The sequence below is a fragment of the Salvelinus fontinalis genome, chromosome 37 (genome assembly GCF_029448725.1).
Source record: "Salvelinus fontinalis isolate EN_2023a chromosome 37, ASM2944872v1, whole genome shotgun sequence".
Classification (NCBI taxonomy): Eukaryota; Metazoa; Chordata; class Actinopteri; order Salmoniformes; family Salmonidae; genus Salvelinus; species Salvelinus fontinalis.
This window is the reverse complement of record NC_074701.1, coordinates 22520629-22664807: the sequence shown is the minus strand read 5'-3', so window position 1 is coordinate 22664807 and position 144179 is coordinate 22520629. Positions and strand designations below refer to the sequence as shown.

Below are 144179 nucleotides of genomic sequence, written 5' to 3'. Positions count from 1 at the left end.
TGTGCCCAAGAACGCCAAGGTAACCTGTCTAAATGTCTATCGCCCGGTAGCACTCACATCTGTAGCAATGAAATGCTTTGAAAGGCTGGTCATGGCTCACATCAAAACCATCATCCTAGATACCCTGGACCCACTCCAACTTGCATACCGCTCCAACAGATCCACAGATGACGCAATCTCAATTGCGCACTGCCCTTTCCCCCCTATACAAAAGGAACACCTACGTATGTGAGAATGCTGTTCATTGACCAGAGCTAAGAGTTCAACACCATAGTGCCCTCCAAGCTCGTCACTAAGCTAAGGACCCTGGGACTGAACACCTTCCTCTGCAACTGGATCCTGGACTTCCTGACAGAACGCCCCCAGGTGGTGATGGTAGGCAACAACCCGTCCGCCCCGCTGATCCTCAACATAGGGGCTCTTTAGGGGTGCGTGCACAGTTCCCTGCTGTACTCACTGTTCACCCACGACTGCGTGGCCATGCACGACTCCAACACCATTATTAAGATTGCTGACAACACCATGGTGGTAGGCCTGACCACCGACGATGAAGGAGGTCAGGTGCCAGGAGAACAACCTCTCCCTCAATGTCAGATAGACAAAGGAGCTGATTGTAGACTACATGAAACAGAGGGCCAAGCACACCCCCATTCACATCGATGGGGCTGTAGTGGAGCGGGTCGAGAGCTTCAAGTTTCTAGGTGTCCACATCACTAAGGAATTATCATTGTCCAAACACACCAACCAAATTGTGAAGAGGGATCGGCAATGCATGGGCATGGGCCCTCCGACCCTCAAAAAGCTCCACAGGTGCACCACTGAGATCATCTTGACTGGCTGCATCACCGCTTGGTATGGCAACTGCTTGGCATCTGACCCTAAAGCGCTAAAGACAGTAGTACATTCCTGGGGCTGAGCTCCCTGCCATCGAGGACCTATATCCCAGGTGGTGTCAGAAGTAAGGCCCTAAACATTGACAAAGACTCCAGCACCCAAGTCATAGACTGTTCTCTCTGCTACCGCACAGCACGAAGTACCAGAGCACCAAGTCTCGGACCAAAAGGCTTGAGAACAGCTTCTACCCCCAAGCCATAAAACTGCTGAACAGTTACTCAAATGGCTACCCAGACTATTTGCATTGACCCCCTTTTTTTTCTTGCACTGACTCTCTTGCACTGGCTCTATGCACAGTCACTGGACTCACACATACTACACTGACACTTCAACACAAACACACACACACGTGGTGGTTGGTGCCATTTAAGACGAGGGAGGACAATTTTTTATTACACCAAATTGGATGACTGTCAATCATATTCCATTCACCCAGCTCAATGTAATAGTGATAGGTTTAGACTACTACATGATACTCAAATTGTCCATATACCCATCATGAGATTGCTACAACCTAGCCTATGAATGAAAGTTTACAACGTAGGTGCACAGGTCGAGAGAAATGTGAGTAATCAAGGTGACAGACATTGACACATTCAATACCGCCTTGCACACTCTTGCCTGCAACTAGTTGATCTAGTGTGTAATCATTAGTCCAACAGTTGCAAAGGAAAGTTTCTATTGGACAAATGCATGTATGTTTATCCCCATTTCAGTCCGTTTGCTTTTTTCAACAGAATTGGTGGACTGAATACACCCCTGATTACACACAAACACAGTTCACTTTCATACCAGCCACATACAAACAGCATGATCTCTTTGATCGTTGTATAATTCCTTCTCTCATCTACGCGCTCTCCTCCTCTCACCTTTTCCCTTCCCTTGTGAACTTCAATGCACAACACATCAGCTGTCTTGTGTCTAAGCCAAAAAAATGGTCCAAGCCAAACCTATCATAACCGCTAAATGCAGCCTACATCGTTGTCACCATATTAGCTAACATCATAGTCAACATAACTACTAGAACTAACACATTAGTAAACCCGCTACAATCATGCAGTACAGTGTACAGTCAGCAAGCAGTTTAGCAGTTACACCGGCGGGCCCCGGAGGCAACAATTTCATAAAACCAAAAGCTTACGTTGACTTGAAAGAAATCCAGCGTTGAATAGCCATAGCCAGCTAGCTTACATAGCATCCCTCTCTGTTTGAGCCGGGTGTTTGAGTAGACAAAACTAGATAGCTGCATTTGCTAGCTAAGTAAGTGAAAGTACTACCCTACAGAGTGCTGTTGAGGGTACTGTAGACCTTAAATAAATTATTTGGTGATGTGAATATATGTACTATTGTTTTAAATAAAATGGATAACTTTAATGTTTCACTATTTTTATTTTTATGAAATTCACTGAGGAGGATGTCCTCCTCTTCCTCCTCCGAAGAGCCGCCACTGACACACACACACACACACACACACACACACACACACACACACACACACACACACACACACACACACACACACACACACAGCTACCATGTTTATTGTGTATCCTGATTGCTTAGTCACTTTTACCCCTACCTACATGTACATAAACCTCGGCAACCCCCTACCTACATGTGCTGAACCTCGGCAAGACGGAGCTGCTCTTCCTCCCGGGGAAGGACTGTCCGTTCCATGATCTCGCCATCACGGTTGACAACTCCATTGTGTCCTCCTCCCAGAGCGCTAAGAACCTTGGCGTGATCCTGGACAACACCCTGTCGTTCTCCACCAACATCAAGGCGGTGGCCCGTTCCTGTAGGTTCATGCTCTACAACACAGGTGTCAAACTCATTCCACGGAGGGCCGAGTGTCTGCGGGTTTTCGCTCCTCCCTTGTACTTGATTGATGAATTAACATCACTAATTAGTTAGGAACTCCCCACACCTGGTTGTCTAGGGCTTTATTGAAAGGAAAAACCAAAAACCTGCAGACACTAGGCCCTCCGTGGAATGAGTTTGACACCCCTGCTCTACAACATCCGCAGAGTACGACCCTGCCTCACACAGGAAGCGGCGCAGGTCCTAATCCAGGCACTTGTCATCTCCCGTCTGGATTACTGCAACTCGCTGTTGGCTGGGCTCCCTGCCTGTGCCATTAAACCCCTACAACTCATCCAGAACGCCGCAGCCCGTCTGGTGTTCAACCTTCCCAAGTTCTCTCACGTCACCCCGCTCCTCCGCTCTCTCCACTGGCTTCCAGTTGAAGCTCGCATCCGCTACAAGACCATGGTGCTTGCCTACGGAGCTGTGAGGGGAACGGCACCTCAGTACCTTCAGGCTCTGATCAGGCCCTACACCCAAACAAGGGCACTGCGTTCATCCACCTCTGGCCTGCTCGCCTCCCTACCACTGAGGAAGTACAGTTCCCGCTCAGCCCAGTCAAAACTGTTCGCTGCTCTGGCACCCCAATGGTGGAACAAACTCCCTCACGACGCCAGGACAGCGGAGTCAATCACCACCTTCCGGAGACACCTGAAACCCCACCTCTTCAAGGAATACCTAGGATAAAGCAATCCTTCTGCCCCCCCCCCCCCCCCCCTTAAAATGATCTAGATGCACTATTGTAAAGTGGCTGTTCCACTGGATGTCATAAGGTGAATGCACCAATTTGTAAGTCGCTCTGGATAAGAGCGTCTGCTAAATGACTTAAATGTAAATGTAATAAACTCAGCAGAAAAAGAAACGTCCCTTTTTCAGGACCCTGTTTTTCCAAATAACTTCACAGATCTTCATTGTAAAGGGTTTGAACACTGTTTCCCATGCTTGTTCAATGAACCATGAACAATTAATGAACATGCACCTGTGGAACGGTCGTTAAGACAACAACAGCAATTAGGCAAAAGTAGGCAATTAAGGTCACGGTTATGAAAACTTAGAACACTAAAGAGGCATTTCTACTGACTCTGAAGAACACCAAAAGAAAGATTCCCAGGGTCCCTGCTCATCTGTGTGAACGTGCCTTAGGCATGCTGCAAGGAGGCATGAGGACTGCAGAAGTGGCCAGGGCAATAAATTGCAATGTTCGTACTGTGAGACGCCTAAGACAGCGCTACAGGGAGACAGGACGGACAGCTGATCGTCCTCACAGTGGCAGACCACGTGTAACAACACCTGCACAGGATTGATACATCTGAACATCACACCTGCGGGACAGGTACAGGATGGCAACAACAACTGCCAGAGTTACACCAGGAACGCACAATCACTCCATCAGTGATCAGACTGTCCGCAATAGGCTGAGAGAGGCTGGACTGAGGCAGGTCCTCACCAGACATCACCGGCAACAACGTCGGCTATGGCCACAAACCCACCGTCGCTGGACCAGACAGGACTGGCAAAAAGTGCTCTTCACTGACGAGTCGCGGTTTTGCCTCACCAGGGGTGATGGTCAGATTCGCGATTGTCGTCGAAGGAATGAGCGTTACACCGAGGCCTGTACTCTGGAGCGGGATCGATTTGGAGGTGGAGGATCCATCATGGTCTGGGGCGGTGTGTCACAGAATCATCGGACTGAGCTTGTTGTCATTGCAGGCAATCTCAACGCTGTGCGTTACAGGGAAGACATCCTCCTCCCTCATGTGGTACCCTTCCTGCAGGCTCATCCTGACATGACCCTCCAGCATGACAATGCCACCAGTCATACTGCTCGTTCTGTGTGTGATTTCCTGCAAGACAGGAATGTCAGTGTTCTGCAATGGCCAGCGAAGAGCCCGGATCTCAATCCCATTGAGCACGTCTGGGACCTGTTTGTTCGGAGGGTGAGGGCTAGGGCCATTCCCCCAGAAATGTCCGGGAACTTGCAGGTGCCTTGGTGGAAGAGTGGGGTAACATCTCACAGCAAGAATTGGAAAATCTGGTGCAGTCCATGAGGAGGAGATGCACTGCAGTACTTAATGCATCTGGTTGCCACACCAGATACTGACTACTGACTACTGACTTTTGATTTTGACCCCACCTTTGTTCAGGGACACATTATTCCATTTCTGTTAGTCACATATCTGTGGAACTTGTTCAGTTTAAGTCAGCTGTTGAATCTTGTTATGTTCATACAAATATTTACACATGTTAAGTTTGCTATAAATAAACGCAGTTGACAGTGAGAGGACGTTTCTTTTTATGCTGAGTTTATTACCTCACCTCAACTACCTTATATCACTGCACATTGAAACGGTACCGTTACTCCTTGTATAGAGTAGTGCGTACAGGGCGGCAAGTTGTCTAGTGGTTAGAGCATTGTAACCGAAAGGTCGCTAGATTGAATCCCTGAGCTGAAAAGGTAAAAACCTGTCATTCTGTCCCTGAACAAGGCAGTTAAACCCACTGTTTCTAGGCCGTCATTGTAAATAAGAATTTGTTCTTAACTGACTTATCTAGTTAAATAAAAATATAGCATTGTTATTTTATTGTGTTACTATTTATTTTTTATATTTAGCAAATTTTACTTACTTTTTAGCTCTGCATTGTGGGGAAAGGGCTCGTAAGTAAGCATTTCATGGTAAAGTCTACACCTATTGTATTTTGCGCATATGGCAAATACAAGTTCATTTTATTTCTGCGTTCATACATGTGTACGTATTTGTGAGCACATTTGTACGCACATGTGGACATGTTCGTGAGTGTATCCACATGGTATATGAGAGATGAGGTGATGAGACGTGGTATAAATTATACCAGGTTCCTGCATACTGCCATTCGTTTCGCGCTGTTGAGCGCTGCTCCTGGTCCCACAGAGTGATGGGGAACTTCCTGTTAAACAGGAAGCCTTTAAATGTTGGCTGGAGAATTACGGAATTGCCTGTGGAAACATATTGGAGGAGGTCAGATAGAAAGGTCAGTCCCTAAGACTTTACATGTCAAGGTCCTCTTGAGTCAGGCCCTTTGAGTCATCCTTAGGCTATTTGAATTTACATGTGCTTCTTGATATTTAGCATTTCCAAATGATGCAGCCTTTTAGCTACCACATTCATCCATAATATGAAATAAATGTAAGTATTTGGAGAACCAATAATGTCGCTATGGATCAGTGTTGTAACAAGTACGAGCTACTCCAGTGAAATAATTATACTGTGTCATTCTGCTGTGGAACTCGAAATGGACAATATCTAGGGATTCAGTTGCTGGGTTGATAGGAACAGGACATGGGCACGGCAGTGAAAGTCCGGTTAGGCAACAGTGACATGTCGTCACCATCCATCTTCAGACTGAAACATTTTAGGATGACTGACAGAGCGTGGAGCTTGCTTACACTCTTCCCAGAGGAAACAGTCCAGACTGGTGGCATCTTGACATGCACTAAACAGTGAGCAGTCCAGAGGTCCTAAGGGCCATTGTTTTTCCAGCCACAGACTTAAGGTTATATCCTATCAAAATGCATAAATAGGAATACAAGAGAGAGATTATTTTTTGAAGGACTGCTGTTGAAGTTGATAATAGGATTTATTGGATATTCAAATCAATTATCTTTTTAAAACTTTGTAATGCCATTGTTTGCAGATCCTACGCCTGTCTGTTATTCCTGTTACTAAGAGGACAAACCTGGTTAAATAAGTCAAATGAATGACTACTTAGAGTGTATACTTTACTTCGTATCAAATGTAATATGTTACCACGAAGAAAATGGGTGAAAAATGTACTTTGCTCCTCCATTCTTCATATATTTGCAATCTCTTTCACATTTTATAGCAAATCTACAGCATATGAATGTATACAACTGTATTACGTCTATATTCTATTGACTTAATTTTTACTAAAATCATGTATCTTGGTCAGACACCCCAAAAAATAAAACTGGGGATAGAAAGAGAATGGAGCAGTGGTTGTAGTAATAAATCACGGGATCGCTGGTGACATTCATACAACACAGATACAGTGTTAACTCAATGAGTCGGACAGCCCTAGCCTGTTCCTCCATCCTGACCTTGCCTCCCTGTCGTAATCAATCATGTTGGCACGGCACACACGTTCCTTATTTATTATTACTCTAGACCCACATGTACTGTAAACAATGAGTAGAATACATTGGAAAGAGTGAGAGGCTGGGGGAATAACCGCAGGGCATATGTGTCCGGCTGGATGGTTAAAGAGTGCTGAGTAGCTTGGTGAGCTGAGCACCCACCATGGCATTATGGGCTATAAGATGGAAGAATGAGCTATAAGATGCTCCTCCTTGTGTCAAAGGTCACATCCCTGTATTGTCATTATGAAGTTTACTAGCATTGCAGGTGTGATGCTCTGCATGTATTTGCTTCAATGTATTGCGGGATTATATGAAATCTTACTGCATTGACTCCTACAGAAAGGAGATTTCGTGAGAGGGTGTTTGGTAAAGGAGTGGAATTTATTGGAATTTGTTTCTGAAAATGGATTTAAGCACTGGGGTGTGTATAACTATGTTTTTTTTGTCTTCCTGGAACAGAAGGTTGACCAGAGTGACTTGTTTACAATGTAAGGCTGACAGCACTATACACATAAATACCATAATAATGCACCAATGGTAAATTGCCACAGTGTAACCCCTGATATTGCCTGTCGTAAAGCCAAAACTAAGACTGCCATAACGATCTATGAAAAGCAGCCAACCTGCACTCACACAGATCCATATGGAGCCTATGCAGGGGGCCTGGTCTGGCAACAAAGGGGGCCCCACGTAAGGTAGAATTCCCCTCAACTCTCCATGAAGGATGGCTCGCTACGAGGAGCGGCCAAGGGGGAGACAGTTTAAAACACATACCATATGGAGTTAGGGAGAGACTCATTTATCAGCCCCTCGGACCCCTCCATTCCCCTATCACTCCCCCAGAAGGAACTCACCTCCTCACCGGTCGGTGCAGATGACAGGTTGCCGAGGCCCTGGTTCAACAGCCGCCCATCTCACTGCTCTCTTTGTAAATTACATGAGAGAGGAGTGGATGTGAGAAACAGAGCTACTGTATGATGATTTAATTAGATCAAAAAGTAGAAGTATGACATACAATGAAAAAATGTTATGTTTCCATATGTGTTTTTAACAATTACCATTTTATAAATCTCTCCTACTTCTTTTGACTTGATGGTTTAACTATTTCTGTTTTATCTGAACCTCGTAAAAGGCTATCTAAAATACCTCTCTTTTGCCCTTCTCTTAACCTTCCTGTCCCAGCTCTTCTTCACAGCAGGATATCATCTGGCCCGTGAAAGGCACATTGTTAAGTTCACTCTACAGCGGAGGTTAGAGCACATAAGACATGTGCAGTCGCCACACTCAGCGCAAGGTTGGAAGTTATAGCATTCAACACAAGGCTGTAAATTACATCTAGTGAACACACAAACACACTCTTCACTCAACTGCACTCCAGCAATTTAATGCACCATTTGGAGAGCATGCATGTCCCTTTTTTTTTTTTTTTTTTACTTCAGTCTCAAGCAGCGGGGAAGTAGCCCCATGGTGAACGACCATGGCATATACGGGGGAGATCACGGACAGACAGCTGGGATTTGAACTTGTTACCCCGACATTGCTGGGGTCAACAGCTTGGTGGCCGCAAAGGTCGACCTGCTGTAAGAGGCGGTCTTCAAGTGAACTCCTGGACTGTTTTCACAAAGTCCCTATGGCACGATTACCTCCTAGGGGCTGGAGGTGAAGTATTGAGGAGGTATCTGGTGTAGTGGGATTTAGGAATAACTTAGATTAGATGCATAGATATAGCCAAGGTACACATACTGTGAAGAGCCCAATGAATGGTGCATGTACGCTTGGATTTGAAACATATTGTACATGAAGATTGTTATCATAACAATCTTTTTTACTTAATAATTTTTTTACTTAATATTTTATGGTTTCCATATGCACCTTCAGGATAGAACTCTGATTTGAAGTTGAGACACAGTTGTAAATGGTTTGTAAATGTCTTAGGAGATATTTCATTCCAAATCAAACATTTCATCTGTCTGTTTGGAGAACAAGCATCCTTGTTGCTCCTCATTACAACCAATATTTACACGCTCAAATCCCACGTCTAGTCAAGGCAAGGAGCTCACTAAGATATATGGGTCACTTTATTCATAGCACTTCAATTACAAAATCATGTATTGAGGGAAGGAATAAATTAATAATAAACCCCCTATGTGAACTTCTAATATTTTGCTTGGCGAAGGGAAACGAATTACCCTTTTCAGAACTGATGATATATTACTAGCGGTGGATCCTTGGAGGTTTCACCGTGCTCACATTCATTACTTTCAAGTGCTGAGGTGTATCTGCAATTAGAAGCACCTTGCAGTGGATTCCTGACACTCCTGCAGACTTGAAACACCAGATCATAGAATTATCACAACATTATACTGCAGGAGTGAGGACGCTGAAGGTCTCCACCCCCTTATACGATGGGGGAGGGCTTAATTCAGCCATGTGCCCATAAGTGAGGGGAGCCGGTAAGCAAATGAGGACCTTTCATTAAATCAAAGGTGATTTTTGTTCTGCTAATGGGCGCCCCAAAATCTGATGCAGCAGCGAGACATGTGATCAGTCTCGGCGGAGCCTACTGTACCTCTGCAGAGCGGTCAGGGCTATTCTTATTACTGTATGCATAATGTAATGGGTGTGCTTGTTTAATTTAATCACACTGAGTGCATTCTGTATTAATGTGTCATTTACCGACCCAGTCGTATCGCCATGTGGTCTGATAAAGGGAAATAAATAATACAATTACTAAATCGGATGAATGATGTTAGTAGTTTAAGAATGGCAGTCCCATAGACCTATGCTGTTACTGGAAGTTATTTTTTACTGTGGCATGTTCTCTTATGCTGACATTAGTCCCACTGGTTCCTTTAGATGTACTCCTAAAAGTTTTGCAGTTGTAGTATTGTCCTCAAGTTCCATGTTGATTGGTCAAGATGGGACAAAATGGATGTCACGTTGATGCATCTAAGAGAGGCAAAGTAGCTTCGGCCAAAGAACACACTGAGCCATTATGTTAAAGTAAACGACAGCACTTCCTAATGTCGTTTGGCAGTGGTAGCACTGGGCAATTAGGCTCTCTCTTAATGTGACGCTGGGAACATTTCTCCTCAAGGTTAGCGCCTCATTTCCCCACGATGGGTCTGCCGGGCAGCAGCTGACGCATTCTGGGAGCTGGGGGGCGCAAGTTAGGACAGGTGTCTGCCACCTTGGAAACCTCCCCACGCAGCTGGCACCAGCTGGTACCCCTGATGCCCTATCCGGACGATCTGCTCTCTCCTCTCTGCCGAAGGGGGGGGGGCATGTCAAGGGCAGCCCCGGTACAAGCTCACTCACAGGGCACCCATGCCATGACATGACCTGGCCACTAGGGGACCATGCAGGCCAACAGTGATGGGGAGGAGTAATGTGGTGCAGCAGAAGCATGCCCATTTGGAGACCTACTCTAGCATCCCTAATGGACCGGCAATGATGAGACCCAGCAGTGCCAGAGGGTCAAAGGCAGCTTCAGCGGAGGAAACTACACAGCACACACTGGGATACAGACTATGCATTGTGTGAAGATGGTCTCTTTGGATGTAGAAGATATTTTGCCACTATTAGGGGTGAATGGAAGATGAACTAAAAGTGCACCATTATCAAAACATGGTATACCTGTACAATACTAGCTTAAAGTAAAGAGAACGCTCTATTCCAAAATGAATGCAATATAATAAACATAAGCATTGTGAATGCAAACAGAGTGTTTTCAGTCTGGAGAAATCCCCTGACATTATAACCACATTACCTATCAGGCACTGCACCATAGTGATTCCCATTTCAGAATGTGGTAATTTTCTTAATACGTCTTTAATGGGGAAAGGGGTACAACTATTTAAAAGGGTTTCCATGCTGACCATTATCTGAAATCAACCGTAATGATTGCAAAGTTTTATGTTAATGACCATTATCACAGTGACTACCCTATCTGCCAAATTACCATGCATTTCTTACTTGCGACTATGTGACTTAATTTTTAGTCATGTGGTTGTGATGTTATCTAGATTTCTATGTTATCACTATTCAAACCTATAATACTGAACCTATGTTGGTCTTTTGAAGTTGTTAGCACCATACAGTGTACAATCATTAGCCTCATAATGGATAATATCCATGCAGAGATTTCATAGTCTACATATTAAACAAAGTGTTCACCCTCAGCACAAAGGTAATTGTGAATCTGTAATAATAATTTGTTATAACACACGCTGACTCGCTGTGTCGGATGCCACATGGATCCTTTGAGGTGCAGACTGTTGATTACTGTAAATGAGAGCTGTTTCAGGGTGGATTGTGGGTAATTATATGCAGTGCACCCTGGGGACCGGTGGTGGGACTCAGGGGACAGTGACTCCACACAAGAGAGCGACTACGAAGAGAGCAACACATGCTAGGCTATCGACTCACACAGTGCATGTACAACTATTCAACAGGGCTATCTTTTAATTGGAATATCAATGATATGTCACAGAATCCCTATAACACATTCACAAGAAAAGTGTGCATATTTTTATGTGATTGAACAGCATTATGTCTTAATGAACCTAAGATGCTTAAAGAAAACAGATACAGCTGTAGTTTTCTTCCAAACTATTATTATAGCTACTAATCAAAGAAACATGTAATCAAAGTTAGATATAAAATCAAAATGAGAATCAAAATTGACAACTGAATAGGCTTTAGAACAATAGTCATGACAATAAGTAAACAAGGAATTGGGGTGATAGCACAATCAGGCCGACATTGTAATTGCAGGGATACAATTAAAATTGGTCACATTAGCAACTGCAACACAAATTCATGGAGAACATGAACAGGGCTGTAAAGAGTTCAATATTACTGGCAAGGATAATAAAGACAATAAAAATAGCATTGTATAGGCCCAAATATATGTTTTTATAATTGTCTTTATGACACACACATACTGTACATTGGGAATTAAATTCAAATTAGAATGCACTGTGTGGTAAAGTTTCAAACCACGCTGGGAGCCCAGCAATCTCGTTCTCTTCACTTGAGCTCATTTCGCCACTAATGACTTTGCCCCCTGATGCAAGCCAAGGGATCGGCAAAGGTCCTTGAAACAAAAAAGGGAAATATAGCAATTACTGGGACTTTCATCGGCAAGAAAAGAGATTAAAAACCCTTGTGGTTGTATAAGCACCAGAGTTGCAAACCATGACTTTTTCTGTAATACGCATATATTCAAACTGCAGTTCTGTTTTCAATACAGAAAATGTATTATTTCCACAACCTTAATTCATTCTCCTTAACATGATAATGGCATCAGATGTGTTATGTATTACTAATCACGATTATAGCCTTTGGTGGTAGCAATGCATGTTGATTTCAAAATGCTGTGCATGTACGGAAAGAAAAGCTATTGCTTTTTAACACGGGCCTAAGGGACTGAAATTGTCCCCTAGTCTCTATATACCCATTGACACAAAGGGTCTCTTAACAATTTCAAATTATTACTTTATTTTCTCTAATATAATCCACCCCCTTTATTAAATCTTTCACCTTCTGGGACTTTAGCGATATAATCATATTACAGTGCTAAGATGTTTACATTTGAGAGACAGGCAGCTTTACTTGTTATGAACATGTAGCCTATACCCTAAGGACTGTTAAAATACGTGTGCATGCTATTTGGTCTAAATGAGGCTCGGGTCACCCATTACCTCAGGGCATCAGGCTAAGGCTGACTGAGCAGAAAATGGCCCCTGATATCCATAGATGCGATCTATTATACATTAAACATGCTTGTAAATATTCACTAGTCAAACCATTTGAATGGAAAATATTGTTTTGTTCAGAGGTCGGTGGGAATGTTGTCTCTAGAGGAAGTCCCATTAGAATAGGACCAACAATGACAATAGGAAACACCTATAGAGGACTGGAGAGAACATTAAGAGTTGTTTAACATATTTGACTGCAGGACAGCAATGATACCAGAGAGATACATGATGGGTACTTATCATACTGGACTAATCCGGTTTAGACACCACTGCCATTGGAGAATTATAGTTATAAATTGAAGTGAATTGGAACTGCATTGCTGCAGCATATTATACTGTCACATGTGGTTAACAAAAAAAATGATGCATTGGACCCTCAGAGTAGCCAAACCTACAAAAATGTATAACATTTGTTGGATTAGTGGTTTGTCTCTGTGACAGGCCTACATGGCCTAAAATGATTGTATCATGTTGAAGTCCAACTATGGTGTTACTGATTGTTTTTGTTTCTAGCCTCATATACAATTTTAAGAGCCAGGAACAATGTGCTCTGACAGATATATTCTTTATAAGAGAGTCGTGGTCTCTCTAATTTGACACAGTTGTCAGATATAAAGCTCCTTAGAGAGTGTGGCCATGCTCTGGGTAAGAATGGGGATTACATTAACACCCCCACATCTTGTGACCCCAATAGTGCAGAATAAAACATACACCATGACTGAATCAAAGACTACTTCATGCTTCAGACCTCATTTTATGGACTTGGTCTTCTAAAAAGATGCGGTTTTGTTTTGTTTTCTACATGTTGTAATAGATTTTTTTATTTAACTAGGCAAGTCAGTTAATAACAAATTCTTATTGAATGATACTAAATTGAATGATACTAAACAATATTGTATAATATAACCGACTTATACCATGGCATTGTTGAATAATTGTTTCTGATTGAAGGGCCTTCTAGAATGTGCATTATTTCCCTATCTGACATATTTGTCATCTTCAGACAGCTTTGAAACTTTACTGCAAAAAAACACCATGAAACAGTTGATATAACCATTCATTATGTACCACTCATAATGTTGTAAAATCAACATACATCTTTCATATAGGTACTGTAAATTAGTGGTGAAGGACACACACTGCCACAAACTTTACATAATGTAGCAGTACTATTTAAAGGGACATTTCTAACATCTTCATAATCTCCAGCCCAAACCCAACATCAATATATGTGAACATTGTGTTTCTATGTTTTATAGAAAAAAAGATAGGAAGATAAGTGTTTCCATTGATATCATCGGTGTGCATCGTGTGATTTTAACTAATTATGAGTTGGTATTGCCTAATAATGGTCTACTAAGTGGTTGATAATGTCATTGGAAACACTTATCTTCCTATATATTTTTTACTACAAAACATAGAAACGCATAATTTTCACATATGTTGATGTTGACGGTGGTGCTGGAGATGATGAATATGAAGTTGAACATTCTGGAAATGTCCTTTTAATTTCATATCAAATGGCCTGACACAGAAAATATGATCAATCCAACAGTAAAATAGATCATATCACATTCTAATGAAAACATAACATTCTCTTAAAATGTCTGTCCCCCTGTGCAGCCAGTCAGTCTTCTCCAGATGACGTGATGAATAGGAAACACTGATGGAATATGCATCAAAGTCGAGCTCATGATTTATGTAATAGCAGTCACTTGGACAATGATTAGCTGCTCTGTCAAGCGTGTAATACGAGAGGTACAACCCCTGGTTTATCAGTCATTTATCTGAAGAGTGTCCTGATATTATCACTGGATCCTAATGTCATCATTATGCCGCGCAGCATGTGCGGGCCAGTGTATCACAGCGCCGGCGACAGAGCCTGTCAGGAGTTCAAGCCTCTTCATTTGCAAAGTGCTCAGACATTGTTAACACTGTCAACAGTAAAATAGGAAAATCCACAACATTCCAGAAAAAGGGGGATAGCAGTACAGAGGCACTGAATAAGTGTACACCAGTGGTTATGAATAATTGTGTGTGAGGGGGGGGGGGGTGTAATGCAGTTGTCAAGCTTATTTGGTAGAAGGATGTAAAGAATAAATTAGAATTAAGCATACAACTAACAAAAAAATATATGTCTCTCATACAGTACTTCAACTATAATGGGTTTAATACAAACAGTTCACACGTACTGTACATTACGAACAATACAGAGCCCAGGAACTCCAGTGTGAGGCCTGGGAAGCATTTCTTCCTGATGAAAATTCACTCACATACCTGTGAAAGAATGATGGTGTTCATATCTCCCAGGACTTTCCTCTACTCCTCAAGCATGCTGGGTATTATAAACAGCAGCTCCTCCCACGTCAATATCAGGAGAAGTCTGCGAACAAAGGAAAAGGGCGAGACAGAGACACACAGTATAGGACAGAGCCATGACAATCATACGTACAGGAGTGGATGGAAGAAATTGCTCCTAAACAATTTCTGTGTTCATGAAGAAGGTCCTGTTATTCTCACAAACATCTGGTGCCATAGGCTACACCAAAAGGAAGCTGTACTTTAAGTCCATCAACACCTCACACAAACAAATATAGTGAGGGAAACTGAACAGGAAAAGGAGCTCTTTGAGTTTCAAACAAAAGAGATCAGCCTTGCTGCCAACACAGACAGGGCACCACACCTTTACACTGATGCTGCTCACAATCAAAGGAACAGCCGTCACCAGTGGAACTGTGTTTTTAAAGGATATCTTAAAAAGATTAAATTGTGTGCCACTGATGGAAAACAATTGGGACTGGAAGCTTTACTGTACAGGTCATTCTCTCTCATACACACACACACACACACACACACACACACACACACACACACACACACACACACACACACACACACACACACACACACACACACACACACACACACACACACACACACACACACACACACACACACACACACACACACACACACACACACACACACATTATTCATTTGACCCCACCATGGTCAGAGTTTTTCCTGTTTTGTTAAATATTTCCACTCATTTGATTTGAATGAATACCACTGCGGTGATGCTTAAACCAATACATCATGTATGTGACCTGGATGTTTCAATACAGCATTGAGCCAATACAATGGGTGAGGGCAAAAGCAGGAGTAAATATAACAGATAAAAAACAAAACTTCTTAAAGCTCATTTTAGTTACTACAACATCTTTGTTTGCTCAAATTGTAAAACTCCAATGTAAAGTGTTGTAAGAGCAAGGTAGGCCTATATTTTTGTTGGCACATTATCATTAAACCAGAAGTCATGGCATCATGGCCCAGCATTTCCAGCAGAGGGGGCTGCTTACTGCAATCATATGGTGATTAATTGAGCTTGATTCTCACCATGCTGTGAACATAAGCTGTCCTACATGAAGTTATGTGAATAAAGGTCGCAATGCCTCTAATAATCCCTAACTCACTTACTTATAGCCTACATCAGAATCACATGCAGAATTAAGAAAAGTGTAATTTATATTATCACTCATGCAAGCTAATATCAAACCAGGTTATGTTCATTTTTATTAGGTCTAATTGTGCATGTTCCTCTAATTAGCTAACGAGAGACAAAAAGCAGGTTTAGAGCAGCAAAATGCAAATGACTTAGAAATTGCACAAAAAAGTAAATGGCAAGGCTGAGAATCATCTTTCATTGAAATGTCAGAGATAAATGGCTCAAATGTCACATCAATTAAAACGGGGGACAGTTAGTAGTTCATTAGAGAGAGCCATATTGCACCGTCGGGTAGCGCTGCCAACCCTTGCTATCTGGGGCAGACTGGCAGAGGGTCCAGATGGCACGGAAATCCTCAAAGATTTGAAAATGTTCTCTGCAGGGGTGGCGTTTTCTCCCCGCTCCCACCCTTACCACTGAGTGGGGTGTGCTACCTAAGAAGCACCAGGAAAGTTGTGGGTGTTACAAATATTTTCATTTAAGTATTCTAGTGGGTGAGATTTGTTTAACTATATTTTTTCCTACCTGCTTTTAAAAATTTGATTAGGCATACAGCCTTCATAAGGATGACAAATTGTATATTAACTGAATACTATAATGCATGTGTGATTTTAGTAGTATAGCTGCATTATTTGCTGTGGGGCATTGGGGGAAGCATGTCTGTCCAAATACGGAGTAAAGATAAAGTAGATGCAGCCGTTTGCCTCTTTTGATTGGCTGCCTCATACACGTTGTGGAAGAAACCAGGAAGAGAAACAACTACACATTGTTACATGGAGCAGGCAAGTATTTGGAAGCATTTGGGCATTATATAAAAAGTTGTAGGCTACGTTCTTGTTTGTTATTTTCCTGACAATATATTAGGCTACTGTCAATATTACTACACCAACACATGTCATACATGTTTGCAAATGTTTTTTTGTTAGAAGATATCAACGTGTGCTGTGCGCCTCATTTACTAGCTAATATCTGCATCGTCCTTGTGACATCCCTATCACATTGAAGTTGAGATTTAAAATGGTTAGGGTCATGTTCAGGGTAGGGACAGTATGCGCGCGAATTCCAGAGTAGTTTGCGCATTATTTAGTCTCGCGAGGCCATCCAAATCTCGTCTCGCTGACCACTGACAGACTGTTAGAATAGTTGTATGGCTTTGTCTGTTCATTATGTGTACAAATATGCTAAATAAACATAGTATACTGTAAGCTATACTTAAATGCATAATACACAGTTATTTGCACCAAATTTATAAAAATGTCTATTAGACCTAATCAGCACATCAAACAGCTGAACTCTATATTCCTCATCATTTAAATGTTTTGGTTACGATACCCTTATCTAGTTTGTTTAGGATTAAAATATTGTACGTGTGTCATATGTGTAAAGTACCCCAGTGTCAAAGCTGTTTCATTGCTTGGTTTGCCATTGTGGGCGCTGCTCTGCAACATTGCAGCTTGATTGTCTTAGTTCATAGCACCCCCCCCCCCCCCCCTCTCCCCTCCCCCCTCCCCCAACCTGGGAGTTGCTGGAATAGTTAGGGAGGAGTTTACGTGCTCTCCTTTTTCCTGGAAGCTATTATGTGGTTACTGTAGATAGAGAGGAAGGGAATTGAGCTGTAGGTCCAGTTAAACAGATCTAAATCACTTAAATTATTATGACAGCAACAAATTATTGTATCATGGTTGTGTTTTTGTCTGTACCTCCTGTTTACTTTAACAAGTGCATGATGATAATGGGGAAATGTAAACCCATTGTTATTTCTAGACTTTATAACTGATGTGCAGGCCTGTATAGAAAATAGAGATTTCTTGGAATCAATGTGACCTTTATGTATTATAACCCCCATACCTCAAAAAGTCGCAATATAACATAGTCAATCATCTCTCCTTCCCTCAAAGTAAAAATAAAAAATAAAGTGCTGTCTGGTTATTGCCAAAATCCATCTCAGTCGTCAGAAAAGCTGCACGTTTTCACTGTTGTTAAGGGCTGGAAACCGGAATCCCCTTGGAGTTGCACCCTAAGGAACAAATTTAATGCTAGGAAAACATCCCGGCCATCAACCAAAAATGATGGATTGAAAATAATGTTGAGCTATCTAGGGAATCCCTCACCAGACAAGGGAACATACTGCATTGTTTTTCTCATTTATATGATATATAGAAAAGAAATGCGGGGAAAAAACGAGCGATTTATTGGTTAGATGGGCAGATAGTTTTTTTTCTCCATAAAACAAAGAAGTACAGGATTTTAATGTAAGGATCATGTCACATCATGACATTGTTTCAAGGGTAGGTGTACAAATCATGAACATTTGACTCTTACGTGGCTTGCTTGCTTTTCAACAATTCCTTCAATATAGAATGTGTCACAAATTCTGAAATTTAGCCACCTACATGAATACAACATTACATATGTTTCCCTACCAGGGCAATGACATGAAGAGTCCGAGTCAGTGCAGACAGAGGACCATCTCGTTGCAAAGTCCCCTGGGAAAGATCCAAATCAGCGGATGTGAAAATGGTGTGCACACCATCCAGATCCTAATGGATGTTCCACCTGCAGAAAGGTATTGTACTGTACAGCCACCGACATTCTAAACAAAGGTGTGCAATTTACAGGCAGACAGCATCCACCCGTGTGATCGAGTGCTCCCTATTCCTCATTGGAAGCAGGGGCATTTTTGTTGATCCCCCTAAGAAATATCCCAAAGAAAGTTGGGCAAAATATAGGAGACACTAGAAATATGAGGGGCACTAGAATACAGTTGCGCTTGACATTTGATTTCTGATGGCACATTATTCCTGCAGTATATTTGAGATCTTCTGAAATCTAACTGTTTATTACCAACAGGGGTGAGTATTAGAGTGGAAGGCTAGGGTCAGCTAAGGGCATAGGGAACATGGCCTTTTCTGTACTGTATACCGGTATGTATTTTGCTTCCTAGTTAGAACTGATATTTGTCAGTTCTAGAAAACCCTTTTACACTCTGGTACAGTGGGATTTCAGAGCAATCATTGCTCAATAAAATTGACTATTTGCAATCTTGAATGATTGGAACTGATTCAAATCTGCATAAATAAGTATGTACTCTTTCATTTTCAACAAATTCCAATTTTCAGGTCCATGCCCTACATTTCAAATTGGTTTTGATTAGATGGAAATTAAATATCCCTGTATCACAGATTCAAATTTGATCAACTTGATTGGTTTGGGAAATTAAAGCTTTTTCACATTCACCAAAAAGGAAGTCACCCTTTTAGTAATGTATGGAAAACTGTAATTTATGGAAACATATGAATGCCCTTGTATATTTTAAATCAATATGTCTGCTACCTAGCTGTCTCCCATCCCCTAAAATTCATCAAGCAGTAAAAACATTATACTTGTTAATCAGCAGAAGGGTAGAAATTAATAATATGGAATGTGATTATCGAATATGTCCTGTAACCATGCACAAGCACCTTTTCTGCCCCTCGTTCTGGATGTGGTTTAATTTGTGTGTTCAGGTTCAGTGAGAATATGCAAATGAATTTAATGATTTGCATCAGTAGATGCTGCGTTTAATATAATTTGCTATGTCGGTCATCAGAGTAGTTTCTATTAGGCTGCAATGTATCTTCCCAAATGTAAGAACAAGTAAGGATTTAATTTGGATAATGTTTGAATGCTATCACGATCAGTTAGATACTTGCATTGATAAATTATTTGAGTATGTCAGCAACAACTTAATTGTAAAGTAGCCTATACAATTAGCATCAAAATGGCAAAACAAAGCAACAAGAATCCAATTGCCTAAGCCAGTCTTCCTCAAGATTTATAATTCTCCAAAAAGTATATAATTTTTGGTTTTGGTCCAGGAGTGTTTTGCACTAGAAGAGTTGACAACCAAAGATGTGTGCTTGGTTGAAGCCTAAGGTTAGCATTGTTCAGTGCAAAACAACAGCAGTGGTAACAAAGATTCTGCCATATTGAAAAAGTGTGATTGATAAATGACATTATACTTACACAAATGCACTTGAAGCATTGCTTACACACCATGACCGTCAGCTTTTCTAATAGAAATGTCTCAAGCCCCTTTTGCTTCCTAACTGATATGGCTAGGCAACATTTGCTGAAATAAACCTCTACCAGTCTAACGACAGCCCTGAAGGCAGCGTCAGATGAACAAATTCATTATATCTCAACAACCCCTGTTGGGGACTAAGTCACCCAACACACTGTTAACCAGCATTCCCTTTTTAACATGGCCATAACATTGTTCACTGAAAAATGATACACATTTTGTTTACAGGAGATTACTATTATCTGAAATATGATGCTTCTCACCCCAAAACAGAGACATGTTATACAGAGGAAAAACACAGACTACTTTTTTTGTTAGGGTGAAAAATGGAAAAAGGCTGGACTTTTGGCCCCAAGACATTTTGTGGGCATATTATTTTACAATGCTTTGATCAATTTTTCTGTCAACCTTACTGAGATGTGGGAGAGCTGGAAAAAGCAATTTAGCTTGTGAGGTCCTCAATAGAAATGTAGTGCAGATGCCTGTGTGTGACATGTTGCATTAGTTCTTGAGTAGTCTTTATTGCCTGATAATGTTGCAAGGCGATACTGATATCAATCATTCTTTAACAGCTACCAGTATGCTGCAATTTTGTGACAAAAATAATGCATACAATAATTGATTTAATTCAAAGGTAAAGTATTAAAGTGATATATTCCTGCTTTAACAAAAAAAAACATACAGTAGGACAACCAGAAAATGTGGTGCTCTAACAGAAACTGTTAGAAATACTGATGGCCGGCCCGCGTATGGTTCCATAGATATTCTCATTAATACTACACGGATAAACAATGAACACTCGGTCTCATTTGCATATAGATATAAACAATATATTTGTGCATCTGAATTCCCATCACACATGGATCATGTGATGCGCCGGAAATCCTAAGTGGCTCAAACCAAAATTGTCATTATACTTCCCTATGCCATAAATCCAGCTTTTTTTCCTCTCTCACAAAGCTGTATAAATCTGTCTGATTTTTCAACAGTGCACATTGTTTTTAGCTAATTGTTTTCATCTGTTTGTTTTGCCTCTGATAGCAGGGAAATCTACCATATGCTCTTCCAAAAGACAAATGATTAGCAAATGAAATTCTGGACAGCTGTCTGACTGAAAGCATTTGGTTGATAGCATTCTGCTACCATAATTAGCTTAAGCTTTGGGTTAATTAACTTTCTACCTGGATATGCATAATAATAGCAGCACCCTGCACAAAACCAAGGAGCTTGTGGTATATCAGCAGGAAAGGCTGTCTTTATTTTATATTTCAACAGCATATTTCAATTTCAAGAGGCGATTTAACTCGGGAATATCATCAAAATTGTAGATTTTCCTTTCCGAGCCAGATAATTCTGAAACAATAGGGGTGTATTATGTGGCAGAAATGCCATTTCTGAATGTAATTAAAATGGATGAAAGCAATCACTGATTTTTAAATGCTTTTGTTCAGCATCAGGCCTGCTTGTAAAAGAAACACCCATTGAGAGGAGAAAGAGACAAGAAAACCTTACAGTACACGAGTAATTAGTATTTTGCACGAATGTGCTCACCATACTTGTTATAGTAAAGCATAAGAGAGGAAGACTGTGTTACACACAAGAGGAATGGATATTGTCAGTGTTTTAGTCTATTTTGCCCCAGCTAGTATAACCTATACTCTCCATTGTCATAGACCACATGAGGCCGAGTGTTTGATTTGTAACTGTTCTCCCTCAATGTTCACTGTCAAACTGTCTAAGCATGCCTGCTATATTCTGTCTAATACCCCAGCTGTCACAGCAGTTTTAACACACTACTAATACTACTAACACTAGTTTGCAGACTCGGTCCTCAAGACCTCAAGGGGTGCATGTTTTGGTTTTTTCCCTAGCACTACACAACTAATCATCAAGCTTTTGAATCAGCTGTGTAGTGTTAGGGTAAAAAACAAAACTTCCACCCCTTGGGGTCCCGAGAACCGAGTTTGGGAAACGCTGGTTAAACTATGTCATCATTTTGCATGTAGATTTTAAATGGCCTTAGGTACTGTAGATGTATTTTGTTTATCTGGCCTAGTGCTCAGCTGCAGGTTCATTAAGGTGCAGTTCCCCGTGGCCCTTGGACCCATCTGTGCTCTGTGCCTATAGCTCTGTCTCCTGGGACTCTTTCCCCAATCAGGCTGCCTGTGTCATTTCCTGTGGAAACCAACACCTGTGTTGACACACTACCTGTAAACAACCCAGCACAGCCATTCATTTGTGAATGTAGATTCACCCAGGGCTGAATCCTAACTTGAGATCTGTGTCAAAATGGGAGCACAGATCTCAAGTTAGGCCGGTTTGGATTCATGTTGGATTTATTTCACCCAGGGAAGCTGTATTTTTTTAAGCCGTTCTAGATCAGAATGTTCTATTATTATCTGAAAACTTTTGATGGTAGCATGATGCCATGTGGCTTGTTTTTGAGACTGAACGTATTCTACATTTGTGCTATTCAACACTGTACAGTGTATGGTGTACTGAGGCAGGAAGATGGTTGTGTTCTGACATCTTGAAGAGAAGTATGAGTCAATTATGGCCAAGTGTTGTTCTTGCTTATCTTCCTGCGGCACCAAACAAGGATTTAGTCAAGGATTTAGGGGTGAGGGGGGCGGTGGTGGGGATCATGGTAAGCGGTTCACAACAAAACACTCAAAACTCCTGGGAACGGGCACTGATTTAAAAATAAATTACAGAAGACGAAGCGCTAACACTCAAGGGCCCTCAGCAGGGCTGGCATACACAGGTGAAGATTACCCTCCTCACTAATCAGAGGAACAAGGCAGTCATTTGCTCCGAACACAGACGGCAATTAGGACTTGGTGACACTGGATTCCCATAATGCCTTTGTGCTTGACATGGTCAAATTTCGACAGAGGCTATCCATGCAGGGTCACTGTCCCTCTCTCTCAGCCTAGGATAGACAGTTGTGGCTCCAAAGGTCCTCATTCCAGGAGATCCTTAATACATTTACTCCCTCACAGCCTTGTTACTGTACCACTCTGGTAATTAGAATCTCCTTGGAAGACACTGGAGACTAGAGGCTGAAAACACTATTTAAAACTGCTCACTAGTCCCATGTAGATACATATTGCTGAGTGGGTTGTATATGGATGATAGAGTAAGAAATAAGCCACTGGTAATGTGTGTCTACTTAGAGTCCATGGTTACTAAGCCGTGTGTTACAGCCAGCTTGAAGTACCTCACTGTCTCTGTGGCTATTGTAGCTAGATGCTGTAGTGGGCTACCAGCGGTATTTCAACTGCTTCATTGAGCAAGTGGCATACAATTGTAACACACCCTTTGCCTTGAAGCCTATCAAGATCTTCCTTTTTTATATAGTAATTTCAGGCTGTTTTCATGCTCTCTCGAGTCCTAACATCTCAGAGTTAAGTATCTGCTACTGTAAGTCTAAGGAAAATATGGACCGGTCTTGCCCTTTTCTGTTTCATCCTCTGACCCGCCATGTTAGCCATGATTGGTGAAGGAGAACTCTGGTAAGTGGTGCCAAACGTGGCTGCCAATCGAGACAGGATGAGCAAGATCACACTTCACAGGATGGAGGCATGAAAGCTGAAGGTTTTTCCTCCTTCAAAAATACTCTGACAACAATGTCGACAATTAGATGAAAGCAATTCCTTTTAATGACAGTAGATACTCCCACCAAAGTATGTCCCTGATACACACTGTGCAGTAGATAGCATGAGTCATACTGTAGAAGACCTATAATTAGTTTTGACAAAACATGGCAACAATATTTTTGTTGATGCGGTATCGCTCCCTGATTTATTTTTTTATGTTCATCCTAGGGTAAATGAAATAGCCATCCTAATAACTATATACATGCTCAATTCATTATTTGTATTAGCTCAAATAAAATAGGTAGAGTGCTAAACGACTCTCACACTGCACAGCAATGATTTATGGTAATTGCAAATCGATTGTGACAGGAGCACAATATTAGAAATTCTTTCAACTCACAATCCACTATCAAGGGAAATATGTTGTCCTCTGACGCAAACCCTTGCCTGTGTGGAAACGAATAACCGATGGAAAACACAGGTCACAGGATGGTAAAAATATTCCGTTCTAAACTATGGAAAAGTAACATTAAAATTGTGCGATTTTAAAAGGGCCTTCAGGAATTGAACGCTTCATTTGTGGGTTGGTCGGTATACAAAAGCTGTATGCGATTTGGCTTTCTTTTTGTTTATCTCAAGACACAAGTATTTCTCCTGGGAGAGTGTTATTGTAATTGGAAGAACATTGAAGACATTGATTGGATATCTCTGATCTCACATTTCAAGGTCATGGTTTCTAATCTTCCTCCTATAAAGTAATTTTTTTTTTAATGCTTTTTCTGTTGAAAGAGATGCTCTCGTGCTTAATCTGAGTTTACAAATTGCATATGACGATAAAGAGTACAAACGCTCAGCCTCTCCCAATATGTCTTCAGCTAAACTAACTTTGTAACTTTTACACAATAACATGTATGTTTGCTGACTGTATTATATTGACTTGTACTAAATGTAAATTTCAATGTAGGATCACTCATACACCCTCATTGTGAGGGTATATAGCAGAGGCCTGTGGGATAACAGCCATAGTGACAGGTCTAAAGTGTGAGTGGAGGTTAAAGGTCCCATGCCTTAAGCAAAGGTGCTTTAGCCTCTGTCCAGTAGATTGTAAGGCCTGCGGGTCCAACAGGAACATTTCCACAAACAATATCCCTGAGCTGTCAGTGTGCAGTGGCTGGAACATCCTCACTGAGAGAAAGAGAGGGATGGGGGGGGTCTGGAGAGGGAATAGAGAAATTCAGAGAAGGGAGAAATGAGTAGAGAAGGGGGGAGCGGCGATTGGGGAGGGGGAGAAGGGGGTGAGGGAGAGACAATGAAAAGTAGGGGCTGGCTGGGCGCTCACCCATGCCGAAAGAGATTGCTATGAGCCTTAGCCATTGTTTGACTGGGTCTCGGCTTGGACCAGGGCTAGGTGTCTGAGTTGTCAGCACTTGACTATAAACTCAACTGTGGTTTGGTGTATTTTGATATGAGTATTTACACCTTTTACAGTGTTCACACCTACTGTAAAATAGCACCCCTGAGAGTTTCATTACAACCACAAACACCTAGGCTATGCTGCTTTCTGAAAACTGAACTGCACCATAACACACTAGCTAGTAAACCTCAGCCAAGGATGTTGAATTTTTTTTTTTTTTGCACAAACTGTTTCCTGCAGCAGTGTTAAAAAGTGTTGACTTGTGGGTTCGAAAAAAATATGCTCTTTGTGTTTAACAAACTAAATGTGTATTATTAATACTATACAGGATAAACCAATCTTCCAAAAAGGCACTTAAATGGTGTCATTATTTATTTACACGTCCGTACACCAGTTAATGGAATTGGCGGTGTTGAGCTGCAACACAGCTTGGGGTCTACTTTACTGAAATGCACATGTTACGAAATGGCTATCCCAGTAGGGTCTTTACATGTCCAATATGGGTCAGTCCACTTGCACGGACCTAGTGGCTGGTCAGCATCACAGAGCAACCTCATCTTCGTTAAGTGATGCTAGCTCAACCATAGGCAAAGTGCTTTCCCAGATGCAAGTCCAAGTTTTGTTTGTTGCTTGTAGGCACCCCTTTATATTGATATGCTGCCTTTTTTTACTGGGACTAAACTCGTTTTAGAGCCTTGCTGCCATAAGAATAATTGTAAATCCTGTTATTTTCGACGACTGACATGCAATAACACTGTTGCATGAAATACTTAACTTTTGATGTAATGCCAAACTATTCAGCTGTTTCATTCACATCAACAACGTCTGTCAGTTTGCATACAATGAAACACTTTTGTCATTACTCTATCATTCATGTCCTTTCATTCAGGACTTTTATTACACACATGACATGCTATGATACTGTCTAACTGAGAATGGTCTCTTATTAATCTTCTTTTTTGGGGGGGTGCTTCTCATATCTCTCACAGGAGTGGTGATGCCTCCCTAAGCTGTGTGGTCACTGTTAGCAATGGCCAAGAGGAAATGGGCCCAGAGTTGCAGCACTGCGTGGAATGGCTTCGGGCCTACTTCAGCGAGCCGTGGACCGTGGGGAGGCTCCCACTCCCAGTCTTTCACCACCCCACCCTGCATGGAGGTCTGTCGCCATGGATAAATACTTTTTCAGAGCCATGACTGGAATCAGGCTTTCACTCTTAATTGTCAGTTACCTCACTTACACTCTCTGGCTCACTGTGTTATAATGAAGTATTTTATGGCAGAGAGAGAGAACAGAACCCGGAGCTGTAACTTGGTTCAGTAATCTGTGGCAGCCCTTACCATGCGTGTTAGTCTTGGCCGCTGTTCCCATGATTCTTGGCACATTCTTGAAAACTGATCAAATTCCACTCTTGACATGTTCAGACAGGAAGCTTTTTTTAATGAGAACATGTGAATGTTAGTAAAGTTTCAATGAGGGCATTGTTGGCTTGACCAGTCACCCACAGCAGGGGACAAGAGAGCCTTCACAATGGACAGTTAGTGTGCTTTCAAGAAATAGCTGTGATTTCATAGTTTATAGGCAGCAGTACATTTGACCGACGATAGGTAGGCAATTATTAGAGCATTTTCTGCAAGAATAAATGAGTATCATAATGCCATAAGACATTGTTAAAATGACACACTTTGGAGGACAAAATCATTTCCAAGAAAATGTAAATATAAGTCAGTTAGACTTTTAAGTCTGAATGCTTATTGTATTGAAGCTGATCATTTTCCGAAGCGGTTTAATTTAGGAGGAAATAAAGCGCACCTACACCCAAAAAATATGACAGCACTCAAATCCACTCCATTGCATGTACTCAACAACCGTGCTACTCTTCCCCTGCTATTAGGTTTTAGTCGCAGTCTAATTTCATGCAGATCCACACAGTGCTTGAGTGATGGCATTTTCAATGAGTAGGTACTCCATTGAGACTCTGTATACTGCAACGAGTCCCACGCTCCCGCAAAGGCAATGCAGAAATACATCAGGAGCAATTACGATATCAACTTCCAGCGTGATTCCCTCCACCACCAAGTGCTTGTGTACCCGCCCCGGGCTCTTTCAAATCGCATCTCATCTGAAGTCTTTGGGGTTTTAATTAAATTTCTGGATAGATGGAATTCTTCATTAGTACCTGATCTGAATAAATGATTGTGCTCTGTTAACCCCCCCACCCACACACACACACACACACACACACACACACACACACACACACACACATCTCTGTTGTTCTGAGGTTGGGTAAATAGATGGTAGCCTAGGAGTGAATTGCTCTCAGTGGTCCAATAGCTGTAACGGTTGTCAGTGAAGACATGTTAAATGCAGGCAGCATGAGTATTTGTCTATTGAGGGAAGAAAATGCACTTTCTATATTTTTGATGATCATCAGAATTTTTACATTTTCTTCTGGTTATGAGCAGGGTACGGATGTTTTTATAGTTTGAATGAATTGCTAGTTATACTAACCTGTTAAGTGCCCTCAGGAGATTTATGAAATGCATAGAGTAATTAGAATGATTCATGTCCAACATAAAGGCTTTGTTTTTTTGGGGTGAGAAAAGCTGAATGTCACATTACTTACAGCTTCACATAGGAATCATTGCCTCTACTTTTTCAATGTTGCCACATTCATTTGCTCTGTTCATATAAAATGGAACACTTTTAATATTAAGCTTCTTTGCGTAAAGTAGCAACCCGGTTGAGGTGACATGAAACAAGATGTGGAACTTGTTTTCCTTCACTCGCTGTCATGCACCACATCACACACAAACTTTGGTTGGTCGAGAAGAGATGGAGAATATGAGTGTGTGTCTCCTCAAACACAGACACCACAGGTTCTCAGAATGATGCATATTCTTTCATTAATTATACATCCATATGTAAAAGACGAGAGGATCTTAGTCTGGGTAAGCGGCACGGGGAACGTGTGGGGAGGGGGGAAGGGCCCTCTTCAAAGCCCATATGACTGGGTTCCTGCAGGAGTCTGAACCTCCCTCTGTGCACAGCGCAGCGCGAGATGAGACTCTCCAGGACCCGCCCCTGTGATGTGGAGAGGAATTAGGGAAATGAACGTTTTCAGAATATCGAATAATCAGAGAATCATGAACACCCCCGTCAGCCTTCAAAAGTATGGATCCCCTAAGACTCAGGAGACACTTTGACTAGGAGCCAAATTCTCTCCTCCCTGCCATTAGACACAAAGGATAATGAGGGGGCCGCATTTCCACTATTATACTTTATGCTCACAACTACAGAGGGTTGGGTAGCAACTGGAAAATGATCTCTCCAAATCTCATTGTTAGTTAGCTAGGCTCATGTAGTGTCTGCAAATGTTCCACACAGTCACCTACACAACATTATGAATGGCTAATAAACTACTGGATTTATTATTTTATGTAGAGTATTACATTTAAAAAGAACAATTACATCAATAGATTTAAAATCATATAATCCATTCCTACCCATCGATTTTAGTCGCAGCCAATCTGGCCTCTCCAATGTCCCTGTCACCTGCGCTTATGGTAGGTAATGACCTGTGACATCATTATGGGAAGTCTGTAAAGGTGTAAGTGGTGCCCCTCAACTTTTATTTAAACAATTGACATCGGTGTGACCCAATCTAAACAGGGTCTTGACCCCAGACACACCATATTAAGCCCTTTATGAAGTATGGGGCTAAGGGACCGCTCTCAAATCATTGCTGGTCACCTGAGTTGACCCTCATGAAACTCTCCAACACTGTTGAGGCCGGAGTTGTTTAACCTCTAGATGTGTAGGTTTATGTCTGTGGAACCAGTATAAACCTTTTTCTTGTTTGACCAAGAAACTCACTTAAGACATATAGTGCAAGTTAACATAGCCTTGGACATGATGTAGAGTCTGTCAATTTGACATTGACTAGTTGTTTGTCGATAATGTGTACATAAACACTGATTTGTATCTGTAGTCAGGAAGTGGTGCTGTTTAGCCATCAGAGTCACAGCGGTATCAATATGTAACACACACGCCATGCACACGAATCCATCATTTACAAGCAAGAATAATCTATTTAAAAATTGAGGATAAAGCTTCCTCTCTCCTCTTTACATGAAGTCTGCCTTCGTAAGAACCCATCAGCTCGTTGACAGCGTGATTATTACCTGAAAAATTATTAAACAGTACCTACGGGCCTTGTTGAAGACAAAGAACTCACATGGGTACGCATCAATCAAATATATCCCCTTCAGGTGTTACACTTATTCCCCCCAGTTTAGGCAAATTGCCTTGTTGGCGTGGCTTTGTGTAGCGGAGAGTGACTATAAGGTGAGAGCCTAGGGAGTGAAGGATGTTCGCTCTGTAGAAAAGATACTGGGGGGGTTACATGTTTTCACACAATGCCAATTTAGAGTGATTTCACATACTGTAGATCACTTGTCATGTGCTCTCTTAGACCAGAATGAGATGGCATGCTAGATGGCTAATTGACTGTGTAGGATGCATGAATTAAAGGACCAATAAGCTTAAGCTGTTCACTATTTCACTTTACAAAGGTACGGTTCAATTGTACACAGCTAGTCAATGTTCAGAGTAAAAATAGATCAGATTTGAATATATTGCATTTCTACTGTAAGTAATCAGAGTAGTCTGGTAGTACAGCTAAATATAATGCTACCGCTAAAGTGTTAATGAAATCAAAGCTGTTAATGTGGCTTCTTAAACTGCAAATAATTTCTGAATTCCACCATTTAAGAGAGCGTGATCTAATGAATCTACTCTCAATAGAAAGCAATTAAAAGGACAAATTAGTCTTATTAACCTCGAAGTCATCCCACTGCCACAAATGGTGTGCAACATTCAAATTATTTTTATTTAAAAAATTAGAACAGATTTGGTGTCTATTTGGCCTCTCTTAATCCTTTTAAATGAAAGAGCGACCTTATAATTGTAGCTGTGACCTTATCTAATATAACCTAGATTGTCCTTCTTCAGAAATAATTTCCTTCATGTAAAACTCTTTCTCTTTTGTAGCTGGTATTGGCAGAAAGGTTTGGAAAGCTCTTTCTTAGTTGTCTATTAAAGATGCACTATTCAGAAATCGCTCTGCCATTTCCTGGTTGCTAAAATCTATTAGTTTGCCTAATTCAGTTTATGTTACAAAACAAGCAAGAATAGTGTAGAGAATCATTGTACCATCTAAACCTCGGTGAAGCATTTTATTTCCATACCCAAAAATAAAGTAATTTTAGCTGTTTGAAGCTGGTGTACAAAACTGAATGTAAAATACGCAAAAACAAAACTTAAGCACAGGAAGCATAGAAATTGAGCACATGGAACAGATCTACCGCTTAGACTTGCTTTCAATGAGAATGACAGATCTCTAAATCACATTTCTGTGTGAATTTGATCAGGTCACCCAAAAAGTTACATAAAATCACATTTTATTTGTCACATGCGTGGAATACAACATGCGTAGACCTTACAGTGAAATGCTTACTACAAGTCCTTAACCAACAATGCAGTTTTAAGAAAAACAAGTGTTATGAAAGTATTTACTAAAATTAACTGAAGTAAAAAATAAATAAATAAAGTAGAATATATATAACAAATAATTAAAGAGCAGTAGTGAGGCTATATACAGGGGATATCGGAACAGAGTCAATGTGCGGGGCCACAGGTTAGTCGAGGGAATTGAGGTAATATGTACATGTAGGTAGAGGTAAAGTGACTTTGCATGGATAATTAACAGAGTAGCAGCAGCGTAAAAGGGAGTTGCAATGCAAATAGTCTGGGTAGCCATTTGATTAGCTGTTCAGGATTCTCATGGCTTGTGGATAGAAGCTGTTAAGAAGTCTTTTGGACATAGACATGGCGCTCCGGTACCACTTGCCATGCGGTAGCAGAGCGAACAGTCTTATGACTAGGGTGGCTGGAGTCTTTTTGACAAATTTTAGGGCCTTCCTCAGACATCGCCTGGTATAGATGTCCAGGATGGCAGGAAGCTTGGCCCCAGTGATGGACTGGGCCGTACGCACTACCATATTGCAGTTTTAACAAATTTACTGCCTGGTGATGTCACCAAAACAGGCTGAAATTTCAGGTTGTCTTTTCAAACAGCTAAAAGGGCATTATCATAATTTTCACAATTTCACTTTATTATTCCAACATTATAGTGTGACATATTCTGTATATAAAATACAGGAAAATCACTTTTTTTACTGCACTGTGACTGATTAAGCGTCAGTCTCTACCTTTATACCTCCAACTCACTCCCTCTATTTTTCTCTCTTTCTCTTTTATCTTGCAGATGCCTTCACCAGCCGGGTTCTGCAGACTCTTGTGCGGGACGTGAAGGTGGGAGAGACGGTGTCGTATAAGCGGCTGGCTGAGATGGCAGGAAACCCCAGGGCCGTGAGAGCTGTGGGAGGGGCCATGAGGAGGAACCCGGTCAGTAGGGCTCTCTTTGATTGACACGTACACTCCTCTGAGATTAGCCATAGGTAGTCAGGACCACACCACAGTTGGCTTTAGTTTTACCAAAGGTATACCTCTTTTAGTAGTGGGTATCAAGTAGATGGGTATGAAGTACAAGTACATACCTGTTACAGCTTCAGTAAGGCACAGACAGCTTTAGCATCCAGCCATGATCGGGAGTCCCATGGGGTGGCTCACAATTGGCCCAGCATTGTTTGGCCGGTGTAGGCCGTCATTGTAAATAAGAATTTGTTATTTTTGTTCTTAACAGACTTGCCTAGTTAAATAAAGGTTACATTTAAATACAATTATGATTTATTCAAAATAATAATTTAACTCAATCATGAATTTTATTCTGAGTATCTGCATTATTGTAAAGGCTATGTTCAAATGTATGGCTCTTGTAGGAAAGCAGTCATACCCTCTATTTTTTTTACTGGTGATTTTATTCAGTCTGTACAAAATGAAAAGCTAGAGGGAAAACGCTGTGTCTGCTTTTGATCAGAACCTTTGATCAAAGCCCGTTTAGCTCTGCCCATGTAGTGCTGTGGGCTAGTCGACTAAACTCCACAATTTACGATGGAGTTGGGCGGAGACTAGTGTAGGCCGACTGGAGCTCCAACTTCACATAAGATTACTTTTTTTAATCAAAAACTACTGGTTTCAGCACCCAAAGAATAGCCGCAATATCACAGAACAATGTCGTTCATTTTTCTGTGACATCGGAGCTCCAGTCGGCCCACACTAGTCGCCAGTCAACTCCATCGTAAATCGTGGAGTTGAGTTTAATCGGCTAGCTGTGGGCATGTGTTGGAGGCACTGCACAGCAGTAGTAGTAATAGTAGTTTTGTGAAGACACACACATTGTGTTTTTACAAAGTAACCAATGTATGTTTTAAAGTCTAAATGTATGGTCAAATAAGTACAATATTATGTGTTATGTTACTCTGTAATATGCACTGAAAGTACCCTTACTCACGATTACATTCTAGAGTAATACCTTCCAGTTAAACAATAAAGAGTCTAGCCTTTTGTCTCATGATCTAGAATCAGATCCTCTCAATGTCAATTACTTGTCAGTACTGCTGATACACTTGGGCTTCAGCTGTGAAAAGATCTGGAAAGTATTGATTTTTTGCCTCTCTGTGGCACTTCTTTACCAGGATTTGAGTATTGATAAGCTTTAGTGTTCTTTCCCCGAGTGAAGAGGCTGATCCAAAGGCCTTGAGAGTACCCTACCTAGACTGCTCTTCAAACCCGGGGAACCCAGTATCGATCCACATAGCGTTGAAGCTTCCCTCTGTCAGTAAGGTTAATCTGGGGTCTGAAAGTTTTATTGCTGTTGACATGAGAGTGGTTTTAATGATCGATTTAAAACACATAGGATTTCCTACAGTAAGAGAAGGGCTGAAGGTACAGCCATCAAACCGTGACAACCAACCCTGAACTAGTGAAATCTAGTTCAATTACAGGGCTATGCCAGCTAATATGTAATTAATAATAACATGTTTTTAATATTTGATCATGACAGCAAAATCCAGGTAATATCCAGGCGGCGTAAGAGCAACTCGATGTAAGCTAGGCTAACGTTTGAAAATGCAAACAACTGTTATGAAGTGCCCGCCCTATTGCCACTATTCTTGTTGGGATTCCACAAAGAATGAACTTGTGTAATCTCGCTTGTTTTATCCTTCACCAGTCATTTAGTTTACAAAGAACTCCAGACCCCCTGGCAGTCATCTGCAACAAGAGTAAACGCACCATCGACTTCCTCTTTTTAATGATCACAGGGTTATCAGATCTTAATGTTGACACCGTCTCCATTGAATATTCATCCTGCTGGTGTTTTTGCCCATTAATTTTTGATTGCTGCGTTGCTTTATACTATTAAAGAGTCAAAAATCATTTATAACCAAAGACTGAGAGTTCACGTTCAATGTGGATCCGTTCAGGATCAAACCAAGACACTTTTGACGTGGCTTTTTTACATGATCAAATGAAGGGGAAATGTTGTAGATTCATGTTTTCATATATAGCAAATCAGGGATGCCTCAGTGGTTCTGTGTTATCAAAGCATCAACAATTATGCTACATTCACAGTGTCTGTCTGTGTCAACATGAGAATGCAGTCCCTGAATTGTCACGTCACTTGACTAAACGTTGTTATGACATGGACGTATTATCTTCATAACTAGTGGTGTGAAACATAAGGAGAGGCTTGCTCAACCAATTGTACCCCCAATATTGCCGTAACATGCAATTTTATTCATCTCTTCACCTCAGGTGCCTCTTCTCATCCCCTGCCACCGCGTCATCTCCAGCAGTGGTCAGAGTGGGATGTACATGGGCGGCAAAGGTAACCATCTCAAACAATGGCTGCTCACCCACGAGAAGGTCAAAGAGGAAGACTGAAGCATAATGAAGTGATATAGTAAGACCAGTGTGGGATTATATTTTACAAAGCAGGGTTGACGTGTTATCCAGACAACTTCTATATCCATTGTGAACACTGTACTTCCTGAAACAGTTAAGAGCTTTCTTTGTGTTATATGGGTGAAAACCAACTATTATTTCTGACTGTTTATCACAGTAAGCAAGCTAACTCCTTTATCCTGCTTTGTGAAATACAACAGTAAGCAAGATGCAATGTCAACAATGAACCACAGCTGAGGAAACCTGTACATAGTTGCGTGACATGTGCACATGGGGCGGCTTCACAATTGAAATGTGTGTCAGCTGTGCCTTATTTTGAAAATGCTGTCTATAACCCAAGGGAGAGCTTTCATGTTTTGATTTTATATCTGCTTCTGTTCTGCTTTGTCCAACTGTCCAGTCTGTGTTCTAATTGAATTCATGTGAAAGAATAAAGTGGAGGTTTAAGGGAGTGGCGGTGTTATGCGAGTTAGTGTAGAGGCCTCAGTCTACCCCCCTAGTGGGCCCTCAGTTTTAGAACGGCGGTAACAATGCTTTCTGCATTCCAGCAGCACAGTGAAATAGATTCTAACTATACTGCAGCGGGACAAGACAAGACAATCACACTCATATGTTTATGCCAATACTACTGCTCTTATGTTCTACTAATCATACTGTATAGTTAATGTTGGTCTGAAATTAGAAGGCACTAAAATAACTTTAACATTGAACATTAGGAATTACAAACATATGTTCCCATGGGTGCCAGTTTGGGTTGCCAGTTATTGTTGGAATGGTTTCTCTAAATAATTATTTCCCCAAAAATATGTCACTTGAATCGTTTTCCTCCCTATGCTAAATCACTCTTTGTACCTTTCATTGGTTATTGTATTTCCTGCCAAGTGAATGCTTTGTTCAACATCCAGGAAAAAGGCTTGAAATTGTTTGTGAGTCATTAGTTTTTCTTCATTTAAGATTCACCTACAACCACAGTGTTGAAATTTATTTTTATTTTTCATAAATACATTTAAAGTTTCAAAAGCTTCATCTTGCATAACCAGTCACTTAATTATTTTAAATGTTATAGTTATACCGGAACAAACTGGAGATATAGTTTGCAATAGATGTTATTGTGTTCAGTTAGCCATCTCAAATATGGCTGAAATTTGAAGCACCATTCAGAGAATAATATCAGAGCTTCTTTCTTGTAAAAATGATGATTTCCATTAGAGGGCAGTGTAGAACGGGAAACAGACACACAAATTCAGCTTACAATTCTTCAGTTGAACAATGGGATCAATTTCCAATTTGAATTATATATTTTTCCTGACAGCGAGGTATATGAAAGCAGCCCTGTAAAGAGTGCATGGACATTTTTCTGTGAGGATTAGATTGACAGTCATTTTAATCTATGCATTATATCATTTCTGCTATTCTATTTTTGCAAACCAGTATCTCACCGACTTTTACTGATGAATCAATGTTTACTGAACTGTAGTACATTTTGAAGTATCTTTGAATGCATCTCTGCCGTACTGTTGGACTCACTTACAGCACTGTGCCATCAGAGCACAATTCCAGCCTCGATGTTGGAGCAGGCAGGCAGAAGGCTGTAGACCAGCAGATGAAGAATGCATTTCAGTGTGTGGTTTCACACAGGACTAATGATGCCTGTGGTGGCTACAGGCTACAGTCAGCCCGTAACCAAGGTTGCTGTGACAGAGCCACCAGGGGATCATATTTAAAAGGAGCACACTCTGAAGTGCACTGTAAGCTCCCTCTTTGCTTGTGGCTAAGTCAAGTCTGTGTAATAGGCTACACCACACAACAGAGGGGAGTAAAAGGTAAACGATACGTTCTATGTATTTAGTCAGTGAGACAGGCTGACAGATTAGCAGATGTGTTAGTAGTTTGGCCGGTACAGTTCAGGGATCAGAGAAAAATGCGCTATGCACTTTGATAACTTATTAGTATCATGCATGTGCAAGTACTCTGTTTTAGTATCATCCTGGCCATGTGATTCAATGGAATTATAATGGAATTATGGACACCATTAAAAGCGGTTGAGAGTATTTTATTATCCGCTCTGTTAATCTCTGTGAAACCTCGAATTTTGTCCTAATATTTGCTTCTGTGTGCATGCGTGTGTGTGTGTGTGTGTGTGTGTGTGTGTGTGTGTGTGTAGTGTGTGTGTGTGTGTGTGCAGGCATGTGTGTGGGGGTAAAGTGGATGATATTGAGTCTGACTTCATAAATCACCCAGACACTGATAAACTCCCCATACACCCACACACCGCTAATGGGCAACCCTTAAGGAGTGTGGGTGTCTCGTGCAGCGTTTGATTCAACATTTATTAACGCCCTCACACACACACGTGCACACACACACACACTCAAAAGAGCTTCTGGAGGACCGAGGAAAGGGTCGGTGGCATTCACATCGTTATTACAAGGATGTGACCAAGTCAGGCTGAATTAATCATTGCTGATACTGTTAAGATGTATTTTGGCTTCTGTAACAATATTTCGCACCATTTCCATTTCATAAGTTATATGCTGTCTCTAATGTAACTCCCTACTTCCCATCTCATATCCTGCCATCCCTCCTCATAACACAGTAATTGTCTGCCCCCACATCAAATACAGACACTCTGTGCTCCAACCTCACACAGTCGACCATAGTTACTCCCTATACTAATCCATCACATACCAGTGTAGTCACAACTCACATCGGCAATTTCTATAAAAGTCCTTCTCTGCTTACCCATCATACCATATGTACATCAGTCCAGCAGCCTCATTTTACACGGTAGGCTTACACATACCGTTTGGTTGTGTATTCTAGTGCCTCAACATGTTAGTAGAACTACAACACAGCACCCAGCAAGAGGCAGTATAATGCCTTTGCGATTCCAGAGAATTACACATGCAGATAAGCATTGACCAACAGACCGATATTATACTGGGCTCCACTGCCCTATCATGTTCGCTCCCCCTCTGTCATGATGCCTCTCCGAGGCCCTGACACCAAGGCACCATGCAGCCAGACCAGCTTCCACAGCTGCTGCTACAGCAGTCTAATACACTGCGGATGTAACTAGGCAGGGGCAAGGCCATGCAGATGTGGTCTGAGTTTGGCAGTGGGCACGTTGTATCATCTGCAATGTCACACATAATGTTAACCCTTATGGACAAACCACATGATTTCACATGTGAAAATGTCCATATTTTGCACCTGTAAAGTTTTACTTCACATGTGAAATCATGTGGTTTTGGAACACTTAACATGTGATGATATTTGCAAACCAAAATAAGTTGTTAGGATGTCACGCAGTTGCAGTGTTTTCAACATGTTGTGCATGTTAATTCACACAGTTTTTATTATTCAAACAGTGATTATTATTCAGCACCGGGTCGGTACATTTTCACATGTGAAATAGCTGTTTTCACATATTATGCTGAAATGTTCATGTGAAAACAAAAGAGACACATGTGAGGTCAGTTGTTCTCATGTGAAACCGTATGTTCACATGTATAAAATGTTGAGCTCACCACCTTTTCACATGTGAGTAGGATAAAAGATTTTTACCTCATGTGAATTGCAGATTTACATGTGAAAAACTTTCATGTGAAAATCTAATTTGCATTTTCACATGTGTAAACCTAACTCACGTGGAATTGCAGTTTCACATGTGAAAACACTCAAATGTTGTCACGTGTAGTATATGGACACCTGCTCGTCGAACATCTCATTCCAAAATCATGGATATTAATATGGAGTTGGTCCCCCCTTTGCTGCTATAACAGCCTCCACTCTTCTGGGAAGGCTTTCCACTAGATGTTGGAACATTGCTGTGGGGACATGCTTCCTTTCAGCCACAAGAGCATTAGTGAGGTTGGGCGATTAGGCCTGGCTCGCAGTCGGTGTTACAATTAGGGCTGTGGCGGTCACGAAATTTCATCAGCCGGTGATTGTGAAGCAAATAACTGTCGGTCTCACGGTATTTTACCGTTAATTAACATAAACACATTTAGCATCTCCTGGCTTCCACACACAGCCTACAAGACACTGATGCAGACCTTTGGAACATCTACATTTTAAAAAGTGTAATATATCCATGTAATATAGCCTACACATTCACAATAAATCCATGAAAATGTAGTCTATTTCAGAAGAAATGTGTTAGGTCCTGATGTGGCTATGTCAAATGGCTGTGGGCTACACTAGTTCATTTAGCAGACAAGATTTGCTTAGCATTCCGTGGCATTATTTGATATTATTTTATAGAATGAAGAATACAATTGAACAAAGCTGAATAAAATAGAAAGGATATTTTCTCCAAATGATTTGAGGGAGTGCGCACATGCGGCTATTCTGTGTTGAGCGGTCAACAAAGAAACAGGTACTCCTATATGCTTAATTTAGAGTTATTAATGTAACTTTAGTTGTTCTACAAACTTTGGACTATATGTTTTGATTTTTTAATACATTGTAAGGCTGCATGATGAGACTGATGATGATTTTTTTTTAAGTTGCTTAAAAGGCATAAGCTCTGCTTAGTTTTTTTGCGCAGGCTGTATACATTTCAATAGTCTCTCATTCGCAATTTGACAAGCACTTGATAATTGCTCGAATTTCACAGCAGCATCCCATTTGTGTCCATAATGCACCCTAAAAAAATGTTTGCCTTTTGCGGCCCGAAGCGCCTCTCACTCACATGGCTCTCCATCACATGATCAGGTCTTTCTCACAGGCTACAAGTGAAGACAGACACATCAGTGACACAACTACACGCGTCCTTATCCAATTTTGAGGTGCATATCGAAGATATTGGAAGAACTGTCCACATTTACTTTTTGTCAGACAACAAGATGAGTAGGCCTAACGAACAGCAAAAGCACTAGACTATGTAAATCTATTATCACCATAGTACAAAAGTCTACCTATTTTATTCTCTGCAGTAAATAAATATTCCAAACATAGTCTGGGACAGTTGTGGAATGCAATAGACACCAAATTAATATAGCCACTAGCATCAAAAAAAAATTAATTGCACAATGTGGCTGACAACAGATCTGAACGTTTAGCTTAAAATGTTGATAAACTATTAGGCTATTTCTTCACATTATAAGCGCAGCAATGCACACATGGCAGTAGGCTATAATCGCAAATGTTGCGTTAGCGGGAAAACACCATTATCAAAAGTGACCGCAAATGCGATTACTCATGTAATGCTTTTATTATAAAGGTGCATTGTTATTGTAAAAATGATCTTCCCCAAACTTGAACCTCACATGCTGCTTATGTATGCCAGTTAGGCTTTTCACCCGTTATAAAGTGGATTAACGTCCTTAATTTTAAGAAGTTATTTGGACACTTTAGTTGTGATACAAACCTTATCAAAACCTATAGGTCTATGGGCTAGACTACGTGAGGTGTGATTTGAAAAAGTCTCAGAAAAAAAAAGCAGTTTCTTAAGCTGGACATTATTCACAAGTGATAGGTAATTCACAAGTGATAGGTAATTCACAAGTGATAGGTAATTCACAAGTGATAGATAATTCACAAGTGATAGGTAATTCACAAGTGATAGATAATTCACAAGTGATAGGTAATTCACAAGTGATAGGTAATTCACAAGTGATAAGTAATTCACAAGTGATAGGTAATTCACAAGTGATAGGTAATTCACAAGTGATAGGTAATTCACAAGTGATAGGTAATTCACAAGTAATAGGTCATTCACAAGTGATATGTAATTCACAAGTGATAGATAATTCACAAGTGATAGGTAATTCACAAGTAATAGGTAATTCACAAGTGATAGGTAATTCACAAGTGATAGGTAATTCACAAGTGATAGGTAATTCACAAGTGATAGGTAATTCACAAGTAATAGGTCATTCACAAGTAATAGGTCATTCACAAGTGATATGTAATTCACAAGTGATAGGCTAATATTGTCACCCATCAGACTATTCTTGATTTAATTTTGTCTTTACATACAGTATACTAAATAATATATGTGTGACATTTGTTTTGATTTAGAATGGACCATTGTCATGCACCTGTCTCGATACAGGGACAGCGGAAAAAATACATAATCTATGCACTTAAGTAACGAATGGAGGATGCTTTTCCTGTCATGCCAGCCTGGTATGCTATGCTCCTGTTGTAAAGATAAACAATGTACTTAATATTATGAAAGTTGAGAAAGTAGGCCTAGTCTATAGAAAGCTGGTGTGATCCCCCTTTTAGTAGAGACCATCACACTGTTTTCTCGCGCAATGGCATAGCCTATAGAAATGTTTCGCAACATGAGGCCATGGGCACTCATGAAGTATTTGATTAGATTTTCGATTACATTTGCATTGATGTCAGAGTGATTAGCGGGACAATAGAGTGCTGAGTACCAGGCAGTTAGCAAGTTTGGTAGGCTACTAATGACCATCAGCAGCATCAGAGTTTGGAGAAGCCTAATTACGTGACTAAACAGTCAAGTGGAATTTGACTTCCTTCATGACTCGTGACCACCGGTGTGGCGGTAATAGCAACAGACCTAGTTACAATTCATCCCAAAGGTGTTCGATGGGGTTGAGGTCAGGGCTCTGTGCAGGCCAGTCAAGTTCTTCCACACTGATCTCGGCCATGGAAACCCATTTCATGAAGCTCCCGGCGAACAGTTCTTGTGCTGACTTTGCTTCCAGAGGCAGTTTGGAACTCGGTAGTGAGTGTTGCGACCGAGGACAGACCATTTTTACGCGGTACGCGCTTCAGCACTCGGTTGTTCCGTCTGTGAGCTTGCGTGGCCTACTACTTTGCAGCTGAGCCGCTGTTGCTCCTAGACGTTTCCACTTCATAATAACAGCACGTACAGTTGACCGAGGCAGCTCTAGCAGGGCAGAAATTTTACGAACTGAGTTGTTGAAAAGGTGGCATCCAATGACGGTGCCACGTTGAAAATCACTGACTTCTTCAAATAAGGCTATTCTACTGCCAATGTATGTCTATGGAGATTACATGGCTGTGTGCTGTCAGCAACGGGTGTGGCTGAAATAGCCAAATCCACTCATTTGAAGGGGTGTCCACAAACTTTTGTATATATAGTGTATCACATGTTGAAATTTTGCATCCCCATGTTGTCACATTTATTTCACAGGAGATCATGTTTTCACATGGGCTCAAATGTTTTCACATGTGTAGTTTCATGTTATCATTAACTTCACATAAGATCACAAGATTTTTTCCAAAAGGTAGCATATAGTCCAGAACACTCAGACTTGTGTTTGTGTGTGAGTGTCGGTGTGAACTTGTGAACGTGTGTGGTGCTGTATGCACTGCAGGGAGAGACATGGGGTGAGTGTGACTGAGTGTGTGTATTCCTTCACGTATTATTAACCTATGACTACAGCCTAGTTTTTAGAGAGTGGGAACCAGAGTGTCTCAGAAAGTGCAGGTCTAGCCTTGTTCTGTTGACGAAGGGGTGGCACTTCAGAGGCTCCAGGACCCCCTGGCACCAGTCTCCCCAGTCCCCCAGACAGACTGGGAGCATCTGGGCTCCGTCAGCACCTCTGGCCCCCGCAGACTGCGATCTATATGATGAGTCTGGGACAGGAGTGGACTGGATCAGGGAGAGGGAAAATAAGAGCCTTGGTGCCAAATACTGTCTGCAGCCTTGTGAGAAATACACTTTACCTATTAGAAGTTCTGTATGACTCGAGAAGATGCACTGTAGATATTGACCAATGTCTAGTGTCTTGTTTTTCTGTAATTCTATCAGTTTAATTATATTTTAAATTGGAGTGGGGGTATCTATGGCGTCTGGATGTAATATACAAGTCTGTCTGAATGTAGTAGTAGTCAATAACATTAGTGTATACAGTATTTATACTGTGTTGTAAAGTGTGTTACAAATTGGATTCCATGTTCATACAAATACTCATGCAGGTCTACTGTATGTGTCAAGCTCTGGACTCATCCAGAGATAATTGTTGATCAGTTATATGTGTTTGATTGGTGGAGCTGGAGTTTCCTCTTACAGGAAAGCTCTGACTAGTCATGATTAATTATTATCCATTGATAAGAAATACACCTGGCCCAATCAAACATGACAACATGTAACAACTCAGTATCTTTAAAATGTTTGAGATATTTTATTTAAAATAATATAGATGTGATTATTTTATTATGATTGATGATTTATAATTAAGTCAGCCTGCCATGGCACTACAAAAGCCTGTGGGTTGGAATTGAATCTGACACATACACAGTTCTGCGTGTTAGGTAATTTGTTGACGAAGGGCCAAATTCATTTATGGAACAGCAGTATTGGCAGGCCTGGACACTCTGCTAAAAAGCAACGATAATCACAGAGGTTTGGCGCGGTGTTGACGTTTATTGTCATGAATCTTGTCCTGGAGGCAGTACTGAGGAATTTCTCCTTAGATAGGCCAGCTGCGAAGGGAAAATTGTCTATAGTGTAAAAATGTATGGATTTTTTGTTGTTGTTGCTTTTTCAGGTTCGGATTAAAATCAGATTTTACGACGTGCTAGCTGGTGACCACGAAAGCCTCCAGAACAAGATTCATGACGAAAAACGCTAACCTGCGTGTGACAAGGACTCTTCAGGAAAGGCCCTTACTCGCAGGCTTTTGTTGGCCATCGCTCTGTTAGGTGGAGGCTAGAGGGAGACGTCTTCATAAGGCCATGAAGGATAGTCATTTCTGTAGCGTGTAGACAATTTATGAGACATGTTCTTTTAGAGGATGTAAATTATAATGTTTTTATAGTGCCCTAGTTTTTTTGAGTGAATGGGGGTGGGGTGGGGGAATTACATGCTGGGTGCTGAGAAAGGTTTTAAGGCTGAACAGTAAGATACAGGTAAGGGTCCAGGCACATACTCTGAGGAGTTCAGGGATATGGGGATATGTCGGTTGATCGAAGACCCTGTTTCAAGCTTCCTAATCCCTGTTCAGGTTTCTTTAAAACACACTGTTAATGATCCTCGTTGACAGTCAAACTGGTGCTGTCACCCCCCTAGGACGCACAGCTCTCAGACCCTGCCTGTTTGTCACAGTGTCTCCCACTCAGTGTCGACTGTAAGACCATGGCTGGCAGACAGTGGTTTGTACAGCGGTTCTGACTGAAAATGGCACGCTTCCTGTTGCTTTGCAGCTGCCACCTCTGCTACTTCCATTACTTTCTATAATATGCAGATGTTGTAACAACATTCCCAGACAAGGGGACTACAATAACTGTGTGATTCATGCAATGTTTCAGAGTCACATCAATTTCTGAAGTGGCACAATTAAAGGGAGAAATACAGTACCAGGTGTTTCACAGGCACTGAAATGCAAAAAAAAGATTCTAGGAGTACGGTTTCATAAGGGTTCAGAAATCCACTAATTTTTACAGCCCTTTTCCTGAGTTGAGCTGTTCTGTGAGTCTTTGTGCGGCAAACCTGTCGCGACCCTCAGCGGATATGGAAATGGGGTAAGGTTTTATGGGCCAAAAGGAATGGACACAGTCAAGCTCAGGGGGCATGAATATTGGATGTTATTTCTGGTCTCTTTTTATGTAATCCATTGCCAATCCATTATTAATAGATGATATCATATCCAGAAGTAGTGGACAAAGCACTACTGAGGGGTACTATGAAGGGAGTTCTATGTGTCAGAGTATGGCATTAAAATGCAGTTGAAGTGATATTATTTTATCACTGTCGTCTCTCACTTTCTGACCTGGGTTTCTGTACTATGACTGTTCTTAGTTGAGTGTGCTTTATGGAAGAAAAATATAGTGGGTCTGAAATACACTAGATCATTAATATAGTATCAAATGACACCCAAATACAAGTTTTAATGGATTTTTGCTATTCCACAGTGAATGAAGTAAATTTATTTCTGCTGACCTAACTTTATCTGTTTTTTTCAAGCAGACTGGATTGCAGATAGACAGACCAATGGTCACCCATGTGAACACATGATTTTATGTAAAGTTAATGTGATAACATGACAACATGTGAAGCAACATGTAAAAACAACATGTGAAAACATGATCTTGTGAATTTTTTTACACCATGGGGATGCAACATTTCAACGTTTCTCAGAATGTTGTGTCATCATGGTACACTGGAGGTTTGTGTCTAGTTGCGGTGAAAATAGGATAAATCTACAACCAGTTACTGTGTTTTAACACCTAAATTAAGGTGTTAATGTTAAAGGACAGTATGCTGCTGTATGTTCATTAGTCGCGACTCAACCTCACTTAGGATTTTAACTCACAATCTTTGGTTGTTAGCTACCTGAAATTCCTCCTGCGCCACTATGTCTGTACATTTATTGCCAAGAATATGTTTCTGCACTTTGCCGAAAGCTACAGTAAAAATAAAGTAAATATATACGACAACTTCAAGATGTTATTTTTATAAAAGGACAGTATGCTGCAGTATTCTGATTTCAATGCTGTACAATCTCCTAAAATGTTGCACTGTGACCACACTTGGGACTCAGCCTTACCTGGGATTTGAACTCACAACCTCTTATCAACCTGAAATTTCCTGCTACAGTATCAGATTGTAAAACAGATATGGCCACAGAGTTATTGGATAGAATGTATTTCTGCACTATGCTGAAAGCTGCCCAGAATCAAGTAAATAATTGTTCAATTATCACCACCAGCGTAACATCAACATAAAACTAACAGTGCTCAAGGACACTTGATGAGCAGTGGTATTCAAACTTTTTCAACGGGGACCTGTCACGTCTACTCCCACTCCCACTCTCCGGCGGTCGACGTCACAGGTCTACTAACCACTGGTCCTGGCAACCCATCATTACGCATACCTGGCAAACTTCACCGAGAGCTCCAAGGTTGCCACGGTCATTTCCCTGCTTACCGGACGGGCATTGGAGTGGGCTACAACCACCTGGGAGAGAAGAGAAGAGGAGCTGGGTTTGAATGAGAGGTTCCTGGCATTGTTCAGGGCGGTCTTCGATCATCCTCCAGAGGGTAGAAAGGGAGGTGAGTTACTTTTCCAGCTCCGGCAAGATGGCCAAACTGCTGCTCAGTGCGCCCTCACATTTCACACTGTGGCAGCCTGAGGTGGATGGATTGAGCCGGCGCTCTGCACTCTATTCCACAGTGGTGTGCGCGAGGAGGTCCAGATGGAGTTGTCTGGATGACAACCTATCCTTGTACGCTCTCATCTCGATGACAATCCATCTGGATAACCTTCTTTGGGAGCGCCGGTGTCCACCTCACCACTCACCTCCCTCCTTTGGCTGTCCTGAGGCAGAGCCTGAACCCATGGAGGTAGGGGCCACACACCTCCCCGCGACAGAGCAGCGTCGCCAGAGATGGCTGGGGCTCGGTCTCTATTGCGGCCAGGAGGAGCACCAGCTTCAGCGGTGTCCGGTGCGTCCTAACCCAGGGTCCACTAGAGCAGAGGGACAGCCCTGTGACCTTACATCTCCCAGGGTAGGCGTGAGTATTCCATTATCATCGTTTTCCACCAAACCCTTTATGGTTCCTATTTCACTGGCTGGCTGTCCCTCAAGTGTTGTCTCTATAGCTCTAGTGGACTCTGGTGCCGCTGGGAACTTAATCGACCAGGCCCTCGCCTCCTCCCTTAACTTAACCTCATACCCCGCTCTTCTCTCCTTTTCCTGTCCATGCCCTAGATACGCGACCATTGGCATCTGGCACAATTACGCGCATCACCGCACCACTCACCCTCACTGTAGGACCCATACACCAGGAAACCTCCCCTTCATCACCACCTTACCCGTACATAAGGTAATCCTCCAACTTCTGTGGCTCCAGCGTCACAACCCCACCTTATCATGGTCGAGCATGAAAATCACCGCCTAGAACCGGGCTGTTGGAGGACCTGCTTTCCCATACCCTGTGGTTCCACGCCGGTTGAGAGTCCTGTAAGTGCCCACCAGCCCATCAATCGGTCCTCCCGTATCGTTGGCCCTGTGTTTTGGGACATAGATGTGGACATCCGCCAGGCTCTGGAGAGGGAACCCGCTCCTGCCACCTGCCCTCCAGAACGCATCTGTCCCCACGGGGGTGAGAGATTGGCTGTTGACCAGGGCACATACATCCCTTGTCACTGGACACCCAGGTATCACCCGCACCATCCAATCCCTCTCCAAGAATTACTGGTGGCCCACCTTGGCGCAGGACGTCACCCACTATGTCAATTCATGCTCCATATGTACCCAATCCAAATCTCCCCGGCATGCTCCAGCAGGGTAACTCGTTCCCGTGCCTCAGCGGCCTTGGTCCAATCTGTCCATAGATTTTGTTGCTGATCTTCCCCTTTCTGATGGTTTCACCACTGTTATGGTTGTTGTGGACAGATTTTCCAAATTTTGCCATTTTATCCCCCTCTCTGGTCTCCTTACCGTTCTCCAGGTCGCTGAGGCACTGTTACAGCAGGTCTTCCAACAGTGACTAGGCAACAGAATCGATAATAGACAGTAGCAGCAGCCTATGTGGCGTATGTGGTGTGTGCGTAGGTGTGTGTTGGGATGTCAGTGGAAGAGACTTAGTGCAAAAAAAGGTCAACTCGGGTCGTAATTTGATTAGCTATTTAGCAGTCTTGTTTAGTAGTCTTATGGCTTGGAGGTAGAAGCTGTTCAGGGTTCTGCTGGTTCCAGACTTGGTGCACTGGTACAGCTTGCCTTGCGGTAACAGAGAGAATAGTCTATGGCTTGGGTAGCTGGAGTCTTTGACAATATCGTCTGACACCGCCTGGTATAGAGGTCCTGGATGGCAGGGAGCTTGGCCCCAGGGATGTACTGGGCCGTACTCACCACCCTCTGTAACACCTTGCAGTCGCGTGCCTTGCAGTTGCTGTACCAAGTGGTGATGCAACCAGTCAATATGCTCTCAATGGTGCAGCTGTACAACTTTTTGAGGCTCTGAGGGCCAATGCCAAATCTTTTCAGCCTCCTGAGGGGGAAGAGGCACTGATGTGCCCTCTTCACAACTGTATGTGTGGACCATGTTAATTCCTTAGTGATGTGGACACCGAGGAACTTGAAGCTCTCAATCCGCTCCGCTGTGGCCCCATCGATGTGGATGGGAGGCGTGCTCGCCCCTCTGTTTCCTGTAGTCCACGATCAGCTCCTTTGAATATCACTGACATAGGGTATAGAGTACCAGTCCACACACACCAACACAGTCGTGAAAAAGGTACGCCAATGCCTTAGGAGGCTGAAAATATTTGGCTGCACCATTGAGAGCATCTTGACTGGCTGCATCAATGGTTGGTATGGCAACTGCTTGGCATCTGACCACAAGACGCTACAGAGGGTAGTGCGTATGGCCCAGTACATCACTGGGGCCGAGCTCCCTGCCATCCAAGACCTCTATACCAGGCGGTGTAAAATAAAAATTGTCTAAAGACTCCAGCCACCCAAGTCATAGACTGTTCTCTCTACTGTTGAATGGCAAGCAGTACCGATGCACCAACCAACAGGACCTTTAACAGCTTCTACCCCCAAGACATAAGACTGCTAAATAGTTAACCATATAGCTACCCAGACTATCTGCATTGACCCTTTTTGCTCATTACATACGCTGCTGCTGTTTATTATCTATCATGTTGCCTAGTCACTTTACCCCAACCTAAATGTACATATCTACCTAAATGACCTAGTACCCCAGCACATCGACTCGGTACTGGTACCCTGTGTATATAGCCAAGGTACCATTACTCATTGTGTGTTTATTCCTCATGTTATTATATTTCAAGAATGTTTCTATTTTTCTCTCTGCGTTTTTGGGAAGAGCCCATAAGTAAGCATTTCACTGTTAGTCTACACCTGTTGTTTATTAAGCATGTGACAAATACAATTTAATTGATTGATTGATAGAATAATACTGTGAACTTGTGAAAATTATGATAATGCCCTTTTAGTGTAAGAGCTGTTTGAAAAGACCGCCTGAAATTTCAGCCTGTTTTGGTATGATGGATTTTTTTGGCCTGAATGGTGACATCACCAGGTGGTAAATGACTGAATGAATAGACCAATAACAGTTTTCCCCGCCCAACTCCAACCACTCCTGGGAAAATTCTTGCTTAAGAAATGTATCTTTGCTAAGAAGCTGTTTTTGTTTCTTTTTGACCATATTAATTGAAAACAATCACAGTGAGATAAAAACAGCTGCATTGGACCTTTTAATGTTACTTCTGAATCACAATGAAAGGTATTCCAAGGAATACCTAGGATAGGATAAAGCAATCCTTCTGCCCCCCCCCCCCCCCCCCTAAAAGATTTAGATGCACTATTGTAAAGTGGCTGTTCCACTGGATGTCATAAGGTGAATGCACCAATTTGTAAGTCGCTCTGGATAAGAGCGTCTGCTAAATGACTTAAATGTAATGTAAATGTAAATGTAACAATGATAAATACTAGTTTTTCTTGAGTGTATTTTTTACAAAACTGAGATTTACTTCGAAGTCAAAGTGTAGGAATACAGGTGAAATCATTCATTGACATATACATGGTGGCGTAGCAGGAAGAATGCCGGGATTCTGTGAACCAAGAGGTTGTGCGTTCAAATCCCAGGTTGAATAATATTTACTGTATAAATGAACATCTTGATATTATACACATGAGGCTACAAAGCCATTACATCAGTACCCCTGAAAGTGAACATATAAGCACCTGAATATGTGTAAGGCAATGTTCTCTTTTAAGGTCATTTTGAATTGTTTTTCCTCATGGGAAACTGTGGATTGATAAAGACAGAACAAAACCCCTTTTCTGAATGCTTGTCCTCCATGGCCTCAATGAAGGTTTCATTCCTTTATATCGTCCAGCCCAATTCCCAGCATGCACAGCCATTGTGACTCTTTCAACTGGATCTCTCCATTGACTGGCTCATTGTCCAGGCAGGCTTTTGTGTGGCGCTATCACTGGAGTGCAATCTTTCACCTGAACACTATAGGAACATTGCAGTGATATGGCCAGGTATAGCATCTGAGGCAACCACATCTGAGAGGAATAAAGCAATGGTAGAGACAAAATATCTAGAACAACAGGAGCTGTGTCAGTAGTAGCAAATGAAATAGTCAGTTCATAAACATTGAATAGATATATTCAACGTTACCTTCTTATTTGTGTAATGAAGAGGGGGTATTTTAAAATGTAACAATATGTGAGCTGTTAAGATTTCTCTCCTTTGACAGATAACCACTACTGAGGAAAGTATTGATAAGAGTAGCAACATACTGTATGGATGTGGTGAGCCTTGGCCTCCTTTGATTGCATGACCTCTTGACTCCAGCCTGTGTTGGAGAGTGTGAGTGTCTGTCAGGCCCTGGTTATAGGGCGTTATTGACTCAGGATTTATAAATATTGAATGCACACATTAAGAGCATGGTGGAGGGCGGCCAGGCCATTAGAGTTCTCCAATAAAGAGGCTCTCACTATGATTGAGTGTTGTGGCTATGGACTGGCTTTTGGTACAGAGAGAGCCTGGTTTGATTTCCAAGCATTAGTATATTCCTGCCTGGCATTACTTGGCATGCACCAAAATGCTTGCTTACTATGTTTGTTATCCTATTAAAGGTCTCACATGCACATTAAATCATTGTTCATTGATAGACATAGATAAGGGATGGGCAACTGGCAGCCCGCGGCCCCCCTTTTGTAGGCCAGTCAGGGTCTCAACTTGCTGTTGAGAGTTAGAATAATAGAATACATAAGGTGCAATTTCGACCCATGAGCCACTGCGGCCCATATGATGAGTTCCGTTTTTTTGAGGCCCCACCCCCATCAAAGTTGCCCATCCCAGACATACTGTAAATATAACACTTAATGTATGCTAAGACTAGAAATTATAACAAATGTTTATATGGAATAGATGGATTCAGTTTTTCCTTTTAACTAGGTTTTTACATTTTTGAAGAAAAAAAAGGCCAGAAACAGATAATACTGTATCAGGAAGCAGGTATGTGACTATTGTTATCAGACACGTCAGATTAACGAGGGAATCTCTTGACGCACACAGCGATCGCAGTTGAAAATTGTATCATTCTCTGGTGTATCTGACCTCACACTATCAGCATCACCTGCATTATCTTATGTGCCATGACATCTATGCATTCCGCTGGCATAATAAGCTGGGATTCGCTGATTCCTGCTCAACTTGCATTCACTTAAACGTGATTATAGGGTGAGATGGTCATGGACACTGTTGCCTTGATGAGAAATTGACATTTTGTGACCTGGTCTCCAGGACCACTCAGAAAGCCAGATAAGATGTTTAGTTGTTTTACAGGAGAGGCGCTATTCTTCCCCGTCGCTTCTCTATCTCTGTTTGACCCACTTGATGAGTATAGATTTCACAGGGCCCCCTTTCAGCGTTCAAACTATGAGTTTCAAAACAATACCAACCCCTTATAGACAAAGGATAACCTTGCTCTTTCAATGTATTGATTCTTTATTAACTAGGCGGCCTAATGCAATGAAATGAGGGATTTTAATGGAGCCTCTTTAGGGTGCTTTGAATAAAAAGCTCACGCCATTTATGAAAGGCTACAATGCATTTAACAGGCTATTTTAAAGCATTGCAGTAGAGAGCGATGCCGATATAAAGATCAATATGAATGTGCCTCAAAGTCAAATTGCTGTGTCAATAGAGTAAAACAGAACTGCACACAGATTTGTTGTTGACTATTTAGGGAAGATTGGAAATACGTTTTACGTTTCTTTTAAAACGTATTTCTAATCTTCCCCAAAAATTGTCAAAATAAATCTGTGTGCAGTTCTGTTCTATTGGCCCAGCTTCCTGTTGCAACCTGTTTCTGAATCGAAAAGGCTAGAAACTACCATGGAGAGAGTGGACATCCCTGGTTCTTACAGGGGCAATCCAAGGTTTCATGTACAAAAGTGTTCTGTGTATTTTATCATTGTCTTTTGCTGTCGTATTTCAGGTAAAGATAACAACTGAAGAAATCCACAGGCAGTTGCAAGTTTTTTTTGTTTTTTTTTTTACTGAAAATTTTAATAAAACATGACTTGTTCATTTCTGTTTCCATTCCAAATTTTGACATTTTGAATTTTTGTTCCCTGTAAACACATTTAAGCTATGTGGCAGAGTCATAAGTGGTGAGTAAAAGTGACTTGTATACATTCTACAAAACAGAAAGAAAATACTACCACAAATGGAGTCCCTTCCTCCAAGGTTGTCCCTCATGCACATTGTTTCTATTGTATCTTAACAACTATCATATGGGTCACAAACTATTTATTTGACAATACAACCAACAAAGTTTTCTCCAAAAATGGTCTGTATAGATAATTTAAAATCAATATAAAAATAAACAATGAAGTTTGACTTCCCTTTTAAAAAATGGACAGAGAGTCTTGACAGAGTAACAAAACTTTGAAGATACATGTGAAATATATGGACATTGCATTTTATCAAATACAAAAAAAACATGAAGGCAACAGTTCTTGGCTGAAATTCTGTGCTGCATCACTATTAAGGGCATGACAATTAATACATACATAATGAAAAGCAATATACAAAATATCAGAGATAAATACAATATTTATAGTTGATATGTTACAAAATTTCCCTCAAGTGAGCGCAAGTGTGTATTGGAACGGAAATATGACGATGAACTACTTTCCATTTTAGATGGAGTTTAATTTTGCTTTAAATGTTGTTGATCTAAAATAACATGGAAAAAAGACAGATGCATAAATATTTAGCACAATTTTGGCAATATCACAATAGTCTACAAGTTTATAACCACATATAAAACACATAAGGGGATTTGGAGCTAGAAGGAAGAGGATGGCCCTCTTCAACAAGAAACAGACTTCACAGTAGCCTAGGAATGCATTAATATACAGTGCTAGCAAAAAAGTCAAAATAAACGTGGCAAAACACACTTGCTTAAAAGGAAGCTCTAGCCAGGCGTTCTACGTACGCCAGTGTACTTGTTGAATCCAAGATAATTTTCACTTTCGAAGATGAATTTCTAGCTACAATAAATTACTAATTTAATTTAAGATGTATGAATGAAACATGACACAATCTTACCCACCCACCCAGCCGCACCCATTTACTTGCATTTGCTGTATTTTATGATTGATTTCTACATTATATATCTCATATATTTTCCAGTTGAAAATCTTAAACCTTCTTGGCCCCACTGTATTTTCTCACACATAAAAATACAAAAAAGTCACATTATAAAGACACACAATTGTGAATCTATTGAAAGAGAGTTAAAACAAAAAACATTTTCTGAGGCAAACAAGTTCATAGGTAAATGTACATCAGTGTTTACATTAAAACCAAATGATGAGTCCACAGAGTTTCTTCCAGTATATGGTTCACTGGACAAAGCCCAAGTTCAACCCGATAGGTATGCAAAACGTACACTCCATCGTCCTTTGTCTTCTTCCAGGTTGATCAAATGGAGAAAAAAATGAGCAAAAAAAGCTACAATTGTTGAGTTCCTAATGAAATGCTTTGTCCAAATGTCCAAATCTTAACTCTTGAAATAGTCTTTTAAAAGAAAATCATGTTTTTATCTTCATTAAAAACAGAATAAGATGTTGACTATATCCTCAGTATTTTAGATTACGCCAGTGTCTTTGCTGTGTGATAAAGGGGTGTCCTGTATCGTGGTGAGAAGATTGGTGCTTGAGACGATGAAAGTGCATTTACATTGGAGGTACAACCAGACCGGACATAGCTGGAAAAGAGAGAGAGAGAAATTGTATTTAGCAAATTCACCCTTTCCAATGTATTCAATTGGATAAGCAAAACATTTAGCTATTTACATCTTGTAACTTGAAAACAGATGTTAAGTTATGATGTTGTATGTGAGACTGTGTGTATGTGTGCATGTGCGCCTGTGTGATGTGCGTGCGTGTGTATGTGTGGTGTGTCTGTGCATGTCTGAGTGCAAACCTCTCTAACAGGATAGTTTTAAAAGCCTCCCTCTTGCTCTGACATTTCAGGCCCCAGCAGGCCAGCGGGGCTACGTGTGATATTCCTCCTGGTGTTGAGGTAATGGCAAACAGTGAACCAGACTCCTAGGAGAGACGGCCCTGCCGAACATGGAACAACAACACGGCCACTACCCACAATGCTGTGCTACAACCCCCACCTTCGTCACTTAAGGACTCAACTGACTCCCCTCAGGCTGATCAGACTCAGCTGACTCCCCTCAAATTCAGCTGACTCCCCTCAGCCTCAGCTGACTCCCTCAGACTCAGCTGACTCCCCTCAGACTCATCAGACTCAGCTGACTCCCCTCAGACTCAGCTGACTCCCCTCAGACTCATCAGACTCAGCTGACTCCCCTCAGACTCAGCTGACTCCCCTCAGACTCAGCTGACTCCCTTCAGACTGATCAGACTCCCCTCAGACTCAACCATTCTCCATACTGAAGATGGAGCCACTGCATTACACTCTTATTTCCACAGTCACTACACTACTCTTATTTCAAAATCATTATCCACAAGCTTAGACAGAGATCAAAGGTAGTTTCCATTATTTTACCCAGACCATCTGCTAGGATATCATTAGCAACTCTAGCTTATACAGAGAGTTAATATACTCAGTATTTCACACATTTTGAACAATTAGGTGGCTAGTAAAGTGCCAGGATGAAAAATCATTGAGTATTTGTAGTGTCATGGTTGGAATGCTTTTAAGTTTGCCAGCACAGATGATGGCAAGGCATTGCTCATTAATTTCTGCACAACATGTATTAATAAGTATGATCGTGTAGCAAGATGAACTTTAATTTCCCACTTCATTAAGCTCAATGTTATTAATCTTGGGGCGCACACTACGGCTAAGCTTGTTTTCAAAGCAATCATGTTGGTCATGACACACACAAAACCTAATAAACATAATTACTAAAACGATTCTGGGAAGGTGTTGTCCTTAGATCTTGGAATATATCATTTGCTATACTGGATAGGTTGTGTGTGTGGTGTGTTTGCATGTCTGCTTATGTGCGTGTGTGTGTGTGTGTACATGTGTGTGTGTACATGTTTGTGCCCTCATGCTTGCTTGTGTATTTGAATGTAACCTCAAAGGTGTAAATAATAAATTGCAGCCTGTTAAAATGCATATTTGTAATGATTAGTCCCTCACCAAACCGGACAGAGGCATGAGCCGCGGTATCTGCCCAGTAGTCCGAAGGGAAGGGATGAGGGGGTGAGGGGGGCTCACCTTGCAGTCCGTTGCCATTTGCGCTGGTGCAGGAAGGGGGTGGGGAGGCCTGGGGTCGGACCACAGGGGCGAAGGCGCTCTTTTGTTTAACTGCACACAAGATATGGGGGCAGGGTGTGGGGTGGGGTGGGGGGGGGTAAGAACATGCTATCGGACTAAACTGGGCTGTATTCAGTGAGGTGAAACGTTCAGAACATTGCCTATAGAAATGTAAAGAATTGAGTCTAACATGATTCTGATTCGCTACCTGACAGACAAGTATTACTGCCCTACACAATACATTTACATCTGAACATTGTGTAACTTTGCTCCCTCCTGAACAAGTCTGAGATGGCAGCTCTACTCACTTCCATATGGAGAGTTGGCAGAGGATCCGTTGAGGAACCCAGGGGAGCTGGAAACTCCCAGGTTGGACATGCCAGAGTTCCCGTAGCCATTCATACTGTTACTGACGGTGTTGTAGCTGGACTGCTGTGGGGTGCTGCTGGTGATGTACCCTCGTGGAGACACACTGCTAGTGTTCCGGCTGTAGCCTACCGACGAAGAGGAAGAGGAGGATGGGGTGGTTCGAGGTCTATAGGATTAATTTATTCTTTAATTCATGACTTACTTAGCTGACTGTGAATGATTCTTGACCACTAAGCATAAGTTCCACTTACCCTGGTCGTTTCCCTGGGACTCGGACACGTTGACGGCTAGCTGGCTGCTGAAGGAGTTGACTCCCATCATGCCGTGGGAGGCTGTGTTGGCGAGGGAGGGGATCTGGTTGTGGTTACGGGGAACGCTGTACAGGGCCTCCGCTATGTCCGCTGCCCTCTTCAGAATGATCTCCTGTGAAACATGGAGGGAGAAGTTAAGAGCTGCTCTCCCTCAGTCATCCATTATGGTAGCTTCGTTTGTCTGTAAGACGTGTGTGTGTCTGTCAGTCTGCATACCTGGTTATTGTGGGGCATCCCATACAATGCTTCAACAAGGTCAGCTGCTCTCTTCAGCAATACCTCCTGATTAAAAAAATAGGAAAGACAGACATTATTGAAATGCTGATGACAGACTATGTTCAATGACACTGTTCAACAAACACCATGACATGGAATGTAACAATAAGAGTCATTATTTTTACACATGCAATAAGAGGTATTTGTTAGGTGGGTAAATAAAAATGACCCTGTATTGAGAGGCACCAACACTGCATTAGGCCACCAACTCTTCCTAGAACCACTGGGAACAATGAATAATGTCCCATCTCTTAATTAAACCAGCGTAGGCCTTAAAAACAACACATCACCCTCTAATTCTGGGCTCGCGTTTGCACAAGAGTTCAGCACTGGAGTCTCCTTTCTTCAGAACAATAAAGTGAATTAGCTTGGGTTAATCTAGCTCTTTCATAATGACATTAGGACATTTTTCAATTAACCTCTTTCACTGGCTGTTGTAAAGGACTTCATAAATGACTTCCCTTCCAGCGAGAGTCTGGGTGCTTGTGCCTCGGGGACATGGATGCATGGGATGTATTCTTATCCATGTCTGCATGCTTGTCCCTGCTTCACCAATAAGGATTAGCCATGTTGCTTTGGTTCTTAACACTGAGAAGGAGTTGGCCCTGGATCCTGTTCCCTGCTCTACTTCAGAATAGAGCGTGTTAGTGTGCTTTTATCTGCTCTTTGAATTGAGCACTTAATGAAATCATTCATGGAGCACGGCACTGCTTTGTTTAGTGTGATGCTCCAAGCAATATGTTAGGAAAAGCATCTCCTCCACTTAGGAGCATTTATTCTCACAAAGACACGCTTGAGCTATTGCCGTGGTGTTTTATTTGAATGCTTCTTTACTGTCACCTGCTGTATTGCAGCAGTATGTTGACTTTCCGTCAGAACCCCGGTTAAAAGCGATGCAAATCTGTCACAAGAAACATCTCAGATGGCGCTTGTTTTCTTCCCACATTGCGTGTTTTGCTTCGCGGGCCTCAGTCATTTGTGTGAAGTGTTCCATCACTTGGCAATAGCAATCTGGGATTAAGACGGCAGCTGCCGTAAATGAATGTAAACACAGCCATCGCGCCTTCAAACAGCGGCCTCCAAGACTTGGCCTGCGTTTCCAAGGCAGCGCGTATGGAGCGTGTATGGAGTGTGTATGGGCCTCCTTTCATCCTGAAGAGCCATATCTTCCTAAAATCCTTGATTTATCAAGATGAAACGATGTAGAAGCCACTTCTAGCATGTGCCATGCTCTTATGGAAACATAGAGCTTAATCCACCAAGTTACCGGATGGGTGGCTCTTAAAATGAGCATTTACCTCTGAAATTGGTGTCTATGCTTGATGTTGCATGCATCTAGTTTGCATACAAATAAAGAATTATGGTTGTCATGAAACAGGTTCACTAAATGAGAGGACCAGCTGTCTTGCTGTGTTCTCATCAGGCAGAACAGATTCCTCTCTTGCTCGATGAGTGAGACAAAGTGTTTTTTCTTTCCATTTTCCTGCAGTTAATAATTACCAATAATCTATTCTATCATATTTGAAGATCTTCTACATGCCTCTCAATTTCAAACAACAATTAAAGCAATTAAGACTGTCACGTTCGCAAGCCATGTTTCATTCTCTGAAAACCTCCTCTCCATCCTTGTCCATATGGTACTTTGCAGCAGCAACATAAGGACAGCTTGGAAAAAAGAGAGAAAACGATATTGCCTCTCATCCTTAATCTGTCGTTTACCGCGTGGCGTCTTAACTAACCAAGCTCACTCGCAGGGCTATGCTTAAGTGGTAGCCTAGTCATATCCGAGGATGATGGGAAGTGTGATACCCAATCAACCAAGGAGTTTGTTTTGTTTCCGACGAGACACTTTCACGCGTATCGGCTCACGCTGTGAATACGATTAGCACCGAATGGCGTTCTGAGGGCATTTCCATGTAAATCTGGATACTGCTTCAGCATAAAATGTAATTGGCTTTCTTGTCATGGAGACAGACATATCAGAACACCATGTTAAATTGAAAACAATTAAAGCCGTAGATGATCTCTTGTTTTGTGACAAAGGCATGACAGCTTTTCTGGTATTCCTTGTTCTACACGTTTTACACATGCTCAACAACTGATCACAGATCAGCCAAGATCTAGACGCCATTAAAACCACCAAATGAACTCTGTTGTTACCTGACAAAAGGCTTGAGAAATGTTGAGGTATTGCATGTTTTACACGGTAGCCTAAAACCTGTCTAAATGTGATTCTCCACATGGTAGATTAGCTAGGATTGTGTATTTATGTTATCACAGTTAATAAAAGGGGGCCCAGGTTATGTAGCTTGGAGTGGTAATGCCATTATAAAACTGTAAGGCAATTACTGTGTTAGCTCTAGCCTGAGGTAATGAATACATTCAGAAGGATAGGGCCATTAGATGTAGGTACTTCAAAGAGCACAAGAATAGACATTCATTTAAATACATGGATAATTGCTTGACATGAACACATTTGTAATATTTATTTTCTCCTTGTGGATTTCACAAAGAATTGGAAAAGAATAGGTTTGTGTTCATTTTGGGGGAAAAAGAGAAAAGCGAATGCAATCAATGTAATAATAAAACAATATTGGGTTTCTGCTTTTAATTTTGTAATGAATCTAATTTGTTACAGAAGAAAGGAGAAATTGAGTGTGTTATAATGTGATATCCAGTCTATTTGTCCATTACTGCCACAGGGCACAAAATGGTATTATAAATTGTATTTTTTTATGGGAGGAATCTAAAATTGTTTTATAACAAGATCTTAAAAAGGAGGGTGAATTCCTAAGTCTCTGTTCACTTAACGCCATGCCCACAAACTAATCTCCTTTCGCATCACTTGACTGTTCACACTTGTTACTTTCATATTCACTCTGGACTCTGCATTGGATTTTTATATCGCTGCTTGTCCCTTAGGGTCAGTCTGTCATCTGCAATGTTGTCTTAAAATTACAAGGTAAACTTCAATCAGAGCACACTTCCCCCCTTTTTTCTCGGTGTAGCAACAATATTAGCGTGCATCCCCTGCAATCCATGAGCACTCCCATATTGGCTTTCTGTCTCCTCACAATTACCACGTGTCTTACTGGTCCTGGGGAAAAGGCTGGTGGAAATCAATAGCGCCATAATATTATCAACTGGAGGGTGAAGTCATTGAGGGAGGGGGGCCGGTGTCGATTTGCCTTTCTGCTAATGCATACTTCACCTCCTCCAGCTTTATCTCCTTTTTATAGAGTCTCTTCGCTTCACCTGCAGCCCATAATGGCTGTTCTCTTCACGCCGTATCTCTTCTCGTTCACAATGTACATGCTAGCTAGCCTGAGGCTCTTATATTGAGAATTTGCTGTTGAACCCGAGAGGCGACCCTCAGATGGCAAGCTTAACAATGATGAATCACTCTGTAGGATCATTTACTTGGCCCCCTGAACCCCATATTTGGGTCCATTAGAGAGCAAATCAAATATGTATATTGTTTATTAGAAGTGCAGGGTTTCATTTCACTCTGAGCTTGGGCCATGTGAGGGCTGGGGGGAGACCCTGCTATATTAAGTAAGTAAGCACACTGAGGAAACTCATCTCAGATTCTGAGTGAAAGATTGTTTTATCACTAAAAGGCACTTTGTTCTCCAAGAACAAAAAATGGATGCTGTAAAACAAGTATGCATCACTGTATTCCTTGTTATATTTAAATTGTAGATTTGACAGAAATGTACTGACTTTATTGAGTGTGCAGACAGATACCCAGGGCAGGGAGACTTGGAGAGAAACTCACAGCCATAAAAACTAAGTGAACCTTTCCTTTGGTCTTACAAATGTTCTGTTGAAATTAGAGTTACATTTCATGTCCAGGTGTTGTTTTTCCACGGGGACCAAAGTCTAATTGAAACACTTCATATTGTGCACCAGAGAATGCTGGCTGCGATGTCGTATATCTTCCCATTGACTTAGCCCAGTGTCCATACTACACCCCACAGCCTGGTCTTTATTAAATTGTCCGTTGGACGTTAATGATATTGCAGTGTTGCATGCTGGGCTTTAATAGATAAGGTCTTAAAAGGCTTTATGGTAATATTAAAACTCTGAGGTGGTCACCACTTTACTACATGCCAAGGGAGTCTGTGCAAACTAATCAGTCATAATATTACACTTGGCGCAACTGGAATGCCAGTTATACCCATTGGGAATTAGCAGGGTCGCAATCAGATGAGCCCAGTAATAGATTTTATCAGAGTAAATCGAAATACTAAGGAATCAAAGAATGGCTGAAATATGTATTTTCGTTTTCATGTTGAAATATGCCAAAAAGTGTCACGAGCATTTGGAAATAAAGAGTCTTTCAACACCTTTACTGAGTTCTAAAGAAAGCAGTGAGACCTAACGCATTATAATGTGTCCCTGGCCTTATTAGCCACACTAAGACAGGGGGGGGGTTTACGAGCGTAGTCATGTAAACAACAGATTAAACCAAATGGAGCTGTGTAGAATGAAAGGGAAACATGAGTGGGGTAATGACGGCCCAGACGACCAGGAGATTATCATCTCCACAGACTACTGGAGAGGAAAGATGTCTGATTGAGCTATTTTACCACACGCATGCCTCCCTCTCTCGCTTCTCACTAAACCAATACAATCCCAAATCAATGCTAGATGGAGGCACCAGAGTGTTTGTCTATTGTATTTCTATTTGGTTAAAAGGTTTGAACTTCTTTTGATGTTGTTTTGTTTCTTGGTCTTTGATGATGTTGTTGGGTTAGCAGCTTTGGTGTGTGTATGGTGTGGTTTGTTGTGTCTGTGGTGTTGTTTTGTCTGTTTTTGTGAAGATGAGATGTAACACTGACCTTTGGTAACCTCTCAGGGTCACCCGGGTGCCTGGGGATGACCTTCTGCAGCCTCTGGAATCCATAGTCGATGGTTGGCTCATTGAGGGCTAAAAAAGAAAAAATCCAATAGTTAGACAATGTGTAGTGAAGTAAATAACTACTCTATAAACCAATGTCTGCAATGCACAGCAACTAGTAGGAATACTCTGTCACAAGTGTCACAAATCCCCTGCATCCAGTTACATTTTAATTTAGCAAAATAGCCATGATGACATGATGCAGTACATCAGTCTAGAGCAGGTCTCATATCTCTCACAGGGCGCTCTTCTTTTTATCTTCTAGGGAATATTGAGTGCAAACGACATAGTGGGGTGTGTTAATCAAACCAAGCTTTAATAATCTGTGAAAGGCTTGTCCACAAATTGATCTAGCGTGAGTTGCTGTCACTCCAACGCTGCACCTACTGTACCACCCCGCTGCTCTACTGAAATACTACAGCAGATCACACAGAGCGATCAATCTCACCCACCCCTCAAATAGTCATCTGGAGCAGCGAGCCGTATTGGGCTATGAATCAGAGGCACAAAGTAAATGAATCATAAGCCAGACTTTGGTAAGACTAAGGCGTTTTATGTCTGACAGTCATAATGGGTAATTTAAGGCTTCCTTACAGCGCTCGCTGATTCTAAACAATCATGTACACCCGTAGGCCAGGAGGGAGGAAGGAGAGAGGAGGGAGAGAGGGAAGGGGGAGGAGGGGTAACGGGGGAAGGAACGACTTAATAGAGAACATCACTTCTCAATGTAGATATAATTTTCGGCAGAGTAACTCAGACGAGTGCGGCGGTACATCATAAATCAATGGCTTTCTGTGGAGACTAATAAGAGCTGCCTGCCTCTATTCATTGTTCAGCCTCTAATTTGGCCCATCACTCATTACTCAGCATGTAATTTCAGCATTAACGGAATAAGGCTCGCAGAACCTGCTGAACACAAGAGGACATAAACGCAAACGGCAAACGTACAGCCAGGGCCACTGACACACAGACCAGGGAGCCACACACACGCACACACAACCTACCAAATTGTTGCTAGACAGGTACAGGGCTGTTCACCACATAAAGTGAACTCCCAACAACCAAACGCACCACACACCGCCCGTCACAACATACATTCCTGGAAATCTGATTTGACATCTCATCATGCATCCCGGAACGACAAAGGTCTGCTTCAGAACGTGAGGGAACGCCATTTTCTCCATGATAAAGGATTGATCCGTGGTATTGATCTCACATGACAAGGCCCTAGCTGGGATTTTGCCCTCTTTCTTTTGTTATTTCTGTACACACCGCAAGGCGCATGCATGTGTGTGTGTGTGTGTGTGTGTGTGTGTGTGTGTGTGTGTGTGTGTGTGTGTGTGTGTGTGTGTGTGTGTGTGTGTGTGTGTGTGTGTGTGTGTGTGTGTGTGTGTGTGTGTGTGTGTGTGTGTGTGTGTGTGTGTGTGTGTGTGTGTGTTGTAGCCCTGCCAGACCCCGCTGCCCAGTGTGATGTAAATTGTGTATCTGTAAAAAACACTCCATAATCAGGCCATCAATCATCCCCGGCTGTCAGTAGGCTCTCGCTGGGTGATGCATCATGCTCTCCTGCCCTCTGCCTCAGCTGGGGCCTACACTGCACAACACACTACACTCAAAACTGCAGCCCGGCATGCTGGGTACAGATACAGTAGCTAGCTACACCACAAGACCAGGGTAATAAAGGAGAAGTATGCGTATTTTGGAAGTATTTACAATTATAGTAATCCTGAAGTAATGCAGCCTGATGTAGTTTGAAAAACCTTTTTGAGCATCTTGATATGTCATACACATTTAAACATAGTTGACGTTTAATTCTCTATCATATCTGTTTGAAAACACTAAATTACTTTAACTACTATGGCGTCTAGGGGGAAAGGGGGCCTAGAACATGAGCATCACATACCACAGATAGTAAACAAGATGTCTCTTCTCTCTTGCTCTTTAAGATATGGATTACAGCATGTCTCAAGGTTCTGTGATTGGGGTGCAACTCTGGGCCATGAGCAGCGCATGTCGACGTGTCGCAATCTCATCTATCATGGAGATGATCTTTGTAACAGCCCTGCGTAATGAAATTGGTGACACAGACCTCCATCTGCTATCGATTTCATGCAAATGACGTTGACAGCTGATGGAGACTTGCATTAGAGCTAAACGGTGCTGTCAGTTGATGAGTTGACAGTTCTGTAGTCGACCGTGTACACACAGAGACAAAAACTGTCAATAATCCTATAAGGACTGATGACGACATATACTTGTATTCATTCTGTACATTAAATATATGATTACATTGTATTATAGTATGTATCATATTTGAGCTGAATAAAGTCCATATAATTTAGGTTGATTTCTTAACAATCAAACTTGAGGTCCGTTTTACTATACATACACCACTATACTCTCTCAAACACCCCCAACTTACCTACTTCCCACCACCTTCTTCTTCTAACCCTTTAGTATATTGTAGCTCTGAACTCTAGGATGCCCTTGGACCGCCAGCATGCATGCCAGCAAGAGCTTCATCTCCATCATTCTACCAGCCCAGTGCAGTGTTGTGAGAGGTAAGCTAAGGAGGAGAGGAGAGCTGGAGTAGACTAGGGAGGGGAGCTGGCCCCCCTGCGAGGGTTCTCAGCCACGGTGAGGAAACATGAAACCCTCCACACACATCCCATAAATCCTGCTCTGGGTGGAAGTCTGGCTGGAGAGTGGGGTGGGGTGGGGGGGGGCTGGCACGTTCCAGTCACGACCGCTTCCCGGCCCGCGGCCAATCAATACCACTTTCCTGTTTTAGAGGCGGGTAATTATGAGGTGGAGAGATTGTCTGACCTCTCACCCCTGCTGCATTACTCGGCTGATATTAAGATAAATTGCCTGATTTTGGGTAAACATATGCTGCAATTCAAACTGTCAGCACTGGTTTGCTCAGGGATAATTTGTATTGATCTCCTGGCTTCTTCCCCATTTTGCCTACTGACCTCACGGATAATTAGAGAGAAAGAGACACAGCGAGGTAAGGCAAGGGCTGCATTTCAATACTTTGCCAGTTATAAAGAGCGAGAATAAAGAAAGTGTGTGAAAAAGAAGAGTGAATGAAATAGACTGATAAAATGTTCTCGTCTTCTGAACTAGCAATTCAGCTTGAAACACCTTGTTCAGCTCTACTTCATATTTTCCTCATCACTTATGAGAAGCTATAATTGTTTTGTGTTCATTATAAAATGTTTAGCACTTAACAATAAAGTCATGCCAATCATTATAGTGTTTTATTTGATGTATAGTTTACAGCTGAAGAAGCAAAATTACTGTCACTTTTGAATAGGATGCACAGGATTAAAAAAAAGAAATGCCCAGCAGAGTTCATTCTTTGGATGCAAAAGCTGAGTGGAAACTTGATGAATATTTCAGTAATTTCTTCACTCTAGTTAGTGAATGGTCATGTTTCAGAATGAAAAAATTGAATGCATGAGTTGGTGTGCAGCTGTGACCATATCAAATCTAATTTCAAGCACTACACACACACACACACACACATCCACAATCTATGGCAGGATTTCAATGGAATTCCTCTCCCTGGCATGTGTACTTCCCGATCTTATTTTGATCTAATGCCCTTAATCTACTCTGTCATCCGTTCATGCTCCTAACACATTCACTCCAGAAGGCTCCGAGCCCAGTGTCTTTGCTTAAAATGCAGAGTGGATGGCCAAACATGCATCTGAGCACGGTCTACTGCTCCTTCTCCATGTACTCTAGAAATAGGACATGAGTAACCGCTCTAGAGGAGCAATGTAACATGGCTGCCGTTGGCAGATGAAAATGCTTATATGGCAATACGCCTGCATGCTCTCAGTATGTGGCAGTGTACTGAAGTCATGTACTGTATTGGCTTGCAGTAACAGTCAGTAACAGGGGAAAATGTTTGGGCAAAGCAGTACATTTAAGGGAAATGGTTCATTGTTAAGTCTGTGGTCTTGGAATGGAAGTTTGCAAAGAGCGCTAGCATTCTTGCCAGCCATTATTGGTTATTACGACAACTCTATATTTCCTGGAGATAAATACTAGTCTTGTTGCCATTTGCCAGCTATTACTAATTATCCTTAACTGCTTGGAGCCTATCTCCACTCGTCCTACACGTCTTAATTTCCTTTCCCTCTACCACAGATTCTACTGAGGTGTAGAGGGAGCAGATAAACAGAACAAGGTGAACAAAGTTTTAGTGAGTTTGTAACTTGTGATAGTTTCCACCTGAAGCCTCATGGGCACCTGAGATCATCTTAAAGCTGCAACACAGATATGGGTCACAGATAGTATCACAATCACAACAGGAAATGTTGGGATTCACCACATATTTTACTGACATGAATAGGATCAAACAGGGATGAAAAAGGCCAATATCAAGGCCAGTGTTATTGGATGGAGAGCATAATGGCCAGTGTTATTGAAGGTAAATAGGTGAACTTAAACAGGTGATACAGCTGCAGGGATAACATGAGACATTTAGAGGTCTTGCTGTTCAGCAATATACTGTAGATTTCCACTGTGGAGAGAGATCTAAAAGTAGCATACAGCCAGAACCCAACTTCAAACCAAACCAACCAATCTTAACTTAACTTAAGCAAACCAAACCAGTGCATTTAACACTGACCATTATGCTCTCCATCCAAGCCAAGCTAACAGGGAGTTATTCCATCTCCAGGAGTCGCAGGTTGAGCAGGAAATTAACATTTCAAAGATCTGCCGGTAAGATGAATCAATAGAGAGAAATCAATGTTCATTGAAATTTCATGAACTTTGAGCTGATACATACAGCGAGATAAAACGACAGTTACAATTCCACCAGATATTGCGTCTGCAACAGATCAAATGTAATTAACACAGGTTAAATGGAAGGGATGTACTGTATCAGTTCACAATTCCATACTCTCAAAATACCCTTAATCTCTGTATTGGAAATTAGTGGAGACACCTGTTCGCTCCCCTTCGATGACATCTAAAGTGACTGGTACCCTCCTCAAAGGACATAGAGGGGGACTTTAACACATTCCCGTCCAACAGAAATCAAATGGCCTCCCTTCACAGCTGATTGCAGCCGCAAATTAATATTGTAAAATGAAGATCAATACATGGACGGGGCCAAATCGATGACGGCTAAATTACCGCTGCGTTTTCCCCCTCATTCAAGATGAGTTGTGTTTTCCTCTCAAAGTCAATACCGTGCAGCATCTCTCATTCATTTCTCAATAAACTTGAGATGAATTTCAATCAAAGGCAGTGGTGGCGGTGGGTGTGTGTGGATGGGGATGGGGATGGGGAATAGGGGGATGGGGATGGAGTTCTTTTAAAGCCCGTTGGGTGTGGAACATAGTGAAGAGGGGAGGGAGGAGAGAAACCTCATCTATCTTGCTGCACAGGACTAATACTGTGCAGCAATACTTAGTGAGGAATATCAAAATGGAGAACAGTTACCAAACAGACATCATCTAAGATTAAGATCACTTTATTAATCAATTGTACACAAGGTCCAACTGGTATTTGACTTCTGCTTTTATTCCAACCCCCTCTACATATACAGGCTGGAGCAGAGGGTTGTCACACTGGGCACCCGTGGAGTAGTTGTTCTGTGGAGTAAGTAAGTGCCTTGCTCAAGGGCACGCAATGGCATCTAGGATTTGATACCAGCTCACTTCCCACCAGATTTTTCCCGTCAGACCCAGGATTGGAACTGGTAACCCTCCAGTTGCTGGCTCGCCTCTCTGATCGCTAGTCTACCTGCCACCCCTGTATCTAACAATGCAGTACAATTTATAGAGGTGCCAATTAAATCCAAATCAATGAATAGGCCTATCATCCTTATAGAGAAACACCCCTGTACCGATACTATCCTTTAAAGTGTAAAGCCACTCCTTGCAATACATTCTACAGAGGGATGCAATGCGGTAAAAGACATGCTCATCTGCCGCCACTTATTTCGATACATTTTCCAGCGCAGGATTTCCCAGGACTGTTAACGATTCCACTGTGTGAAATAATGTCACAGTGTGCTCCTCAAAGTCTACCTGACAAACTGCTTGAAAACGAAGGAGTGGGAAAGTGTGTGTCAAGTCAGCCCTCTAATTGGACGAAAGGACCTTCCTCTCATGAAACATTGCACACGTTCACAAAGGCTCTCTGGCTGAGATTGTGTAACTAGGTGACGAGTGTCTCAGTCACTCATGAGGAGCTACAGCTAAATACCAGGCTTGTAATGAGACAGACAGGGGAACTGAGTAACAGTGATGGCAACATCAGCTATCTATACATTGCTCATATTACTACACTACACTCTTAGGTTATAAGAGATGCCATTGGAAACCCCTCTTATACAGATATGTTGACATTGTTTACATTCCTCTGTGAATGCCTTTGATTACAGTGTATCTTACAGTGTGTCTAGGCCACACCCCATCCCTGACTAGCTGCTACCAAACCCTGCCCTGCAGGGGAGGAAACCGTGAGGAGGCTCTGTATCTGATCTGCTCCAAATCCGGGACTTCAAAGAGAGTCTGGGCTGAAGGGCGGAGGGGAGCTGTAAGGTTAGACCCGATACACAGACTGAACAGCACAAGGCCCAGACTGATGTGCTTTGATAAAGGAGTCGATGTTTACTGAACAGCAGTTTTTTTGTCAAGAGCCAACCATTTCTGCTTGGAGTGCGGCAAAGGGCTTAATTTTAGATTTGAAGACTATATCACTTTGGATCTCTGTCCAACTGAGTGAGGATAAAGAGGTCAGTCAAGGTACACATCAATATTCATTGCATTACATGTACAATGCATAGCATCTTGATCTGCATTGCTTGCTGTTTGGGGTTTTAGGCTGGGGTTCTGTACAACACTTTGTGACATTGGCTGATGTGAAAAGGGCTTTATAAATACATTTGATTGATTGATTGATTGATTGACAAGCATTACAGTAAATATCAACACTCAACATAAATGTTTGTAATTGTGAGCTTTGCGGTGTAGGATAGCGTTACTTTTAACAATATACAGTGCCTTCAGAAAGTACTCACACCCCTTGACTTTTTCCACATATTGTTGTGTTACAGCCTGGAGTTAACATGGATTACATTTAGATTTTTTTGGTCAGTGGCCTACACACAATACCCCATAATGTCAAAGTGGAATTATGTTTTTAGACATTTTTACAAATTAATAAAACATGAAAAGCTGAAAGGTCTTGAGTCAATAAGTATTCAACCATATTTTTATGGCAAGCCTAAATAAGTTCAGGAGTAAAACTGGTTTAACAAGTAACATAATACATTGCATGGACTCACTCTGTGTGCAATAATAGTGTTTAACATCATTTTTTTATGACTACCTCATCTTTGTACCCCACACATACAATTATCTGTAAGGTAAACACAGATTCAACCACAAAGACCATATCCCTTTGAGCATGGTGAAGTTATTAATTACACTTTGGATGGTGTATCAATACACCCAGTCACTACAAAGATACAGGCATCCTTCCTAACTCAGTTGCCGAAGTGGAAGGAAACTGCTCAGGGATTTCACCACGAGGCCAATGGTGATTTTATAACAGTTACAAAGTTTAATGGCTGTGATAGGAGAAAACTGAGGATGGAGCAACAACACTGTGGTTACTCCACAGTACTCCACAATACTCAACAATACTCCACAATACTCCACAAACCCTAATAGACAGAGTGAAAAGAAAGATGCCTTTACAGAATAACAATATTCCAAAACATGCATCCTGCAACAAGGCACTAAAGTAATACTGCAACAAATGTGGCAAAGCAATTAACTTTTTGTCCTGAATACAAAGTGTTATGTTTGGTACAAATCCAATACAACACATTACTGAGTACCATTCTCCATATTTTCAAGCATAGTGATGGCTGCATCATGTTATGGATATGCTTGAAATCATTAAGGACTGGGGAGTTTTTCAGGATAAAAAAATAAACGGAATGGAGCTAAGCACAGGCAAAATTCTAGAGGAATACCTGCTTCAGTCTGCTTTCCACCAGACACTGGGAGATGAATTCACCTTTCAGCAGGACAATAACCTAAAGCACAAGGCCCTACACTGGAGTTAGTCACCAAGAAAACAGTGAATGTTCCTGAGTGGCTGAGTTACAGATCTACTTGGAAATCGATGGAAAGACCTGAAAATGGTTGTCTAGCAATGATCAACCAATCAACCAATTTAACAGAGCTTGAAGAATTTTTTTAAGAATAATGGGCAAATGTTGTACAATCCAGATGTGGAAAGCTCTTAGAGACGTACCCAGAAAGACTCACAGCTGTAATTGCTGCCAAATGTGCTTCTGCAAAGTATTGACTCAGGAGTGTGAGTATTTATGTCAATTAGATATTTCTGTATTTCATTTTCAATAAATTAGCAAAAATGTCTAAAAACATGTTTTCACATTGTCATGATGGGGTATTACAGTGGCAAGAACAAGTATGTGAACCCTTTGGAATTACCTGGAGTTCTGCATACATTTGACATAACATTTGATTTGATCTTCATCTGTTCACAACAATAAACAAACACAGTGTGCATAAACTAATAACACACAAATTATTGTATTTTTCTTGTCTATATTGAATACATAATTTAAACATTCACAGTGTAGGTTGGAAAAAGTATGTGAACCCCAAGGCTAATGACATCTCCAAAAGCTAATTGGAGTCAGGAGTCAACTAACCTGGAGTCGAATCAATGAGACGAGATTGGAGATTTTGGTTAGAGCTGTCTTGCCCTATAAAAAACACTCACAACATTTGAGTTTGCTATTCACAAGAAGCATTGCCTGATGTGAACCATGTCTCGAACAAAAGAGATCTCAGAAGACCTAAGACTAAGAATTGTTGCCTTGCATAAAGCTGGAAAGGGTTACAAAAGTATCTTTAAAAGTCAGTCCACGGTAAGACAAATTGTCTATAAATGTAGAAATTTCAGCACTGTTGCTACTCACCCTAGGAGGGGCCATCCTGCAAAGATGACTGCAAGAGCACAGCACAGAATGCTCAATGAGGTGTAGAAGAAACCTCTGTCAGCTAAAGATGCTAACATCTCTGTTGACGAGTCTACAATACGTAAAACACTAAACAAGAATGCTGTTCATGGGAGGACACCATGGAAGAAGCCACTGCTGTCCAAAAAGACATTGCTGCACGTCTGGAGTTCTCTAAAAAAAGCACCTGGATGTTCCAAAATATTCTGTGGACAGATTAAACTTAAGTTGTGTTGTTTGGAAGGAACATACAACACTGTGTGTGGAGAAAAAAAGGCACAGCACACCAACATCAAAACCTCATCCCAACTGTAAACTATGGTGGCGGGAGCATCATAGTTTAGGGCTGCTTTGTTGCCTCAGGGCCTGGACAGCTTGCTATCATCGATGGAAAAATTAATTCCAAAGTCTCTCAAGACATTTTGCAGGAGAATGTAGGGCTATTTGTCCTCCAATTAAAGCTCAACAGAAGTTGGGTGATGCAACAGGACAACAACCCAAAGCACAGAAGTAAATCAACAACAGAATGACTTGAACAGAAGAAAGTACGCCTTCTGGAGTGGCCCAGTCAGTCCTGACCTCAACACGATTGAGATGCTGTGGCATGACCTCAAGAGAGCAGTTCACACCAGACATCCCAAGAATACTGTGGAAGTGAAACTGTTTTGTAAAGAGGAATGGTCCAGAATTCCTCCTGACCGTTGTGCGGGTCTGATCCGCAACTACAGAAAACGTTTGGTTGAGGTTATTGCTGCCAAAGGAGGGTCAACCTGTTATTGAATACAAGGATTCACATACTTTTCCAACCTGCACTGTGAATGTTTACACGGTGTGTTCAATAAATATATGAAAAATTATAATTGTTTGTGTGTTATTAGTGTAAGCACTTTGTCTATTGTTGGGACCTAGACGAAGATCAGATTCTTCCCACTGTATGTGTAGTTGGTGAGAATTATATATGTTTTTATTCATTTTGTGTTCGGGCTGTAACACAACAAAATGTGGAAAAAGTCAAGGGGTATGAATACTCTCTGAAGGTACATACAGTATTAACGCCTTTATTTTCCATCCCCTACCAGACTGACATGTCTTGATCTCCAACAGTATTCAGTGAATCACCCATGACCCCTTTGTCCTTATGTTGATGAATGACTGCCGTATAGCCATTTTGTCAGATTCTGGTGCAGTGGAGTCGATACTGTCACCTTGACAAGAAAACTTTGTGATTCATCAGCCTTCAAGGCTGTCTAGCCTCAACTCATACCTGGCAAGAGATGCTCACTGTATGGGGCATCATCAGCATCATCCAAAACCCTTCACCCAGACCCAGTGTGTTACATAGCAGCCCTCTGTGAGATCAGATAAATGACACTCGTTACAGTCAGCCTTATAGGGAGAAAAAAAACACTTGACTTGTACTAATAACACAGAAACCAAACTGCTCACCAAAGGTCTGGAAACGAAGCACTCTGTCATTTCCCAGCTTGGGAAATTAGCAAATAATGTTCCTTTCCCGCTGACAAATGTATGACAGCTACCCTTCATCTATCATTCTCTCCTAACGTTATGATGCATGTCCCGGATCCCCAATAGAATATACAGGCGACGTTTACTGACCCTCAATTTACCCATGACAAATGGGGTCCCGGTTAATGTGCTATTTCTGGGGCGAGCTAGGGGTTCATTTGAACACAATTCCCGGGTATAGGGATGTCACTGATTAGGATAAATAGTAGCTGAGTGTGTTAGCAGCAGTGCCAGCACTTCATATTACTAAGGGTCTCCATAGGGAGTGGTCCTGGGAGGGTAGCTCTTATAGAAATCAAGTCTAGCTAGAAACCAAAAGCTCTCATGCAATTAGGGTTTCAAAGTCAATGTTTTTACTGATAGTTTACTCTTTTGCACTGGCGTCGGCCTATAGTAACTTTATGGTAAAAAGCAATCACATAAGGTTTACCCAATTGAAGTCACATACGGCCCTTTATAAAAGCCCTTTAAGAACAAACACAGATCCTCTATGCAGTAGTTAATAAAGTGTGAAGTATTGACGAGAGGACAGCTGGACCTGTCCCATTTTGATTTGCTAGCCTTGCTAACCTAGTTTGATCCTCCAATTGATCCCTGACCAATTGATAACCAATACATGGATCAGATACAGGACAAACCACAACAACCCACTCGGAACAGATGTCACTTCAACGTCTAGTTTTGATTTACATTTGGTTGAGTTGTCAACTAATGTGAATTCAACGTGAAATCCACAAAAACTGTCACCATGTCATTCGATTTAGGTTAAAGGTTGGGTGGAAAAAATACGAAATGCTATTATGCTGATGACTTTTTGCAAATCCAATCAGTTTTCCGCGTTGATTCAACCTCATCACGTCGATTTTTTGGGTTGAAATGATGTGGAAACAACGTTGATTAAACCAGTTTTTGGGATACTATGTCCTTTCCCTAAAGTAGAACAATTCGGTAAACATTGATACATTAAGCATGTGTGGATTATGAAGCAGTTGTTGTATTACTGATAATAGGCCTGTGGCCACAGAGAAATATACATTGCTATCTACAGTGCATAGCTTAATAAAGCATACTCTCAAGTTTTGCAGCATTATGTGTCTCTGTAGCTGGTGTTTCCATGATTGAACGTACTCAATGCATACATGATTATTGATGTCCATTACAGGGTGCTCACATCCTCTGACTGAATTGTTAGTTTTGGAGGTGGTCCAGAATACTAATCCAACAAGACACCACTCTCTGTCGTTAGAATTGACTGCAATGTACTCTATGTTGACTCTTGGTCATTTGTGATAATTTTTTTAATTGAGCGAGTTAAATCTCCACAATTAGGGCCTGTCGGGCGAGAAGAGTCAACATGAAAAGGTCTAAAAGCGCTTCTCTCAACGACATGACGCAAAGTCACGCTTGAAGGGTAGCTTTGATAAATGGACCTTTGATATGCACACGTTGCCTGGCCACTGAAATGACAAGAGAATGTCCTCTTTTTGTTGCCAGTCCACGTTGTACTTAACTGTCCGAGAGGTAATGTCCCCCTATCAACTCGCAATTACTGTACATCTGGAGTCCATGTCAATTCTGTCGTTAAGTTCCCGGAGCTCGTTAACAGTTTCATTTCGACCCTGGTACAATCAGGGTGATCCAATCTGGGAATAGCAGTAGGCTGAGGAGCTAGACTTGTCTTATTGGTGGGCCCTCTCTTTTAATTCACCACACTAATCAATTGTACTGCCGTTGCCTCCCAGGTTAATTGTATCTTTCGACTAACTGGAACAGAGCAGGAACCAGAGAAGGAAAAAGGAACGAAATCAACATAGATCCAGAAGGGGACAGGTTCCCCCAGTAAAACCTGATGGTAATCATCCCAATCCGCTTAGCCCGTGTGACTAATGGGGTCTGTTCTTAAGAGACCTGGCACATTTACCGGGGTGCTATAGAAGCCAATAATGTCTCTTAACTTATACACCTTCCCAGGCTTCACACATATGCACATACGCTCACACACTCAGCACACTGCACTCTTGTTTCATTATCCCAGTGCCTTGTTGGCCTCTGCTCTGCTTCTGCTAGGGAGGTTAAACGCAGGAGTGCTAGGCCAGACTGCACGGTTGGAGGGGAAGGGAACGGGTGGCTTGGGGGGGGGGGGGCTTGATGAGAAACAGCTGCCCAGGATGGAAGGGGTCTGGAGGGCGGGGTTAAGGGGTCCACCCCCCCCCTTCACCCACACCCCTCCACTTTTTTGAGGGAGAGTGCTTTGACGTGCCTCGTCTCATTCTAGCCATCGGTGTTAGAACAGACGGAGGCTTCCAGGTCAGACAGCCCCTGACCCTCATGACCTCTGCCTCCTCACCAATGATGACAGATAAGACCACCACATCCCTCTGTTAGCCAAGATAATCCACCTATACTTATGGTGTGACACACTCACACAAGACTCTCACACACACACACACACACACGGGCACACACACACACACACACACACACACACACACACACACACACGGTCACAAATACCCTTAACTGCATCCTTCTATTTCTCTCTTGTTCAGTCACTACTTTCATTAAAATTACAATATATTGAAAAAATCTGCAAATTAGGAGATGCATATCTGACAAGTGAGGAGAGAAATATAATTGGCAGAGTGAATTATCCTGACAGATTGAATTTAACAGAGCTTGGCAGCGCCGACTTCTAATGGCAGTTCAGGGAGAGATCAAGTTGCACTCATAGAAGTCCTTCCACCAAACACCTTTAGCTAGCGGTGCAGTTCTCACACATTGAACATTCCAGACCCAGAAAGCAGGGGCCTGGTTAGTCCATCATTACTGCCTTGACACTGGGACCCTGTTCCAATACTGTGAAAATGTATCCTTACTTCCAGCCTAACCATAGATGCAAAATGACTGGATGGGTAAAAGTTATGTATGTCAGGGAACCCTTGTTTTTTTAATCCAAATGTATCAGATTAGTGACTACTTTAAGGAAGTGAGGAAGTAAGTGTGCACGATTTTGAACAGAGTTTGTGTTTAATCCAGAGAGGATGCATAGTCAGGGGACTAAACCCAGGGAGGAGAGACTGAAAGAAGCATTAAGCATTCTGACTCACCGGTGTAGACAAATCTTCCAGGAGCCCCCTTGCAGAACTGCTTGGACTTGTAGGACAGCGTGACCTCCACCACACCAGGGATGTGCCTGGGAGGGGTCTGGACGCGGATGGCGTGGGGGGTGATGAGCTGGATGACAGGGCACAGGAACCATTGAGTCTGACCATACCTACTAAGGTCTCGTACAAACATACAAAATAATGGCTATTGTTACTAGTTTTTATAGTAAAGGCTTCAGTTTCTAATAGGATATTTTTAGTAAAAACGGTAAGATACTTAAAACCTAGGCTGAAATTCAATCAACTCAATGGTGTGACAAAAAATACTGTACCTCACTCCAGACAAGCATGGTCCCGAAGACGACCTGCAGGCCGTCAAAGAAGTTGTCCCCAATGATGATGACAGTGGCCCCTCCTGTGGTCCATCCCTCACTGGGGCTGATGGCCTTGATGCAAGGGGTGGCTGCTTAACACAGAGGAAAGAAGAGCCTATTCAGTACCTACACTTCGACATAGCCTGATGTCTTTATCCCAATAGAAAGACATATCATGGAAATAAGCCTGGAGAGAGAAAGAATGATGGATTTGTCCTTTTAGGCGCGAGAATAAAAATCATTCATCAGCATGTTGGAGTGATGTAAGCAGACCCTTCAAATGGTCCGCTTCACAAAGGCTAAGCGCTGGGCTCGTGAGGGGAAATGATTTGGTGTAGCAAATTATGTGTCAGTGCAAATGTAGCTATCAAAATTGATTAGGCGTAGCCCTGCATGTACAGTAGAATTTGAAAGTTAAACACATCTCATATGAGTCCAGAATAAAGCTGTAGAATGTAAATGACAAGCCAAAGCTATGTTGTTGGTTTCATGTCATGCCATTGTCTTTGTTCCCTGCGTTCTGGCATGTTGTTTAGAATGCAGTTTCACAACATGAATAAATTCATGAATTATTCAGGCTCAGTTTTGCCTTTTGTGATCGATTCAATCCATTTCACATTGTTTATTACAATGCTTTTCATCTGCATTGACTTTTGCTACATAACTTTGCCATTCATCAGAGGGCTGTGAGTTATTATAATCTAATCAAACTCTTCCTGTCATTTGATGCATTACCTTAATATGGTGCTCACCCTGACACCACGTTTAGATCAGGCATAGCATGAAAGCGAACCATAAAACAGCGATATTACATGCAATCTTTTTACATCTATATTTTGTGAATACAATGTGAACTGCACACAGTCTTGTTCTTTTAACGGGTTCCACTATTTATATGAGCACATTGCTGAACTCCTATTATCACTCCAGTTCAGTAAGTAAATCCCCATCTGCCTTTGTTGTATGGATCACTACAGACAAGACATCTCCCTTTGTTTGCTTTGCTGTTGGGGCTGTGCAGGTTATGTTTGCTTTCTCCCCATGAAGCGCATATGCACACACGCACAAGCGCACAAGCGCGCACACACACACACACACACACACACACACACACACACACACACACACACACACACACACACACACACACACACACACACACAAACACTACGGGAAATCGGACTTTAACAGGCGCTGTTGACTTCATGCTAATCACCCCTTACAGAATTTCATCTCTGAGGTCTGGACGAGTGACATTTGCTTTGCTTAATTGCTAAGCAGAGCATCTGAAAGAAGACCATCTCTCTGTGGGATCGCCGTGTCCCCTCAAAGGAGCTGACCTTCATCAGTGCTGCCGATTACGGCAAATAATTCCCCCTTCAAAATGACTGTACACAAATTGACTTTGGACCCGGGAGAGAGGGAGAGAGCGAGAGAATGAGAGAGAGACAGAAAGAGACAGAGCGAGAGAGAGAGAGAGAGAGAGAGAGAGAGAGAGAGAGAGAGAGAGAGAGAGAGAGAGAGAGAGAGGGAGAGGGGGGATTGTTGATGGTGGTTGTTGGGGGGCAGCTGCAGCCAGAAACCTACACACATACACACACACACACACACACCACCTCGGAAATCCCAACGCCCCCCTCCCACACACAGAAAGGACCCATGGAGAGGGAGCGACCGGGGCCCTAAGCCGTCCACCCTTCTGCCTGAAAATTTGCATATGTCTCAATGCACAGACAGAGAGGGGAGCATGTGCTGAATGGGAACCGTGGCCAAGTGGATTACACAGGCAGCGCAGGCGATCTGATGATAGACACTCACAATTCCCCGCAGCAGATGATAGACATTGCAGGCAGGGAATGAGGATGGCTAAAACAAGGCCTGTCTGTGCATCACTAAACTTTGTACTTTTAAAGCTGCAATATGTAACTTTTTGGGTGACCTGACCACATTCACATAGAAATGTGTGTTATAGATCTGTCATTGTCATTGAAAGCAAGTCTAAGAAGCGGTAGATCTGTTCTATGTGCACTATTTCGATACTTCCCGTTCTTAAGTCAAATTTTTGCTTATTTTACTTTCGGTTTATTACACCAGCTTCAAACAGCTAAAAATAGAATATATTTGGTTATGGAAAATATATTTCACAAAGGTTTATGTGGTACAATAATTCTCTACACTATACTTTCTTGTTTTGTCACATAAACTGAAATTAGGCGAACTATTAGAACTTTCAGGAAATGGCGGAGCGATTTCTACATAATGCATCTTTAAGTAGCTTAAAACAATATGGGTTTATCTGTGAGCATTCTCTTAAATAATGTTACTGTTTTCAAATGGCTCTAAGTGCAGATTCAACATACATTTTGATTCCTTTACTTCCTAATGGTTAAAGTTAGCACTAGAGTACAGAAAACTGATCTTAGATCTGAGCTAAAAGCCAACTTCCGTCTGAAGCTCTAGTAGGCCTACTGAGCCACTCAAACAGGTCTGATGTGTCCGTCGATGTTGCGTCCTTTGTTCTGCCTGCTGAAATGTGTTGTAATTGTGCTGTGGGATGTCCAGATGGTCGGATGATAGTGCAGCTGATGGGATTATACCTTTTAACTCTCCCTGGGCCATCTGTTACCCCTCTCTCTCTATCTCTTCCCCCCTCTCTCTCTCCCTCTCCCTCTCCCTCTCTCTCTCTCTCTCTCTCTCTCTCTCTCTCTCTCTCTCTCACACTCACTCTCTCCCTCTCAATCTTTCAGATGGAGCAGACTGGATTCACTTGTCTTTATTGCATAAACCATAACAGCATTACAGCCACTTACAGCATGCAAATGACTGGGGCGTTGCAGGCTCTATGTTGAGTCTTCCATATTCTCCAAGTCTCGATGGTGGAGGTGGAACATGACTAAGGAACAGGTGGAGTGAGTGTGTATGAGGGGGTGTGTGTGAGTCTGCAAGTGTGTATGTATTAGTGAAGGATTTTCTTTATATTCATGTCTAAATGCATATGCTTGTTTGACTGTTCACACATGCACGGTTCAGTTGTGTCAGTAAAATAAATTCCCATTCAGCACCAATAGGGGGCAGCACCTGTTGAGCAGCCTGACACTGTCACCCCAGCGTTGAGACAATGAACTGAGAGTATGCCTTGCTTTCTCAGACACAGACAGACAGTCAAGCCATGTCTGAGGCTCTCACCCAGTGAACACCTATTGAAGAATGTGTTGCTAATTTAAAGGGTGCTGTCTGTCTGCCTGCCTGGTGTCAGAACTCATTGGAAGACATGGATGCGATTACGTTTTACGACCGAGTATCCTGTTCTCATGTGTCACGTGTATGAGTGTCGGGGGTGGTGGAGGCAAACAAGCAACATTTAGCTAAAGAGCTACGGTACATTGCTAATACACACAAAGTGTTTGTTTTCTACACTCATGTACATTAGGTTGGGATGAAAAATAGATTGAGATATATTGGAAAGTGAAATTTTGTGTATTATAGTTAAGTGCCATTTTCTCAAACTCCATAATTGAAAGTTATCTGGTGATTTGGGCACTCAAAAGATACTAAGATAGATTGTGTTATTGAAAGAAGATGGCTATGTGAGGCAAGCCTACTGCTCTTGCGCTTTGAAGAATGAGTAGGAGAAGAAAGGGGTGGGCAGGGGAAATCTGTGTGGCACCCTCATAACACACGCACACACGCACACACGCACACACGCACAAACACACGCACGCACGCGCACGCACACACGCACACATGCACACACACACACACACACACACACACACACTATCCCATGGGATGGGGGGAACATGGAGGAGAGGGCTCAACCTCTTTAATTGCTCTCCTCATTAGACGCAGGTTGCTAGGCGATCCACACCTACCGTGTCATAAACGTGAGACACAGACACCAACACAACAGAACGTCACTGAGCATAATGACTTCGATGCTTGAGGCAGGACTTTAATTATTTGATTTTGTCCTCTAGTAGAGGAGTCATTAATACAGACTAAAACAAATAGATTAGCTTATCCCCCACTAGGACTGGACTACATAAGATATATTAATTGTCTTGTCAGTTTTTTTTTAGAACTGTTGTTGTGTTAAACGTTACATTTGCTTTTGGTGATAGGACCATTAATGGTTATTAAAGTGGAGAGAAGGCCGTTTCAGGCAGTGGTGTGTGTGTATATAGACTGTTTGCCTAGCCATAATTGCCTCTTGAAATCTGAAGATAAGCAATTTGCACAATTGGTCTGCTCTGTTTTTTCCATAATCTTTGAGCTGTGTGTGCTCTCATCTGCGAGAGGAGGCCAGGAGGGGTCAGAAGGTTATGTTCAGTGCATTTTACTTTTTGGATTTCCCATGGTTTGGAGGTCCTGCTTGCCTCTCTTTTGGCCGAGCAGGCAATCAGTCTATCATATGGAATCAGTTGGAAGAAAAAAAGTCCCCCCCCTGCACTCTTCTTCATCCCCTCATTTCTCCACTCAGCTGAAACTGCAGTGCCCAGCAACAGGAAATCGACCTCACTGTGACTTATTTGCCAATTTTATCCTGTTTCGCATAGGTTAAAAACGTTTATGTGCAATTAAACACTTGGACAAGATTGGAAATAGTATATCGTTTTATAATCATTAAAATTACCAGAATTACTAGCCTTCTTAGAATGATTATTGTATACAATTTCCAATCCACTTCAAATAGTATGCATGAGGGAGGCAAATAGCGACTTACAGCACAGACTTAGAAGAGTGTATGAACAGAGGTACAAATGGAAGGAATGACAAAGAACAGGATGTAAAATGTGCCTACCATTCTCTAGATAAGGAGGCGTACCTTCTGAAGGGTCGAGTCTGCGAGCCCTTCGCCCATGCTTGGAGTTGTTGTGGACAAACATGTTGTCTGAGACAGCCAAGACGTGGCCATCCACATTGACGGTCGTCGAGACAACAACCTGCAACAAGAGTGAAGGTAGAGCGTGTCATTTAGCAATCTGTATGAAAGCGGCACAATCACGTACAAAACATCAGCGTAATCACACTTGGCTATTTTCAGATTTCCACATCAACATTTATCACTCTCTGTAATCACTTTTGTTGACCACTCTGACGATTGTTGTCTTGACTTCGATTCACAGAACACATTGAACGACTCATCTATCTAGTTCCGTATGGTGGACAAACTAGACAAACTCACAAACAACAAGAACGAACCTCTTCTTTGTTCAACAAACATTTCCCTTGGATCAAAGTCTAACTCCGGCTGAGATTCAATCCGATTGTGGGTTGAAGCCATTGCGGCTCTTAAAGCCTCAATATATCATAGCGCTTGTTCTTGTTGTTTTGCTTTCTCTTGACCACATCTCCAAACAGTGAACTAGGCCATGAATGGAGAAAGTGTTTCCGAGCAGGAAATAGAGAGCCCCTCTCAGGTTCTCTTTGCCGGTGAGTGACCTCGGTGTAGCTGTGGAATTTGGGGGGTGCTTTTTTGGTTCGTTTTGGGGGGAAAGAGGGGGAGTTGGGAAAGAGGTAGGGGGGCAGAGTAGGGAGGTGAAAGAGCTCCATTCTTGCTCACAGGTTCAGAGCTGGGCCAAGCTGCACATGATGGATGTGGCCCTCTCTGGCCTCAAGCTGGTTTTGGAGGGGGGGTGGGGTAATAAGAGTGAAAGGCAGAATACACAACCTTGGCTGGAGAAACACCTACAGTGGAGCATCTGGTAAATCTATCTGGGAAAAACGGCATTCTGGCCACCAGAACGGAGACCAGAAAAGATAGCCAAAATATTGTAAGCCTTGGCCTACAATACCCCTCTCCCATCCCAAAATATTCCAACAATAATTGCCAGTTGATTCCCTATAAATACAGTAAATCTAGATTTGTTTAAAGATACAAATGGGGTAGAAGTTTTATACAACACTAACTCATGCACCTCCTGTTACATATGCCTGAGGGAGATGGTTTTTAAAGTAGCTCAGTAGCTGTCATAGCTGGGGCAGTATGTCCCAGTCTCTTGTGAATCTAGGAGTAATGCAATGGTAGAGTGAACACCTGAGCTGTTTGTGAAGACATTGACTCTGTTAAGTCCAGTTACCCCCCTGAGGGAAAAGGAGAACAGGGAGGTCTAGTGGTGACATCAGAAACAGTCTGTCTGTTTCATGTCTGAGGGTTGCTGGAGAAAGCTAGGTTGGTGTGTCTGTCATGGCCCATGATTGGCAGTGACTGATGGCCCCTGGAGTTTGTGGCAAGGCAGATAGGATACCTCCACTTTATTCAGGCCTGACCTCCTTCCTGAGGTATATGGGTCTGTGGTTGGTGGATATGTCGATTTCTAACTTCAATGGCACTCCTCCACATTTAATAGAGCATGTATTTTAGCTTTAGTAGCCTCTTAGACAGGGGAGTATTCCAGACCTCCAGATAGACGTTTCATTGCTCATACTGGCCGCAGTGTAATGGAAAACACCTCTCAGATGGTTCTCGTTGGCTGCACAGTGAATAATCGTGGTATCGTGACAACTCTAGTGTGTGTGTGTGTGTGTGTGTGTGTGTGTGTGTGTGTGTGTGTGTGTGTGTGTGTGTGTGTGTGTGTGTGTGTGTGTGTGTGTGTGTGTGTGTGTGTGTGTGTGTGTGTGTGTGTGTGTGTGTGTGTGTGTGGGCTAACCCTGAGTTAACAGTGTTGTTACATGTGGTGGGATCATCCTCCCTTCTGTGCTGTGGTTCAGAAAGCTGTCAGAACCACAATTGATAGCACCTCTGAAATCCCATATCCTTATTTGTGTCAGATGGTGTTCCCCAATAAATATTCCTTACATGTGTTCAGCAGCACACTGACACCCTCTGCAAGGATGTGTGCGTGTAAACCTGTGTGCATGAAACCTGTGAGTGTGTGTGTGTGCGTGTGTGTAATTTTGTGTAAATTTCAGTTACCTGGAACCTGCGCATGTCTCTTGGATTCCCTGCATTCTTCAGACAGTTCTGATTGCACTTCAGGAAGAATTTCAGGAAAAATCTGAAAAAGAACACAAAATAAAAATGGAATTTAAGTACACAGTACTAGAATGGAATGGAATAGAATTAAATAGAATAGAACAGAAGAGAAGTATTGTCAGTCTTGCATGGGGGACAGTACAATCAGTCAGTCAGTCAGTCAGTCAGTCAGTACAGTCAGTCAGTGTAGTCAGTCAGTCAGTCAGTGTAGTCAGTCAGTCAGTCAGTCAGTCAGTCAGCCAGTACAGTCAGTCAGTCAGTCAGTCAGTCAGTCAGTCAGTCAGTGTAGTCAGTCACTACAGTCAGTCAGTGTAGTCAGTACAGTCAGACAGTCAGTCAGTGTAGTCAGTACAGTCAGACAGTCAGTCAGTGTAGTCAGTACAGTCAGACAGTCAGTGTAGTCAGTACAGTCAGTCAGTCAGTCCGTCAGTGTAGTCAGTGTAGTCAGTCAGACAGTCAGTCAGTCAGTACAGTCAGACAGTCAGTCAGTGTAGTCAGTACAGTCAGACAGTCAGTCAGTGTAGTCAGTACAGTCAATCAGTCAGTCAGTGTAGTCAGTGTAGTCAGTCAGTCAGTCAGTCAGTCAGTACAGTCAGTCAGTCAGTCAGTCAGTCAGTGTAGTCAGTCACTACAGTCAGTCAGTGTAGTCAGTACAGTCAGACAGTCAGTCAGTGTAGTCAGTACAGTCAGACAGTCAGTCAGTGTAGTCAGTACAGTCAGACAGTCAGTGTAGTCAGTCAGTCAGTCAGTCAGTCCGTCAGTGTAGTCAGTGTAGTCAGTCAGACAGTCAGTCAGTCAGTACAGTCAGACAGTCAGTCAGTCAGTCAGTCAGTCAGTCAGTGTAGTCAGTGTAGTCAGTCAGACAGTCAGTCAGTACAGTCAGTCAGTCAGTGTAGTCAGTGTAGTCAGTCAGACAGTCAGTCAGTCAGTACAGTACATTCAACACCATAGACAGAAAAGGAGGAAAGAGAAAGGAAGATTTAGAGGAAGTGAGCCAGAGAGATGTGACGAGAAATGACAAGCGGGGGTAGAAAGGTGTGATTTTGTGTTTTACAAAATAGTCAAACAAATAATAATACTTGAAGCGTAGAGCCATTCAAGAATTCATATGGAATGGAATTTCAAAAAGCCAATACAGGTCCATGCCATTCAACCTGTTAACTACAAATATATTACACCAGTATCAAACCAATAGATATTACTCATCTGTTTAAAATAATGTAGATATCTTCTGTTGCTTCTAATATCCCTTAGCAGCAACCCTTTGTCATACCATCCTCTCACCTGAGTTCACAGCCTGCTCCTACTCCCATCTGCTGCTAGAATACAGGAAGTCACTTGATATTCCACCCACCTATTTAATCCCAGAACACCCCCTGTGCAATTAAAGTTGTGCTGTTCAATAGGGAGGCAAATGAGGCCCACCTGTGACCAGGTCTTGTTTGATGAGCATCAGGGATAAAGGACCTAACAAGGTGAGAGCGTGCCACAAAACTTATAGTCCTGTCAGACAATTAGGCGGCCACTCCTGGGACCTTCGCTTCACGCCACACACACAAGCACACACACGCGCATGCACACATGCACACATGCACACATGGGTGGGTGAGGCAATTATGCCACAAATTACAACCTGGCTAATTGTCTCCGAACAAATGTCATGTGTGAGAGAGAGATCTAGGGTTGTTTAGTCTTTGAGTCTCTGTCTCTCTCTCTTTCTCTGTCTGTCTCTCTCTCGCTCTCTCTCTCTCGCTGCGCTTCAGCTGCCAAGTGTTTGCCTGTGAACGTCAAATGAACGTCAGGTCCCTGTGATTTTATTGAAAAAGCCTCCTATCGTGAGCTCTCCTTTAAAACATAACCTTTCCGTGTTCCAGTAGATAACATGACAAAAGAGACAGGTGGAGGACGCTTAACGGTCCCTGACTTGGTTTACTGTCTCCGACTACAAATGTCTTCCCTATTACCACTGCAAGTGATGACAACAACATGTCCTAAACCTGACAGTGGGATCAATGATTATATCAGCAGAATGTACTGCAACACACCTTAATTGACTTCCTTATCATGTACAGTATATACATAATCATACAGATTCCTGCTAGTGGGCTCCCGCCAAGTTTGATGTTAACAGTAATGCTAATATGTCACCACCATTCATTGGTTTTATGTACAATTTCATGGTTTCCATTGAAAAGCAAAATTGGCACTTTTGCCAGTTATTTTATTTCCATGTATTGAATGCTTCGTGTAGAGCTTGCTGCTTAAGAGGGTCCTTTCTCAACACTTAGCCTCCTCCTTCTCACTCCACAGTGGGATCTGGGCCAATGCAGTAAATCAGTGGCTTGAAACGACCCCCTAACCCTGGCCACATTAATACATGCACTGGTCATTTAGAAGCGTTCTCCAATAGACTCCAATAACCCTCAGCACCACTGTTAGCCCCAAAGAACATGAGAGGTGAGAAAATATTTTCACTCACCATCCAAGAGCTTTGGCCCCAACATCAATAAAAAAACGTTTTAAGCCACGCCAAAATCCTGATTGCCTGTTGGTGTGCGGCGAGACCATAAAAAACCTGACTTGTCGTTAGTGCATTTTGCCTGATTGTGTTCAGTGTGTTTTTGGTTGCATCTGTTGGCCAATCATCAAGATGACCATTATCTACTCTAATTCCCTGACCCTGTTTTTATTTCCCCAAAGAGTCGTAATGTAGAGCAGTAGACATCTGCGGAAAGCAGACCTGAAATACGACTTTTATTTGTCTGTCGCCTCTCATATAGATTGGGTTAGACTAGTGAGTGTGTGAGTGTGTGAGTGTGTGTGTGGGTAAGCACCTGTGTGTGTGTGTGTGTGTGTGTGTGTGTGTGTGTGTGTGTGTGTGTGTGTGTGTGTGTGTGTGTGTGTGTGTGTGTGTGTGTGTGTGTGTGCGTGTGCGTGTGCGTGTGCGTGTGCGTGTGCGTGTGTGTGTGTCCAAGATTGATGTGCTCTGAATGTTTAGCACTTTGTGCGAAAAAAGTAAATATATAAATATACATTTTCTTGCCAAAACGTAGCCGTTATTGAAGCCGCATGTTATTTTTAACATGGGACTTTCCTGTACTTTCTTCTGTTGTGTTGTAGTACAATTACAAACTGTAAAACTGCAGTAAAACAAAAAGTAAGCAATTAACAGAAAAGGGTACTTGGGAATAGATATCAGCCGTACTATCGTGAACTACCTCTTTTATGTTTACTGTTATGAAGACGATTAACCACAATCTCCCAGCTAACAGATAAGCTTCATTTTAACAGTAGTCCATGTTAGTGGCAACAGTAAAGCATCATTACATTAGAGTTGGTTAACATTCTACATGAGCACACTGTAAATTGGTCCTTGGTGAAAAGGCAAGCAATTAAGACCAGCCTCTCTCTTTTACTTCTTAAATATCTACAGAACTTTGTGCTGGTGTTTTGGCACGCTCAGAGACCAAAACGAGGTTGTTTAATTGTTTTTTAATGGGAAATCAAGGCGACGACGCCATTAGATGTTGGCAACGGAGGGCAAAGGGGGGATCGAGAGAAAGAATGAACTGCAATTAGGTTTGATTAAAGCTATCCTTCTCAATAATCAGAGCTAGAGACAGGACAGGAGGACCCTGGTGGCCGTGGAGATGGAGGAAGGTGTAGAGTGATATTAAGGCCAATGAAGGGGATATTAACGTGGCTAATTAAAGCAACTCCTCCAAAGCCGGGAGACGAGCGAGGCTCTCAGCGGACCGCCATGGAGGAAATCATCGGCCCAGCCAGCTATCAGTTGGAGGAGGGAGAGAGAGAGAAAAGGGCTGTAGTTCATCAGAGAAAGGGTGAGAGAGAAAAGAGAGAGAGTGGTGGTGGGAGAGGGAGAGAAAAGAGTAGGAGAGAGGAAGGGAGGAGGAAACTATGAAGTGGGAAGAAAGCCTAAAGAGATAGACTGGAGAGAAATGCTCATTTTGACACAACCCTCTCCCTGTCTGAATTCTGCCAGTATAACCACGACCTGACATCAGCTTTAATCTTCCGACACCCCGAGTTACAGGCCCACAAATCAACGTTAAAACAATCTCCTTCTAACAGAGACTAGGGCAATTAATAGGATTCTTCTGTAGCCTGTACCTCCATGCTCGCCATACTGCCGAGGCTAGCTACTAATCATGCCATAATGGCTTCTCTCCCTCTGGTCAAAGAGAAAATAGATTGTCTCTTTAGTAATGCAGCGGGCTCGGCGGTTTCCACTCCGTGTGCTTCACATGCCTGGTAATTGAAGAGAAAAAGGCTGACTTTGGTACTTTGACTGATTTATCTCTACTGTGATCATTTTAGGATGACACTCAAAGGGAGACCTAATTCGGCCTAATTCTAGCTCGCCCCTCTCCCACCATCAAATAGAGGAGAAATGGAGAAAACAAGCAGACGAAGTGAGGAGACGCTTCCTGATTTAAGGAGCTAAGCTAATTGGGAGGGGGGAGATGTCTCCCACTCTTTGACATCTCTGCCTTTGATTCAGGGAAAAATGGGAAGTATTGACTCCATTGTATTATTACAGCACTATTACAATATTAACAGGGTATCATACAGCGTTTATTTCACAGTGTTTTATACACCACCAACTTCAGAAGTTCACCACAGACAGATAGACTGAAACATCCATGAGTGTCAGGCATTGACAGTCCGTAGATCCTGATTGGCGCCCCAGCAATAATGACTACCAAGGAGTGTCCACAGCCGGCGGCCATGACAGTGAAGTCATCGTTGCAGGGCAGTGCGTATTGACCACCATCCAGCCACAGCCAATCCGACCCCAGTATGAGCCTAGCGATGGGCCTCAGTGAGGATGGAGGAGACCTGGAACCAGGGTCTCACACAATCTGCTGACAGCAGCTCCTCACTGAGATGGTAGTACACAGGTCAATAACGTATTGGCTTTCCAAAACGCCAGGGTCTTAATGTCAAGCCTTCTGCATACCTTCCAGCTCCAGTATGTAAGGCACTCTACTATGAAGTGTACTCACTCAAGTCCCTGTTCTGCCAGGCTCCATTACACTGGCTTGTTATTATACAAATATTCCTGTATAAAAAAGGAGAAAGCTTTTTAGTCTACCTGTGGGTTGTTCTGTACTGACACATCTTAATTTACCATGCTGAGGAGAGAGACTCAAATTCCAGAGTGATTTTGAGTAATCTGTACATTGCTGTCGTACGCTGGTTGCTTGCTGTCTTCTCTCATCCGCTACAGCTGTTTTTCCTCCCCTTCCCCACATTAACAATATTTGCCCTACCCCTGTACAACAATAAGTGCCCAGGGACCAGCCCCACATATCATATCACTTCTTTATCATGGAACAAGTTCCTTACGATCTAGTGTTATTGGTTGGCGAAAATTAACCCTTTCCACTCTCAGGGCTGTTCCTCTGAGACTGCTATTGCTGAAACATTTCACTATCATTGTTTTCCTGTTCAACATATACAATTCCCCATAACTGGGGAGGTGGGCTGTTGAGACATACAAACAATAAAACCACCCCATTCCTCCCTTTATCATCTATACCCTTTCCTCCACCATCCCCCTGTTCTCTAATGGCCAGAGTGGCGTTGACAACATTTTACTTGAGGATCCCCAGATCTGTCAATCCCTCTTCATTTAGTTCATGGCTGCAGGACTCATTACAGAAGAGAACTCTTTCTCTCCCTCTCCTTTCCTACCTCTCCATCTATCCCTCTCTGAACTCTGTCAGTTTCTTGTTCAAGCAAGAGCAATGCTCGTCTCACAAATGGTTCACATCAAACACACCCCTAACCATCTTCAGCTGATTCCTTTCAGGTTCCAGTCCGGGTCTACTGTAGCAAGTTAGATAGAGATTCAGTGGCCCTGCTAACTATCCATCACTGGGTAACAATGGACTAGGGCTATTCTTTAGGTCTAACTCAGCACATACAACATGATTAGCCCAAAGCTCTCTGCCGTCACCACACAACAAGCTATTGAAGCTGTATAGTGGGTCTGCTACTCTTTGTTTTACAGTGAATCTGGGAAATCTGTATAAACGGATTAAAAAAAAGTTCAAATAATAATAATTTCTGGCTTTACTTTCAAAATAAATCAACAGCTAGTTTCAGTGATAAAACCAGTACTATTTCTACACTATAAAGGTCATTTCGATACATTCCAGTTCTATTGATCTATATGTATAACTATTATGAATAGATTATTGTTACTTACACCTTATCCACAATACAGGTTAGGAGGGTGCTGACATTATAAAATAATCACGCACATCAACAATAGAGTTTATATTTATCCTAAATGTGTAAACTGCTAGCCAGCTGGTCTAGCAGCGTGAAAAGAGGTATTTCTAGGGGGAATATTGTGCTTTGATTACTGCTTAGCATTCAGGGCTTGGGGCCTGAGGAAATACCAGTCAACACCTCCCTGCACTGGTGAGATGGAAGATAAGCAGATGCTGGAGTGAATAGCAGTATTTAGGGTGTTGGACGTACTGTTGGGGTGCCTGGAAGGGCCTGGAAGGCTCCCCCTGCCCTCACCTCCACAGGCACCTTGGAGTGATCAGGCTGCAGAATGACGCAGTAGAACCCAGAAGCTGTACAGAGGAGCCAAGCGTGGGCAGCTTTGACCGTTCACTGACAACAGAGCTGCATAGTGATTGTGTATGTGTGTATGTGTGTATGTGTGTGTGTGTGTGTGTGTGTGTGTGTGTGTGTGTGTGTGTGTGTGTGTGTGTGTGTGTGTGTGTGTGTGTGTGTGTGTGTGTGTGTGTGTGTGTGTGTGTGTGTGTGTGTGTGTGTGTGTGCCTTTGAGTCTTCGTGCACGCATTGCCTTTGTTCTGTGCGTATGCATATTTGTGTGTGTATACTTCTACATGGTATTATTACTAATGTATAATACATGTATCTAAAGTGACTGTCACGACTGGTCAGTCATCATAAAGCATGAGGCAGACACTCTGCTGCTGCTGCCACATTAAGTCTGTCTCAAAACACAGCCACAGTGGACTGTCATGTAGGCAAGGCACAGAGAGAGAGAGAGAGAGAGAGAGAGAGAGAGAGAGAGAGAGAGAGAGAGAGAGAGAGAGAGAGAGAGAGAGAGAGAGAGAGAGAGAGAGAGAGAGAGAGAGAGAGAGAGAGAGAGAGAGAGAGAGAGAGAGAGAGAGAGAGAGAGAGAGAGAGAGAGAGAGAGAGAGAGAGAGAGAGAGGGGAAGAGAGGGGAAGAGAGGGGAAGAGAGAGAGAGATAGAGAGAGAGATGGAGGAAGACAGGGAGCAGGTTGGTGTGCTTAAAGCTAACAGGTAACCTTTCTGTGCGCCGAGGAAAAAAGCAGGGGGGAAAGAAAATGTCAAATTAAGACGGGCCAGGCTGAGAGACGTAGCTGCCATATTTGTGTGCAAGCCTAGTGCTGTTGGCAGCAGAGATGACTGCTTTCTGATTCATCTGGGGCCGTATGGCAAAGCTTTGTCAGTCTGTGCGAGGTATAAATAATTCAGGGTGAGAGATGGCAATTACAGGGCCCTGCACAACCAAAATGAATATTTTATAAGGACTAAAACCGCCCTGGAATGAATCACACACATGGAGTCACACACACACACACAGTTAGTACATAAGAACACTTCACACAGCTGTTGTACTGTTGACAATATGACTATAAACCCAGAAAATAATAAAGGGAAAATATTTGCTCCTACTTACATGTGTGATCTATAATATTCTTTGGTTAAATCTGGAATCCTTAATAGTGAAACAGCCACGTCCGTTTGCGATATTACAACAACAAAGCAGTCACTGAAAACAACCAACACAGTTTTTCCCCTCGGACATCATGGCACGCGCAATAGAAGAGCACAATATGTACTGCAATTTTTTTACCATGCAGCTCATCGTCTCAACAACAAAAGCAATATCAACGCCACTGGGGCGGCCAGTGGCGCTGTTTCCCCCTACTGCGGATTCCATATTTAAGGGTGTTTCAGGTCATGCTTGAAATATGTTCGTTTTCTACCATTCCGCACAATAGAAGCTTCTTTAGAACAACACTAGAAGTACTCTAGGCATTTGTGATTGTTCCTCTTTTCACATCTCCCAGTGTACATTTCATAGTATAAAATCTGGATATTGAGGAGTCAACTATGGGAAATATTGACTCTTGAATAAGAAATAAAATAATTAGCCTCTATACTAATTCACCTCGTCAATGGCTCCTGAGACACAAAGTATTTACTTTGAACCAAAGTCTTTACTTTTGAACATGTGTTATGGTCTTTGTGTCCAAAAGAAAGAAGCTAATGCTAATGGAACAAGATTAAACCCCACAAGCCGCCCGAAGCATTTACCTCTAAAGGGTTTTGCCTGTCGGGTTTCCTGCAAAACCATGTCTTTATAATTCTGAGACAAATAATAACCTTGTTCAGGGGTCCTGAGGAGTGCAGTGAGCTGCTTGAATGGCCATTGTATGGAGCAAGCTAATGATACCTTAACCTTTGTGAGAGAGAGGCCAGCGAGCTCTGTGACATCAGCGCCACACAAGTGCTTCTCTGTCAGGATGTTTAGGAGAGGATTTTGTCCGTGGTGGGAAAATAGTATAGAGGATAAACAAACCTTTTTATTTATTTTCTTTTTTACATCCATTTTTCCTCTGTGCATGGTGAGAGGGCTAATCATAAAATGTGGATTCCTTTCATAGATGTTTCTACATTATTAATTTTGCTCCCATTTGGAGTATGATTTCTTGGGGGAGTTTATGTCGTTGTAAGATTCTGATTCCTTCAGTCCAAAGGGGGATGAGAAGTTTCTGAGGGAGGAGAGATGCCTCCCAGAGCAGTAGGCTAGCTGAGCCCAGCATGAACAAGTTTCTGAGGGAGGAGAGATGCCTCCCAGAGCAGTAGGCTAGCTGAGTCCAGCATGAACAAGTTTCTGAGGGAGGAGAGATGCCTCCCAGAGCAGTAGGCTAGCTGAGCCCAGCATGAACAAGTTTCTGAGGGAGGAGAGATGCCTCCCAGAGCAGTAGGCTAGCTGAGCCCAGCATGAACAAGTTTCTGAGGGAGGAGAGATGCCTCCCAGAGCAGTAGGCTAGCTGAGTCCAGCATGAAGAAGTTTCTGAGGGAGGAGAGATGCCTCCCAGAGCAGTAGGCTAGCTGAGCCCAGCATGAACAAGTTTCTGAGGGAGGAGAGATGCCTCCCAGAGCAGTAGGCTAGCTGAGTCCAGCATGAACAAGACGCATCGTGTGTGTTGGGAAAGTGACAGCGAGGCAAATGCTAAGAGAAAGCTGCTTCCTACTGAACCGCACACTGTTAGCGATCACTAGCTGTTGTGAAGGCAGCTGACAAACTCCTAGCGTTCCATGTCTAACCCGTTTGTGGGAGTTTCAAAAGAGTGTGATTTGCAAATAACATGAAGCCGGGCATAGAGTGGGCATGTAAGTGTGCAGAAGCCCCCCTCCCACCTTCTCCACAGAGGGAAACCCTGACTTGTCAGCTCAGTTCTTTGTCAGGAACACTGACAGATAAACAGATCATGTTTTGCCTCTCACTCTTCCTGGCTTGTGTACTAGTCTGCTTCCCTATACAGGTTGACTTGCTTAAGGGGAGGAATGTGTTGAAAGACACCCTGCTGCTTCTAGGGGCAATGACTGAAAACATCTCAGGGCGCTTCAGACAGCCGAGACAACCAACAATGGGGGTTGATGTGGAACTAAAGCACTGTTCTGGCCTCCGTCTAGAAGCACCAATACAGGGCTTATTTCTCATGCAAATTACTACTAATGAGCTTCCTGAAACCTGACTAATTATATTGAAGTGATTTCTTTAATTAGTTTGCAATAATGTTTCATATAAACATCATAGTTAACAGATTAAGCCATATAGAAATATCAATTTGTCACACTTTAGAAGAGATGTTGAGAGGGTTCGGGTTAATCTTGCTTACACTGAGTGCCAGGGCAAGTATTGACTAAACAACTAAATATGTATTTAGAAGCTGTTTAGTAGCATTTAGAGAGAGAGTCATGCATGACTAGATGTGATGTCAAGTCCAAATGCCTATTTGAGAAATAACAGACGCCTTTAGAAACGATAAGAAATTACACTTATCTGCCACATGGCACTTCTAGCTATGCCAAGACATTCCAAAAGCCCCTAAAGAGCTGAAATGTCCAAAAAATATCTAATGTACCAGCAGTCACTGGAAAAGTCACAGCAGCTATGCACCAGTCTGTTGAGATCCTCAATCTGCCCTGAGATGGATTAAACATTCAATTTGTTACTTGCTAGACCACCACAAGGTTCACCACTTACCATGCAAATGGAAAATGGCAGTAATCTATTAGGATGCTTGATCTGACTCTGTGTTATGTTGTATTTGTATTATATTTACTTCAGGGAAATTACAATTCAAGTCATATTTATCTTCATGAGGAAATGTGCGTCTAAATGGAAATCACCTTTAGAATGCGGGTGGATGTACTGTAGTGCCATACTAATGTGCTCCCTGAACCGTGAGATTTAGTCACCCTGTATGGATGCACAATGGGCTGCCTCTACACATCAAACATGCTTTCCCACTGTTAAGCCCATACTCTGAGCCCCCGATGCTGTTTGATCATTATTACGCCTACATTACAGTACAAGTCTCTGCCTGCGGAGCTGACACACACACACCTCCTTATATAGCAGACAGCGTCCCAGTAAGCTGTTTGCACTTCAGTGGCCACTCTAGGAAGTCAAAACAAGGAGAAAACTGGGAGGTTTTGCGTAAATATGGCTGTTTACACCAGGAACCCATTCTTTTTTCAAACATAATGTTTCTCCCGCTTTGAGCATTTCAACTAAAGCTGTAAATAATGGACAAAGGAAGAAACTTTGAGATAGAGGTATATTATTTAAATCAAGGTTACATGGTAGGTTGCATTACTTATAATCCCCATGCTTTAATTCTACAAACCATTTTAAATGTGCCAATAAGCCCAGATGAAACCAGGTAAGATTATTTATTTATACCGCACACTTCAATTATGCTATTAGATTAATTTATAGTGATACAGCAGTTGACTAATCCCAAGATTCAATTAATCTCTCTCAGTGCCATTTACATCCAGATGTTTAGAGTTTGGGGTAATCAATAAAGAGGGAATAAAGATTGACGTTCACTATAGTCCTCTTGACAAGCCCCAGCCTAATGTTTGTCAAGCAAATTAAACACACTGAGACTTTTCACCTGCTCAACAACACCGTCACATATGGCTCTGAAGTCTAAAATAAGAAAGTCTGCATACATTACCATCCATAATGCACGACTCCCTCCATTTAATATGCAAATTTTGTAAAATATTACTGAATACCTTCTGTTCGGAATGAATAAATTTGAATTGCAATTAGAATAATCTTGTATAATTAATGAAAACTGTCAATTTTGGTTCCGAAGTAATTTGATTAGCATGTTGACAGGACACTTATCAAATTCAGTAAACTGTTAGATTAGGAAGATGAAAAAGGAAAAAAGAGTCTAAGAATATTTTTTCAACATCTCTGACATTTTCCCTTGGCATTGTAAACAAAGACACTTGCTGGCAAACGTCCTGAATAGAGGGGTGAGAGAGAGAGAGAAGAGAAAAGGAGAGAGGACAGAGATAGAGAGGGGTGAGAGAGAGAGAAGAGAAAAGGAGAGAGAGGACAGAGATAGAGAGGACAGAGAGAGAGAGAAGAGAAAAGGAGAAAGAGAGGACAGATAGAGAGGGGTGAGAGAGAGAGAGAGAAGAGAAAGGGAGAGAGAGAGGACAGAGATAGAGAGGGGTGAGAGAGAGGGAAGAGATAGAGAGGGGCGAGAGAGGGAGAGAGAGAGGACAGAGATAGAGAGCCTCTTGAGATTCTCTGTGAATTCCAGTCGACAGATGAAAAGAAGTGTGTCGTCCAAGCTCTTGAGTGAGCCACTCAACTCTGCTCTGTGCACTTCAACTAAGCCAGAGTTTAAGGACCTTATTTCTCTTAGCGTTTGTAGCTTTAAGATCACATGGCCAGAATGATCTAACAACCATCTAGCTGTAGCTCTTTCAACTGATCAGGTTCAAGAAACCACTGTTGTTTGTGTCAGTGTTGAAAATATATTTAGAATGAATATATTTCATTGTTGCATTGTATAAAAAAGTACCATCTGTACAATCTACAGATGAACAGAGCCTGTGACCTCCTTTTCCCCTCTCTTTCTCTGCTCATTAGCTATCCTGAACCTTCCCTTCTCCACTTCTCAGTTTTGAAACCCCCAAACGAGACCTAAATTGCTTGTGATACAGGTTAGCTTGGGGGGGGGGCAAACATCTGTCGCACTAGGTACCCACACTCATCCCCGGGTATCTCCTGCGAGGAACTTTGGGATGTTTAATTCATAAACGCTATCATCCATGTAAACCTCCTGATTTCATAATGACTAACTCTTGGTACTTTAATTAATTTAATAATGCCTTTCAGAAGCCATAAATGAAAGGGGCTCTGGAGTGGTGCATTAATTAGCTAACACCGATGCTACCACTGTCAGGCTGCTGGTGGCTGTCAGACACAGGGCATGGAGGAGGATGGACACAGCTGAGAGGGGTCAAAGGTCATGCCAATCATGCTCGTCACCACACGTAACGAGTCCTAATTTGTCTCTGGTATACACATGTTCTAGGGTCATCCTTCGGTCATGTAGAGATTCTATGTGATTCTCTACTTGCTAGATTATACTAGGCAGGTGGTTGATCGGTAGGCAATTTGCTTCACTATTGTTTTCATGTTGAAACTATTATCTGATTTTGGCAGTTTCCTGTCAAATGTGCTTTACCCACCCAACCCAAATCCCTCCACCAGTTAGATTATATTCCCAAATCACTGCAGCTCTTCCAGAAGATGTTTTCCTTTCCATATTGAGTAAACATGAACTAGGGGAGGCTTGTGTCTGTCCATTTATTACCATCAAATCAGCTGACTGAAGTTTCTCAGTGTCTGTGGAGGCAATTATCTGTTTTGAGAGAATGTGTAATATGGGACTTTGTAATGGTATCATTTGGAGTCAAGGCACAGATGCGCCGTGCGGAGCCATACTGTAATTAGAGAGAAACGCTGTACAGGTTTTCTACTAATTAGCAAATTATGCTGAAAATAGCATCAAGCTAATTAACAGTTATTATGGCATTTTTGGAAGTATGACTTTAATTAGCAAAGTCCTGACGCAGGCAATTTCCAACTCGTCTCCAAGAAGATGGGGGATAAAAGAATAAAAAATACCGAGCATGATCAAGAAGATACCCAGATTATTATGATGCTGTCAAAACTGAAAGAGAAAAAGAAACTGAGGGAGACAGGGAGTGAGGGGTGCAGGGGGCAAGGGGGGGATGGAGCAAAGCTTTTGTGTGCTGTGCGTCTGAATCTTCATCCAAATGAGGGGACATGTGTGCTGTGCCACGTTGCCAAGAGGAGCCCTGAGCGGGGTGCCCAGTGTCAGGTGGCAGCAGTTCGCCCCACTGCGACCAGGCAGAGACGAGGCTGAGCTCAGCTGGTGCCCACAACCACTCACTTATTCTACTCCGCTGCACATTAAAGTAGTCTGTGAGTGGAGCCAAGCAGCGGCAGCCAACCTGACAACACTGTGCCTCCTTGAACAAGTCCACCCCCTGCCAGCCTGCCTGCCTCTCTGCCTGCCTGTGCTCACTGAGAATATGCCCTATAGGGGATAGCAGACCAAGCTGAAGAGTTCAGCTCCTTAGTGATTGACAGAATTATATGGGGGGGGGGACTAGGTTATGCTATGGGGGTTGGGGGTTGTGGAAAGGAGAGTAGTGAACTTCAATACCACCACACATCATCGTGGAAATACCATGTAGGTGTTTGTGTGTATTTGAAAATAGGTGTGTGTTCAAGGAACCAACATGGGATCTTTTGGGGTGCATCACCTGAGGATGAGGAGAGGAGAGGAGAGGAGAAGAGAGGAGAAGAGAAGAGAAGAGAAGAGAAGAGAAGAGAAGAGAAGAGAAGAGAAGAGAGGAGAGGAGAGGAGAGGAGAGGAGAGGAGAGGAGAGGAGAGGAGAGGAGAGGAGAGGAGAGGAGAGGAGAGGAGAGGAGAGGAGGGGAGGGGAGGGGAGGGGAGGGGAGGGGAGAGGAGAGGAGAGGAGAGGAGAGGAGAGGAGAGGAGAGGAGAGGAGAGGAGAGGAGAGGAGAGGAGAGGAGAGGAGGAGTAGTAGACTTGGGGGTGTTTGAAGGCCTGATGTGGTGTGGGAGAGAGAACAGAAGTGTGCCTCGCCCCAGGCAGCCTACAGCTCAGGCCCATTAGCTGGGCTGACCTTGCCTGCGCCTTTGTCTTTGTGCTCTCCTCCCGCTGCTTCCCCCTTCTCAAGCATTCTCTTTTTGTTGTCTCCGAGCCAGACTGGGAAGGAGGCCATGGCTTTCGGCTCTCTCCACTTCTCCACCACCAACCCCACTCCCCCCTCTAGCCTGCAGCTCGCACCCCAGAGGGGTCGTCCAGTGACAGTGACACCCCCAGCCAGTTTCCACCTCTGGCCCTTACTGGAACTTGGCCGGACAGTACAGCGGCCATTAGGCCTCCAGAGAAAGGCCCCAGAGAGGGGGCCCACATCACGGCGCTGCCGGCCCACATACGTGCAGCGTCCCTGGGCAGCCTGCCTCTTTATTGCCAGCCTCTCATTTGGGAGGATGGAGCCTGGCTGCCAAGTTTTGACTCTACCACATATGGCCTCCTCCATCAATCGGACTAATCAAGCATCAAGGGGAGGCAGGGCCAGCTTAATTGCCAGCCAGATATAGCTGCTCTCACTTGACACGCCACCTGAAATAGATACAGGTCTGAAATAGATACACATCTGAAATAGATACAGGTCTGAAATACAGGTCTGAAAGAGATACAGATCTGAAATAGATACAGGTCTGAAATAGATACACGTCTGAAATAGATACAGGTCTGAAATACAGGTCTGAAAGAGATACAGATCTGAAATAGATACACGTCTTAAATAGATACAGGTCTGAAATAGATACAGGTCTGAAATACAGGTCTGAAAGAGATACAGATCTGAAATAGATACACGTCTGAAATAGATGCAGGTCTGAAATACAGGTCTGAAAGAGATACAGGTCTGAAATAGATACAGGTCTGAAATAGATACAGGTCTGAAATACAGGTCTGAAAGAGATACAGGTCTGAAATAGATACAGGTCTGAAAGAGATACAGGTCTGAAATACAGGTCTGAAAGAGATACAGGTCTGAAATAGATACAGGTCTGAAATAGATACAGATCTGAAAGAGATACAGGTCTGAAATACAGGTCTGAAAGAGATACAGGTCTGAAATAGATACAGGTCTGAAATAGATACAAGTCTGAAATACAGGTCTGAAAGAGATACAGGTCTGAAAGAGATACAGGTCTGAAATAGATACAGGTCTGAAATACAGGTCTGAAAGAGATACAGGTCTGAAATAGATACAAGTCTGAAAGAGATACAGGTCTGAAATAGATACAGGTCTGAAAGAGATACAGGTCAGAAATACAGGTCTGAAAGAGATACAGGTCTGAAAAAGATACAGGTCTGAAATAGATACAGGTCTGAAAGAGATACAGGTCTGAAATACAGGTCTGAAATAGATACAGGTCTGAAAGAGATACAGGTCTGAAATAGATACAGGTCTGAAAGAGATACAGGTCTGAAAGAGATACAGGTATGAAAGAGATAAAGGTCTGAGGAGCGCTGACAGAAGATACATGACTATGGCCACTCCTCTGACAATGATATCAAAATACACTGTTATACAACCACTGCTACTGGGTAACTCTTATCCTTACTATTGCTGCCATTGCTATACTACTAAACAACTACAGAGAATCATAATTACTGGCAATCACTGTTAATGTTGTCATCCACTCATTTGCATGATATTACTTCACGCTGCTACATACAGTCAGAAGTTATGTATAGGCGGGGACAAGCCCAAATTCTCTGTGCATACTATAGTGTTCATATGGAGTCTATCAGGGGCTGTCTGCTGCCTGGATAGCACTTCCTGATCCCCTGCACCCCACTGGGGGAGCAGCTAAGGAATAACTTAACACACAGGATGAGGACTGGAGATCAACCCCAGTCATCCATTCATCTCTGCTTTCTGCTGTCACTCTCTCTTCCGTTTGTAAACACCTGAGACGTTGTGGTCTGAATGGGCTGGTGTCCAGTGTGTTTTTCAGCGGCCGACTCACATTCACTTCAAACACAACAACTGACAGATGTCTGTCTGCCTTCTCTGTGTTCTTAAATACTACGGCTACGTGATAGCATCTGCGCTGAATGTCAAAGTGGGGATATTCGCCCCCCATTTTACCACAAATGCACTCAACGTAGAGAGAGATAAGACAGAAAGAAAAAGAGACAGAATGTTAATTCAATTTCCCTTTACTCATTTCTTCTCCTACAGATACATCTCAGATCTCCTGGTGAGCTCTAACTCTGCGTGCATCAAACCTGCCACAGTAGGAGTCCATAATTAACCAATCATGTTTCAAAAACCTAACAACAACAACAAAAAGAGGACAATGTCAACAGGATTGGGATTCTCATTCATGATTTAAAGTTTTTCATCGAGGGAGGTCTGTTCCAGTAGGAGACTGTTAGTTCTGCCCTGAAACAATAATCTGTTTCATTACCTTAAGGATGGGGAACTAAGGCTGGGTTAAGGATGGAGAACTAAGGCTGGGTTAACTAAACAAGCCTTTATGCCAAGTCCAATGGCTTCATCTTGAAGGCATAGAGAGAGGAGACAGTTTAAAATGGTGGCGTTTTCAGAATGCCAGTGTGGTGTAATGTTTATTTAACTGTCTCTGTCTCTGCCTGCTTTCGCTGTTTACATGTTTAATTGATAAGTGCGCTCCCGGTTTCTTCTGCCCATCTGCCAAGTCGTTCCCTTCCTCTTATCCTACTCATTCCTCAAACTGACAGCTCTCTCTCTCTCTCTCTCTCTCTCTCTCTCTCTCTCTATCTGAGACACTGCTCTCACTCCTCTCTATCCCTCTTCGTCTCCTCCTCGCTTATACTACAATATACAGCACAGTAGGTACACATGACAAGCATTTTTTTGTTTGAGCACAGAGTTTAATGCCCAAATATATATCTGTAGAATCTACATTTACACGTAGCTTAGTTGATACTATGGCGATGCTATGCTATTGCGCTAAATGGGGGCTCGTAGAGAAACTGTGTTCCCGGCCCAGCTATTCCCCCACGTCTAAATCACCGGCTGTCAGACGCAACATGTGTGTCATTGTATTCCCATCACCCCATCGTCTTTCATTGTAACCGCCATCACCTCTGAAGAGCTGCCTCTTATCAGTAGAGTGTCAGAAAGCCCCCCCCAGCCCCCCTCCCCTCTCCCTGTTAAATGCTTTTCTATTAAGAGCAGTGTTGTGTTCCTCTGATAGTGGCTGGCCCTGCACTTCATCATTCATAAATCCCTATGGGCATCAATGGACCTGCCTCTCCAGCGCAACCAAAGGCTCTGTCATTCACCGCCACTGAAAACATCCTAAACGAGAATGTTAATCTGAGGAGGCATTCATTCAAAGGGACTAGGAAGTGGTCTATTGGGCGAAAGCACTCTCCTCCAGAATGGTCCACTGGAAAGCAGTAGCCAAGACACCTGCAGATGGTTTGGTTATAAGGTTTTAGGGGCTTATAGATTTCAGGGTTTCTGCCCTACAGCAAGCTGAACAAATACAATAAGCCGCTGTGTATCAGGAAATCTCCAGATATCTCAGGAGGATTGTCAAATTGGGTTTTCATTTTCCACAAGCAGCATATGTAAGATGGTGGAAGTGAAACACATTTCCTCCTCTGTTTTTCCTTGTAAACATCCCTTCATATGTTGCATACTGTTGGAAGGTGTCAGAATAATTCCCCTGAGGTATACAAGCACCTTGTCTGCACTCCATGCCTAGTAGGGTACATAGGATAAACAGAGAAAAAACAAACCTCTCTTCCATGTGATGGTTACTGTAGAAGCTAACTGTCAGTAGCCGAAAAAGTCCAAAACGGAGTTCCCTCCCCAGAGTGGTGAGATCCCGCTGTGGGCCTCGGTGTGATCAGCAGCATCCTCACCACGTCTCCTCTTTATTCAGTAAATAGGTCTGGGCATGTCCTCAGTAAACAAAGCACTGACTGACAGTTGAGGGAGAGAGGGAAGTGGGAGTCAGCCTCGTTCCCAATTAGAGTCGCCTCAGGCCAAACTTTAAAGAGGAGATCAATCCAACACATCGCTAAACTGATCCTGTCACAGTGCTGGGGATATTTAAACCGCCGTGAAGAGTGGGGCAGGGCAGTTCCCAGTACAGTTTGGCAGCGCTGGCTAATGACTGGCGCTAGGCTATCTCACCAGGATACACACCCCACAGCGAGGCTGCGGTGATTGACGGCTGAAACCAGACCTCAGCTGCTGCTCCCTGCACACTAGGGGCCAGATGGAGAAATAGTACTCAGTGTGTTTTAGTATGCAGCTCCTTCTCTGGCGGAAATGCACTAATTGTCTTTCTCTTGCTCACCTGTGAGGCTGTTTTCAATCACGGATGCAAGAGTACATTTTAAATTAGCCCTGGATGTGTTTTTCTTCTTTAACCCAAACTTCTGAAGCTAGCAGACTGATTAAAACATGCGGGTGAATCTCATCCCTGTCCACTTGAGGTAAAAAGTTAGCTCTTACTAATGCTGAGCCAAAAGGATTAACATAAGGACGGTGAAAGTGGAGAGAGGGGTAAGAAGTAACTATAATTGCAACTCCAGCAGATATCTTTGTCTACAAGTGAGTAACATACTCTTCCAAACACGCAGAGTTAAAGAGTAGTGAGAGACTACTACAAAAACAGAGGAACTGAACATTTAAATGAGCGTGTGATGCATTATGTATATCAATGAGGTTCCTGTGTAGGAATTAATTATGAGCATAAAAGACAAAACATCATGCTGGATTTGTTGCTAAAATGCCATTATCTAATGCAAAGCCAATTCCTTTTCCATGCTCTGGAAGACAACGGAAATCTCTAAAAGGTTTGGTTTTGCTTGTCTGTGTCTCTTATTGAGAGTCTTTCACTTTCAACTTTATTTGGGGATTATTGTCAATCCCCGGTACAAATCATATCATGAAATCATGTAGCTGGGACATTGGATGTGTTCTGCTAATGCTCAAGGAAGATCCCCTGAGGGAACCATTGAGTGGAGAGAGAGAGAGAGAGCGAGAGAGCAAGAAAGAGAGAGATAGTGAGGGAGTGGGAGAGGGGTACGGGCGGAGAGAGGGAGCGAGACAGAGTGGAGGAGGGGTGGAAGAGAGACAGAGAGGGAGGATGGCAGCAGTCAAGCTGCACTTCATCCTGACAGATCTCCTTTACACACTAAGTTCCTTGTTAAAGAAGAGAAAATGGCACTCAATCTGGAGAAATCCTTTTCTCCTGCTGCAGGCCTGTCAGCTAGAGGATGAGTTGATACAAGCAGAGCTCTGTCTCTCCCAGCTCTGCCTGGCACACAGCTACACTGCTGAACACAAACCTCTCTATCTTCAATTAACACACCGTACTCTACACATACTGTAGAATGAACCATACCATGGCATGCTGATTTCACTATCTGTCACTTACAATGTTCATTTATCTGGTCGTTGAACATTTAATATGATATCAGTTGAATTTGATCATGGCATCTCCATCACTGATATGACGCAAATGGTAAACAAACTATGACACAAGGGCATGGCTTCCTTCTGTCTAACAGCAAGCAAGGGTTAAACTTGACACCTTATTAGCAATGCTGTTGATATACTCTATATGTATATCCTGTAGTACAACACATGAATCAATGAAATGTGCAATCCTACAAAGTGCATTAAGTTAGATTTGAAAGGCGAGAAGAAAAGCCCTTTTATTTGAAGTCTGAAGTGTTAGCTGTTCAGTCTGCATGTTCTCATCTCCCAAGATTACCATTTGCACGATGTGTGTCAAGACTACTTTTCAGAAATCTCAGTAACAATTCAGATGCAATCGATAAGGAGTGACAGTTTATTTTAAAGGCTTAAGACAGGCCAAGAAAGGAACGACTCAAGCATCAAGTGGAGAGGAATGAATTTGTTTTGTATTTGATTTTTCCATTAAATTTATCACCACTTTAACCCACCCCTTCTCTCTCTCTGTCTCTCTCACGCGCGCACTCTCTACCGCTCTCTCTCTCGCTCTCTCTCCCACTCTGTCGCTCGAATCAACAACAAGGCTGTAAACTAGCTGTCGATTTCTCCTCGCTGCTTTCCATGTCATCACTTTCATCCATTTTGGATCGTTTCACACCCTATACCCACAGTGCTTTTAGTGCTCATATGTGACCTCATGAAACAATGGGGTAAAGATGTCAAGAGACAAAGTCCTGGTGCCCTTTAAAACACTTCCTCATATCTGGAGATTGTTGTGAAACATCCTCTTACGAAATCTTTCAATATGTTTAGTTTAAAATCAGATGGTTAAACCATTACCACATTGTCAGGTGAAGCCACCAGAGGTTCCCAGCAGTAGTCCACTTAACACACTACTAGAGAACTGCACTGAGACTTCCGACTCATCTCTCTTATTACAACAGATCTCAGAATCCTCCCCTTCTTAAATCCAGGGGTCACTGAGGCAGCCAGTCAGCAGGACAGACCAGTCAGGGAGCCAGTGGCATGAACAGGACAGAAACCAGCTGATGAAATTCATCCATACTTCTCACTTATGATGACATGATTGATTTTCCTTCAGAGTGCTCAAATGTAGGATTGTCTTCCAGCCCTGTGTCCTCCATCCCACCTCAATCTGTCCAGTCGTCCGCGCTGCTACCGTCTAATGGATAAAGCCTCTGTCTGTCTCAGACACGGAGGAGAGAGTTGATGTGTGGAAGAACAACTGCAGCGAATGAAGGGTGAAATTTGAAACAGCAATTTTTCTTCTGTCAATCTGCCGTCAAGAGAGCAACTTGACCACCAATCAGTGGAGTCGATTCAGGGTTCATAGTTCTTGAGGGAGTTTTGAGAGACAGCACCATATCATAGCATTAAACAGCCAAAAGGGGTGTTTGAAGCGGGTGAGATAATAGCTTTTTTTTCTTATTATTTTTAGGCAATGACATACCTTCTCTGCCTTACTGAATAAATAAATTCACACACTAATGCATAACATATCATCGTCTATAATTAATGATTCTGAATATGGAAAGTGCTATCATCTAGGTGCTTCAAAATACAACCAATTAAACTTGACTTAATTATTAAAGGTAGAAAGTGAGGGAATGAAACATGCTTTAAAAACTCCTGCTTCCAGTCAATTACGATAAAAATTTAATGAGCCTGGATAGAGAGCCATAAAAACTGATAGCCCCTCTGTCATGAATTATATATCCACATCGATTTTTTTGTTTCTTTGCCATACGAATCACAGGTAATCGTATGTTACCACATGTAAAGTGCACTTCCCTAGCGAGGATAAATATTAACTATCAAATATATATGAGGTGTATGTGCATTTACGACCGGGCTCCCGTGGAAAATGAAGCAGAAGATATGTGGAGGCGAGGCCCTTGGGAAATGGAATAGAGGGTACCATATCAGACAGAGAGAGACCATTAGCAGCAGCACCCGCTTGATATGTTGCCTAGTTAGCGTCACATATAGAGGAATAAATATGTATTTTATTATTTGTGGTTGCCATCATGTCTCTCCTAATAGACAGGCGACGTGGAGTTTAAACCACATTATCCTCCAGGAGACCATCGCAATTACTCATGAGAGAAAGGGCTGATGTGTGTATAAGGCAGGTCACTGCTGTCTAAATGAACACAAGCAATGTGGACTGGAGGAAGGAACAGTGGGGGGGATGGGACGTAGTTACGGGGGGGGGGGGGGGGGGGGGGGATTGTTGATGGAGACACCCCTAAGTTGTGTGTTATGATGTACACTGTGCTGTGTGCTGATTCTATAGATGAACAACCACATAGACAGTTTTTACATCTCCTTTCATGATCCTCTTTCCAATTCAGTCAACATCCTTTCTCTTCTATCTTTCTGCTTCTTCTCTATCTGCTTCTTTTATAGGATTATAACATTGCCCACCGATCCTGCTTAGTGGATCTCCCGTTGAAAGCTTGTGTGTCCCACTGTCGTTGTCAAAGTCGCTGTCTCGTTGGACACTCGCTGGAGGTGAAAGGGGCACCAACCTGATCACTGAGACGCCTGGTAAAAGGGTTCCCCCCGACACAAGCGGCTCACCTCTGGGTGAATTGATAAACTGCTGCTCCACTTCATTAGGCCGACAGAGCAGGCTTAACGAACAACACAGAGTGACTGTCACTCTGAATATATTAATCACGCCTGGGCATGAAGGACCACTGCAGCATTCCTCGCTGTTTCTGCTTCCTAGCTTACTTTATCACATGTCCAACCATTACGCCACAGTAAAACTACAGTTAAAACTCTTTCTCTTTGCATCAACGTCTAGAAGATGGAGAAACAGAGTGGTCTTGGGTGTTATTGAATATAAATATATCATGACAAGTGTAAAGAAAATCCACCATTTGGCCTATTCACAAAGGCAGGGTTGTAATGCAGCGCTAGGTGAGCACTGTCCTTGACGTACACACTGGAGGTGGAGGTGTCAGGGGAGAGCTCACTGGAGCGAGAGGAGGTTTTTATTGTTGCCCAGCCCTTCCGCTTAAGTGCACATGACTGGGAGGAAGCTGGGACCTGCAGATCTGACCCCTGCCCATGTATATTTAATAGGCCATCGGTTGGCCAAGGTAGCGCTCTGATCAGGATTCAGGAAGGAGCTTTGAACCCCGCTGTGTATACCTGAGCGTAGAGCCTCAAGCTGCTCTCCCCAGCTGTGTCAATCCCACTGCACTGTTAATACAGGCTTACAGACAAACCAACGGGCTACTACACTACTACCGTCTAATGACAACAGAAAAAAACACAACAATAACAGATGGTCCAAGGTGAACTGTCTATGACCATGCAATAAGTGAGACAAGAAAAATAAAATGATACATACTGTAACCCTTGCTTTGTGAAGTAAAATCACACCAACCTAATTGTACACTAGGTTTTCTTTATGAATGACAAAAAAGCCATCTCACGGTCACTGGACTGTGCACAGCTACAAACATTTTGAAAATAAAAACAAGGTGTCAAACAGAAGAGTATCTCTTGTCCTCTAACAAGGTGCGCTTAGAGTCAAAGTGTGTGTGGGCAGCTTCGGGGATGGTTAATTTAACAGGCAATTAGTTTGCGGAGGTGCTATTGACAGGCTAGCTGGTGTTTGTTCAACAGCTCTGGGTGAGTTCCACGCTACTCTGCTACGTGACAAAGCACCGCTGACAGGAACGGAGCTCCTGATCTCTGTGGAAGAGCGCTCTGTGGGGGGTGAATGTGTGACAGCCCTGAGAAAGAGATATGGAAGCCAAAAGGATCTATAAGGCCGTCGTTATCAGACAATGTTGTTACCTCCAGTTTAGTATGCCTTCATTTGAATAGTTTGAGGAAGATGTCACTGTTTGATTGTGGGAAGAGGTGTGTAATCTTATGAGACACACACATTTCACGTACACATATATGGACAGATAGAGTTCTTCTATACAGACTAGTTTGACTACTCGGAAATGCACACATACTCCGATAACCCCTAACTATATTATTACTGTATCAACAAGTAATCCTTCCTTTGTGGAAGCCATGGCAAAAAACCAACCCAATCCATATCCTTATTTTCAAGTGCCTTCACGGAGTTAATGGAGGATTGAGGTGGTAAACGTTTACCCTCTCCCTGTCAGCAGAGCACTGGTCCGTGTTGCAGCCCAGACAACTTAGCATGCCCCCCCCCCCAACTGTGGACACACTGTATGAAAGGTGGCGTGCAGGTATATGGACAGGCATTGTCTCAACCTGCCAGCCATGGTCCTAGCCTTAACATTAGCCATTCAGATTCAGATCCAGAGATTCAGATTCAGTGTTGATTAGTCACATGTACAGGGTTGCAGGAGTGATTGCAGGGTACAGTGAAATAAATAATGAAAATTGTATTGTTTAATTTATTTTTTATATATATCTTTTTTTAAATCAATGGAGTCATTACAAAGTCGAATAGGATGTGTTTTCTTCTAAAGCAACAAAGATACAAAAATTATTATTCACGTAGCCAACTTTGGATTGTACTGCATCTATCAGAGTTTCCATGGGGCTTTAGGAAATAAGCACTAATCTATGACTGGCAATGTGGAAGCACATTCTCCGGTATAGCAGCATATGCTAAATATCTCTTCAGCCACACAGATGTCTAGCTGTAAAATAGCTCCTCTGTCTGGGTATCTGCACCACCCAGATGGGTCCCAAGCTGTGCCAAACCGCTCCTCGTCAACAGCTATGAACTATAGTGTCACATGACCAACGGAGAGAGATACTGGGTCCTTTTCTGTATCGCCTTCGCACAATGGAGCCTCGCTGCCCCATGCATCATCTGAACCTTGTCTGCCTAATCTGCTCCCAGTGTTGAGACTTCCATTCAGCCAAGGGAATACCGAACAAGGCTTTTCTCTGGTTGAGTTTGAAAAGCTCTAATCTGAGAGAGCTGATTTGGACGTGCATATGGGTGTGACTGAGTGAGGCAGACTTCATGGGACAAATGGTCATGATTCATTGAGTTATTGGTTTCCACCTTGTTTTAATCGCTCCGGGCCCGAGCCAAAAAATCGTGGAGGTTTCCCGAAAAAGCTATTTTCCTCCACCGTTCAGCAGATTGGAATTTTTGTGTGAGTGCCTCACGTCATTTGAGGCGTCCTTCACAGCTTCAGGGGCCCTAATTCAAACCACATGGAGGGCAGCGTCCGGTTACGGACCTCTGCAGGAGGGCCACGCTCCCATAGGCTGATGCAGGATGGGAAATGGTGTGTCCCGATAGAGGAGACAACAAACAGATCTAAGCAGGAGTCACAACGTGGCCAGCACACACACACTCATTCACATGAAGATAAATATACATACATATGTACACATTCAAATACATTATGCACATACACACACAAACTGCTACACAAGTTTACACTATGGGCCTACAATGGCTGATTGCTTGACATGATGGAAGAGGAAGCATTAGTCTCTTTAATATTGCTCCTATTCTTCATTGACAAGCATATATATATATTTTGCTGTTCCCTGCTGACTTCAGAGTGCTGAACTCCATTTATGAATGATCTGACATATTTTTTGCAATTTTTCTGACAGGAGTACTCAGAGGAAATTTCAAGGCACCTTTCTCCTGACAAGTAGAAATATCAATATTTGAATAAATTGCAGATTTGGATCTCTTCACATGGACGCACTCAAGCAAGTGTGTGTGTGTGTGTGTGTGTGTGTGTGTGTGTGTGTGTGTGTGTGTGTGTGTGTGTGTGTGTGTGTGTGTGTGTGTGTGTGTGTGTGTGTGTGTGTGTGTGTGTGTGTGTGTGTGTGTGTGTGTGTGTGTGAGAATGTGAGTTAGAATGTGGAAAGGGGCTCTTTTCATTCTGTTTCCACGGTCTTATCCCCCTGGGCCCGCAGGCAAAAATCTGTATGCAGCATTTCATTAGGGGAAAGCTCCACTGAGTGACATGAGAAGCACACCTCAGTGTCGACCTGATGAAGTTGACTTCCCTCAAACGACAAAAAGCCACTTTGTAAACAGGAAGAGAGGGTGATGGCAGAGCAACAATAAAACATCAGGAATGTTGTTTCACAAAGTGACAGGCCAATCTGCACACAAATAGACTATCTTTGAGAAAAATGCAGCTTTAGAGACATTGGGGGACTATGTTATGTTTGGTAGAACTGACACAAGAAAAATAATAGCCAATTGTTATGTATGACAAGAAGAAAACACTTTGGTTAGGAAACAGTATTTTCATTGGATGATTATACAGTAGTTCTACATACTCTTTATTTGTGTGAGAGGTCAAAGTTCAACAACCACTGTACTCAGTCTTTCTGACTCCTTCTGTTCCTGGTGTTATGCATCTTAACTGAGAAAGTCCTGCCAATCTGTCTTACGCTGATTAGCTGCAGTAGCTGCCATCCTATCTGTGTTTCTGCCTGCTGATGATAGATCACTAGGGAACCTACCATTCAACCAAACACACATCTTTCAACCCCGTTTTAGAGGAACCTGAGAAAAGGCTAAGCCATATGAGGTTGCTCAGGTACCAAAGAGGTTGCGAACTCTTAACCCCAACACTGACCTTCCTGAACTGCATGTCATACTTTCCCCTTTCCCAACAGAAAACAAAAACAAATCTTGTCATGCCCCTCTGTGACTGAAAAAAGAGCCATTTTTGCAAGGCTGTTCTTTGACTATTGTAGACCGCATGACCTGAGACTTTCCCGACAGTGTCTATTTGGCACTTGCACAAGAGAGGTGAAGCCATGTGGGTTGTCCATTTCACTCCACATAATCTCCTCTACCCCTATCTCTCTCTCTCTCTCTCTGCTCATTCCTCGTTGTTTGCACAACTTAATAGGCAAGCCTGGGTAGATTCATATTATGGAATCTCTGGAAAGGGGTTGTTATCATGGATCTCCTTCTGGAGGAGCCACTCACTCTACCCCCCTCCTTCAATTTCACTGTGTGTTCTGGTGAGGCTACACTACTGCTATGTCTTTCACTCTCCACTGGATACAATGAGATTGTATTGTCAGGCCAGGTTGACCCTATTCGAATCGACAAGCCATTTCAATAACAAAACACAACAGTGGCATTTGAATAAAACATTCTCGGTAGCAGACGTGGCACAACAGGTCTCAGAGTGGTGTGGCGGGAAAACAATTCGGAGACCAGTAGTTTTTCCTGATCTGGTAACCTAACCAGGTAAAAAGGTGTACCTAATACAGTATTACGTGATTCATCTGTTGTAAAAAGTTATAACATGGGCTGTGATGGGACCAGAGTTTTTCTAATCATGGTCACATCCTTTTAAAAAAATATATTGGAAAAACTCCTGAACTTGGGGAGGATGAAAAACCTGTCAAACTGCAGCAACCTTGAACTTGTTCATATGAATTCTATTTTAATAAAGAAGGATTAGGGGGTTCCTATATACAGACACAGAGAAAGCAACATGATTGGACAATAAAACTCACAGGGCTGAGCTTGCTTCATCCAGGTTGACATTGTGTAGTCCTGCCCTGTGCAACTGTAGGCCTAATAAAACATTTACTCAAATATTTCAGCTATTGTGCTTATTGATTAATTCCAGTTAATCATTTTGGATTGAAAAAGTCTAGGTTGCCTAGTCAGCCCAAGTTTGAATATAAACCAAATTTGATCCCATTCACATTTTCTCACAATCAAATGGACTATAAATACACAGCGTTACCGCTTTGTTTACCCTGGCTAGAGGGACAGGGCGCATACTGTAGTAGGCTAGACTATGCAGCTGCTGTTGATAGCAGCCTACAATTGATCAGAATGAAAGATGTGTCTCATTTCCATGCAATACAGCATGTCAAATCTCTAATGTTTAGATATACGTATATATAGGCTGCTACATTTATGGAAGAGTTTTTGCTTGTGTCTGTTGGGAGTGATGTGTTATCACGCTTGCTAAATAAATACTGGAGGAAAGTGGAGAGCGGGTGCCCGGCCTGCACGATCTGTGATTTCCGTTAATCTGATTGGTCAAGACATGCAAAGAGCCTGCAGCAGCACTCCGATGTGAAGGACAGAGAAAGTGTGTGTGAGTTGACAAATCATGAGGCATATTGGTCTAAAAAACAGCACTTTGCCCCTCTTTTTATTGCTTTGTCTCGATATATTTTATTTTGTGTCGATATATGTTATTAAACTAAATCAAAAGTGGTGTGGCGCTGCCACACCTGATTGAAAAGTGCTGTGGCAAATGCCGTCTCGCCACACGTTTTCCGGCGGCCCCGTTCAGTAGTCTAAAACAATAGGGAGGTCTCAAGAACACTTGTTCTTATATTGAATAGGTTTAGATCTTACAAGTATCCTCTGAAAATGGTCAGGTTTCCTCTGTCTGTCAGGATCTATCAGTTCACGTATGAAGGCGCCAAAAGCAGAGGATATGGTCATTTAGACTGATAAAGATTACACTCAGGTCAGCCAGGCAGTAATCCCCACAATGATTTGTGAAGACAAAGCCCACAGGTCTATAGCATATACCTCATCCCATCAGAGTGATCTGCACGTGCATAAGGGCCGAACATAATACGATGTGACTTAAACCATACAATGAGCAGAGAAAATAAATATGCTAAGAGCACGACAGTGGACTGGCAAGGCCTCTCGGACTATGTCATCACTCCCTCCGGTCTGCGCAACGCTCCCCATCCAAAGGAAGGGCCAGTGATTATGAGGGCTCAGCTTCCCTCTAAGAAAGCAAACCGGAGCTGCAGTCCAAACAAGGCCAGCGGTGAGGGAGCAGAGCAATGCCAGGCAGCTCGGGTTTAGCGTCGCCTCCAACCTGGCTGGCCCGGTCCCTACATTAACCCTCAGTCAGCCTCTCCAGGACAAACAAACAACGAGCATAAACACAGGGACAACCAGGCGAGAGACGGTGCCACAATCACTGAGGAGGGAACTCTATTGAATTTGCTTTATCACACAATGTAATGAGTTCCAGACTGGCTGGACCAGGGCTGGTAAAATGTGCCGTGCTGTCCTGTTGGTCCGGCCTGAGTTTAGACCCAAACAGATGGGGAGGTATCCCAAAAATGTGCGCTCCCTCCAGGGACATGTGGTTTTCCCCATCATTATAAAACTGTAAACTCCTGGATGTCAGAGATTGGGGATAATTTATTTCAGATGTCCATGGGCCTGCGCCGGGACTCGGACCCGCTGGATGGGAACAGTTATTTTCCAGAGGGTCGGGGGGAGGACTAAGACATGATCAGGAGCTACTAATGCTGCTCTATACTCAACACTGGGCTCTAGTAGTGAGGGTGTGGGAGGGAGAGAGCATGTCTGTGTGTGAGGGTGGGATAATGAGAGGCCAATTCATATCAAGCCACAGGAAGTCTTGTCATTGTATTAACATGTAGAAATCAATCTGAAGTGCACATGGCTGAACCCACGTTTAAAGCCTTCCATTTAAATTTCAAACAGATTTGACATGACAGTTATACTTCCCCACTGCAATAGAGATGTATGCTGATTCAGAAACAGGGCAGGACTTCTTCAATACATGACTCCTAATAGAAGTGTTGTCCCATTAAACAATTGTTATTGGTTTGTTTCACATGACTAGAGTGGATCGTCGTTTCACATGACTGGAATGGATCGTCGTTTCACATGACTGGAGTGGAACATTGTTTCTGTTGTAGCACTTGATGGTGTACACTAACCATGTTGTCATGGTTTCAAACCAAGAATACATTTTCCTTTCCTCACATATTTATATTGCTCTGGTCCCTGCATGGTAAAGGCACAATGCTGTTTTTTCTTCCACCGCATCGAATGTGGTGCTGAACAAGCATAGGAGTGTTTTTTATTGTAAATCAATAGTGATTGATCGGCAGCTTGGGTGTTGAATATGGATCAATATTACACCGGGCTGTAGAGGAGATCTGATTTCAATTGGCAAGAGGAGCCAGCAGCAGGTTTCCATCAAGCGGTAATTCAAGACATGGGGACATAAGACAGATGGATTGATATAGACTAGCCAGGACCTTTCTTGCCACTGAACCAGCACAAGGAAATTTCTGTCATATATCATTAACGCAGTTGGGGCCGGCTGTAAAGGGGGAGGGGGTCAAAAGGACCACACCACTCCACATGGGAAAGGAGGCTCATTGTAGAATACAATAATATCGTTTAGAAAATCTAATGTTACGCTTTACAGTAATATAAGAATTATGAGAATCTGACTATGACACCAAAATAGATATTGAAGTGGATTGTTTTAAATGCAACAAGATGGTTTTCATTTACAAAGACAAACGTTTTACAACAAACTTTTGAACGCGTATTGAAATATATTCATAGCTGTTGTCAAATAATTCCTTGATTGCTTTATTTCAAACAATAAGAACTAGCTCCTTAAACAGAATACAAATGTTCCCAGACTGAATGGAAGATGTGTATATGTAAAAAGAGGGGGTCATCCTTACATTTATCAAATCTACGTGATTTGTGGACAGAGGGCAACAACAAAAAACGAGCTATACTTAGAAATAACTTGTCACTTTTAATAAATGACACTGGTTCAGGACTTTCTCTGGGGCTTTCCCTCGGATCCATCCCAGGCACCCCTGGGGGCCATCGGAGCGACCAGAAGACCCGCTCGTTTCCTCGAGGTAACTGATGACCCCATCCCACAATTCCCCATCTTTGTCATGTGACCCCACGCCATGGGAGCAGGACCATGTCCAATGCAATCCTCCTCCGACTGCATCCCATCCTAATCTCAGCCATGTCACACTACAAATTGCTACATTCAGAAAATGGAAATAGATTGAGGTGGAGATGGAGGGAGGGATGGAGAGAGAGAGAGAGATGGATGGGAGGGGTAGGTGGAGTGAGTGTGCATCGACAACCGGTCCTATAAGAAAAGTAGTGGAGGAAAGAACGACTCAGGAGATCCCGGCGAGGAATCACATCACGGCAAACATATTGATCTGATTTACAAAACCTCCAGCCTAATGCGAAACAAATGGCGTGGGCGTGAACTGGTACTTAACCATAAAACCCCAGCATTACTCCATCTCCGATGAAATACCACATATATCCCTCACCAGGGCCTAATGTGCTGTTTTACGGCCAGATACGACTGAGGTTGACCCAACAGTTAGTTTGACAATTAGGGGGAACCTAATAAGGATTTAACGGGAGTGAGAACATGCCAAAAGAAAGAAAGGGAAAAAAAATTCTAAAGGAAAAAAAGCATGTAAAAACAGAGCGACGGGTGACCTAAATTTGAATCATAGGATCCGAGGATGTTTGAAAAAGCATTTGTACCATTAACGCATTAAGAAACCAAACTAAGACTAAACAGCTACAGAGTCTAATTATGAAGGACGGCTGTTAAATATTGGAGCTGAAGCGACATTTTATTTAGGTTTGATTTCATTTTCAATAAAGTCCCATTTTCATTGTGTACTGTATTACACGTATAAATTATATTTCTACAGCATCACACTATTTAGTCATTTCCAAATATTATGCTTGATTGTAATCGTCTTTTAGGGCAACTTAATGTACAGTGTTACCATGATACTCCACAGAGTTATTAGATGTAATAGGCGATAATGAAACTTGACCGAAGCTGGAAAATATAAACTATCAAAATTGTTACAAAAAATATCACTCATTTTATAAATCAAAAATATGTGTGTGCGTGCACAGGGGTGCATATGTACACATGCATGTGTGTGTGTGAGTGAGGTCCAGTGTTGCTCTTTGCCCATGCCTTCATTCCATAGCCCCAGCTCTGGTCTTTTTTCTGTCAACGGAGTGAACCAAGGGAGTAAAATGGGGGAAGAGAGGGGGAGAGAAGGAGAGGGGGAGAGGGGTTGTCTCCATGGACAGATGGACTGCTCTTTCTCAACACATGTGGAACCATGTTTCGTCTTTCAGTGCAGTCAAGCTGGAGCCGAATCCCTCACTTTGTTGGTCCAGACTTATTTCTTGTACAGCACACCTCTCTCTCTCTCTCTCTCTCCTTCTCACTCTCTCTCTCTCTTTAATAAACACACACATCTCCTGCTCTCTCTGCACACATGTTAAAGTCATCACCCCTGCTCAGCACTAGTAAAACACAACACCCCCATCTTCTGTGCTGTTGTCAAGTCTTGCCATTAGCTGATGCCCCTGGGGAATCCTACACAAATGAGGTGGGTCTCCCCCGTGTACGCCAGGCACCATGTTACCTTCAGACGCCACTCATGTGAACCCAAACATGAGAGCGTCATTTGGAAAATATAATTTATACTGTGCGTCTTTGTACATGTCTTGACATTTACAAACTGTGATAAAACCGACATGAGGGAGGAGGGAATAAAAAACAGAACAGAATAATTTGAGGTCATGTTTTGCTTAGTGAACAGTATTACCCAATCCTGGATGTTGGAACAGTGGGAAAGAGTTTCTGGCTCCAAGGCTGCAAAGAGGGTCTGGGTTTCATTTTTCGGCAAGTGCAAGCCAACAGAGAGCTGCCAAGTGCAGGTTTCACTCTCAACACTTCCTGCTTTTCCTAACCTGGCTCAAGAGGAGACACTTTCACTCAAACATCACTCCAGTCCAGGGTGCAGTGGCCAGTTTCTTCTCTCCTTTCTCACAGGGTGTCAAAAAACTCACATCTGTCAAATAAATTACACTGAAAACAGCCGTAAATAAAACACGGAGATGGAAATATTGTTGACGCATGAACATGAAAAGTTTGAGTGTGTATGTGTGTGTGTGTGTGTGTGTGTGTGTGTGTGTGTGTGTGTGTGTGTGTGTGTGTGTGTGTGTGTGTGTGTGTGTGTGTGTGTGTGTGTGTGTGTGTGTGTGTGTGTGTGTGTGTGTGTGTGTGTGTTTTTCCCCAAAGGCAGCTACTTTAATCGACTGCACTGTTTAGTATGTCTAAACTGTATGTTCACCATCCCCGAACCAAATCCAATTCTTCCTCCGAATGATACAAAGAGTCCATGAGAAACACCTCGAGTATTGAACACAACAACACAACCTGTGCATTGCTCTGCACCTCTGCATTGCATAATTCTCACTTGTGGATGGATGGTGAACTAACACTACATACAGTTTATGGTGCAATAAACCTTGGCAGATGCAGTGGAAATATGTCATTTACTGTAGGTGGTTCATCAATCAATCAATCATAAACAGACCTCTCTTTACAGGTTATCAAAACACTGCCTCTATGAGAACACCCCCCTTTTATTCATGTGTAATTAAAATGGTCTCTGAAATCCTCTTTGACAGTCCAGGGCTTAGCCAAAAATTTAAATGACATTAAAGGAGACAATGAATTTAATTTTGCTTAATGTCCCCTTTCGCTGATTCTCATTTACATAGCATTTCCAACGCAAAAAGCTGACCTTATAAATACTGGCATTTGTTCAGCTTGGGAGTTAATCACGGTTTTGCAAAACCCAGATGGGAACACACCACCACACCAATTTTCGTATTTTTTGGTAGAGAGAAGAGAAACCACATATGAGATGGTCCGACCCGGGTGTCTTTTGTTGCTGACAAACAACTCGACAACAAGTGCACTGCACTCTGGGATATGACCTCGTAGGTGTTCCACAAATGAACAATAACGCACAGTAATTTAGAAAATACAGCGCACTAATGAGCGACATAGTGCAAAATTTGCATTAGGCCAAAAAAGTAATTGCATTAACATGCGAACAGGTGTGGAGGCCTTTATAAATGAGCTAAATTAATAAAACCCTTCCACAGCACAACCATGTGTGCTGATGACTGAAAAAATAAAAATAATAAGTCAATGTCATGAATTATTCAGTGGCTGAGCGGCCTCCAGAGGTCAGCGCTCTTTGACCTTTGTGACAGGAAGTGAAAGGGAGTGCAGTTGAAGCTGGAATAAGCGGAGCTGACATGATTTGGTCTGGTCCACAGTCCTCCTTTCTGGATGGGAGCGTAAATTGACATGGATGTTAAGCTGTGTGAACATACATTAGATTCAGAATTCATGTATGGGCAGCCAGAGCTCTGAAAACACACTCCCTCCTCTGCTATCCTCACCTAATCTGCTGCATCTCCTCTGTGATACACACAACCTTTGAACTTTGACAGAGAGAATGAGTCATTTTCTCTCTTTTTTTCTAACAGCATGTTCCTCTTTCTTATTACAAAATCCACGCGTAAGCCTGGACCATGTATATAATCTTTCACACAGGAGAAGACAAAGTCAATATGCAGGAGAGTGAAGACCGATATCAGGGCAGGAGAGTCATCACAAATTGAGTTATGTTTGGCACACGCAGCTCTACACATACTTTAAATGGGGAAACCAGCTAATCAGATATTGGGCACCTCATCACTATAACTCTCGATACTCAAATTACTGCCTGGATGAGCCCACGCCCTCACTCACTTTAAGGCGCCACTAGCTTATAGATGTGACATCCGTTCCACCACTGACTTCCTAAAGGGAAGATATGATTATAACCAACTGCGAAGTACAGTAGTCATAGCAAGTGATACAATTATTGACCAAATTCAGTCAGCGTCTTTTTGTTTCTGCAAGGGCCAACATAGTTTCCAACATTCTCATTTCCTGATTAGAAGAGAAAACAGTATGTATGCAAAAACACACAGAACACAATAGACTTTAAACGTACGGTCAGAGCAGAAAACGGCCAGCCTTTACCCAGCAGTTTAGAGCTTCCCTTCACACACGCAATAGTTACTTTCTTTCACCATAAAACAAATATGAATATAGCAATGACATCAAAAGTTATCTGAAATATTTAAAGATGCAATATGCAGAAATCTCTCATTTCCTGTTTGCAAAAAATCAAAAAGTTTGCCTAATTTCAGTTTATGTGACAAAACAAGCAAGTATAGTGTAGAGTGTCATTGTACCATCTAAACTGCTGTGAAATATATTTTCCAAAACCAAAAACATTGTATTTTCAGCTGTTTGAAGCTGGTGTACAAAACCAAAACAAAAAAATGGGAAGCATTGACATAGCGCACATAGAACAGATCTACTGCTTCTTAGACTTGCTTTCAATGAAAATGACAGATCTATACCACACATTTCTATGTGGATTTGGTCAGGTCGCCCAAAAAGTTACATATTGCAGCTTTAAAGATCCACCAGCATTGAAACTCTGTGACAGCTGTTAGGCTTAAATCTAACAAACTTTTTTAAAGAATTCTTTCCTTTCAAAAAAATTAATGAAAATCTGCATCGAACTGGGAGAGAAAATGGGGTAAACAGATGTCTGGCTTGACCACAGGAAAATAGGACACATTTGGAATGATAAGTTTCCCAAACTCAGTCGGATATGCCAGATCCATGGGAATGCCAGTTAATATCTTGCTACATGCCAGCTAGCTGTGTGCGCTTTCCCCTCTTACCATCTGGGAAAATGTAACAGTGAGGCAACACCGTCCATGATTCACTCCAAATCTGTTTCTTAACGGTTGGGCAATGCTACTGTTTCTCTAGGAAATGTGGCAGAGCTGAACTAGATGTTTTATACTGTAATGTAGGCAGATACCTAAGACATTACTGATTTAACAATCAGACCTCTCTCCTGTTTTTCACATACTAAACTCTCAGGTCTCTTCAATTGAAAGTAATCACTTTTAGCCAGAAGCAACTGCAGCACAGGTGCTACTCACAACTTGCATGAAAAACTGAGAGCTGTAACAAGAGAGTTTAACACATTGAGGCGCCATAAAATCTCACTTATATGTTCACTGAAAATTACTATATCCGAATGGTAAACTGGGTGACATGTGCATCCAGTACAGTACACTTCAGTGATTTTGTGTAAACCCCAAAACTCCAGAACTAGCCTTTCTGCCACCCCCCTTTAGTCAGTGTGAAGTCAATGGGAAGTAGTGTGGGTCCAGGAGGGTGAACTGATCTGATCATAGTTATGGAATGGAGACAATGGGAGGGTCTAATGAGGAACATATGCTTTTGTGATTCAACAGACCGGCTCATTGTGTGAGGAAAAGGATACTCTACTCCCATTCACTCCTGTCACAATGTAAATCTGAGCATTTTTTCTGAGAAGGTTGAATTCACAATATCCATCCGCTTCTCCTTTTTTCCTCTTTGATGGTAATTCTCCATGCTTTCATTTTGGCTATTGTACTTATGTTACATGTTTTATTGCACAGAATTAAGAATAATAGAGTGTGAAACTCAACGCAATGAAGTGGCGAGCAGGGTTGGAAAGGTTTCTTTCTAAATGTAATCTATTACAGGTACTAGTTACTTGTCCAAAATTTTAATGAGTAACATAACTTTTGGATTAGCCAAACTCAGTAACATAATCTGATTACTTTCAGTTACTTTTGGATTACATTCTTCTTAAGAGGCATTAGAAGAAGACAAAAAGGATCCATCAGACGCATTTGGTGTGTCATCATAGTGGTCTCTGACTTGTGGTCAGACTCAATCAGGTAGAACAAACTCAAACTTGTACCTTGTTTCAATGCTAAATTGAATGTCGTTAAACAAAACAAAAATTTAGTTTTAATGTATTTTGTTCTGCAAACATCCTTTCTGAATTTAAAATGAATCCTAGAAGTAATCATCTAGTTTTTCAAAGTACCTGTAATCTGATTACAATATTTTTGATGGTAACGTAATTGATTACAGTTTTTTTTTAATGTAATCAGACTACATGTAACTGGTTTCATCTAATCAGTTACTCCACAACCCTGGCGGCAAGGCAGTACTACAAAGCAAACTTAAAAGAAGTGGAAATAAGTGAGATGTTTATCTGTCATACTTTAGGTTTTTGTGTGAACATTTCATCCAATAAATACTAATAGATTATACAATCAGCTTCATAAAGGACATGATGAGAGCCCTTTATATATTTATTTGAATTATAAGTGTTGCCTTGAGCTGCTCAATATAAATCACATACATAATGGCCGCAACGTAATGTTACATTCAGTCCTACATAATAGAGGAACACCAGCTCTCCTAGTAGAGAGAGAGAGGTGTCTAGAGAAGCAGTAGCTGTGGTAATCCAGCCAGGCAGGCATCCTGGGCCGCCCCTACTTCCTGATACATGAGAAGCTTCTGGAGTGGCGGCAACAACTGCTCAGCCCTATTTGATTACTAATAAGAGAGTTGTCCCCTCTGTCAGATACCATGCATTCTCCGCTAAACAAACAGTGATTCCGGCTAGTCAAACATTAGCATTGCTGTCTCACAGTACTCCATGGTGAGAATTACATGGGCTCAATGCTGAGGACAGTCCCTCCTACAGACACGGGGCACGCACATACGCACGCATATTCCTTTTTCAGCCGTGAGATAGAGGAGTCTGAATAACAGAAATACTTAATGTAAGGAATGTAAGTAGCCAATATGCAGTTTATGTTCACTGAATATGTTATCTGAATATCCAAAAACTCTAATATATTTTTTCATACTGGTAATGATAAAAATCACTGCCACAAACTCCTATTATATCACAACAGAGCCCTAACCACCTTTACTCACAACCGTAGCACTGGGGAATGACTACTTAAATAGACAACAAAATGGATGAGATACAAAAATCATGATAAACCCCTCGCTAATTAGACGAATACCCCGTGTGATGCACCTGTGATTGAACGCCCCTCTCCAGGTGGTGACCGCCCCTCTGAGCGCAAAGGAAAGACCTCCCTCACCTGCTCACAGAGCAATCAGCCACAGTTCCCGTAGAGTTGACCAGAAGGTTGGAGTCAACCCACCTGGGCACCCAAACACTGGGGAATTCTCATTCACTTCCCAACAGAGCTGAATCTAACACAGATCACAATCACAGCAGTATGAAGGAGACATGGAGCAGGGCCTACCTGTCGATGATCACAGGGTCTGACGGAGTCTCGTTCCTGTTGCCACAGCTCTTCTTATCACAACACCGGCTAGGGGAAGAAAGAGTGTGTTTGAGATCACCACAGTGGCTGTTACTGTTTATAAGACCATAGAGTAAATATTAGATCCTTCAAAATGTATGCCGCCTTCTAAGGCAACACGTCATTGTGTTAAATTCAAACACAAAAAATAATAGAGAAATAGAGTACACTAAATCTATCCTGTCATGGATTCTGATGGATAATTAAAATGGCAAAAAAACACATTTTGTGGTACAGTGTTTGCCTTAGCGCTGGAAAAGAGGGAAAGGAAAGTAGAAGGGGGATTGGGCCAGGAGGCAGGGGAGTCACTTTTCACAGCTTCAGCTTTTGTTTACCTCTAATTGCCAAGCTGCTATTTCTGGGGGAGATGCAAGATGCCACCCTCAACCAATATTTCTGCGGGGCATTTATCAATTATGGACTCAAAAGCACTAATCTATCCTCCACCACATGTTTCCACCATCTTTTCTCTAAACCTATAGTATACGTCCAGTTCTTTGATTGGAGATTGAATTAAACCTGAAATCAAACACAAATATACTGCTGCTTACCATTTGAAATGAAAATGTATACGTGTATAATGGCCACAGGTCTAAATGAGATGGATCAACGCCATATGGCAAGGGAAGAAAGATAATGCATTTTAAAAGATACTGTGAGTTCATTCTATCGTTCAAATCACATGATGTGTATTTTCCACAACATGCAGACAGGGATAGGTTGAGTGTATTTTACTCTAATACTGTGTATTAGTGCAACAATGTACTTAATGTTTTACCAGAGCAAAAAGGATCAGAAGAATACTCTCATGGAGCAGGCCTATAGGCTACTTATAACCTCATGGCCTCTTTAATGATGATAGCCTTCAGTAAGTCTTATTACATTTTACAGACACACTTATGCAGAGCGAATTACAGGAGCAATTAGGGTTAAGTGCCTTGCTCAAGGGCACATCCACAGATGTTTCACCTAGTCGTCTCTGGGATTCGAACCAGCGAACTTTCGGTTATTGGCTCAACGCTATAGGCTACCTGCATCCCACTACAGAATACACTTTCTCTTTGACACTGACAGTAAAATTATATCTAGATCGCACCAAATTCCACGCGTCACAAATAAGTGATAAATGCATGTATAAAATGTTGTATGAGTGACGAGTTTAAAAAAAAAATGTTTAAGGCTAATCATTCTCAGTTCTCGGTCGGTGCACTTGCTCTCAAAAAACTTTAACAATACGCCGGTGCAACAAAAGAAAGGTTAACCGATTGTATCCGAATTGAGTAACTTCTCACAAAGCTCACGCTGAGCTCAACAATAACAACAAAATACGTTTTTCATTTTAGTATCAATGACACCGTTGAATAGCAGAGGAACATGACACATGAGACCTTGAGATTTGCGTGGTTAAATGACGCTAAAAAGCTCGCTGGTCACTGATGATAGGCGGGATCGACCAAGACTTGACTCCATGTTTTGAGGCGCACACTCGCTGGCATCAGACTAATAGATTCACTAAGAGGCCCTGTAGGCTACAACTAGCCGGGTACCAGTCTGTTTGTTTTCCACTCCTTGTAGGCCTACTCCGTGTCATATGCCAATACAATAAACAAGTATGGGGAGAAAATATATAAATGTATAACTCTGTACTTCTTCAACAACTTTGAGTTTGTGGAGAAATAAGCAACACTTACCTGCACATAATTTCGTGTGTAAGAAGACATCTGCACATTTCAGGGTTTTTGTCTTGACCCTCATATATAATCGCCTTTGGAAAAATTAAAGACACAAATGTGTAGTCTACATTAAATATCTGAATACATGGGCCACTGTATATAATCAACTTTACAGTAGCCTAAATATAAACGGCATTATGTTTCATGTTTAATGCCGTAATCAAAAACAATTGAGTCCAAAAAACAACTAGGCTATATTGTTATTGGTGGAAAAAAACATCAAGTGTAATGTTGCAAAGGCACGAAAATGATAACATGTTACAATGTCTGTCAAATGATAATAGCAGATAATAATACGTATTATTATTGTAAGTATTAGTATTATGATATATTTTTGTAATAACATATTAGCCTATGTGAATAAGCTTTATATGGGAAGTTTCAATGAAGTGTCATCAATATGGTTATAATCTGTGGATATTTGGGGGAAAGTGTTAATGGGCAATCTGTTGTTTATTTTGAGCTGCTAACAATGATCTTTCCGTGGATAGAAAGCGGTGTCTGGCAGTACGGTTGAGTAATTTTTAAGCATTGGCTGAAACAGATGGTGTGCAGCTATCAGTTGTGCCGCTCTCGCTCCCTCGGTTCCTCCCTCCCTCTATTTTGAAGAGAGACAATTTGCTCCCCTTTAGTGAACTAGGCTACCTGGCATATTATACGGCACTGTAACTTGCCATATTTTCAGTATAGCACTTGCTTATTAAATGAAGACATTTTGAATTAAACGTGGGGCCTATATGATTAGGAGGAAAAAATACACAATTACACTCTGAAATGTTGACGTCATATTCTTACTGGGATTGAACCCCACTTTACTTTTTTGATGGCTCTGTTTTTATTTGTTGAGCACTGTGCGATTATCTATATTGATTTGATTTATGTCGCCATTTGCAGCTACAGAAACAGAGAAATCCATAAACTGCTTGTTCTGCGTCATTGACTCGGATCATTCGCAGAGGAATTTTCCCTCTGAGTGGTGGAAGCTTTAACGGCTCTATTCAGATGATCTGCTGTAACCCTCGGTAAATTAGTAGTAATAACAACCACCATGGTTGAAAAATATCAGATAAGGCCTCTTACATATGTGTAGTTACCTTAATGTAAGGAGATTAGGGGTGTAATTTCGAGAATTCTTATAAGAATGGAAATGCTTTAGCTATACGAGCTATTTCAGAATTTCTTTCCAAACATTAGGCCTAGTTATGTTTAGCCTAATATGGGTCAAGCCTAGCAACATGCCTAAAAGTCACAGATTAGAAAAAGGGACTCAACAAGTAAACATGACTTGGGCCTACTTGTAACTCCAACACAATAAAATAGCCTACTTTATTACACAATAGCCTATGATATCTCATATGTAAACAAAAAACGTTTATGTATTATTCTATTGATACACTTTATCCGTATCGGCAGAAAGCACCAGCATTACAAACCATCAATTTATATTGTATAGGCACACAATTGTAGGCTAAGCTTATGGTAACTTAGTGCTTGGTTAATTCTTACTTAAGAGTTGCGCAAAAACATGCTATATGTCTGCCTACACGCTGTCTATAATGCAATTTCAGTCAATGCATGATTGCATAAAGAACACGCTCTCGTGAATAGGCCTAGCCTATAGTATGCATGCGTGAAGAATGCAGGTGAAGTTTAGAAGCAGTCTCTAGCGTAAGCAAGCTGTATGAATATATGAGTAACAGTAGCTTATACCTGCTTCGTCATGGAATCGATTAACCGTATGAAAATATCCTGTTCTGTTCTGACGCCTGGGGGAACAAATATGCCAAGTTAAGACAGAGGTAGGGCTGTATAGGCTATGAGATGTACATTTGATGACCAAAACAATTATTTGTTTGTTTTTAACCGAGACAATTTCTAAAACTATAATCTTCATAATACATCATTTTACCTGTAAATATAAATAATTATTTAGCAAATAAATTAATTGTAAATTATTATTATCCTTATTATTATTATTTATAGCCTTTATCTTTTGGGTGATACTGAATTGATGAAAATAATTGTTTCACTCACCATTGCTGTACAACAACTGTACTTTGTAAATGATCCCATTGTTCGTTTTTTCACCGTTTGGTTCCTGAAAACAATCAACAATGAGATGATGGTGAGTTGAAAATAAAGCATCTATCTATATATCTAACTGTCTGATATTTCATCCTTTAAAATGTATAATTTGTCAAAAATAAGATTTAGCTCTGACAACCACTCTCCTGTCATCGACGAATGGGGTTAAAAACGTCGATATTGCACGTGACCTGCCTTACTGACCCACACACATCTCTAAATACATCAAGTTAATTTCAAAGTACAGATTATGAAATTCAGTAAATTATTTTCTCATGAAGCGCTTACTTTATCTTTCTCCACAAAGTCCACATAAGCTGTTCTTTCAATCTCAACGGGTTGACCCTGTCTGTCGTACAGTGCCAGGACGAAATGGAAAAAATTGGATTTTCTGAGGTTGGAAGGCGGCTGTTTTTCATAGTGTGCCCGCGCCAAGCCAACACCGCTGCGGGGAGAAAACAAGAGACCATATCGGTTAAGTATCAGACACGGGGGATAGATGATGGAGCTGATGAAAACAGTGAAGACGTGGAAGCACGTTAGAGTACGAGAGATTTCTTGATTTGTTACAATAAGGGTAATATGATGTAATGAAAGAGAGGAGAGTCGAAGGGGGGCATTGGGAGACGGTAATTGATACAGGGTAGTGAGGGTCGATATGAAAAATGCGTGAGAAAATCAGATGATTTGGCATGCGTACCTTTGGGCGGCTGTGTTCGCATCAACCACCCCAGCTGTGTGCATCCATGAGCGGACTGAATTCAGCCCACCCAGCGGTTCCTCCTTCATCGTTGTCCCACCCCGCGATATAGTTTCCTGAATCCCGAACATTTAGAACAATCTACGTGCAATGAGCCTCCTGTGAAATTGGGTAAATAAACGTCCAAAAGTGTTATCCTTGAGGGTTTACGGGATGTCGTAAGTGCGGTATCAGCCTTGCAAGGTGAAAAAACCCGGTCCTCAGGTCTCGCCTCCCTCTTCAGTCCGTCCTGGGTTGCAGCGATGTGAACAATTCTCAAAGTACTCTACTTAGTTGGTGTGGTATCCACAGACCGGAAAAGTGACTTGTTCAACAGACTATGATTTTTTTAGGCTATTGTTCCTTCTTTTTGTTATGCTTATTGACAAAAAAATGCGATGGTTGTTGTGTGTGGATGATGCTCTCAAAGTAGCGACATCCCTGAAGCACCACATCCAAAACCTTCAGGACACTGTTGAATAAACCACTCCTGAAATGGAAAGGTGCTGCTTCACCAAAAGACAAACACACGCAGAAGCTGATCACCGTGGAGGTGTTCCCGGTACGCAGGAGAGGTGGATAAGGGGCCTTTCGCGTCGTGCAGGATGGATGGGAACATGCAAAACTAAGCCCTCTTTCCCCGAGGACTGAAATCTTTCCCGGGAGCCAAAACTCTAAACCCACGGGAGAGGCTCAGTCAGAATATGACGCTCATGGGGCGTAGCTTTTACCATATATGGAGCTCTGACGGTTCCTGTCATGCTTTGGCGCTATACTATACGAGTATAGCCTAGAAGCAACCTGAGAACACTCGCTCTACTTTCCTCTTGCAATGTGGTGAGTTGATTTTTTTTTCAATGATATGAATCCAACGAGGTGTGACCGTCACACAACATCCATTCACTATATTAAAAAGCTATTCCTGTAATGGTCATTTGTCTATTGTGAACGCTTGCTTAAATTATGGTACATTATATTTTTCAAAAGATTTGTAATTAAGCATTTTCATGTTTTAATTAGGGTATTTAATTGGGAGTATTATGACACATACGATTGACATGGCCGGCAGTGAATTCACTAATGAGTGCTAAGCTAACGAAAATATTTAATAGGCCCATATGTTAGGCCTACATAAATCATGTTTTAGATTAAAATATTGAAATTCGTGTCATATCTTTGTTTAATCTCAAATGTAGCCTATATTTAATCGAAAACGACATCGACTAAGAATCTCGAATAAGGCCGAGTAGGTCAACTGACTGTGTTTTAATTCATCTACTGCGACGCAGATATTACAAGTTTTTATCAAACAAAATGACAAGAATAATGAAAGTGGATAATGAGTTTGGGAAATTACCACCACTCATTTAGGGTATGTTCCAAATGATATTATGAATCAGGAAAACATAATGAGTGCAATTTCATTCTATTTATATTCCCTGACCTCTAATGTAAACAAGATCCAGATTGCCTTGTATTAAACATTATCGGGGACAATAAGGTGTCGTGTCTTATTTTCATCTCGTGACAGTAGGCGTCATAAGTAGTATAATGTTTTGATTAATTGGGGGAGAGCCAATGTCCGAGCCATGGCTTCAGAAAACCCTTATTGAGGGTGAATATTTGAAGGAGGGGGGAGGGAATGGGGGAGGAGAGAGGAAGAGATGTATCCTCAGCAATCTATCTGGTGTTGAGGGTTAATAGCTGCTGCCAAAGATAAGTGAATAATAAGCTGTTGCTTTCACCTCTTTCAAGATCTATTGCCTTATTGCCACTCCGCATAATAAGATATATATCCTTATACATGCGTTAAAATTAAATGTTTTAAAATGTATGGACAGTACATATTTTGATCAGACAAGCAAGTAAATACACATTTACCAGTTAATATTTTTATTTTTTACTGTCATTCTTCTATGAACACAAATATAAAACAGGCTGGGGAGCAGAACGGAGCAAATTTGTCTGTTCATTTCAGATTGCCAACCTATCTTTCTTTACAGAACTTTGGCCTAGCCATACTGTTTTTTTTTAACATGGCTTCAGTCGTTTATTAGAACTTAACCCCTAATTACACGCACCAATTCGATTTAAATCTGATTATCAAATTAGGAGACTTTGAGACAAATCCTCTTAGATCTGATACTGTTGACTTGAGAGGGAAAATGGATCTCCACACCCGTCACGTAGGTAACGATGCTGTCCTGAAAGGGGGCTTTAAACCGTATTTGACAACAAATGCAGCTGCCCCGCTATTTCAGAAGATATTAGAGGAAAATGAATGCAAATCTGTGTTCAGAAGCCATCTGGACGTGGCGAGAGGCAGTCAGCTGCTCCACACACAGGCGAGGAGCCTGAATCCGTCTCGGCTCATTCTCCGGGATCATCTGCATGGTGGGCATACAGCGTGGAAAATGCACTCGCCATCATTTGGAGAATATTACAATCACACGTTCCAAATAAAATGATGTTGTTTGTTGATCTCCCATTTGACAACACTGCAAGTTTACGGATGAAGAATCTGATATGTATTATTGATCTATTATTTATATCAATCAATTGGTCTTAATCAACTTACCACATAGGCTACAACTATTTTCTGCATCGAAAAAAGTTATTTGTGGCATATATGGGCCTACCACATTGAACGTAAGTGAAAACAAGATTCCTGGAAGTGCATCAGTTGTTTGCTCCCAAGCATCTCCATCATGGCCTATATTTTTGATCGTATTGAAATTCTCATTTAAAAAAAATATATTATTAGATTACCAAAAGCTAACATGGTGATGAGGCTGAATTTCTTCAGATCATTGGCGCGTGGCTCTTTTGTGCCTTGTGACTAAGACCTCCCGTCTCGAAGGAACGAGTCTCCACAGTATTGATGGTGACGTCTTCTTTTTTGTACGAATATACGGGGCCAGGCCCTCATGATCTCCGTAAATTTGCATGTAAATGGCGACATCAGCCGATGCGCATGCCACAGGCCAGAGGGCCTCCCAGATGTCAAGGCAAAGTCAATCAGACGCCCGCTGCCCAGCTGTCCTGAAGACTATGGACTTTAGGAAAACTATTATAATCACAATCATTGATTAGCCATCATGTTTTAACTTTATTGATTCACGGATAAGCCACTTTTGTGAACTTTCAGCGTTTTAATTATAACAAATGAATATAGGCCTAATGCACATTTACAAAAGCCATGCACTATTTTGTGATCTAAAAGCCTAGTGTCAAATATAGTAAACAACCCACGTATGAATTTGATTCGAAAGATAAATATAGTCTAAGCAAAATTCGCATTTATTTTACAAAAAATGTGTGTCTTTATCAACTGGTTTCTGAATGTGAAATAGAAAATTCGTTTCAGAGTTGCAAGGAGTTCACACATCGGCCTGTTCTTTATTGCTGTACTGGCTAAATAGGTCATACGAATCAAACTCTTGTAACGGTCCTGACCTGTTTTATGTTGTTTTTTATGTGTTTATGGTCAGGGCATGTGTTTTGGGTGGGCAGTCTATGTTATCTGTTTCTATGTTGGTTTTGGGTTGCCTGGTATGGCTCTTGATTAGAGGCAGGTGGTTTGCGTTTTCCTCTAATTAAGAGTCATATTTAGGTAGGGCGTTCTCACTGTTTGTTTGTGGGTGATTGTCTCCTGTGTCTGTGTTATGTCTTACACCATACGGGATTGTTTCGGTTGTTCGTTTCGTTTCGTTTCGATGTAGTATGTTTCCTGTCCGTAAGTGTTACGTGTTAGTTATGTAAGTTTATGTTCAGGTTTCGTCTACGTCGTTTTCTTGTTTTGTATTTTTTGAAAGTGTTTTGTTTTTCGTGTTGCCATCAGCGTTATAAATAAAAAGATGGCTTATTTCCCTCAAGCTGCATTTTGGTCTGAAGATCCTTCTCTCCTCACCTCGTCCGAGGATGAGGAGAGCGACAGCCGTTACAACTCTTTATAGAAATGTCACTTGTAACATAATTATTTGCCTTAGATTGTGTAGACTTCATGTAGCCTATAGACTAACTGTTTAAAAGTCAATCTGATATGACACAAATGAGTAACATAGGCAGATATCATAATAAAAACGTAAGTACAATATTATGAAAGACAAGGAAAAATGTACTCATAAAAAAATACATTGAATGGCATAACGAAAACCGCATTGGGTCTACATCTAGGCATACATTTCAGACATTTGAAAACCACATTCGGAGCCGTTTCCCCAAATGTTTTAAATAATTAGTTTAGCATTACAACAACAAGTATTGGCTATGCAGCATTTTACAGAGAAATTAGAGGAACATAGACTGAGTGTACAACAAATTAGGACCATCTTCCTAATATTGAGTTGCACCTAATTTTGCCCTCAGAACAGCCTCAATTCGCCGGGGCGTGGACTCTACAAGGTGTCGAAAGTGTTCCACAGGGATGCTGGCCCATGTTGACTCCAATGCTTTGCACAGTTTTCTCAAGTTTACTGGATGTCCTTTGGGTGCTGGACTATTGTTGATACACACGGGAAACTAATGAGCGTGAAAAACCCAGCAACATTGCAGTTCTTGACACACTCAAACCAGTGCGCCTGACACCTCCGAATCAAATCAAATCAAATCCTACTACCATACCCCGTTTAAAGGCACTTCAATCTTTTGTCTTGCTCATTGGCCCTCTGAATGGCACACACAATCAATGTCTCAATTGTCTCAAGGCTTAAAAAAACGTATTTAACCTGTTTCCTCTGCTTCATATACACTGAATGAAGTGGATTTAACAAGTGACCTCAATAAATTATCATAGCTTTCACCTGGATTCACCTGGTCAGTCATTGTCATGTTCCTAATGTTTTGTACACTCAGTGTATCTGAAGTCACATGTGGAGACGCAAAAGGAGTTGATAGACAGCGCCCCTCGTTGGTTAAAATAGAGACATTCTGTCGATTGGGGGCATCTGTTCTCCTCAGTGATGAAATTAATCGAATATTAATTTTTTTACGCCAACAGAATGAGAAGAGTTTGAACCAATGGTCCCGGGCAATTGTATGCAAAAGAAGATGGATTCGATTACATTATTTGTAGGCCTAATAGTCTTTCTTTGAGTAGCCTACAAACAAATGGAGGCATATATAAGGGGAGTTTATTTCAACACCCCAAAATATTTTACAATTTTATTTTACAACGCGAAAACATGGGCTTTATTCATGAGCTTAAAATGTGCACTGCGAGTTTGATTGAATCTAAAATCTGAGCAATTTATTGAGACGATTTAAGTGTAAAATGAATTATTATTATTATATAGCATTTTACAGTGATACAGCGAGTTCACATTTTCGTCACCAACTTGAGTGAGAGTTGTCTTGTTAATTGTATGCAATGGTGAGTTCTGTCAAGGGCATTGGAAGCGCACACAATTTGCATTTCCATTCTGCTGGAAATGATGAGAGTTGCTGCGCGGTTAGAGCCTCGCGGCGCAGTCTGCGGGCAATTCACATTTTAAAACGGCGAGATAAATTAAATAAGAAACCGAGACCACTTCAGGGCTATTAACATCTAAAATATCCCCTGGAAATTGAGGCCAAAAAAAACAGCATGACCATTCCCCATTTACACCGTTCTAAAATCCCTTGTAAAATTCCCATCACTAGAAGTATATGCCTAGGCCCCACATCTGAAATTGTCACACAACAAAGTTGACCTTTCAGTTATTTCGATTTCTTTATAAAGAGTAATGAATATGATATAGGTACCAGCCTACTTCAAATCTGTTTTTAATCATCTGCAATAAACAATGAAAAACTCAGACTTAACCATTTTACATGGCAATAGTAACTGCCATTGCCAATCGAGAACATGTAAATAAATGCATGCCAGCAAATAATTTACAGTCCTCACGCCAAAGAGATGCTGCCATGTATTGAGTGTTCCCTCTTTGAATCTAGAGATCTTTGTTTCGCTCATTGAGCCACTTGATTGACTAGCTGTTCTACGGTGATATTGCCCCACCTACAGGAGTCTGCGAAATTGTCAAGGATTTTAGGAAGGAATTGAGAGTTTTCAGGGAAGATTCTTACGGCACTCTATGAACGCTCATAATAGGAGTCTATTCGGGTACTCTCTTTATCACCACACCAGGGCCTCCTTTCCTAGTTGCGATGTAACTTAAACATTACGATGATTGTACTAGTTGCATCATTATTTACGAGCCAACTTTTTAAGTGTTTCCCAAACGTTCGCTATGTGCGTTGCTAGACCATGTACCAATATTGATCGGATCGAAAGAAAAGCAACGCTGCTCTCAGATCAGCCTCTCTACTCAAATCTTACTTTAACATCATAATTATTTCACAATACTGACGATGGATCAGCTCCTAGAGAGATATTACCACATATGGCTGGAAATATTCAAGCTGCTTATTATAACGCGTACCCAATAAATGCACTAAATCACCGATTTGGCACATCATTGAGCACGTTAGGCTACACATCATTAAGTATATTGAGACAAATTACAGACAGTAGCCTACAAGAAGCAAAATAGAACTCAATTGATTGATCATGAGATGTATTTCAATATGATTGAAATTGGCCAATAGCCTAGGCCTGCTGTTGATATTTTAATGCAGCCATTTCGGTTTTTATTTTTACAAGTCGCTGGTTTGTTTTAATTTCAAAGACATCGGCAACTTTGTTCTGAAGTTATCAGCAGTCACATTGAGATGGATAAACCATTTGTTTCTGTGTATAAAGTGACGCGGGAGGGCAAGAAGCGTCTAACAAAGCCCCTAGCTGTTCTACAAGTGGTATGAAGCAGGCGTTAGGAGCGTTTTCAAGAGCAACGTTAAATTCAAGGGTTTCGGGAAACAGCTCAGAGATTAAAAAATGCTCCTATGAAGGTTTTAACGATTAATTTAGCCTTAAAATGCTTTTGGGGAACCATACCATATAGCCTAGACTTAACATAGTAGCTTAAAGTAAATCTGGGACACTCAAATTAGTATATGTCACATAAAATAGGTTACTTAACCCCTTTAACCTAACTCCCAACCTTAACCCCAACCCCTTGCCACCCCAACGTTAGCCACCTAGCTAACGCTAGCTGCAACACATTGGAATTCATAACATATCATGTTTTGCAAGTTTGTAACATATTTTGTACGAATTGCAATTCGTAACATATCATGCGAAATGGATGATGGAATCCACAAATTAATACATACCATACAAAGCGTAACATATCATACTAACTGGAGTGTCCCGGATTTACATTCACTATGTTACCTCTACCCCCGATTCCAGGAAGCTATTCATGCTTGTTTGGGAAACACTCTTAAAAAGTTAGCACATAAGTAAAAATGCAACTGGTACAATCATCGAAATGCTTAAGTTAAAGTGCAATTGGGAAAGGAGACCCTGGATCACACATAAATATTCAAAGGTTTTTAAGAGCAACGTCACTAACTAAGGCTCTGGGAAACAGATCGGATACTAAAGATACATCTTAAAATTGTTCTAGTGATGATCTTAACGTTACGATGGCTGTGGGAAACAAAGCCCAGGGTCACGATACTGATAAGAAGAAAGAAAAGCAGCGCTGCTCTCAGATCAGCTTCCTCCATTCAAATCTTACCTTAACATTATAATTATTCCACAATACTGACAATGAATCAGCTCCTAGAGAGATATTACCACCTATGGCTGCAAATGGGCTATTCAGTCGGTTTATTATACTTACCCAATAATAATGCACTAACTCACAGATGGGGAACATCATTGTGTGTGTGTGTGTGTGTGTGTGGGTGGGGGGGGTCCAGGCGAGGGGAATCCTCCCCCGTAAAAAATACAATTTTAATTTCAACAGCTAACATGCTGACCAGACCGGGCACGTCGCATGCGCCAAGGAGTGTCTATAATGCCAAGGGCTAAAATAGAAGTCGTTCCTATTTCTGACGCAGATCACGCTGAAAGTCCTGCCTCTCCCATCTCCTCATTGGTTTATAGAAGCAGGTACCCACGTGCCATCTCCTCATTGGTTATACCCACGTGGGTGATTGAAAGACGAACTTTGTTTCCGGTTGTCGTGGTAATACAATGAAAGTTTAGATGCGATCACCATATAAGTTCAAAGATGAAAAGGCCTGGAAGGAGGAGAGATGACTAAAAACGATTCGGTTGGCCGTTTTATTTCTGGATTAATTGTCGGAGTAGTAGTCCTTGTGCATTTCAGGTAAAATAACAACTCAACGTTTATATCCCAGGACAAAATAGCTAGCAACAGCAAGCTAGCTAAATAGGACAAATTAACGTTAGCTAGCAAGTGCAAACTAGCTAGCTAAATTGCCATACATGTTTAATGCTTTTAGACATGTCCCCTAATTAATGTCATTGGTTCAGAGTTTGTTTTGATATTTTAACCTGCGTGTCGTGATCGCGTTTGGTGTGGGGAGGCAAAATAAATTTATGCACGATAGCACACGATGGAGTTCCCTTGCCATTTCTGCCAAGCAGCTTGTGCCCACTACTAAAATGAGAAAATAATTGAGTTAATATGCATTTCAATATAGCCTATTCTCCTTCTTTAAAAAAAAAACTTACAATCAACATGTCCTTGACATACATAGCCTACCTAGTGAATGCTGACAAAAATGCATAGCCTCTCGTAAGTAGCCATATTAGATTTCAAATAAGTAGTTACGCCAGCAGAATTGGGAGGAAGAGGAATAATAAAATAAGTATGAGGAATAACAGTACTGTTCTTGCTGATAAGCACACTTATTTACCTATAGCCTAATATGATAGCCCATCATAAGGAATAGGAACTGCTCCACTGACTTACATCAGCTAATGTGAAAGAAAGAAATTAAACAGAATATCTCCTGAAGACAACATGGCATAACTTAAATCTACCCAGGTCTACAGCCTACCCAAATTAAGTCTATTTATTTTTTCCCACTACCCCACTAGGATAAAACATACATGTGGGTTCACAATTTCTTTCTCCACGTGCCATCTTAAACGACATTTGTGCTTGTCCAGTTACCAGGTTGTTACCTATTAAGGTAACATGACTGAACACGTTTGTTTGTTCGCTAGTAGCCTAGTTTTAAAATGGCCCTGGACATGGTTAATTTATCAAATGTGTCCCGCAAATTCGCGATAGAATGAAACATCATAACTCGGTAAAATGTATCATATCTTTTGAACAGTTTGGGCTAGAGACACACAGTTTTCATTAAAGTAATGCTGAAACCACGACAGTCACAAAGTGGTGGTCGGTTTTTCTCTATGGCATACCGCCTAGCATGTAAGTGATACGCTGTGATGGGAAGTTATATAATATATCGTATCATATTATCATATCATATACAGCCTGCAATTTCAAAATTCGACCATCAAAAGGTTCAAGGCTGAACCAAAACAATTCTGGACTGTAGCCCCGGAAGACCAGTCCTAATTAAGCCACTGGCAGCCTAGTCATAAAATATGACTCAATTCAATTAACATGAAATTGATTTCAATATGTATGCATGTATCTTTTAATGCAGTCATCTCGGTTTTCATTTGAAGCATAATTTTTCCTTCACTTGTTTGTAACAATTGCAAATACTTTGGCAACTTTGCATTTGTAGTCAACCTCTTTCTGAAGTTTTTGGCAGTCACAGTCAGACAGATAGAATCAAGATGTTTAGGCTATGTTTAGCGATATCTTCTGTGAATAAAGTGATGCGGAAGGGCAAAAAAGCAGCTAACTACACACTTTGTCTGCTCTAGGAGTGGTCTGGATCACTCATAGATGTGCAAAGCTTTTTAAGAGCCAGTTACTAAGGAAGGCTCTGGGAAACACTTTGGCTACTAAAGATTCATTGTAAGAAGGTTCTAATGATGATCTTAAAACCCTTTGCTGCAGTCAATGACCATATGCGCCCTCTTTGGCATCATGGGTGGAATATTATTAATATCTTCCATAATTTTATAATTAATAAAGATGATTATTATTTTTTAACTATGAAAAGCTGTTGTTTCTATGTCAAACACTTTTGTTTATTTCAGTCTTCTGTGATGTATATAAAGTGTAATATTGGGATGCAAACTCAAAATGGAATACATTCCAACTCTATATCTGAAATGGTACAGGTATCTTGTTTTTTTAAGCCCATAACAATGTGTGTGAGGTGTATACTTTTGTTTATCATCAGTCTAAGTATAATATCGACCTCATAGTGTGGAAATATCACCAAAGACAAAACAGGAAAATTACGTTTTTAACTGCACTGGCCCTTTATCGCTATGAAGGCTCTGGGAAAAGAGGCTACGATTACTATGTGACATACACAGGCCCAGTGGCGACCCATCATTCAGGGCAGCTGTTTTGAGCCCCACCTGTTTAGCCAAAAAAATATGTATACAGTACCAGTCAAAGGTTTGGACACATCATCCATTTCCAGCAGATCTAAAAAGGATGATGGAACAGAATGGGGAGAGGGGTGCAGGTTAAATTTTCACGAATCTTCCCTCTAATAAGATGGGACGTTTCAACATTTGTTGTTTTTTGAATGATCTTCAAAGCGCAGAATGCACGAAAACAAAAACACAATCGTAAAACTTAACAAAAGGCATAAAGTAGAAGTAGATGAATCAACAGCGGTCTAAGGCACTGCATCTCAGTGTTAGATGTGTCACTACAGACCCTGGTTTGATTTCAGGCTGTATCACAACTGGCCGTGATTGGGAGTCCAATAGGGTGGCGCACAATTGGCCCAGCGTCATCCGGGTTAGTGTTTGGCCAGGGTAGGCCGTCATTGTAAATAATAATTTGTTCTTAACTAACTTGCCTGGTTAAATAAACATTTTAAAAAAGGAAAGTAAGACCCAGAGTTACCTCTACTGCAGAGGATAAGTTCATTAGAGTTACCAGCCTCAGAAATTGCAGCCCAAATAAATGCTTCACAGAGTTCAAGTAACACACACATCTCAACATCAACTGTTCAGAGAAGACTGCGTGAATCAGACCTTCATGGTCAAATTGCTGCAAAGAAACCCCTACTAAAGGACTCCAATAAAAATAATAGACGTTCTTGGGCCAAGAAACACGAGCAATGGACATTAGACCGGTGGAAATCTGTCCTTTGGTCTGATGAGTCCACATTTGAGATTTTGGGTTCCAACCGCTGTGTCTTTGTGAGACTCAGAGTAAGTAAACGGATGATCTCCGCATGTGTGGTTCCCACCGTGAAGCTTGGCTGAGGAGGTGTGATAGTGTGGGGGTGCTTTGCTGGTGACACTGTCAGTTATTTATTTAGATTTCAAGGCATTCTTAACCAGCATGGCTACCACAGCATTCTGCAGCGACACGTCATCCCATCTGGTTTGCGCTTAGTGGGACTATCATTTGTTTTTCAACAGGACAATGACCCAAAACACACCTCCAGGCTGTGTAAGGGCTATTTGACCAATAAGGAGAGGGATGGAGTGCTGCATCAGATGACCTGGCCTCCACAAGTGCTCAGCATATATGGGAACTCCTTCAAGACTGTTGGAAAAGCATTCCAGGTTAAGCTGGTTGAGAGAATGACAATCGTGTGCAAAGCTGTCATCAAGGCAAAGGGTACTTTGAAGAATCTGATGATACTTTGAAGAATCTCAAATCAAATTTTAGTTTTTGTTTAACACTACATTATTCCATATGTGTTATTTCATAGTTTTGATGTCTTCACTATTATTCTATAATGTAGAAAATAGTAACAAATTAAGAAAAACCCTGGAATGAGTAGGTATGTCCAAACTTTTGACTGGTACTGTATATATTTGTTATTTTTTGTTGCCTGTTTTGCATGGTATTTTGGCATTAATACGTGTCACATACCAGTTTGCAAACAATGTAAAAAATATTGTATTGAGTTAATAAAGCTGCATACAAACATGGTCTCTTTTTTGCTTTGTTGAGTAAGTCTATCTGAGGTGAAGGGGCAGCCAGCGGAAAATACAGAGCATAGGGGTTGGTAATCTTCTCTAGTTGCGCTGTGTTTGGCTCAGTGTTCTGTTACTCATGGGGACACTATATTACTGCAAAATCTAGAGGGAAAGCTAGAAAGTTCAAACCCCCTTGGGTGCTTTACATTAGAAGTGCCCATCCAAGAAAGATCAAGGTCATTGGCCACAGATGAAATTATGTCAAATCACGTTATATCTACAGCTTTGATTGGACTGATCATGTCAACATCATACTTTCAAAATCTTAGCTAGCAATCTACACAAGCAGTCATCATAAATCAAGTCCACAATCTACTGGCAAATCCTTTTTAATCCTTGTCATATGAAGATAAATGATAGATAAAACGTACAGTATCTGTGCTTATCGGCCATTGGACATAAACATTACACAACAAGTTGGAAATCGCAAATTCAATAATGAATGGTTTGGAAGGAATCAGTGGCTAACTGCAAGCGTTGAAAAGCAATCACTATTTTGCTTCCCCTGCCTGCTATTCGGTGGAGAGGGTGTGTGGTCCAAGGGCTTAATGGTCTCTTTTCCAAGCTTAAAAGGATAAACATTCCATGGGCCAGAAAAGGTTGAATACATTGGCCATGCTGTCAATCCAGCATGACTTCAGACACGTTCAAAACAATTGGAAACTCGGAACTGGGTAATCTCAGATGTCAGTGAGTTCAGGCACTTGGGAAGTCAGAAAAAAATTTGCTCCAACTAGGAAAATATGTTTTGAAAGATCATCCAACTCAGAATTCCAAGTTGGGTATTAGGGCCTCTTTCTAGATCCCCGACCTGAAGATCACTGACGTCATGATTCAATGTTGTTTTTTCAGAGTTCCCAGTTGTCTTGAAAGCACCATAAATCTAGAGAATGCTAGACTTTGATGATAAAGTTTCATGACAAAATTTGCCCACAAGAGGGACCGCCAGGCCACTTTCCTGTTCAAGTGAGCACAGCACAAAGTTGAGTTAAAAAATGTATTGTATGCTGCTGCAAAAATTATGTAATAGGCCAGGGAGTTATGTATTCTGTAGCTAAGAAAGTAATGCTAAGTGTATGTTGTGTAGTAAGCTGTTAGTAGTACATGTGCCTCACTCTAATAATTGAGTCCCTTTCCCCCATAACTTAGCCTACTATTCTGACTTTGTGGTGCACATGTAGCCTATAGCCTGTTTTATAGACATGTCAACATCAAATTCTGTAAGAGCTTTCATTTTCTGCTTCTATGCCCCCTTTATTTATCTTTCGATTTTGACTTGGTGTACATGGAGAATACTGTAAGAACGGGCCATGTTCTGAATTCTAGCACTGTACATTTCAAAAGTGCTGAACAAATAGTTATATTGACTACGTCTGTCTTAGCTCGCTCATTAATGTCTTAATCAAAATTACGGATTGCCTCTTATCCGCTCATCATTCCCTTATGCCATAGTTTGTACATCTCAATTGTCAGTAGAAACCACATTTGTCACTCGTTTCAGAAAACTAGGCATATGTCACACGTAACTACTTCACAGGAGAGCCATTTGAACGTAAACTTTTTTTTTTTTATCAATATGCATTTTTTGGCAGAAATGCCTTCTGGAACATGTGAATTTCATGTGACTTAATAACAAACTTGCATGCCATTTGTAAATACAAATCAAATGGTTAAACTACGGGCCTAGTTGGTTTAAGCCACGGAAAAGACAGGAACCTTCCCGCTAGCTGAGATAATGGTGGGCCGGACATGCCGAGAGACGAGTTACAATCGGTCTGCCATGTAGCACGCTTCTGCCTATAACATGAGCTTTCTAATGCGGCTTCTTTGAAAGATATCACATAGTAGAACTGCAAAAGTGTTGCTCTCCACTTTCTGGTGGAACGAGTTTTGAAATCAGTGGAATTAGAGTATGATAGCTAAGGAGATGGAGAAAATTCTGGTGTTTGATTGTAAATATGCAGAGCGAGTCGGAAAGAGAACACACAAAAGGCTGTTGTTGTGTAAAACACCTGTCTCCAGATTACATCTTCAAACTACGGGAAACCATGGCATCTGTGACAAAGGGGGAGAAGCATCCATCCAGATAGTCTAGCTAGCTACATTTTCAGATATTGCACGTTTCTAATTTTGTCAGGAAGTCACATTCATTTCAAGTTAAAGCTAGCTAGCTAACGTTACCTGGCTGGCTCGCTAGCTAACGTTAAGTGTATGATCTGTGTAGTAATATTAATAGCAAGCTAGCTAACATTGAACCTGGTTGGTTAGTTACCTGCAGATTCATGCAGCGTAGTAATGTTATGAGTTTGTTTAGCTAGCTAACTACATGTCTAAACAAGAGACTCCACTATGCAAGTAACTATTTCAATAGAATGTTCAAGATGTCACTGCGACAACTGGTGATAGACGTAGCTGGTAAATTCGCTCTGGCTATCTACTCCGATTTAATCTGAGTGTGCCAGAGCGCAGAATAACTGACGAATTTAAGAACGCTCAACACACGTATCAGTAAACGTTGGCAAAAAAAAGCGGAATTAAATTGTTGCCAGCAGCACAATCACAGTCACCAACGCTCAGGATAACATAAAAACAGCCTAACCAGCTCTGCTAGGGTGAGTAAAACGGTCAGAGTGAGCTGTTCTCTCATTCGTGTCTGGAAGTAGCTAGCAAGCTAGCCAATGGTAGCCAGTTAGCTTGGGTGTTTGACTGCTGTTGTTAGGTCAGAATGCTTGGATCAACCCTACTTCTCGGCCAGAGCGTCCAGTGTGCGTTCTGAATGCTCCATGAGGGAAATGCTCTGAATTTACGAACAGACAATCTGACAACGCTCTGAGTTTACGAACGCCCAGAGTGCACTCTGGGACTCCAGATTGAATTTATGTTGTGACCCGTAGTATAAACCAGCCTTTAAAATCTTTAGTTGTTTAGTACATAGCCTCACATGTGAACCCTTAAAGAGATGGGTGGGACTAAGGCTTAAGAGTGTGTGAACGATGCTGAATGGATGTAGACAAAGAATAGCTCTCCAGTAGGTTTACCAAAAATTCAAGGGACATTTTCTCAAAAGTGAGGTTACAAGTTTATCAACTTTCAAAGCAGAATTACTTTCCCATTGTTCCTCAACAAGCCGGTCGGTCACATATGTGATTGGAACAGTAGCAACAGAAAGTATGATGCAACAAATGAGTGTAAACAGCATTGTTGTCTGAAAAGCTTCTGATGGGAAATAAAGTTCTTCACAATTTATTCCTCAATTTCACCTTTTATAGCAAACTTCATAATCCAAGCATCACACGGAACATATCCACAGCCAAACTGATTCCATAAACCAGTTTAAATAACAGGTTGCGCTGACAAAACACAAAACGTAAGTTAGCGACCTAACAGTTAGAGTTGTTTACAATGTATCACAGCTTGGTGAGCATAAGTGAGAAATGTAACATTGTTTAGAAAAGTTAAGTTAAGGTAAGTTAAGGTAACAACAGCTAAATTATTTATTATGTCAGCCATCTTTGTTTATGTTTGACAAGTAAAATTCCCTAATCCCAGAATACCATTCATTAAAAACGCAAATAAACAAAGTCAAATTCAAAGATGGCTGCGCCCATTGCCTGAAAAATATTAACTTAGTTTGGCCACTTTTCAGCATTTTACAAATCTTCTATATACTTGTTACAGTGTATACAAGAACCGGAGCACATGACTTGACAAGTCGTTTACAGTTTTTGACAAATCACAAAGCACATTTGTTTTATCACCCCACAGATCATCACCCCAAATACAAGCCTACTGCCTAGCCTAACCATAGCGTTAACGCTAAACAGGCTTGCCAGATTTAGACAAAACCATTTTTGGGGGGGTTTGTGGGGGGTTCATTTAATTTGTGGGTGATTTCAAGTCCATGGGGGGTAGAAATGGGGGAAGGTATTGTGGGGGGATATGATGCAGGAAATATTACTATGATGGGGGATTTATCAATAAATGGGGGGCAAACACAGGAGTAGTTTACGAGTTAAAAAAAAAATTCATCCCTGGGAAGGAGGGTCTGAGCTGGCAATCCTGATTAACGATAGTCAAGTGAACCATCCCTTCACATCGTTTTGTTATGATATCTTTGGTCTGACAGACATTTACGTGACAACCACAATGCATTGTATGATGTCAACAAACAGGCAACACACATAGCTGGCATTTAGCTTAGCATTAGCTCATCATAATCAATACAACATTCCAAAAAGTATTTTACACGCATCATATGTGTCAATTACAATCTATACAAGAATGAGAATGCATGATTTGTCATCAGTACTTGAAAACGTGAATAAAACAGTAAATACAAATAAATGTCTGCATACTTGATCTGGAGAAACACTGGGGAAGTGCTTAGGCGCTCGTCGAAGAGAGAAGTTTGACCGGCTCAGTAAAGCAGTAAAGCCTCAAACATAAATGTGACTGACCGGCTCGATTCGGGCTTATGAATCAAAATTTGAAATTGTGTTTTTTACATTAGATAAAAGTAGAGACTCAGAGCTAGAAAATAGTATATCACACATTACAGTTGAAGAACTGAATAAAACCCCATTTTTTATTGGATCATCCATGCTCAGTACCTATTGTCCAACCTCTTCCTTTCCCTTGCTATTGGAAGTGGTGCAAATTGTATAATGCTTCTCTTTGTTCTACAGAGTCAAGTCACATGAATAGCCGTCCTGAGCACACACACACAAAAACACACTGACAAACTGATCATCTTAAAAAAGCAACGCCCTGGTGCTCACTTGGCCTACTTTCGACGGCAGCAGTAGTAGAAGAGGGATATGGGAAGAGGAGGAATAGCATTCAGGAGAGCATGCTCTACACTGCCCTACCAAGCAAAATAGCAGTAACTGCACATTTGGTGAAAAATGAGTTAATGACATTTTAGATACATTACATACATACTTTATCATGTGGACAAATATCTTGCCTCCATTGTAGAGAAAATGGGAGGTCATGTTTGCAGTGACTGCAAAAAGTTACAATGAAACCAAGGAAAAAAGCAGTAACTGCCATTCCTCACGTCAGTTACTGCCTTTTACCTTGGTTTCACCAAGCTTTGGGCTGCAATGTCTATGGTTTACCTTAGTATTATTTAGGTTTAAGGTTACGGTTGCAATTAGGGTAACAATTAAGGTTAGGGTTAGGGTTAGGGTTAGGGTTAGGGATTACGGTTAGGGTTAGGAGTTAGGGTTAGTTATAGTTTAGAGTTTAGGTATAGTATTAGGGTTAGGGTTAGGGATTTGGTGTTAAGGTTAGGTTTAGGGTTAAGGCTAAGGTTATGGTTAGGTTAAGTTTAGGGTTAGGGTGAGATTTAGGGTTAGGGGTTAGGGAAAATAGGATTTGGGATGGCAATCAATTATTTGGTCCCCACAAGGATAGCAATACAAGTGTGTGTGTGTGTGTGTAAGTGAGTGAATGTTGGACATGTTCGCTCAATCAGAGTCATAGTTGTGACAGTGGTATGGTAGTTCTGGGGTACAGGCTTGGTGGGCCAATAGTTTCCATTCCCAATATTGTTTCTAGACTTCCTTAGGCTTGTTACAACTAACCCAGACCCTTGTAGCCATTAGTGTAACGGATGTGAAATGGCTAGCTAGTTAGCGGGTACGCGCTACTAGCGTTTCAATCAGTTACGTCACTTGCTCTGAAACCTAGAAGTAGTGTTGCACCCTGCTCTGCAAGGGCCGTGGCTTTTGTGGAGCGATGGGTAACGACGCTTCTTGGGTGACTGTTGTTGATGTGTGCAGAGGGTCCCTGGTTCGCGCCCGTGTCGGGGCGAGGGGACGTACCAAAGTTATACTGTTACATTAGCTAGCTTCAATTTTAGCTACATATTATAACTTTATCATTGCTAACTTACATCAAATACACTGTATCTACACACACTGGTTATAAACCTGATATAGGTTTGGTGAATCTAACTGCAAAGCAGGTGATACCGTCACAATATTCTGATATTCTGCAAAAGGTACAGGGATTGGACTGCTGAGGACTGGGGTAAAGTCATTTTCTCTGATGAATCCCCTTTCCGATTGTTTGGGGCATCCGGAAAATAGCTTGTCCGGGGGAGAAAAGGTGAGCGCTACCATCAGTCCTGTGTCATGCGAACAGTAAAGCATCCTGAGAGCATTCATGTGTGGGGTTGCTTCTCAGCCAAGGGAGTGGGCTCACTCACAATTTTGCCTAAGAGCACAGCCATGAATAAAGAATGGTACCAACACATCCTCCCAGAGCAACTTCTCCCAACCATCCAGGAACAGTTTGGCGATGAACAATGCCTTTTCCAGCATGATGGAGCACCTTGCCATAAGGCAAAAGTGATAACTAAGTGGCTCAGGGAACAAAACATCGATATTTTGGGTCCATGGCCAGGGAACCTCCCAGACCTTAATCCCATTGAGAACTTGTGGTCAATCCTCAAGAGGCGGGTGGAGAAACAAAAACCCACAAATTCTGACAAACTCCAAGCATTGATTATGCAAGAATGGGCTGCCATCAGTCAGGATGTGGCCCAGAAGTTAATTGACAGCATGCCAGGGCAGATTGCAGAGGTCTTGAAAAAGAAGGGTCAACACTGCAAATATTGACTCTTTGCATCAACTTCATGTACTTGTCAATAAAAGCCTTTGACACTTATTAAATGCTTGTAATTATACTTCAGTATTACATAGTAACATCTGACAAAAGTATCTGAAGACATTGAGGCAGCAAACTTTGTGGAAATTAATATTTGTGACATTGTCAAAACTTTTGGCTACGACTGTACATTGAGTCACATGATTCTAGCTTGTTCCTGATTGGAGATATAGAGTACCACAGTACGAGTCATTCATAATACTCATAAAGCCTAATGGTCAAACAAGGAAATGGTTCCAATTGTTTTCCCACCATTTACCCCCCCCCCCCCCCCCCCCCCAAAATGTACTTTTCTTTAAAAAAAAAGGACATTTCTAAGTGACCCCAAACTTTTGAACGTTAGTGTATACAGTTGTTGGAGTACAATTGGATTACAACTCATGAGCCCACCTCCTGCACTGCTCACACCTAATTCAGTCCCCTTCTGTGACTGAAAAGAGGGGGAGAGATATCAATTGAATAGCTCTCTCTTAAAAACGCAGCTAGCTATTTAGCTACAGTTGAAGTCGGAAGTTTACATACACCTTAGCCAAATACATTTAAACTCAGTTTTTCACAATTCCTGACATTTAATCCTAGTAAAAATTCCCTGTCAGTTAGGACAGGGAATTACATGAATTACATGTCAGTTAGGATCACTACTATTTCAAGAATGTGAAATGTCAGAATAATAGTAGAGAGAATGATTTATTTCAGCTTTTATTTCTTTCATCACATTCCCAGTGGGTCAGAAGTTTACATACACTCAATTAGTATCTGGTAGCATTGCCTTTAAATTGTTCGACTTGGGTCAAACATTTTGGGTAGCCTTCCACAATCCTCTCACAATAAGTTGGGTGAATTTTGGCCCATTCCTCCTGACAAAGCTGATGTAACTGAGTTAGATTTGTAGGCCTCCTTGCTCGCACACGCTGAGGTCAGGGCTTTGTGATGGCCACTCCAATACCTTGACTTCGTTGTCCTTAAGCCATTTTGCCACAACTTTGAAAGTATGCTTTGTCATTGTCCATTTGGAAGACCCATTTGTGACTATGCTTTAACTTCCTGACTGATGTCTTGAGATGTTGCTTCAATATGTCAACATAATTTCCCTTCCTCATGATGCCATCTATTTTGGGAAATGCACCTGTCCCTCCTGCAGCAAAGCACCCCCACAACATGATGCTGCCACCCCCGTGCTTCACAGTTCGGATGGTGTTCCTCGGCTTGCAAGCATCCATTGCAGGCATTTGGAAATTGCTCCCAATGATGAAACAGACTTGTGGAGGTCTACAAATTTTTTTCTGAGGTCTTGGCTGATTTCTTTTGATTTTCCCTGTCATGTTTTGTCTTTGATCATCATGTCTTGTCCCTGTGCTTCCCTCTGCTGGTCTTATTAGGTTCTTTCCCTCTTTCTATCCCTCTCTCTCCTCCTCCCTCTCTCCCTCTCCCGCTCTCTCTCTCTATCGTTCCGTTCCTGCTCCCAGCTGTTTCTCATTCTCCTAACGACCTCATTTACTCTTTCACACCTGTCCCCTATTTTGCTGTAACGGTCCTGACCTGTTTTATGTTGTTTTTGTATGTGTTTTTGGTCAGGGCGTGTGTTTTGGGTGGGCAGTCTATGTTTTGTATTTCTAGGTTGGTTTTTGTGTTCGGCCTGGTATGATTCTCAATTAGAGACAGGTGTGTATCGTTTGTCTCTAATTGAGAGTCATACTAAGGCAGCCAGGGTTTCACTGGGGTTTTGTGGGTGTTTGTTTCCTGTGTTAGTGTTTGGGCCACACAGGACGGTTTCGGTTTTGTCACGTTGGCTGTTTTTGTATTTTGTATTGTTTTGTTCACTTTCATTAAAAGAATGAACACTAACCACTCTGCGTTTTGGTCCACACCTTCTGTCAGCGAGGACAGCCGTAACAGAAACACCCACCTAAAGAGGACCAAGCGGAGTGGAGAAGGGCAGCGACAGCAGCAGAGACAGAAGGAGGAATGGACATGGGAAGACGTTTTGGACGGCAAGGGTTGCTACACATGGGAGGAGATCCTGGCTGGAAGGGATCGCCTCCGATGGGAGC

The 144179-nt window shown here is 42.0% G+C and overlaps 2 protein-coding genes across 5 annotated transcripts; one reads left to right on the top strand and one right to left on the bottom strand.

The window, feature by feature from the left end:
• Positions 1 to 16593: 16593 nt before the first annotated feature.
• Positions 16594 to 35188, top strand: mgmt (O-6-methylguanine-DNA methyltransferase). The gene is made up of 5 exons (XM_055902444.1): positions 16594 to 16941; positions 18586 to 18725; positions 26225 to 26391; positions 31565 to 31704; positions 34015 to 35188. Exons 1-5 carry the CDS (start codon positions 16933 to 16935, stop codon positions 34141 to 34143), a joined length of 585 nt encoding a protein of 194 aa, XP_055758419.1. The 5' UTR covers positions 16594 to 16932; the 3' UTR covers positions 34144 to 35188.
• A 15945-nt stretch (positions 35189 to 51133) lies between these two features.
• LOC129836374 (transcription factor COE3-like) lies at positions 51134 to 123583 on the bottom strand. Of its 4 annotated transcripts, none has more exons than XM_055902440.1 (16): positions 123453 to 123583; positions 123041 to 123197; positions 122702 to 122765; positions 122378 to 122433; positions 120626 to 120699; positions 118875 to 118943; positions 81223 to 81304; positions 79132 to 79249; positions 74265 to 74398; positions 73936 to 74062; positions 60212 to 60300; positions 55308 to 55373; positions 55032 to 55203; positions 54720 to 54905; positions 54295 to 54462; positions 51134 to 52879 (listed from the first exon to the last, which is right to left on the bottom strand). In XM_055902440.1, the coding sequence occupies exons 1-16, from the start codon at positions 123581 to 123583 to the stop codon at positions 52848 to 52850; spliced, it is 1725 nt and encodes a 574-aa protein (XP_055758415.1). In that variant the 3' UTR covers positions 51134 to 52847. The 4 variants fall into 4 exon arrangements, with proteins under 4 accessions (XP_055758415.1, XP_055758417.1, XP_055758416.1 ...); XM_055902442.1 differs by having other exon boundaries at positions 54373 to 54462; XM_055902441.1 differs by having other exon boundaries at positions 74265 to 74395.
• Between the last annotated feature and the right edge of the window lie 20596 nt (positions 123584 to 144179).

Coding starts and splice junctions, on each gene's coding strand:
- LOC129836374 (XM_055902440.1), bottom strand. CDS start 123,583: ATGTTCGGGATTCAGGAAACTATATCGCGGGGTGGGACAACGATGAAG. Junction 122,766..123,040: donor ACTTTGTGGAGAAAGATAAA/GTAAGCGCTTCA, acceptor GATTGTTTTCAG/GAACCAAACGGTGAAAAAAC. Junction 81,305..118,874: donor GACCCTGTGATCATCGACAG/GTAGGCCCTGCT, acceptor GTTCTTTTTCAG/ATTTTTCCTGAAATTCTTCC.
- mgmt (XM_055902444.1), top strand. Junction 26,392..31,564: donor CCACCCCACCCTGCATGGAG/GTCTGTCGCCAT, acceptor TTTATCTTGCAG/ATGCCTTCACCAGCCGGGTT. Junction 31,705..34,014: donor GGGCCATGAGGAGGAACCCG/GTCAGTAGGGCT, acceptor TCTTCACCTCAG/GTGCCTCTTCTCATCCCCTG.